The sequence below is a fragment of the Physcomitrium patens genome, chromosome 25, assembly GCF_059467195.1.
Source record: "Physcomitrium patens ecotype Gransden chromosome 25, ASM5946719v1, whole genome shotgun sequence".
In the NCBI taxonomy this organism is placed as follows: domain Eukaryota; kingdom Viridiplantae; phylum Streptophyta; class Bryopsida; order Funariales; family Funariaceae; genus Physcomitrium; species Physcomitrium patens.
This window is the reverse complement of record NC_143434.1, coordinates 8,812,228-8,956,406: the sequence shown is the minus strand read 5'-3', so window position 1 is coordinate 8,956,406 and position 144,179 is coordinate 8,812,228. Positions and strand designations below refer to the sequence as shown.

Here is a 144,179-nt window from a genome sequence, read left to right as displayed (position 1 = left end):
CACTCACAATTTGATGTCGATCGACTCGATCTGGACAACACCATCATGAGCTTTGACTGGTGTCCAAGTGTGCAGATCATGAAACAGTGCAAATATCGATTCTAAACAGTATGGTCTAGCAATCCGACGATGGCGATGGTTTTCCTACCTGCCTCCAACCACGAGTAGTTTCGATGTTCTTTAGCTCCAAAGCCGCAAATTTGATCACTTGACTACTTGACAACAAATCACAATTAGAATGGTTCCACATCAACACCCAATTTGTGTGGGGATCTCTTTCTGTTTCGCAGAAGAAATCTTGTGAAAGGTATTTTCCCTCTAATAAGGACATGTGTGCTTCTCGCAGCAAGGATCACAAAGTGGTGAGAGTCGCGGTGCGAGCAGAGTGGGAGTGGCAGAGGGAGGAGGTGGCAGCGAGGACTGTGCAAAGAAGGCAGTGGAAACGAGGACCGCGGTAGAGAGGGGAGATGCCAACAAAAACTTTGGAAAAAATTATCAGCAAATGGACAAAAAAAAAGCTGAAAAGGGACGCGCAGCACGCGGCTTGGGCCCCATCCAGGTGCATAATTGGAAATTTCTTGATAAGTTATCATACATAGGAGTAGATTTGATATTATGGCAAATTTGTGGGATATGCATGTTATTATCAAGAATATGGATATATTCTTGATATTTCAAGAAATTTCAGGGGTACTCTTGAAAAAATTCTTCTTATTTTAGCGATCTGACTGTTGACCTTTCAGAACTATAAGAAGTGTCTAACACTTGTCCTGCTATTCCAGCTATAAGCATAATGTTCAGAATTTCGAACATCAATGCCTCCCTCTTGGGAGAATTGTGTAGGCACTTTGTGCTTCTAAGCTTTGAGTTGTCCATAAAGAAGAGAGATGTTTCATCCGGAAAGCATCTTGGAAGTGAAGAAATTTCTTCCTTCCCAAAGGTTTGGTGAGTAGATCAGTTAATTGATTGTTGGTGCCAATGTAATGTATTGTGATTTCTTTCTCCACAATGAGTTCACAAATAGAGTGATCTTTCACTTTTACATGTTTTGTTTGAGAGTAAAAGGCATGATTGTGAGCTAATTTCAAGTCACTTCCACTGTTGCAATTTAGATCTATCATATTATCTACCAGAAAAATCTACTAAACTAGAAATTTGTAAATTTGTAAATTTTATTTGAATGCTCAAAACTTTGCAACATAAAGAAATTGTGGTTTCAAGCAAAACTTGAAGTTCATTGAGTAATTTCTTGATGTAAATTCTTTCTATGGTTCTTATGGATAGAGCCTTGTATTTGATTCACATACAATTTTTGGATATAGTTACTTAATATTTGCTAGAGCATAATATAGGATCACTAGCTAATTGAAATAAATAATAGTCAATAGAACAATATGTATTTAAGTATCCAAGAAAGTCAAAATTTGTATATATAGTGAGCAACTTATTTTCAATTTGTTGGTAGAAGATTTTGAGGTCAATAGTATCCTTGAAATATTCTACATGTAACCATATAGATTACTTTTATTTTTTATTTTTTATATATATAATTTTGATACAAAATATTTTTTGATACAAAAAAAATCTGACATAAATTTTGACAAATTCTATTTTTAAAATAATATTAAGCTTTTCTTTCATCCTTCATCTAATATTTAGAGATTTGTCATTTTTTTCAACTTATAATTTAGCTTGATAATTTTTGTATTACTAACAAGTCTTTAATATACAACAATATGATGACAATTTTGTCAACTTTCTATTTGAAGTAAAGTTTGGAATCAATAAGACTATAAGACGAATCAAAGTTTTTAAGATGTTTATTAATTTCTTCATATTAGACCCTTGAGGACTATTTTAGGCCATGGATTAATCTTTGCACTTGACATTCTAATTCTTCTTTCCTAATAATTTTCAAGCTTTTAAGTTATTACTTTCAAGGATATGAATTTTGAAGAAGAAGACTGCAATATATTCTTGTCACTCAAAAAGACTAAAAAATCACATAAAGATGATTTAGTATTAAACTAAAATGGCTATTGTCAAAGACAAGAAGATTAAAAAGTCTTAAAAAAAGATTAAGGACTAAAAAGGCATTGATAAGAGTGAAGAAGGCTTCACTCTTGCCTTTATGTATACTCTTAACTAGGAGCTACGTAGCAATGGCTTATGTGACATTCAAAATATGTTGACTTTGTAATACACATATCTTAACTTACAAGGTATGTTTTTTACATATATGCCACATGATTAACTTGTTTTACGAGCTATCAATACATGATTAACTTGTTGAAAAAGTTTCTAATCTACCAATCAACTACAAATACATGTAAAGTCAATACAATATCTATGAAGCTTTAAGAAAACTTTTTTAAAAAATATAAAGAAATAAATCTATTTTTACTTACTTTTACTTAATCATATAATTAAATATTAAAATAAATATGTATGTTCGTGACATTATCCTCTCTTTTAGGTTAAAATTCTATGAAGAAGAATTATCATATGTTGACAAAATCTAAGATGCAATAGATTATATTTGCCATATATTTTGATCTTTATTCATTTTGAAGATGGTTGATAGATCTTTTCAGCAATCAATAGTGTCTTATATTAGGACAAAAGACCACTTTTTTATTTGATTATTGTTGAGGTTTTTTTAATTCCTTTCAAATAAAATATTTAAAATACTATTAATAATTATTCTTACCTCTAATAAAATCATCAAATATTGAAAGTCTCTTCCAAAGTTGTGATATGAAACATGTTGTATCTCGCCATCTATTCAAGGAAAGACATGTTGTTCTTGAGGATCTTTACCTTATTTATATTGTCTTGAAGGTTATAACAATCACAATGTTTCATCCGGTAAATCAATAAGTAAAATTACTTGAGTTGAATCTATTAGTTATTGTTTCTTCATCTTTTTAATGTCACAAATACTCAAAAATTACAAACAAGAGTAGATTGTAAAATATCATCTTTATTAAATCTTATTTCTTTTATAACAAAGATTTGTTATTCTTCATCTTCATTTTGATGGATGTTGTTGATGAAAAGCCTCAACCTTCTTTGTTGCATTTGTAAGATTCTTTGTTTGTTCCCATGTGCATTCATTAATATCATATCTATGCTAATAAATAAGATTTTTTAATTTATTTTGGCACCACATTGAATATAAGACTTCTTCTTCCTTAAACTCTTAATTATTATCCACTTCTATAGAAGGAGGTAGTATTTGTCTTCTTTCCAAGATATTCACTATTTTATATGGTTCAAGAAGAAACAAATGGAATTTGAAATGGATCTTCATAAACTTCAATAGATATAATTGATAAGCAATATGATTGACTTGTTTACAAATAGGAAAAGATCCAAGTCTATGATAGTCCAACTTGTCACAAGGACAAATAGTCCTAATATTGTAACAAAATAACCATACATTCTCATCCATATTAAATTATGGTTGTTTCTTATAATAGACATCTACATTAATCTTTTGTTGTTATTAAGCTTTTTTTAACTACACCTTCATAGTTGTATATAGTTTTGATAAAAAATTGGCCAAATCTTCTACCACAAGGTTATTAACTTTTAAAATGACAAAAGTATGAAGTTGTGAATGGTAACCATAATTGGCAAAAAAAGATATTTATTGAGTAGAAAAATATATCAAATTATTATATGCAAACTCAACCAATGGCAAAAGAATTATCTAACTATTTTGATGATAGTTAATGGTATACCTCAAATATTGCTCTTGAACTTAATTCACATATTATCATGATATAATATGACTATATAGTGAAATTATAATCAAAATTAAAATTTTAATTAATATCTAATTATCTTGGTTTAATAATAATTCAAGGTATCTAAACATGGCTTTTATATAAGCCTCTTAGTTTATTTTCTTATCTTAATAGTTCATAGGTTGAAGGTTGATTAGTACTTTTAGCTTCTAAGCTGTAGAGACTCTTTTACTACTTTAAAAAGACCATAAATTGATAAAATTAGATTAAAAGGAATAAATAATTAATATGGTTGATACTAAGATTAATTTGATGGTAGGTTTGGGCCAAAAAATCCTTAAGATAGGTTAGATTGATATTCAAGAATCAATTGTTTGTGAGTCAAGGTCGAAATCAAATCTTTGACCACTAAAATGACCTCCTAGGACAAAATAGGGATTTGTTTGAAGATCAAAGATTAGAATTTGAAAGCTAGATTAGAGCTTCTTATGAAAATGTAAGTTTTGTTTTGATAGGATTTTTTTGGACTTTGCAATTGTTGTTTAAACTTAGGCATTGTATTGGTAATTTTGGATTTATGCAATGTAATTAGGGCTAGCACTCTTGGCTAGTTTGTAAAATTGATGTCACATCTATGCTTCAAAATTTGATAGTACTTAGTTAATTAGGTGTGATAAATGTATGTGAAATTTTGTGATAATTCACTTATATAATTGAGAGATATTTAGGTTTTGATACAAGAAAATATTGGAAGTTGGCAGTTTGAAGTTGGATAGAATTTCTATGATATCTAAAGATCTACTACTTGGATCAAGGTAAACTTTGGCATAGTATTGGAAGACTTGAAAATCAAGCTATACACCAATTTTGAATTGAACTTAATGGTTGGAGAAGGAGAAATCACTATTAGAATGTTTGCATCAACTTTCAAGTTGGTAACCAACTAACATCAATGTGGTTTTAGTAAAATGGTCTATTATTATAAAAATAAAATTACATGAACATAAGATAAAAAGGTCTATGATGAAATCTATAGAATCAGAAGACTGTGGTTTTTTTAAAATAGGTAATGGCTGAAGAAGTCCATAAGATCAATAATAAGGAGTTTTGGATCTTGAATAAACATCACATGATTGTACAAATTTTTGACTGCCTTCCACATTTGAAGCCATTAAAAATCTCTAGCTATTAATTCTAAGGTCTTGTTGTATATAAAATATCAAATTGTTGGAAAGTCATGATAAGCTTGAAAAATATATAATCATGCTTTGCATTCAGAAATATATAATCATCCCTCAAAATAAAGTAGGTTATTTTTAAATTCAAATTTGGAAGTACTATGAGATGTAAAAGAATTATTCTTGATATTATAAATAAGAGGATCACAAAACATACTTGATTGAATTTCCTTGACATAGGTTGAATTAATAGTCAACATTGATTTTTTTGCTCAAAGATGTTATTATTCTAACTTCAAGAGAATTATTTTTTGTTGATCAAAAGCTTCATCTTTTTCTTTTGGTACAAAATAAAAATATTTTAAAAAGGCATCTACTAAATCTTATTATTTTTTAAATTGAAAAATAATCTTAAAATCAAATCTTAATAAAGATATGTTCCAACAAGCTTAGCAATGATTCAAAAGACATGTTGACATGAAATACTTAAGATTCTTGTGATTCGTATATATGATAATTGAACTAAAAGCACCTTCTAGATAATGATGCCATTCTTAAAATGAATCTATAATTGTAAATTCTTTGTTATAGATTTCATAGTTAATCTTGGTTGTTCAAAAAAAATTGGAATAAAAAGCTACCGATTGAAGCTTGTCATTTTTTTCTATTTGTAACAAAATAATACCTATAGCAAAGTTTGATGCATCTATTTCCATGAAAAATGCCTTTGAAAAGCCGATCAATATGAAATTGGTGTAAAAATAAATGTTATCTTTAAGGCTTCAAAAGATGCTTCAATTTCTTTACTCTATACAAGTTCATCTTTACATGTCAAGCATGTAAGACGAGCTACAACTTGAGAAAAGTTCTTAATGAAGATTTGATAATAATTGGTAAATCTCAAAAAATATTGTATATCTCTACCTATTTTTGAGATCTTTCAATTTAAGATAATTTGGATATTCTTAGTATCCATCATAAGACCATCATTTGAAATGATATATTCTAGGATGTCAACTTAAGTAGTATGAAAATACACTTTTTTATCTTGACATATAATCCTACATCTCTTAGTTTTTGTAATATATGATGAATATAAAGTTTATATTTTTTTGTATTCTTAAAATAAATCAAGATATTTTATAAATAACAAAGAATAAAATCATCAAAAAACTATCAAAAAATATCATTCATTAGATGTTGAAAAGAATATATATCCTTTTATCTATGAAATAAGCTAAGGCTCCTGAATCGAATAAGGCTAAGACTTTGTGACTTTTTGGTCTTAAATAAAGTTTTATTATAAAACAAGGTGAGGGATCTAAACAAAAAATAGTATCAAGGATAAGAACTCGATGAAAAAGTATTTCAAACAAGTGAGCCTTCATTCAAAGAAAGGTAACAAATTATAAATAAACAAGTATATATATTGAAAGAAAAACTGGAATGGCTATTGCCAAAAGACAAGAAAACTAGAGACCCTTGAAACTAGACTGGAAGTAAGAATGGAGTTGACAAGAGTGAAGAAGGCTTCACTCTTATCTCTATATATACTATCTAACTAGGGGCTACGTGGCAACGTTCTATAGGACCTCCAATAATTGTTGACTTTGTAGGACACATGCCTTGACTTACAAGGGAAGTTTTTCTATGTGTGGGCCACATTGTTATCTTGGTCTTCAAGCTAACAACATATGTGGCACATGGCCAACTTGTTGACTACGTTTCTAATCCAAAAAATTAATTAAAGACACCTATAAAGTCAAATCAGCATCTATGAAGCTTCTAAGATGCTTTTATATTAAATACTATATAATTAACTTACTTTTATATACTTTTACTTACTTCTATCTATTTATATATGTAATTATTGGCTTACATGAATATGTCCATGACATTACCCCCCCTTCTAGGAATAAGTTCCATAAGGAGCGGTCATTATATGTTGAAAAAATCTATGATGGGACGAATTCTATTCGCCACATACTCTGATCTTTGTTCTCTTTGAAGATGATTAATAGGGCCTCTCAACCATCGGTAGTGTTCTATACTAGGGCGGAAAGACCATCCAATTATTTGATCATTGTTGAGGCCTTCATAACTTCCTTCGAATAAAATATTTGGAATACCATCAGGAATTGTTTCTACCTCTAGTAAAATCACCAAACATCTAGAGTCCCTTCCCAAGTCATGATACCAAACGCGTTGTATCTCGCCATCTATTTGAGGAAGAATACGTCGTTCTTGAAGATCTTCATCTCGATTGCATCATCTTGAAGGTTGTGACAATTGTAATATCTCATCCGATAGGTCAGCAAATGAAGGCTCTTGAGTTGAATCCGCTCATTGTTGGTTCTCCATCTCCGAAGCGTCACAACTATAAAGAAGCCATAAATAAAGATTGAAAGTAGAATGTTATCTTGCTTAGATGTTGTTTCTTTTATAAAAAAGATTTTCATCTTGATTTTGATGGATGTCATCAATGAAAAGACTCCACTGCCTTTGTTGCATTTTCAAGATTCTTTATTGGCTCCCATGTGTGTTCACTAATATCATATCCGCGCCAATGGACAAGATATTCTAATTTATTTTGGCGCCACCTTGAATCTAAGACTTCTTCTATTTCAAATTCTTCATTATTGTCCACTTTTATAAGAGGAGGTGGAGCTTGTCATCTTCTTAATATGTCCACTATCATGTATGGTTCAAGAAGAGACATGTGGAATACTAAATGGATTTTCATTGACTCTGGTAGATGTAAACAATATGTGAGTAGATTGATTTGTGGAGAAATAGAAAATGGTCTCAGCCTTCGATAGTCCAACTTATCACAAGAATGAGTGGTCTTGATATTGCGACGAAGTAGCCATACCTTATCATCCAAGTAGAATGGTGGTTGTTCGTTTTGATAGACATCCGCATTGACCTTTTGTTGTTCTTGAGCTTCTTTTAACTGCGCCTTCATTGTTGCATCTAGCTCTGATAAATGAATCGCCAAATCTTTCGCAACAGGATTATCAACTTTTGAAAAGTCAAAAGCATCAAGTTGTGGATGATAACCATAATTAGCAAAGAAAGGTATTTGTTTTGTAGAAGAATGTACCGTGTTATTATAAGCAAACTCTACCAATGGTAAAAGAGTTGTCCAATCATCTTGTAGGTAGTTAATGGTACATCTTAAATATTGCTCCAAAACTTGATTAACACGCTCCGTTTGTCCATCAGTTTGAAGATGGAATACTAAAGATAGTTTTATATCTACTTTTAGAATTTTAAAAAGAGTCTGCTAAAATCTAAATATAAATTGAGTTCCCTTATTTGATATAATATCCTTGGATAATCCATGATAGCGATAGATATTGTCAAGAAAGAGCTTAGTTATTTCATCACTTGTGATAGATTTTGTACATAGTACAAAATGTGCCATCTTGGTAAAACGATCTACTATCACGAATGTAGAGTCATAAGAACCTGAGATTGGAAGATCCGTGATGAAGTCCATAGAAACAGAAGACCATGGTTGCTCTGAAATGGGTAATGGCTGTAGAAGTCGTTAAGGTCGATGACGAAGAGTTTTTGATCTTGAGCAAACATCACATGATTGTACAAAATCTTTAACTGCCTTTATTATTTGAGGCCACCAAAAATCCCTAGATATCAGCTCCAAAGTCTTATTGTATCTAAAATGTCTTATTGCTGGGAAGTCGTGACGAGTTTGAAGAATACGTAAATGTGCTTCACCTTTTGGAACATATAGGTGTCATTCGAAATAGAGTAGGTTGTTCTTAAATTCGAATTTAGAAGGATCATGAGATTTAGAAGAATTATTCTTGATATCATGAACAAGAAGGTCTGAAGACATACTTAACTGGACTTGCTTGAGAAAAGTTAAATCAACAGTCAATGTTGATTTTATTGCTCGAAGATGAAATTGCTCTGGCTTCAAGAGAACCGTTCTTTATTGTTCAAAAGCTGCATCTCCTTCTTTTGGTACAAGATAAGAATGTCTAGACAAGGCATCGAACAAACCTTGTTGTTTTTTTGGCCGATAAGTGATGATGAATTTGAATCTTGATAAAGACATGTTCTAACAAGCTTGACGATAATTTAATATGCATGTTGACATGAAATACTTGAAGTTCTTGTGATCCATATACATAGTAACTAGACTGAAAACGCCTTCTAGATAATGACACCATTCTTGAAAAGAATCTACAATTACAAGAAGTTTTTTGTCATGGATCTCATATTTGATTTCCACTACTGAGAATTTTCTTGAATAAAAGGCTACTAGATGAAGTTTGTCATCTGTTCCCATTTCTGACAACACCACATCCAGAGCAAAGTCTGATGCATCTGTTTCCATAAAGAATGCTTTGAAAAAATCAACATGATACAAGGTTGGTGCAGAAACAAACTCTGTCTTCAAAGATTCAAAAGTAACTTCCGCTTCTTCATTCCATTGGAGTTTGTCTTTACAAGTCAAACATGTAAATGGAGCTGTAACTCGAGTGAAGTCTTTGATAAAGATTCAATAGTAGTTGACAAATCTCAAAAAACATTGGACATCTCTTATCATTTTTGAAATCTTCCAATCTATAATAGTTTGAACTTTCTTAGGATCTATCATAAGTCCATCATTTGAAATGATGTAACCTAAGAAATCGACTTGAGTAGTGTAGAATATACACTTTTCTATCTTGGCATAGAGTCTCGTAACTCTTAATTTTTGTAACACATGATGAACATGAAGTTTATGTTCTTCTTGATTCTTAAAATAGATCAAGATGTCGTTTAGATAACAAACCACAAAATCGTCTCAAAACTCTCAAAAAATATCATTCATTAGATGTTGAAAAGCTGCTGGTACATTTGTAAGTCCAAAAGGCATGATGTTGTATTCAAAATGTCCATACCTAGTTTGAAATGTAGTCTTCCATTCATCTCCTTCTTTGATGCGTACTAGATTGTATGCTCCTTGGAGATCTATTTTTGTATACATCTTAGCTTAATTTTGTTGATCAAGAAGTCCAGATATTAAAGATAGTGGATACCTGTTCTTGATGGTAATCTTGTTGAGTCCTTGATAATCAACATACATCCGCAATGATCCATCTTTTTTCTTCACAAATGGAATTGGAGCTCCTGTTGGAGATTTAGAATGGTATATGAAATTATTGGCTAGATTTTCTTCAAAATACTCCTTGAGTTCAGTCAATTCATTTTGTGATAAATTGTAGATTGGTCTGAATGGTGGTTGTATTCCTTCTTGAAGGTCAATTGAGCAATCATAGGGACGATGTTCCGGGAGTGTATCTGCATTCTTTTTTTCAAATACATCTTGAAATTTTTAATATTGGCTTGGAATGATACTTGAAGTCTTTCCACGAGTAGAAAGAGGTGTGGCATAAAAAATATATGGTGATTATTTCATAGCAGCATGCTAGAAAGCTCTTGCACCTATAAATATGGGTTTAACTGAACTGGACTTATGACTCTTTACTTGATTAATTATATTATTAGTTATACTTTTAGAAAAAGTAAGAGTTCGGAAAATCCAATCTATTTGAGGATTATATTTTTCTAACTACAATAAACCTAAAATGATTGGATTAGAGGGAGTTCTAATGATATTAAATACTACAAAGCTATTATGACCATTGATTATTACTTCTATAGGAAGGATTTTGTGAGTAATATCTCCAGAAGATAATGGACGACCATCTATGACTTCTACATGAACAGGTTTAGTTTTCTTTACTAAAAATATGCTATGTCTTTTAGTAAATTCTTCATCTAAAAAACACGCTGAGGATCCTGAATCTAATAAGGCAGAGGCTTTGTAATATTTAGGTGCTAAAATAACATTTAATGTAAAACAAGGAGAGGGCTCTGAGGAGAGAATAGGACCTTTACTAGATGTTGTGCAAGGTTCCAACCGCACGATCCCTATTATAGCTAGAAAAACTCGTTTTCTGACATATTATCTTCTTTGATAGCCATACTCCTCATTTTGTGGTTGCGTCATTTCTTTGGACAATGTTGAGCAGTATGTTTTGATTCTCCACAATATAAACATAATCCTTCTTGATGACGACGAGTCTTTTCTTGCTCAGTAAGAGGTTTGAAATATACTACATCAATTTGTATATCCTCACTTTTGAATGTATGTGTTGAAGAGGTGTTGGTGTTGCCATTAAATTATAGTAACATTGAGGTCCACTTGTATGATTCTCAGATCGAAATTCAAGAAGGTGATTGTCGCACTTCACAACAAAGTCAAATATGAATCTTATTAGTTGCAACATGAATTGCATCATGTTCTCCATACATGGATCGAAACTCCACTAGAAAAGCCTCTAGATTATTCAATATTGGATCTAGTCATTCGAGAAAAGATGAAAACCATGATAGTGCTGAACCTGAAAGAAGTGTACCAATGAATCTAACTTGCGATCCTGGAGTTGGATAGCTTTGGGGTTGAAGTTCAATCACAACTAGTACTTGATTGATAAATCCTCGAAACTTGGATCTGGTGCCATCAAACTTCTCGAGTAGGATAATTCTTGATTCTCTAACATTGGAAGGGCGTTCCACCATAGGAAAAAGAACATGATTTGGTACAGATGTTGAAGCAGCTCCAACCATTTCTATATCTTCACTTCCAACCAATATTGTTACCCCTTGTGGTGGTAAATTGAGTTGATGCATCGCAAGCATTAACTCTTTCAATTGTTCTTACATTTATGCCATTGCATTCTTCATTTCAACAAGTTTTGCTATGATAACACTTAGAAAAGAAAAGATATCTAATATCTCTCAAGACAAATAGAATAGAGGACTTGTGAACAAAGAAAATACTAAGGACAATATTAGTTAAGAAGAGGGTAATCCGCAACTTCTAATATGCTTATATCTTATCAAAAAAAAAAAGTAATCCACTCTGAATCAAGATTAGACAAAGTTCTGATATTGTAGGTGTATTCTTGTCAATCTCTCAAGGACAAGAACTCGATGAAAAAATAATTCAAACAAGTGAGCCTTCATTCAAAGAAATGTAACAAAATATAAATAACTAAGTATGTATATTAAAAGAGAAACTGGAATGGCTATTGTCAAAAGACAAGAAAACTAGAGACCCTTGAAACTAGACTGGAAGCAAGAAAGGAGTTGACAAGAATGAAGAAGGCTTCACTCTAATCTCTATATATACCATCTAATTAGGGACTACATGGCAATGTTCTATAGGACCTCCAATAAGTGTTGACTTTGTAGGATACATGCCTTGACTTACAAGGCAAGTTTTTCTACGTGTGGGCTACATAATTTGCTTGGTCTTCAAGCTAACAACATGTGTGGCACATGGCTAACTTGCTGACCACGTTTCTAATCCAAAAAGTCAATTAAAGACACCTACAAAGTCAAAGCAGCATCTATGAAGCTTCTAAGAAGCTTCCATATCAAATATTATAGAATTAACTTACTTTTATCTACTTTTATTTACTTCTACTTATTTATATATGTAATTACTGGCTTATATGAGTATGTCCGTGACAAATAGGACCTTTACTTGGTATTGTATATGATTTGAGCTACAGGATCTCTATTGTAGTTGAAGAGACTTGTTTTTTGATACATCATCTTCTTTAGTAACCATGCTCTTTATTTTGTGATGATATTTCTTCTTTGAATAATATTGAACAGTATGCTTAGATTTTCTACAATATAGGTATAAACCTTTTTAAGCATAACAAGTCTTTTCTTGCTCAGTAAGAGGTTTAAAATATATTATATCAATTTTCATTGGTTTTCATCTTAGTAAGTAAGTTTCTAAAAATTTAAGAGTTGTCATTACTTAATTTATTCTTCTTCAATCAAGTCTTTATTCTTAATACCTTTCTAATAATCAATTTTTATATGCAATGGCTTGAATAATAAATTATTCCAAAGATTTTTCTTTTGGCATTATCAATAACAAATCTTTGATGTTATCTTTCAATCCATATGAAAATTGATTGATAAAGGCTTTGTCATTCCAATCCACATCATAAGCAAGGTTTAAAAATTCAGCAGTATATATGGTGGCTGATTGTGATCCTTATCGTAAAGATAAGAACTTAAGTTCTACTATTCTTTTTTGATCACTTTCTCTAAATATGGCTGTAAACGTTTCTAAGAATGAATTTAAATTATAAAGAAGTCGTGAATCTTTTTCTATCAAAGATACAAATTAATAAAAAATACTTTCAAATAAAAATGTGCCTAAGAATCTAACTTGAGTAAATCCATCAGGGTATTGGAAGGAATGCAACCTTAGATAGAACTTGAGTTGTTACAGAAATCTTCAAAATTTTGATCTTGTTCCATCAAACTTCTCGAGCATACTAATCTTTATCTCCATTGTACTTGTAAAAGTAAAATTTCTTAGATTTGGTTGTAAGGTTAATTTATTTGCTTCTTTCAACTGTACAACTTCTTAATACACACTTTGAATTTTTTTTCATAGATATAAGATTCGTTTTCTTAGTTGGCACTAGTGATGCATGAAATTTCCATCCTAAGATTGTTGATAAGTTTATAAACATCTACAATAGTTGAAAATTTATTCTTACTTCTACTAAGTAAAATATCCATAATTTTTCCTTTCATTTCAAATAACTTGATAAATCTACAATTAAAATTAGAAGAAGATAATCTACAAATGTCAAATAAAAATTTCTAAAAACAAGAATAATCTATTCTTTTTAAGAAAAAAATCAATGTTAAAAAATTAAATAGTTTGTTTAAAGATAGATAATCTACAACCTTTAAAATACAATAATAGAAGTGAGATAATCTACTCACTTCTAAAAAAGACAAGAATAATGAATTAAAACTTTTGTCAAACTATTAAAGACATAAATCTCAAAAAAAAAAAAAAAAAAAAAAAAAAAAAAACTTTAGTACATTCTTATCACTCAAAAAGACTAAACAATCACTCAAAGATGATATAGTATTAAACTAGAATGACTATTACCAAAGGTAAGAAGACTCTTATTGTTATTTATAAATATTGAAATAAGCTCTAATCTAAAAGTACTCTAAATCTAATGATTGTATTTAGGATGATCCATTTAATCACAAAGGCAAAAATCTTATCATTACTTAGTTCTTTTTTTTGCTCAAATCTTTCTACTAATAGTCTTAATTTCAAGCATAATTTGTGGAATTCACGAGTGGCTTGATTTTATGAATCCACTTAGCTTATAATGCTTTTTGTCACAAAGCTAGAAAGATAAGAATCTATATAAGAGTTTTGTTTAAAAAACCTATCTTTTTATATATTAAAGTATTTTAATTAGCATTTACAAAGACTTTATTAAATGTCAAGTTTTTTCTTGAGATTTTTTTTTCAAAGATATTATTTTTTTATAATATAGAGATGATAATTTTTGAAATAAATATAAATCTAATGTCTTTTAGATAGTATTTAATTTGAATCTAATAAAATTGCTTGATTTATTGAAACAACATCAAAAAGATTATTTGAACTATCTATTTCTTGCTCTTTATTGAATAGTCATACTCAAGCAACTTTTGGTCATGTAATGCTTTTGTAGCTAGTAGATTTGATACACAAGAAATTTTTTTTCTTGTTTTAATAAAATGTCATGATTAAAGAAGACAACATAAATTGTTTAAAAATAACTAAATAATAGCAGAATTAAAGATGTCTACAAAATCTTCAAAAAAGGCTATATTATAATTGATGATAACCTAATGGCAAACTATATGATAAAACTAATTTCTTTTGATCTTGACATTGTAATCAATCAAATAATGAAAAAAGCTATAAAATCCAATTTTATTTGAAGAGAGAGATGGAGAAGAATATACAATATATATTGAAGTTTCTTGAAATGAGACAAACTAGGTTTGAAAATAATATCTCAAATATAAGTTCTATTTATAGTGATATAAATATTAGGTATCAAGTTAATGAGCTAATCATTTTTAAAAATGTTAATCATGTTAATTTTTGTCAAGTTGATTTTTTTTATATTTTTTATATTATAATATATTTTATCTATTTTTTTACTAATTTTGGCTAAATATACCTATTGATAATCAATCCTTTATATTATAGTAACATGGACATGCATGTGGCAATGCTTTCTTTAATTTTTTTATAATTAAAATTATTTTTTGAATAATTTTGTTATTTATAGCATTTGTACTTAAGATAGTTGAAAAAATTAGTAGGATTGCACAAAAAATTAGATTGGAAATACTTGATAACTTTATATCCATAATAATTAAATAAATTTGTAGAATTATAAGTTTGACTATTGTTGTATTTACTTCTAATATAATTCTATTCACATCCACATATAAAAGAATTGGTAGCACCATAAAATTATCTATAGTTTCAATTTAAAGAGGGCAATCAATTAAACGTGTATGTGAACAGTGTCTCTTTGTAGATGATAGTGTTATTTTTTTTTGGCATCTTTTAGTATTCATTTATTTTTATATATTCAAAGATTTTTTTATATTATTTAGAGTTATTTAATTAAGTCTTAATCAAAAATAGAGACAAAAGATCTCTAAAATTATAGAAGATTTTTAATAATTATATTTATTAATTAAGCTTTTAGAATTATAATGGCAAAGCTAGCCAAAAATAAGACTTAGTTATTTATAATTTGCAAGTAGTCCTCCACCTTCATTTCTTCAATCATCTTGATGTTTTTGAGTTTATTCTATAGTAGAATGATGTTTTAAAATATCTCTTCCATATTTGTCCTTGATGTGGTTTTACAAGACAATAATATTCATATCATAATTATCAATAGTAGGAAGAAACCTATTCTTAACTATTGCAATAATTATAGACTTAGTCATGATACAAAGCTTGTTTTGAACATTGTAAATAAGCAAAATATTGACTAATTCATCAATTGGAGCATTAAGCTTACCTCATTGTCAAGCTAGTTTAATTGCTCCAACAATTTCATTTCCTTTGTCATCATTATTATTATCTTTATTCTTATTTTTAATTACAAAGCCTAGATTAAATCAATTTTTTCATATTATAATATTATTTTTACTTGCAATGATTAAAATAAGTAATTTAATTCTCCATTTAACTTGTCTTCTTGATTGAAATATATTGTTAGGTTCTTCTTGGATTGAAAAGTTGACTAGATAAAAGACTCAATTCTAAAAACACATCTTACTATAAGAATCATCACTCTAACAAAGTATATAACTAACTAATAGTATAAAGCTTTGATACTATATTATCACATCTTTTTATTATAGAAACGTCTTAATATTACTTAATGATAAATAGTAGCAAGTATTATGGCTTAATTTATTACTTAAGCAAAGTATTTTTAATATTTTTAAGAATAATATATTTTTATATTTATTATTTTGATAATCCAACTATTGACCATTTAAAACTATAAGAAGTATCTAATATTTGTTGAATTATTCTAATCCTAAGCATATTATTAAAAAATTTAAACATCAATAATAATTTTATATATCTTCTCATTTACTTTAAGTTATAGTATTCAATTGCATAGATTGGAATAGATTAGAGTTGCATAGATTGAGATAGATTGCATAGATTGTGCCAATGCTAGCTAGTTTCTTATAGTGGATGGAATACGATGGAGGAAGACAAGGTAGGTGTTTAGAAGAAGAAATGTAGAATGTGCTTAGTGATGCTTGAGAGGGCATGTATAATGTAGTAGCTTAGAGACATAGAAAATGGTATCACAAATTTGGCTCTATTCTTTGCTCCATCACAATTATATTTCTTATACAAAAATTGCAGAGCTATGTTATAAGATTTTGATATTGAGTTGTATTTTATCTGTCATCAAGTAAATCATAACTATTGATATAGATGCTTAAGACATCCATATATGAGCAAAGAAAAATCTAGTACAAAACACAAAACACATATAAACTTCTATCAAAATTTCCAACTTCAAAATTATTTTTATAATTATTTGGATTAATTAATAAAATATTTATAAATAATATTGGTGATAAATTAATTTAAATTAGGAAAATAAAATAAAATAAAATAAATGAAAGGAGTATCTCTAAACTAAGTAGACATAATAATCAATACCCTAAAAAACTTCTTAAATCCTTCCATCTTTGACTTTATATTTTTTTTAATCATATAACTATCTTCAAATGAGGTACAAAAGACTAACAATTAAATATAACTTCACTAAGCCACTGCAATTTAAAGTTGGTAACAACATGCACTACTTTAGATTCTCAAGATATTAAATTATTTACAAAAACATTGTTAAGAACTTATTCTTCATTAAATATGGCCAAAGGCCCAATTTTAAATATTAAATTAGAAGATGGATCCCAGAAAATAAACAAAAATGAATTAAAATTGTAATAAAATAGTTAAAAATAAATAAGAATTAAATAAGCACATTCAATATTCTATCTTTATTAATATTTTATTTTTATTTTTTGTCATTTAATACAATGGATGAACTTTATTATCTTTGTAAAAATATACTTATAAATAGTAATAATATTAAAATCTATTATATAAAGATTTATATAATTTAAGTATTAATAAACTTGATTACATTTGTATCTTACAAAGTCAAACTCTTTTGATATAATTAAAGGATTTTTTGATCTTCTTCTTTAATGTCTTTAATTAATTGTTTGAGGACTTTAAATTATATGTATTTTACTATCCTGATGTTGAAGCAAAAAAAAATCACATTATAGATGCTGCCTTTGGGATACAACGTTATATTTAAGAATGTGGTATAAACCTCATATTCAAAGATCTTCTTTAATTTGTCGTCTTACCTTTATAGTTGCAAACTATAGTATCATTATTGTCATATAATAGCATAGCTATTAGGTGAAAGAAAAAAATATATATTTGATTTGAAAAGAGCCTAATTAAAAAGATATAGTAGAAAAATACAGATAAAAGATAGGCAAGTAGTAAAATCTTGTAGTATTAGAATGTCATGGTTATATATACATATTTTAGTAAATACCTATATGATTAGATAGAAGTAGGTAAAAGTAAATAATAATAGATTAATTTTATAATACCTTTTAGAGAAGCTTTTTAGAAGCTTTTTAGAAGCTTTATAGATGTTGTTTGGACTTTATATGTGTTTGTACTTGATTGGTAGATTAGAAACTTGGTCAATAAGTTAAGCACGTATTGATAGCTTGCGGAACAAGTTAACTATGTAGCGCATAGATAGAAAACTTTATTTGTAAGTTAAAATACATAACTTGCAAAGTCATCACATTTTAAAAGTCCTATAGGACATCAATACGTAGTTCTTAGTTAAGAGTATATATAGAAGCAAGAATAAAGCCTTCTTCACTCTTGTCAATGCCTTTCTAGTCTTTAATCTTATTTTAAGACTTTCTAGTCTTCTTAACTTTAGCAATAGATATTTTAGTTTAATACCATATCATCTTTGAGTGATTTTTTAGTTCTTTTGAGTGACACAAGAGTGTATCAAGGATTTTTTTTTTAAGATTTATATCCTTGATAGTTTGATAAGAGTGCTAATTTATTATTTTTGTCTTGTTTTAAAAATGAGTAGATTATCCTACTTCTATTGTTGTATTTTAAAGATTGTGGACTATCCACCTTTAAATAAATAATCTTGATTTTTAACACTAAAATTTTTCTAAAAGAGAGTGGATTATCCCTCTTTCTAGAAATTTTCATTTGATATTAGAGGTTGTAGATTATCTTCTTCTAATTTAAACTTTTTGAATTTGATTGAATTATCTATAGAAAGAAAGATTATATATGCTACTCTCAACAAAAGTGAGAATAGATTTGTAACTATTATAGATCTTCATGAGCTTGTCAATACTTTAAGAGTAGAAATTTTATATATTTCTAACATGAATTATGGAAACACTATGCCTAAGTCTATAAAAGAAGTTCAAAGTCTATGTCTAAAGCTATGCAGTTGAAAGAAGTAAGTAGATTGACCTCATAACCAAATCCAAGGAGTTTTATTTCTACAAATATGACAAGGATAAGGATTAATATGCCTAAAAATTTTGATGGAAGAAAATCAAAATTTCAAGGATTTTTGAAATTAGTTAAACTCTATCTAAGATTGCATCCCTTCTAATATCCTAATGGATTTATTCGAGTGAGATTCATAAGCACACTTCTATCATGAAGTTCTCTTTTTTGATTTGTACCTTTCATGGAAAAAGATTCATGACTCTTTTATGATTTGAATTCATTCTTAGAAGTGTTTATGGCCACATTTAGAGAAAGTAATTGAGAAAGAATAATAAAAACTAAGCTCTTATCTTTACGACAAAGATCACAGTTAGCCACCATACATGCTACTAAATTCCAAAACCTCACTTGCGACATAGATTGAAATAACAAAGTCCTTATCAAACAATTTTGATATGGATTGAAAGATAATGTCAAAGATTTTTTATTGACAATACTAATAGCAAAATCTTTGGAAAAATTTATAGCTCAAGCTATTCTATGGGACAATTGATTAATTAAAAGATGTCAAGAACAAAGACTTGGCTAGAGAGGAATAAGCCAAATAATGTTGGCAGTTTCCAAGTTTTCAAAAACTTATTTATTGAGGCCAAAACCAATAAAAATTAATATGGTATGTTTTAAATTCCTCATGGAGCAAAAAAAGACTCAACAATGTTAATAAGGCTTATACTTATATTATGGAGAGGCTAAATACATTGCTTAATATTATCCAAAGAAACAACGTAACTACAAAATAAGAAGCATGGTTGCCAAAAAAGACAATATATCAAAAAACAAGTTTTTCTAGTTACAATAGACACCATGCGGCTGAAATCTTGTGTAATTCTTACTAAAGGTCCTATTTTTTCTTCAAACCCTTCACCATATTTTACAATAGAAGTTTATTTAAGACCAAAAAATTATAAATTCTTAGCTTTATTAGATTTAAGAGCCTCAACTTATTTTATAGATAATAAATTGGTCAAAAAATAAGAAATATTATTAATCAAGAAAATTAAATCCATATATATAGAAGTCATATATAGTTGTTTGTTATGTTTTGGAGATGTTATGCATGAGATTGTTCCTTTAGATGCAGCAATTATAGATCATAATAGTATAGTAATATTTAATGTAATAAGATCTTCATCCAATCTAATTATTTTAGGATTATCTTGGTTAAAAAAATATAATCCTCAAATAGATAAGATTTTTCATAATCTTAATTTTTTAGTAGTCTAATCCAAATTTTTAATAATAAAGTAAAAATACATAAGTTTAATATATCCAAAACCTTACTGATATGTGCGAGACCTTTCATGCATGCTACAAAAAAAAAATTATCTTTTGTTATATATGCTATGTCCATTTTTTATGGTGAAAAGATATTAAGTAATATTCCTAATCAATGTTAAGATTTCTAAGATATTTTTGAAAAAACAAATGCAGATATTCTTCTAGAGCATTGTCTTAATGATTATTCTATTGATCTTCATGAAAGAACTCAGCTACTATTTGGACCAATTTATAGCCTATCACAAAATAAGTTGGCTATATTGAAGATATATATTTATAAAACTTAGCTAAGAATTTCATACGTCATTTAAAATCTCTAGCTAGGACTCTTATCTTCTTTGTGAAGAAAAAAGATGGATCTCTACAAATGTGTTTGGACTATTGAAGACTCAACAAGATCACCATCAAGAATAGCTATCCTCTACTTTTGATTTTAGGACTTTTTGATCAACTCAATTAAGCAAAGATCTATACAAAAATAAATCTACAAAAAACATATAATCTAGTATACATTAAAGAAGGAAATAAATAGAAAATTAAGTTTTAAACTAAGTATGGACATTTTAAATATAATGTCATGCCTTTTTGACTCATGAATGTACTAGCTAATTTTCAACATCTAATGAATGATGTCTTTCGTGAGTTTCTTGATGATTTTGTCATTTGATATTTAATCGACATTTTAATTTATTGTAAGAATAAAAAAGATCATGAAGTTCATATTTGTCATGTATTACAAAAACTTAGAGATACAAAATTATATATCAAGTTAGAAAAGTATGTATTCTACACTACTTAAATTTACTTTGAAAGATACATCATTTTCAATAAAGGACTAATGATGGATCTAAAGAAGATCCAAACTATCATGGATTGAAAGATTCAAAGAATAATAAGAAACATACAATGTTTTTTGGCCCTTTTCAATTACTATTGTATCTTTATTAAGAATTTTTTTCAAGTTATAGCTTAACTTATATATTTGACTTGTAAAAACAAATTTAAATGGAGTAAAGAAGTTGAAGCATTATTTGATGCTTTAAAAGAGGAATTTACTTGTGTACCAATCTTATATCATGTTCACTCATTCAAGGCATTTTTTATGGAAATAGATGCATTAGAATTTGCCTTAAGTGCAGTATTATCACAAATAAGAGTAGATAACAAACTCCATCTAATAGCTTTCTATTCTAAAAAATATTTAGCAATCAAGATTAATTATGGGATCCACAACAAAGAGCTCCTTCCAATCATGGATTTATTTCAAGAATGGCATCATTATTTAGAAGGCTCTTTGAATCCACTCACCAAATATATAAATCACAAGAACCTTGAGTATCTTATGTTGACAAGTGTTTTAAATTATTCCTAAACTTGTTGGAGCATATCTTTATCAAGATTTGATTTCAAGATTATTAATCGACCCAAAAAACTATAAGATTTATTGAACACCTTTTCTAAATATTTTTATCTTGTAGTAAAACAAAGAGATGCATGCTTTGATCAACAAAGAATTATTCTCTTGAAGATAGAATATTTTCACCTTCAAGTAATAAAATCAATATTAACTATTGATTCAATATTTATTAATTAAATTCAATTAAGTATGTCCTCTAATTCTCATATCCATAATATTAAGAATAATTCTAATAAGTCTCATGATACTTTGAAGTTTGAGTACAAAAAAATCTATTCTATTTCAAAGGATGATTATACATTCTAAAAAGTGAGGCACAATTACTCGTTCTTCAAATTCGTCATGATTTTCTTACAGTCGGACATTTTGGATATAACAAGACTTTGAAGCTAATATTGAGGGATTTTTGGTAGCCTCAAATATAAAAGGCACTTAAAGACTTTGTACAATCATATGAAATTTTTTCAAAATCCAAAATTCCTTCCCATCAATCTTATAGACTTTTTCAACCATTACCTATTCCAAAACAATGATGGCCTTCTATTTCTATGGATTTATCATAGATCTTCCAATCTCAGATTTGTATGATTCTAAATTTGTGGTAGTAGATTTTTTTACCAAGATGGCATATTTTATACCATATATAAAATCCATCATAAGTAAAGAAATAGAAAAGCTTTTTTTAACATCATCTATTGCCATTACAAATTACGTAAAGATATTATATTGAATATAGAGACTCAATTTATATCAAAATTTTAGAGACCTTTTTTAAAAATGGATGTAAAGCTCTCTTTGACTTTTCATCCTTAAATTAATGGAAAAATGGAATAGATGAATGAAATTTTAGAGTAGTATTTGAGGTGTACCATCAACTATTAATACAATGATTGGACAACTCTTTTATCATTGATAGAGTTTGTGTACAATAATTTAATATATTTTTTCACTCAATTAATATTTTTTTTTACCAATTATGGTTATCATCCATAATTTGATACTTTTGACTCTTCAAAAGTTAATAATCTTACAGCAAAAGATTTGATAAATTATTTATTAGAGCTATATGCAATAATGAAGGTGCAGTTAAAGGAAGATCAAGAATGACTAAAGATTAATATAAATGCCTATTGCAAAGAATAATCACAATTCAACGTAGTGACAAGGTATGGTTACTTTATTATAATATCAAGACTGCTCATCATTGTGACAAATTAGACTATTGTAGGCTTAAACCTTTTCCTATTAGTAAATAAGTCAATCTTGTTGCTTATCAATCAAATCTATCAGAGTCTATGAAGATCCACCCCATATTTCACGTATCTCTTCTTAGGCTATATAAGACAGTGAATATCTTAGGAAAAAGACAAATACCATCTCCTCTTATAGAAGTAGATAATAATTAAGAGTTCAAGGTAGAAGAAGTCTTAGATTCAAAGTGGCACAAAAAACATTAGAATATCTTGTTCATTGGCACAAATATGGTATTAATAAATGCACATAGAAGCCAGTAAAGAATCTTGCAAATGCAACAAAGAAAGTTGAAGCTTTTCATTGATGACATCTATTAACACCAAAATAAAGAATAGCAAAACTTTTCTATAGAAGAAATAAGATTTAAGGAGGATAACATTCTACTTTCTATCTTTTTTTGTAGCTTTTGTCTATTTGTGATGCTAAAAAAATAGAGACCAACAATCAATAGATTCAACTCAAGAATTTTTACTTACTAACTTATTAGATAAGATATTGTGATAATCACAACCTTCAAGATGACATAATTGAAATAAAGATCTTCAAGAACAACATCTCTTTTCTTAAATATATGATAAAATATAACATGTTTGATATCATGACGTTGAAAGAAAATCCCAATGTTTGGTGATTTTATTAAAAATAGGAACAACTCTTGACAATATTTCAAATATTTTATTTGAAAGAAGTTATAAAATCCTCAACAATCAAATAACACGGTGGTCTTCTTATCCTAGTATAAGATAGTATCAATGGTTGAGAGGACCTATCATCCATCTTCAAAGAAAACAAAGATCAAAGTATGTAGCAAATATAATTTACTACATCTTGGATTTCATCAACATATGAGGACCACTCTTCATAGAACTCGTCTTTAGAAAGAGAGATAATGTCATGGATATACATACTTATTTTAGTAAATATCTATATATTTAGATAAAAGTAGATAAAAATAGATTAATTTTATAATATCTTTTGAAGTAGCTTCTTAGAAGCTTCATAAATGCTATTTTGACTTTATATGTATTTATAGTTAATTGATAGGTTAGAAGCTTAATCAACAAGTTAAATACATGGTGGTAGCTTGTGGAACAAGTTAATTATGTGATGCACATATAAAAAAAACTTGCCTTGCAAGTTAAGTTATATATCTTGCAAAGTCAATACGTTTGGAGGTCCTATAGGACATCGCCACATAGCTCCTAATTAAGAGTATATATGGAGGCAAGAGTAAAGCCTTTTTCACTCTTGTTAATATTTTTCTAGTCTTTATTCTTATTTCAAGACTTTCTAGTTGTCTTGACTTTAACAATAGCCATTCTAATTTAATATCATATCATCTTTAAGTGACTTTTTAGTTCTTTTGAATGATACAAGAGTATATTAAGGATTTGTTTTTAAGATTCATGTCCTTGACATAGAACTATCTTTTATTAAAATAGATTCTATATACTTTGTACTACCATAAATAAGGCAAAAATAAGGTAGACTAGAAAAATAAAAGATATAGACATATATAAGAAGAAATTAAGACTTGATTTTAACAAAAATTACTTCAAAAAAATATGAATTGATATTCAAATAGGATCAATTATCAACTAAGGCTAAAATTAGATATTAAGATACAAAATCAAGCACTTATGTTATCTCTAAGGTTCTTTTGTAAATTAGAGAGCAAGATTTAAGAAAAAACTTTAAAAAATATTTTTGAGTATTAATTTCATGTCATTTGGATTAATATTGAAATTTTGAGGGATTTTCAAAGTTTTTGATGTATTTGGTGGATTTGGATTTTGAAAAATAAAAACAAGTTTACAAATTTTAAAATTTGATGAATTTTTTAGTGTATTTATAAGTAAAAATTAATTTTTTTTTATGTTATAAATATGTATATAAAATTTAAGGTTAATAAAGCAGTTAAAATGAAGCATATAAGGATTTTATAGGTTGTAGTCTCAAAAATTGAGATTTAAAGAATCCTTGATAATTTCTAAGATATCTATCAATCCGCCAATTCGATTAAAATATAATTTTTCTCAAAAGTAGTTAGCTTGATTTCAAAAAATTATGAAATTTTTGGAATAATTTTAATTGTGAAATTAAGAAATAATGGCTTAAAAATACCAACATAAAGGTTTAAAAAAGAAGTCAATTGACCCTTGAATAGGATTTTGGAATTATTATCTATTTATTATATGTAATCTTCTTCAATTATTTTATGCATGTTATTAACTTAGTTTTTAGGATTTGATTAAAGATTGATTAGAATTGATTTAAGGTCTAAGCTTTTATTAGAAATTATTTAGAATATAATTAGAATTTAAGATTTATTTAGAATTTAATTAGGATTTAAGATTTTGTTTGAATTTGATTAAAATTTGACTAAGATTTTATTAAAGTTTAATTAGTGTTGGTCTAAGGTTTAGGATTTTATTAGAATTTAATTAAGATTTAATTAGGATTTGACCTAAAATTTAATTAAGATTCATTAGGATTTTAAATTCTAAATAAGATTAAATTAAGATTTGATTAAAATTTATTTAAGATTTTTATTTTTAGTATTTTTTATTTTATTTTTAGTATTTTTTAAAATTTTATTATTATTTCTCTAAAGGTTTATTTTTTTATTTTTTTATGATTTCTTTGTTATTTTTTTAAAATTAATTCATCACGTCTTTATATTTCTTTTGAATTTTTTTTTAAAATTTACTTGCATTAATTAAAATTTGATTAAGATTGGTAAAGATTATTTAAAGTTTATTTAAGACTCTATTAGACCTAATAGAATTGTTGTTGCATTCTACTTATCTTCTACAACTAGGTATCTAATGCATTCTTAAGCAAGAATACATGTAATATAATATTATCATTTTATTCAATAAGATCCAAAAGAAGAAAGAATCTTGATGTTTAATAGACTACTAAATTCTATGCAATTAAAAGAGGATTTTGACCTTATATCTATAGTATAAAAAGTGAGTGTTAGGAGATAGTGAAATATTTTAGTAGATCAATGTTTAAGGCTTTTAAAAGAAAAAAAAGAAGTTGAGAGGTTTATATAATAGCTTTAAAGTTTAAGCTAATTTGTAAGAGTAATAGTAGCTAGACTTCAAAGATTTAGCCTATTTTTTCTAATTTCAAACTTTGTTATATATGATGGCATTGTTAACATACTTACATGTTGATCTTTAGTATTAATTTAAATAATCCTAATTTCTTCAAAGTCTATTTTTAATCTAGTGAAGTATCTATTTGTCTCAAAATAATTGATTTTATCTTAGAATATTAAATTATATATAATCTTAATTCTACTTTGATTATTGCATACAATATCAATAGATTCAGTACCTCAAACATGAAATTTTTAAAAGAAACCTCTTAAGCCAAATGGCTTCATACATACAATTTGCTAAGGCACAGTATTCTAATTCATAAGAAAATCATGTTATTAATATTTATTTGCAAGAGTACCAAAATACAAATATATTTCTTAAAATAAAAAAATAAGCTAAAGTTTAGATACAATCATCAAGGTCTCGCATATAATTTATATTTGAATATCTTAAGAAATGGTTGTCTTTTCTAATTTTGAAAAAGATACCAAGCAAGAGGTACCATTTGATGTACAATTAAATTCTAAGACAAGCATGTAAATAGGCTTCTTACAAACCATTGATATATCAACTGTATTTGCTAATTCTTAATATAATATTTAGATAGATATTTATGAGTCATTGAAGCTCACCAATCATGGCATAATATAATTTTGTATCACATAGCAATGTGTTAATTTCTTTTAAAAGCTTCAAACTTTGATTGATGGAAATATATGTTTAATAAAATGCTTTTATGTTAAAATTCTTGAAAAATTGTAGTGTATAATTTGATTGGTGAAGTAAGAGCCCTACTAGAATACAAGTATATTGGATGTCTAAAAATTTGCAGATGGAACTTAAGGCAATCATTGCAAATTTTCTATTAAGCTATTGCTTGAGTTTGATAATGAGGTGAGGTAAACTCTTGATTATTTTGTAATCATCAATATATAAAAAGAAGAAGACAATGACATTGTTACCATATCAATAATAAACATTAGAATTAGTATTGGACTTGTGCATGTCTTTGCTACAAAGATAATGATCTATATAAGCATATTAGGCTTTTGGTTCTACTTGAGCTTGTAGAGTGCATAATGAAGATGACACACTTTGTATTCTTGTTTGAGGATGGCAAATCTTTCAGATTATTCAAGACAAACCTCCTCATCTAAATGGCCTTTCACAAAAAGTCGTTTGGATGTCCATTAGGTGGATTTCTTATTTGTTATGAGGTATAATATTATTAATAGTATGAAATGATTCTTATCTAGCAACATGTGCTAAAACTTATTAATAATCAATGTTGTGTATTTGCTGGAATTTGCATGTAATTAATTGAGTCTATAATGGATAAATTTATTATTTATTTTGGTTTGAACTTGAAAATCTATTGTAAAGTTATTGGATTTTTTTTCTAAAGAAATTTTATTAAGCTCTATGTATAATTTTTTTAGATAGATTTGTATTTTGATTCAATTGAAATACGCTAATACAAGTTTTGTACAATTTCTTAAAAAATCAAATTTTCACCATTTTCCATAATATCAGCAAAAATCTCAAAGAAAGCAACAAAGTCATCAAAATAAGCTAGAAGCCATCAATCTCATTGCAAGTATTAAATTGGAAATTCTCAAAATTGACTACAATATGTGATATAGATGAAAGTGATGTATGTGTATTGGATAGGGACTCGGCTAAGGGTGAATTTGGTACATCCAAATTGGATAAATTGTCATAGTAGCTTGAGCTTCGTATTGATTCACAACTTATGGCTAGTAGTGGTGGTTCCTTCATAATCATTTATTCAAGTGTTTTATTAAGTCCAATATTGATTTTATGAAATTTTAGTATCTTTATATCACCTAGTACAATAATTTGGTACTTACTCAAGTAATAACATCTATATCCTTTTACCTTATTATTACAACTAAGCAACATGCATTACTAAGTATTGTAATCTAATTTCAATCTTTTCATAGATGGTGTGTGAACATATTCTACGAAGCTAAAAATACAAAGTTTGGAGATATGTGGTTTCTTACCAAATAATAATTTATTTGGTATTTTGTCCAAGTTGCCTTTGGTGGATAGTAGATTTAAAATAATGGTGGCCACTCTTATAACTTTTGTCTAGTAGATTGCAAGCAACTTTTTTTCAAATAAAATGCAACATACAATATCTAATAATGATCAATTACTGCATTTGGTGACATCATTTTGGTATGGATTGTAGATTTGTGTAAAATTCGTGATGATGTTGGAATCTTCACAAAAATTGGTAAATGCCTTCAAAAATATATTCACCTTTGTTATCACACCAAATGGATTGAATCTTATGTTTGGTGGCATTTTCTACTTTGGCTTTAAATATATTGAACTTGTTCAACTTTTCACTCTTATGGCTCATAAAGTAGGTCCAATTTTTTTCAAGAAATCATCTATAAATGTCACAAAGTAATGAGCTCCTCCCAAAGATTTGATTCTGAACGGTCCACAAAAGTCAGAATGGATCAATGTTAAGATATTTGAGGACCTATGCTTGGATTCTTTTGGAATTTTCTTCCAACTCTGTTTGCCCTCTAAACAGGTCTTACAAATAGAAAGGAACATGATACAAGAGGAGAATGATTTGTTCTGAAAGCGAAGCTTCAACTGGGTGATTTTCTATGTCTTTTCTATACGTTTCCAAGTCATCGATCCTTGCTTTGCCGACGACATGGGCTTAGGAGTTAGCACAAGTTACCAGGAGCAGTAGATGCTCACAAGTGTATCACAAACATGTGTTTCATCTTTTCCAGTGGGAGTGCAATTGGATCGCAGCTCGAAGCTGTATGTCTGAGCAATCTAGACTAAAGAGTGGCAAGCAGAAAGTGGTACAGTCTGTCGGGAAGTACAAAGTGCAGCACGAGAATGTCATTGCCAATAAGTAGGCCAAGCAGCGATCAGACCGGTTGTTCTCTTCGTACATGAAATACTTACGCCTTGCATCGAATGTTTCGCAAAGTTGAAACGAGCATTAAAGAACGGAATGGCGCCTGTTCTAGTTGTCACCAGTTCTCGAGGTATCGCACGCATCAAGGGTGCAGATTACAAGTCGGTGCGTCGCATTCCAATCAACGTTCTCAACGTCGGCTCACATCGAGGAAGAATGCTTCAGGATATTCTCTGTGACGTGGAAGATACTGAGATGACAAAGGTTGGCTGGGACCTGTTCACTAAGATAAGGTGCAGACTTGTAATCCAGCTTGGGTCGATGACCACGAACTTTTATCGATATCCACACATCGCTGAGCTCTTGTGGACAATGATGCGATGAACCAAACAAGATGTCTAGGTTTAACACCTGTCTCTAATGTGCAATCCATTTGGTTAACGGTACAACTCTTTTCTGCCGGAGACCTGGGAGAAACAAGGTGGAGTAGTAGGATACTAGTAGTTTGTATTCCGCCTTCGTTGATATGTGGTGTTCGACTGGATATTAGACTAAAATGCCAGAAGTGGTTCGTGTTCATTCAACTATCGCAGGATAACCACAAATCGCACTCAGAGTAAGAGGCATCCTGCTCACTAGTAATTTATTGAAGAACGAGAAGAGTAGATCATACCAAGATAAACAAAACGAGAGAATAAAGAAACAAATATAAGCGAGCGGCCAAATATATTCACCTCCTCAGTAACAGCTTGCACGGATTCAGTGCGTCACTTCCTCTTAACATGTGCAGTCTATTACAGAGAGTCCATCACAAACTAACGATAACTGAAACATACTGTCACTAGTTGATGTACATCAACGGGAAGATCCCAGAAAAAGGTGTAGCATAGAGAACAAGCTGGTTTCGCATGTTCTTCATCTGCCAATTCTGTCATTTCAAACCCTAGTAGTTCTTTAGGAGCAGGTCTGGAGAGCAAAGAGTTGCAACAATCGGACCATTATCCCCTAAAGAAAATTCCTAAACAACTCTTCTTGTATGTGAACTAATTCCTGGCTCCCTGACCAGCAGGCAGGAGCGCTGGAATGAAAAAAATCGTCGCAGTTTTCGTGACCCATTCCATGAAGAATCACAATAGACAGTTCTCGCCACGATACAGAGCTGCTGGGTTCCGTTTAGTGTTCGTGCCATTGCATATAGTTATGTATATATAATTAGACGAGTTTGCAGCATGCATTCATTATCCCATGATGTCGAATGCACACGCAGCACTCGCTAACAAACAAGATCATCCCCTCGCACGATGGTTAGCTTCAAATTCAACTTCCAACTTTAGAGGAGGTCAAGCAGAGCTTCACAATTCCAGTGGAAAATCTGGTGGAGCCCAAAGACTCCATTCGTAGGATCAATCCCCACACGCGTCTTCAAACAAAGCAAAAGCTGATTCAATCTCAAATCGCCTTCAAAATCAAATATTGGTGAAATGCCAGGCAGAGCTTAAAAACTCATGATATGAAAGTTTTGATCAAGTGTTCGTCCACTTAATCATTCGCGAGAAAAGTCTCAACAAGACTCCAGATTCCCAGCGACGTGGCGTTTCAGGACAGGGATCACGATGTCGGGGGAACTTAGCTGCGGCAAATGACCTTCTGTTGGCAGCACCTCAACTATCGTGGGACCTCCAAGAGTAAGATGCAGGTAGTCCGCCACTACCACTGGCACCGCCAGATCCTTGCTGCTTTGTAAAATATGGCATGGCACAGTCACCTGCAATAGTGAAGAACTAGTCATGATATTACTGAAAACCGCTCACATATTTCACATCTTATCTTATTCAGTTGGATTGCATGAGGCATTAGGTTTACCTTTGGTAGAATGCTCCTCAGGTCGCTCTGGAAGATTGTTTTCGCCACGCTAAATGCTATGTCGGGTCGAATATTGAATAGCGTCCTACCAAACTCCTGAACTGCCATGGAATCAATATCTGCTCCTACAGCCAAGGGCGCGAATCCTGAGACCCAGGCCTTGAAATTGGACTGCATCGCCTCGAAAAGTTGGTTAAGATCTTCTTGCTCAAAACCTCCAAAGTAATCCATATCATTCAGGTATCTGCACAAATTCTAAATCATGTCAGTGATGAGCCGACTAATAGCAAATGGTCCAGAGGTTACTGAAGTTGGACACAAAATTATGATGACGACATACCTAGGAGAAGCGGAGATAGTGATAATTTTCGAGAATATTTCCGGTCTGTACAGTGAGGCAAGGCAGCCAACCATGCCTGACACCGAGTGTCCAACGAAAATGCAAGATTGCACCTCCAGTTCGTCCAAAATTGTGAGAAGGTCATCAGCATATCCATACAGCGTAGAATATCTCGAGAAGCTAAAATACTCCGGGTCGGTGGTGCCAGCTCCCATGTTATCGAAGAGAATCACGCGGTAATCGTCTACAAGATGAGGAATGACGTGTTTCCACACGGATTGATCTGTGCCAAACCCGTGGGCCAGAACCACCAGCTCCTCGCCCATTCCAACTATTCGGACATTGTGTACCTCTAGGAGTGATGGTAGCTCATCCATTTTCGTTGTCAAAGCTTGAATCTCTTGCCACTCCCTCTAACCGGCAACGATGCGCACCCCAGGCAAACTTGCGAACGTTATCAAGCCACTGCCATTCAGAAACTCAATGTGAGCCAGCTATTACTTAAGGTTTCGCTAAAATTCAAAAACAGTAAGAATAGGCAAGACATACTAATTAGTTGTAGGTTTTAATTCCAGCTCAAGTTGTGAGCTCTACACTGTCAACCAGTTCGCAAATGTCAATCCAAGGTGCGTCTACATCATCGAAAGCGTAGTATTCGGCGTCAATTTGCGAACTACATAGATGTAAATGTATCGAAGTTCCATCAAACGAAAGATTGCTGCAACGCAGTCTAATCGATCAACTCGTCTCCTTCCTGCATCGAAAATCCTACTCGCGACGCTGAATAAATGATTTGAGAGTGTATTGGCCTTAGTGGGATTCAAAAAACAGCGCTAATACCAAGGGATAGAACAAACTAAATCATTCGAACGACAGCCCTAATACACTGATTCTCTAAAAAAGCAGTGTGAATCAATTTTGTAGACTTATTTTACAAACAAGGATCGGATCACTATGTGCAGCTTCCTACTCAAAGCTGATGGTCCCCCATCCGTGCTGGGAAAGCAACAAAGTTTCTATACCTCATATCTTCCAAGTTCAGATCAAAGCTCCTGTGACCCTCGCTATTTCGCTCCGTCAATCACCTTTCGCTACAACTAATGTCCATCCTTGTGAAACCTGATCCCCACAAACAAAACACGCAAAACCAACGTACACAGTGAACTGCATCGTTTCGCAGCTGGAGCCTTTAAGAACCCGGAGAATGCCAGAAAGCCTGCTCCCAGCGGTAGAGAGGGCAGCGAAGTAAACGGATATGTGGACCGACAATGAAAAATTATGAAGATATGATATTGAGTCCCCGATCTGACAGGAGTGATGAGGGTACCGAGAGATCAGTGACGAAGGTTCCTGCAGGTCCAAAGGAATAGGGATCAATACTGCTTTTCAGCTTGACACCTCCTTCCTGCCAAGGTCTACGCAAGGTGCGGAGCTTGCGAGGTGGTGGTGCGGCTAACGCGATGATAAAGTGCAAGAGGGAAGGGGATTTGACGAAGATGAGGACAGGCCAGGAATATCGAAGCACCTGAAAAAGTGTCTCCAGTTGGGGAGGATCCAGCGTCTTGGGCAGAGAGGGATTGAATCAAATTGCTCCACATAGACCTTGAGTAAACCCAGAGGCCCCCATTTAAACTGCCCTCTCGCAAGTTGGCTTCTGGACGCACCAGTGGCAGCCTCTCTAAGGCAAGTGGTTTCTCCGATATTCTAATTATTTTTACCCCCTTGTGCTTGCACTCTACGACTTCATGCAGCCAATCTGGCCGCATTTCCAAGCGAACCGCATCTCCCTACACTTCTCCTCGTGTGAACTCAAAGATACCTTTTCGGGTTCAATCTTCTATGGGTTTATCCCTAGGCGGTAAGCAGTGGTGTACCAGAATGGGACGGCGCCAATGGTTGCTTATAATTCTCCGAATCTGTTGATTTGATTGTGAGATAAATGAACTGTCAAGGTCAGGCCCGTGGAAGGTGCTGAATGGGCTACAATCCGGGAATTTTAATTCACGGTCGTTAAACTCGTTGACCACCTCCAGGAGCCATCTTTTCGCGCCCGGTAAGCACTGAACACGTTGCGCTGGTGGACGTCTCGTGACTGAGCAAGACTTTACTGAGTATATGAACCTCCACTTGCGGTGAAGAATTGGGTGGTAATCAAGCTGACCCTGAAATCGAATCGGATGTTGGACGCGGCCGCGAAGCTTATCAGATTCCCCACCCTATTATTACCCTCTAGAGAAATGCTAAGAAACGCTACTCACGAAACACTGTTCTCTGGAATCGAACGCCGTGCATGTTGCATGTACGTCCAAATTCTCGGGCTTGCTGTTGCCAGTCTCGGGGGATGTCTAGAGTATCTATTGGGCGGTTTGCGGTCATTTCCCATCAGCTTGGTTCAAACCCGACACTGTCAAATTATCCGAAGTTTAAAACCCGAAGGATAAGCAATGCTCGCTTACAAGGCCACCAGAGACATGTGCACTTTTACTGTGGCAGTCACGAGGATCTAGATACTGTTCCTGCAACCGCTACGAAGATAGACGACCCCATGAGGTACGCCATGTTTCCGGGCCTTAACGGCACATACTTCGAGCAATGAGCACAATGAAAGCAAGCCCTCTATGAGCATGAAACTGATTAAGCGTAGGAATCACGACGTGTAGGCTTCGCTGGACACGAGCGCGATCCGCCGGATGGTTGTGGTATGAATGTTCGTGCAGCATAGGCTCTAATTTCAGACGGATCGGCATATTGTATTGGATATTTTCGACGAAGTTCACGTAAAAAAGTGAAGGGACCGCGGTGGCTGCAGCAGCAGCTTTGTCACCGTCCTAGTCTCACATGACTGGTGTGTATTGTTTATTCTAGATCTGGGGCCTGCATCACCGACTCCCGCTCCTGTTGTTGTAGCTCACCGCGTTAACTCCCCTACTCTCACTCTCTTTCTCTCGCTCTCTCTCTCTCTCACTCACTCACTGCCCCCAGTTAGTCCCTTCACTGCCTCCAGTCTAGTCCCCACACACCACTCCACTCCACTCACATGTCATGCCCTTCTCGTCTCTGATCCACAATTCAATCCCTTCATTTACTGTGCGTGGATGTGAGTATGGGTGCCCGGTGAATCCAACCGCCGTTTCTACAGGTTGGTGCCACAGCAACTTGATCTCCTTGCGAAACTGGAACTAATCAAGGCAATTAGGAATGAAGATTACTTATATATATATATATATATATATATATATACATACATACTTAACCCACTCAGTTACGTGAATGTTTCTTTTGAATACCATTCACAGCTCGCACAAGGTGTGAACGTATTTACCTTGGCTGGATGTAGCTTAAATATGGGAATGCTTTATTTTTGTCTTGCTCGGTGTCTAGACGGTGCAGATCGATGCAGGAATTTGAGCTGCGTGTTTTAACTATAAACACTATTTAAAATGTAACTATCCATCTCTATCACTCAAATATTTCTTTTATGTAATTATATGTTGATTGAAGTTAATGTTAAGTTTGTATTTTTATTCTTTTTAATTTGTGTTTTTTTATGATTTATTAGTATGTAGTTGTGTTGCTTTACTATTTTAATTATATCTACTTTACATAAATATTCCAATAAAATACAATCAAATAATTACTCTTGTTCTTAATAAAAAATTATTTAAAACACTTATTTGCTAAAAAAAACCATGATATTAATAGATATAATTTATATCAATTTATTATATTACTTGTATGTGATTTTTTTAAATATAAATTAGAATCAAATTTTACTTTATTAATTTTTGAACTTTGGAAATAGATTTATTATTTATATTATGATGCCAATATGAAGTCTTTTTTGTAATAGATTATTTTGAAAGAATAACAACTCTTTTATCTAAAATTTGATAATAAGTTATAAGTCTTGTTATGTATCCCAATTTATTATACCTATTTTTGGTAGAAAAAATAGTAAAAAAATGATTTATAATTTTTTTTATTTTTTTATTTATTCCAACATTTATACTTTGACCTTCTTCATCTCTATTAGTCTTAATATACTTCCAAAAACTTGAAAATTTGTACTTGAGACAGAGGAGAAAAAAATTGGTACAACAAAAGTAATATTAATTTAAAAGAAGATAATCTTCTCTTTATCAAGAAAGATCAAGTTACGTTATTATGAAGGTCAATATTGTCAAATTATTCAAGACATATATCTAAATAGGATTGTAAAATGACAAAATATTTATGTGTCATTCAAAAAATAAAATAAAAAAATAAAAAATAAAAAATAAATAGATAGATATAAGATGTAAAAGACTGAGATGGCTATTGTCAAATACAAATAAATTAGAAAGTCTTTGTTTAAGACTAGAACACTAATAAAGTGTTAATAAGATTGCAAATGACCTTAGTCGTATGTTTTTATGTACTATCTACCAAAAAGATCTTGTTGAAGCTTTTGAGAAACCACAAGGCTTGTGGCCAAGAATATAAATTCTCAGTTGCTTTCAACATGACTTTTTAAAAATAAAAATACTTCTAGGATATTACACAATATTCATTTTGCATATTTAAAAGAAGTTGAAGATTTTTTTTTGACTAAAAAACTTCTGTAATATTTCTTGAAAAAAAAAATTTTTGACACATTTTTATCTTATAATACTTATATCTATTTATTAAAGTTATATATGCATTTTTCATACTTCCAATTATTTAATATTTATAACTAAAAATATTTATCTTAAATTAAGTATAAAAAAAATTATTGCTTAATTTAATACATGGAATTCTAAGAATTGGAAGGACTTTAAATAAATTATGGACTTTATTAAAAAAACGTTTAATTTTTTAAATATCAATCATTAAATGACAACAGTTAAATGATGATATAAACATTAATGAGATTGTTGCAAATAATCATTTATTTTCTAAGAATGAGATTTAAGTACTAGTTTTTATTATTATTATTATTATTATTATCAAATAATAAGTTAAGTCAAGCAACTATTGTTGATATAAAAATAAATAAATATTTATGTTATTATAGAAAAAATCCAAATGTCAAAAATTGACATTATTACTTAGTAGGTTAATTTCTACAAAACTTATCTATTATCATATTAAACTACAATAAGTTATATTAGCATCAATGTTGTGTTGGTTCTATTTGAGAAGGCTTACGGTAATGGAAAACTTACATACTAAGGTTGGAGTAATCTTACTGCACCAATATTCTAAGCAAAAATTTGTTGTTTTTTTTTCTCAATCTTTTTAAATAATTAAGATTTAAACTCTACTCAATATTAATGCTAGATATCTTTTGAAGGTTATAAAAATACAATATGATAACTTTAGTAATTAGACTAGATAAGATGATATTGTTGTATTGCTAATTTATTAAAAAAAAAACTGACATTAAATTAAAAAATAAATAAAACCATCATATAATAAAATGAATTATGACATGGTTTGGCCTCAAATTTTCTCTTAGTAGTTTATGTATTATTAAAAAATAAAAATTTAAAAATAGTTGGTTTGACTTGGTTGGATTGGATTTAAATCTCCATACTTTGGTTTAAATAATGTTTTCTTAGTTTTATTTAATACAATTTGAAATTGGTCTAAATCAAACCAAATCAAATTAATTTTTATAAATTCACATATAATATTAGAGGAAAAAGAAATATATAAATAAATTTTAAAAATTATGCTTCAATTCTTTTTTTATACAAATCAACAAGATTTATTTAATATACCATATAATTGATGTCTAATTACAAATATAAATATTTTTTATTATTTATTACTAATTTTTTTGAAAAATATTTAAGCTTTATAAATATCATACATATAAATAATCTAATTTTTATTAATTTTATTTTTAATAAATGTGTTATAAGTTGTTACAAGTAGTTTTTAAATAGTGAAAAATTAATAAACTAACTTTAAATATTTTATATACACCATGGATTTCAATTCAAAAATGTGTTTACATATTTTATTGAATTATTAAGTATAAGTAATAAAAACCAAATATAAAAATAATACATGTAAATAGTTTATATTTGCAGCATGTCACGGACATAGAAATACAGACTCGAGATCTAACAAGAAGTTCAAGAAGAATTGGCAAGAACTAGATTAATCAGATGAATACAAGAACAACACCAAAGAGGTGAGCTAGAGCTCGAAGAGATGTGTTGTCGAGACTGAAGAACTCTTCAGCCTCGATTCCAATATATATTCCTATTTAGGAAGCTTCTCAAGGAACTTTTATCAACTAGGAAGCTTCTAGAAGGTTCCAGAGACTTGCTTCTAGAAGATTCTAGAAACTTGTTTCTAGAAGGTTCTAAAGACTACGTCCCTAACATCACCCCCTCCTTTAGCTTCGAGGTCTCTGAGAAGCGATGTTATTGTTAATCAGTACCAATGCAAGAAAATGAAGATCTGTCGCATAATGTCTGCTATGAACTCCAACTATTGTTCACGAGGCAAGTGGTTCATTGGCCCTTGAAGCCAACGGTAGTGGCCCATGCCTTCAACTTCTGACCAAGCATGAACTTTCGTGTCCTCATTGTGAAATTGTCCTGCAAATATGCCTTCTGGCTGACCATCATAAGTAGGCTCGAACTCAAATACAATCAATAATGATTGATTACTTGGTATCCTTCGTCGTCGTCATGGTGTATGCAATTCTTCATCTCGGGGTTGCCTTCGTGAGCTAGTTGGTTGAGATAATCTGACTGGCATAGTATCTATCTCTTGGCTATCCATATCAAAAGACCAAACTATGGCTACTGAAAAAATTCTATTTTATCTTGGAGAAAATAACTACATCAACTATGAATTTTGGTAGTGCTCTCCCCTTTTCTTATATTCTTGGGTGAGCAAGCTTTGGAAGGAAGCTATCATCGAACCAGCTTAGGTTTATGAAGATGTTGTTGATGAAACTCCTGTACCTTTTGCGGCGCATTGGCAAGATTTTCAGTTGGCTCCCACGTTCGCTCATTAATATCGTAGCCACACCAATGAATAAGATACTCCAACTTGCCCCACCTTCGTCGTGAATCTAGTACCTTTTCAACCTCGTATTCCTCGTGGTTCTCAATCTCAATACTAGATGGCAGACATTGCACTCTTCCAGGAAAAGACGACTCTCGATAAGGCTCTAATAAAGAAACATGAAAGACTGGATGTACCTTTACAGAAGCCGGTAATTCCAGACGGTACGCCACTGGATTGATTTGCTTCTGGATGATAAATGGTCCCAATCTTCGATAGTCCAACTTATCACATGGTCGCTTGGTCTTGATATTCCGTCGAAGAAGCCATGCTTTATCTCCAATTTTGAAAGTAGGTGCTTGATTCCGAAATCTATCTGCAGATGCCTTGTAGGATTCTTGAGCGGATTGTAATTGAAGCTTCAATGTATTTTGAAGCTTTGATAGTTGTTTCACAAATCCTTCAGCTGTTGGATTATTATTTGTCGATGGACTCAATAAATCAAGCTTTGGATGATATCCATAGTTGGAAAAGAATGGTATGTATTGAGTTGACGCATGGAAGGTGTTGTTATATGCAAACTCGGCTAGCGACAGATATGTGGTCCAATCGTCTTGCTGATAGTTGATGTTGTATCGTAAGTATTGTTCCAAGACTTGGTTCACCCATTCCATTTGGGCGTCAGTTTGAGGATGAAAAGCCGAAGAAAGCTTGATATCCACCTTCAGTATCTCAAAGAGAGATCTCCAAAACTTTGATACAAATTGGGTTCCTCGATCTGATACGATATCATCTGGTAGTCCATGATAACGATACACATTATCGAGAAAGAGCCTTGCTGTGACTTCACTAGACGATGTCTTCTTGCAAGGGACAAAGTGTGCCATCTTTGTAAGCCGATCTACCACGACAAAGATGCTATCAAATGAGTTCGATGATGGCAGGTCCGTGATGAAGTCTATGGAAACTGAAGACCATGGTCAACGTGGAATCGATAATGGCTGTAGGAGTCCGTAAGGACGATGTCGAGGATTCTTGGATCTTGAACAGATGTCGCAAGAGAGGACAAAATCTTTCACATCCTTCCACATTTGGGACCACCAAAAATCTCGATAAATAAGCTCCAAGGTCTTGTTGAATCCAAAATGTCCCGCAGCTAGAAAAACATGGCGAGATTGAAGAACTCGGAGTCATGCTGGTCCTTTTGGGATATACAACCATTCGTCAAAGTATAAAAGATCTCCCTCCACCTTGAACTTGTCATCATTCGCACGCTGTTTGATATCAATGGCTACTAAATCTTCAATGGTCACGGCACATACCTGATTCAAGAAGTCAGCATCAATTGGCACAATAGTAGCACAAAGCCAAAATTACTCTGACTTCAACAACGTCATACATTGTTGATCAAATGCTGCTTCTCCAGTCTTTGGTACAAGATACGATCTCCTCGATAAGGCATCAGATAGTCCTTGCTGCTTTCCAAGTCGATAAGTGATAACAAAATCGAACCTAAATAGCGACATACTCCATCGAGCTTGATGTCGATTTAGAACTCGAGTCGACATGAAATACTCTAAATTCTTGTGATCTGTGTATACGGTCACTGGGTATGCAGCTCTTTCAAGAAAGTGACGCCATTCTTGGAAAGAATCCACTATAGCAAGAAGTTCCTTATCGTGGATCTCATAATTGATTTCAGCAGCAAAGAACTTTCGAGAATAGAATGCAACCAGATGGAGCTTCTTGTCTTCTCCCATTTGTGAAAGTACAGCTCCCAAAGAAAAATCCAAAGTATTAGTTTCTAAATAAAAGGCCTTTGTAAAGTCTGGATGTACCAAGATTGGAGCCATAGTAAATGTCGTCTTGAAGTCTTGACATGCCTTCTCCGCTAGAGGTCCCCATTCCAGCTTATCCTTGCATGTCAACCAAGTGAGAGGAGCAGTAACTTGAGAGTAATTCTTGATGAAGATCCGATAGAAGTTGGCAAAACCAAGAAAGCATTGTACGTCTCTAACCGTCTTTGGAACCTCCCAGGATACGATTGCTTCCACCTTCTTTGGGTCCATCTTCAAGCCTTCCGTAGTCACAACAAATCCCAAAAATTCCATCTCTATTTGGTGAAATAAACACTTCTCCAACTTGGCATATAGTCCTCGCTTGTATAGTTTCTCCAAGACCAAACGAACGTGCTTTTCTTGTTCTTCCTCATTTTTGGAGAATATCAAAATATCATTCAAATAGATGACAACAAAATCGTCAAAGTGCTCTCAAAAAATATCATTCATCATATGTTGAAAGACCGCTGGAACATTGGTAAGACCAAAGGGCATGACATTATACTCAAAATGGCCATACCTTGTACGGAATGCTGTCTTCCAATCATCTCCTTCCTTGATTCGTATGAGGTTGTAAGCTCCTCTTAGATCAATTTTTGTAAAGATCCTTGCATGTCCAAGTTGTTCTAAGAGACCAGAAATTAAGGCTAACATGTAACAATTCTTCTTTGTTACCTTGTTGAGGCCTCGATAGTCTACGCACATCCGCAACAAGCCATCTTTCTTCTTCACTAATAAGATGGGTGCTCCAGCTGACAATTTTGAATGACGGATGAAGTTTTTGGCTAGATTCTCGACGATGTACTTCTGCAACTTCGCCAACTCCATCTGCAATAGATTGTAGATTGGGCCAAAAGGCGGTTGTGCTCCTTCTTGCAAGTCTATGGCGCAATCATATGGTCGGTGTTCCGGTAGCATGTGGGCATTCTTCTTTTGAAACATGTCTTTAAAATCCTTATATTGCTCAGGTATACTTGTTGTCGAGATCTTCTCCCCGGTAGTTGGAGCCGCATAATTGACAAATGGTGTACCTTCTTTGGACGATCTTATAAACGCTCTTGCTCCAATGAATAAGGATTTCTCTATTCAGGGTTTTTTACTAGGCTTGCTCTTGGGTGGTTTTGTGAGAAAGGTCATCTTCTGCAACCTCCAATCTATGGATGGGTTATGCTTTTCCAACCAGGAAAGACCAAGAATAACAAGATTTGATGGGATTCTAATAATATTAAAAATAATATGGCTACTATGGCCCTTAAACATCACTTCTATAGGTTCTGATTCATGGCTGATACTACCAAACAATAAAGGTCGCCCATCTATGACCTCAACGTGAACAGGTTTGGATTTTTGTACTAAAGGGATCTTATGACGCTTTGCAAATTCTTCGTCTAAGAAACAAGCAGATGCTCTTGAATCTAATAATGCTAAGGTTCTCAGTTTTTGAGGGCCAATAAGCAAAGGGATTATAAAGCAAAGGGCAGGTTGAGCGGAAAGAAAGGAACCTGGTTGTTGTTGCAATATTTCACTGTCCAGCTGCACGGTTCCTATTGTGGCTGGGCATCCTCGTTTTCTTGAACAAATGTGCCCCTAATCCTAACAATACGTCAATTTTTCTTCTTGTGGCAGTTTCCAACTTTGTGGCCTTCTTCACCGCAATACAAGCATAGACCTTCTTCCATACGCCGCTTTTTTTCTTCTAGAGTAAGGGATTTGATACGTACCACATCAATTTGCATGTCTTCTACCTCTGAATGTGAATCCACACTACTTGTTGATATAGTTGGGGCATGGCAAAACGTATGTTGTCTTAAACGTTGATCTTGGTGGCGTTGGAATAGGCGGTTATCGTACTTCACAACTTGGCTAATAGCTTCGTTGAGCATTTGCGGATCAGGAAGGGTTAACAGCAAATCCTTCACATCGTCCCTTAAATCCCAATAGAATTGACTCATCAACGCTTCTTCATCCCAATTGATGTTGCATGCTAATTGCCTGAAGTCCGATGCATAGACTGATGTAGAGCGCATCTCTTGTCGTAGTGACCGGATCTTTGTTGTAGCCCATCAAACCTTGTAGTGTTCACCAAATGCTTCCGCAAACGCCTCCAAAAAGGTTTCAAAGTTGTTTAGTAAGGATGATTGTTTCTCAAACAAAGGAGCAAACCATGATAGAGCTTGCCCTATACATAAGGTTCCAACAAGCCCAACACATGACTCCTCCGTTGAATAGCGTTCGGGCTGTAAAACTGTTATCAACCTGATTTGGTTGACAAATCCTCAAAACTTGGAATACGTACCATCGAACTTGTGTAGAAGGCTAACTCGGGGCTCCTTATGTTGTAGAACCAACGGTGCTTGTTGAACCTGAGGCAAAGTTGCTTCTCCAAGTGCAGAAGTTTGAGGCTGGTGCAACCTAGATTGTGCCATCCCAAATGTTCCATCATTATGAAGCCTTGCCACCACTCCTTCAATCTCTGCAGTTCTTTGTGATAACGTAGCGAGGGCATTCATGATAGCATCTAACTTGGACTCCAAACTTTTTGTCATACTAATGTCTTGGCCTCCGGCCATTCTAAGAGAAGGATAGAAATGACTCTATAAGAAGACAATATTGGTTTAGAGGAGGGTACTCCGCAACCTCTAAAATGCCTTAAGAGCTTCAAAAAAAGGGGTAATCCACTCTCTCCAAGGAGAATAAGACTCCAATATTGTAACAAAAGAAGTATCAGTTTAGAGGAGAGTAATCCGCAACCTCTAAAATGCTAGTACACTTCCAAGCAGAGAGATAATCTACACTCTAACAAGGAAGAAACTAGCTCTGATATCTGAAGTGAGTGAAGTCTCGACAAAATGTCACGGACACAAAAATACAGACTCGAGATCTAACAAGAAGTTCAAGAAGAACTCGCAAGAACTAGATTAATCAAATGAATACAAGACCAACACCTGAGAGGTGAGCTAGAGCTCCAAGAGATGTATTGTCGAGATTGAAGAACTCTTCAGCCTCGATTCCAATATATACTCCTATTTAGGAAGCTTCTCAAGCGACTTTTACCAACTAGAAAGCTTCTAGAAGGTTCTAGAAACTTGTCTCTAGAAGGTTCTAAGGACTATGTCCCTAACACAATAACAATAAAATCAACCAAGTGTACTAAAATTATTGAATATTAAGTATTTGATTTATTACTTTAAATAAACTAATTTGAGATTTAGCATTGGATTTTTTTTTAATTTAAAAAAAAAAAAAAAAAAAAAAAAAAAAAAAAAATCTAATCTTCTATAATGTCTTGGAAAGCTTACAAAATTTGAAACATGAATAATATTTTTTTTAAATACCAAAATTTATATACCCAAGATTTAGAGAGATTTCACTATTTAACTGATTTATTACTATTTTTACCAAATATACAAAAATATTCTTAAAACATTATTAAAAATAAACAGGAAAGTACCAGCACAAATTACATTCTACAAGGAATCATTTTAGAAACTATTACGAAGACTCATGTGAATACAAAGACTCATGTGAATACAATGAAAAGAAGAAGAAAAAGCAACACTTACTTCCAACAATGTGATTCTTAAAATCTGAATTAGATTACTTTATACCTGTAAAGTTTAAGATAAGACTTCTCTATTGGTTTTGAATTCAAATCGATTGATACCTCTTCCATGTGTTGAACTCACACAACAAGGTGTTTGAAATTTCTGTCAAATCCTTTACTGGCTATTTATTCACAATGTTTAGTATTTTTCAGTGCACTAGAAAGAGAAATTGTAGAAAAGCAGCTGAAACGGGAGAAATGAGGCACTAATGTAGCATTTACAGAGATTTCTCATGGTGACCAAACAGTGCAAAACAGTCCCCATTCTCAAGTTTTTGGTATCTAGAACATAAAAAGCAGATATGATGCAGGGAGTGACCACAGACAAGTGCACAAAATGAGCTTTTCTTCGATGCTACAAAGCAAACTGCATTCTCAAGCCTGGTACTGATACCTTCTGCACAAAACTATGTGAGGTTGGAATTCATGTTCTAGAAAACTGCCATTCAAACATTGGGTACATTACTCGTAGAGTCTTTGAGTAAGTGACTGTAATCATCTAGGTCGGGAACCATTAAAATGAAGTGGGTTTCTCAGGGTTGTACAACTGATGTCAGATTCGACATATAGATATGATACATCTTTTTCTTATGAAAGTTGATAACAAAAACACATACAAGTTGGGGTAGTTGAATGACATAGTTATTGAAATGCAATAGGGTAAAGTATGGTCATGACCAACAAGCATTTAGGGATTGGGACATCGAAGCTACACGAATGGACAGCTAAAAGATGGGGATTGGAATCTGTCTTGAGGAAGCATGGGTCACGAGCTGATGGAAATTCCAGGCAACTTTGGCATTACCTTTCAGTGGAACAATTAAACCTCTCCATTCGTGACTTCACAACTGTTTCAATAGGAAGTGGGATGTTAATGGCAACGATCTCTCGATTCACCTGTACACAAGATAGAAGCATTGCAAGCTTAGATTTTCACTGAAGCGGAAAACCCCACCTGAAGGAAGTAATGGCAGAGACGCAACGCAAGACAGATGAGACAAATTCAACGCTGTGAAGCCACATGTGAGGAACTGCTGATTGCAACCGATGTCAATCATGCTCGTATTCCATATTCTACAGTCTTTGTCATGTTTGTAAAAAGTCACGTAAAATGGATCTTCGCAGCTCTCGGGAGTTAAATGCAGGCAAATTGTACAGAGATTCTCCAGTCAGCAGCCAGTCCGAAGTGTAGGATGGATGTGGATTAAAAAAAAAGGTTCAGCGATTCGTACTCGCACTGCCACCTGAACGAGGTTTAGGCCTTCGTTGACCAGGAGATAACTCACGGCTCAGTCTCTCTTTTTCTCTAAGCTTCTTGCGGATTTCCTTCTTCCGATGAACAATCTCTGCATAGAGTCTTTCACGGTATTCACTAATCGTGAGCCTGAATCATCAATCCACCACTGCAATTAGCACTGCTTGCAGAATCATATCTCGAACAGTCTGATTCATATAGTGCAATGAGTTTTTCATGGATGAGCAAGCTTACTTGGTGTTGTCATCAATAGGTATGCGTATGATTCGACTGCAGATAGGCTCATCAATTGGATTGTGAAACTGGGCTAGGTATGGATGTCGCAGAGCATTCTGGAAACAAATGGCCATCATTAGAAGATCAGATAGCACTGCTTCTTCAATGACAACTGCCACCATGCAATCCGGTCAAAACATAGAAGAAGATAGCGTAGCGACAACCTCTGCTGTAATGCGTTTGAACGGATTGAAATGTAGCAATTTCCTTAGCAAATCCTCTGCTTCGGACGAGGCTTTTGGAAACACTTGGAGGAAAGGCCTACAAGACATTCAAATTCCAACAAACTACACTCAAAGCAATGAAGGCAAGTATCCTACATGTGACTCTGCCAATAGTATTTGGAAAGTCAGGTGGGTGAACAGAACATATCAAAACATGCCAGAAATGTCGTACTTGGGGTCGATGGGCATACTGTCCAACATGGTTGCTGCAAATGGAGATTGGAGGGCAGCGATATCATCCTACGATCACGTGTTTCCCAAAGTCCGCAAAGTTTCATACAGTAAGTTGAAATGCTCACTTTTAGTATATCTATATATATATATATATATATAGGAAAGGCCTTCTACTCTTGTTGCAAGCATGAAAAAACTAAACAGAAGCCAAGCGGACCTTAAAGTCTTACAAGAATCATATTCCATTTCACGGTACCCAGTGAGAAGATTCATGAATCTCGAAGAGTGGGAGTTACCGGAGCAGGTCTTCCAATAACTTCCAGTATCTTCTCAATCTGGTTCATCGTCGATGTTCCTGTTAATTCACACACTCGTAAAGTTTTCTGACATGAAATGAATTAATCAGAATGGTACTGATTAAAAACTAGTAATCGAGGTGAAAACCAGCTTCTTCCTCATCGGTTATCAACAATATTTCGAATTAGGGAATTTTTGCTACTGAAATCGATTTACAGATTACTTGTTTAGATATTGATTCATAGATTTAAACAAGATTTTTTTATTATTACCAGGAAAAACAGGTTTTCCGTTCAGAAGTTCTCCAAGTATACAGCCACTGGACCACATGTCAACTCCAAAAGTATATCTGCACGTGCAGAATTGTAATTTTCAGACGAAAGTGTTTGGAAAGTGTAAGATCATTATCACCAGTTGAACCTATTATACACATAGAAAGCTTCCTATGCTTGACATTGAACACATCAACTACGCTTACCCTTAGGAAGGGTACTAAACAAGATAAATGAAAATAAAATATATTGGATATGATACTCTTTCTACTCTTAAGAGCTCTCAGCTCATAAGAGAAAGAGTGAAGCTCACTATTGCAACTTGATTTTCTACTGGGAAATTGATTCTCATTTACAAGTTTAAACTGCCTCGTTTATGTACAATACTTCAGTACTTTCAAATAGAAAACAAATTTCTGAACTGGTTTTGGAGAGTACTGGGTAGACCCAAGAAGTATCTCAGGTGCTCGATACCTGAATCCAGTTCAGTGGTTAGCAGTGTTAAATATCGAACAATATAGCCATGCAGAATATATATGTTTATTAATCAAATAGGATAAATATATGTCCACTTATTTTTAGTTTGCACCTCCTCCGGCAAATACTAGTTCTCAGTAATCAATGTCTCTTGCATGCTTTAATGTTCAAATACCAGATAAATAATTAGATAATGAGAACACATGTCTTGAAAATTAAAATGAAAAAAACAATCACCAACGAGTTGCAACATAGTCTGTCAGAACAGCAGGTGAATTTCCAGCATCTTCCTTCAATTGCGCAACCTACTTTGCAGACGTGAAGTGGCCATTTATTTAAATGATATGAATTAGCACATTGAAACAAAAGGAACCTCACAGCATTGTTTGTTCTCAAGCTGTAGAAGTATAGATCGACCAAAACACCTCACATGCATAACTAAATTCAGTTAAAAGAGAAAAAATCTTGAGAAGAAGAGAGTTACCGATCGCGCGAGTCCAAAGTCTGCAACCTTCACTTGACACTCCGAGTCGAGTAACAAGTTACTTGGCTACAAAACATGGGAAAATAAATCAAACAGCTAGTGAGAAAATGGCTTTTACAAAGAACTAGTAGCTTCTATAAAGGCATAAATAGACTGGTGATGTACTATTTTCATTATAAGTTTTACCTTGATGTCCCGATGAAGTAACTCTCCAGAATGCATGAATTTCAAAGCCTTGAAAAGTTGATACATTATAAACTGCCAATTTCGTACCACTCATCTATTAGTTCTAAAAATTTAATGGCTTGCAGACAGCGCTTGTTTTAAGGCATCAGCAGCTTGCGGAAACATCAAATTGATTATTACCCCTCATACCTGTTTATGAATTTCCTCTAGAATGTTTGCCCTTATCACAGCATGCAAATCCGTTTCTGGAACACGAAGTCACTAGATAATCAGGGGCTGCGATACATACAACCTCCTAAGCTGAACACACAAGTTTCACTTTGATACATTTTTGTTTGAGCTCGTTCCAATTCGTACATATACTGTATTTGAAATTGTTGAAACTCTTGACTCGTGGCTGCATTTAACTTACCCATGTACTCAAACACAAGATAAAGATCTCGGTCATTCTCCGCTTTCAATACGTTCAATAATCTGCATCCACATGAGAACTCCGCTACATTTTGTAAACAGGATTGTTCTATGTAATCACACAACATAGCAACTAGGATTCTCGACATTGCAGAAATTGCTGTGAAAACTCTATGACGATGAATTAAGATGACCAGTTATGCAAATCTGCAATGAAATTGAAGATCTTACTTAATGATGTTCTCATGGTCATTCATCTCTTGAAGAAACATCACCTCTCGAAAGGTTCTCTACATTTTTGTACATTTTGTTATTAAATTCATATATCTTACAAAAATGTCAAGCGCGCCAATCGAATCATCTAAATTGAACATCAATCATAACATGATAAAAGCTGACATCCAGGGATTTTGAAGAGTGTGTTTACACTGTAACCGATACCCAAGTTCATTCGAATTGTGTATCGCATTCATACCAAGTGAAAGAAAGTATCGGAACACGCGAAGGTGGTGAGTGGCGATTGCTCAAGTTACCTGGGCATCAGTTGAGTTTTGAAACGCATCAAATATCTTTTTGAGAGCCACAACTTCATTGCTCCTTCTATCGACGGCTTTCCAAACGATACCATACGCCTGCGCCGAAACTCTACTTCAGAGACCCTCAACCATTCCAAAACCCTAACATTTTTGTTCATAACAAAGCACATCGTTACACTGATCTTCGTGTCACCATAGCAACACCATTCCATATGTGAAGTTTCAATGGATGTGAAACTCAGCTCTGATCTCGTAATTCAGGAAACTTCATAGACCTGCAGCATCTTAACAGTTCAGAATCACACTTCTATCATGAACAAGAACACTTACCCCTTTACCAAGTTTCTGTCCGACGTGGTATTTTCGAAGCACATGCTTGTCGATGTCTTCACTCATATTTGCCTCCCCCTTCGAATAACAGGAAACGCAACAATCCACTCCCAAAAAACACGCCTCAAAATACCAGATCACAGAGTAATTCAGAAAAAAGGGAATAATTTCCTGAGAATCTCCAGCCAGAAACTGTGCAACAAAGAACCCATTCGTACTACCAACACAACGGAATGAATGGCTGAGAGACAGCCGAGCACAACCTAATGTGACCCATACTCCCAGAACCACAAAGATGGGCTTGCAGGTATTAACACCCACTCACAACAATCAGTGCAATGGAGCCCTGCAGAGCACACAACAACAAGGCTCCATCAGCGGGGCATGGGAAAGAGCCTGGTGGATACCACAAGATGTTACCCACATGACGAATAAACACAAAAAAGCAAAACGGTTGACATGCACAAAGTGAGGGAAAGTAGTAGACACACATGGAAGCATAGATAGATAGATAGATAGATAGGTATATATATATATATATATATATTCTAAGCATGGAAGAGCACAATTGCAGTACACAAATGGAGGACTGATCCACCAGTTGTTTGCACCTCACTCATGGAATTGTAGCCTAGAATTTCACCAGCTTCATCTGCTGACAGGAATGCACACCATTCTGCTAAATCATGTGCAGTCTTCCTTAGGGCTTTCATGCAGTGATATTTTACAAAGTTTTTTTATTTTTTGTTATGGAGTCAAATGGCCACAGCTACTCCATGCAGCACTTTGACTTTTGTAGGAATGTTTCCATAGAATTCTTGTTTGCTTTTGAAAGGAATTCCATACTTCTATGTATTTATTCAATCTGCATTCTGGATATATTCTGCATTCTACACTGCCTTCAGCAGTGAAGACCCATACTAATAAGCCTAAGAGGTGTACAAACCAATGCATATCACTGTAACCCAATTTGGTGGATTTGATTGGATTGATGACTTTGTTATTGAGAAGTTATGTTTTAGTAACAAAGAAAGGAACTATAAACATAGATAATTGTTCACACATTGTAACCATGCACAATTATTCAAGTTTTTAGCAATAATTAACAATACCATTATATACAAAAAATAATATAATGGATCAATGAATGTCTGTATTTTGAATTTAATTATGTTTAGAAGCATTAACTAACAATTATAATAGTTGTGTATTGTGCTTGAGAGGAATTAAATATTTTGATATTGTTGTTTATAAATATGTATTAAATATTGCACAAGATATATTACAATTAGATGGAGATTTTGATTGAAAAATGATATTTATTACTAAAGTGTACCATTTATTATGCTTCTATCACTTAATTATCCACTTTATTCACAAAATTTCTAAATAAAACATTATATATTTGTAGTTGATTTTTAAAGATTTAATATATTAATGAAATTGATCTCAAGAGACTATTGATGACCACAGAATGAATATTGATGAAACAATCTGTTTTATAGTATAACAAACATACAAAATCCATATAAAAACAGTGACCACTTTTAACTATTAATTTGGAAATTTCAAAAACAACAAAATTTACTCTTTGACCAACCTATAATACTATAAATAAATAAAATACATAAACTCATTTTTACATTTTTAAAAATAGATTTCCAAAAAATCCTTAATGTTGTTATAGTGTTTTAAAAACAATTATTACACCTCAAAAACTATGAACAAAGCATATGAAACAACAAAAAAAACAAAAACAAAAACAAACACTTTGCAACACTCAGGCACCGGGCAGAATAATTAATTAATTGGTGTGGAACATAAAAGGTGTCATTTACAACACTTTACAACAGTTTGCAAAATGTTCCACTTTGGAGAATTCGTTTCTAGAGAGGGCTAAAGAAGGACTACTATTACAACTACAACTGCAAGGAAGGATGCCTTAATAGTGTAGTTACTAAGTCATTTAATCACGAACTAATTTATTTACGAAGTTATTTAGTGATTAATTAACAAGTGTGGGTATGGTGCTGGCAAGGGAAAGCAGCCACAACAACAATAACAACACGTGTCCCCCTAATAAACATATCTCTCTCTCTCTCTCTCTATATATATATATAAATATATATCTCTCTCTCTCTCTCTATATATATATATATATAAATATCTCTCTCTCTCTCTCTCTCTCTCTCTCTATATATATATATATATATATATATAAATATATACTTATATTATAGACCCTCACATTGTCATACCCAGACCAACAACTTGTGAAAACGAATCTGTTGACCCCTCCCCCTGGAATCTATCTATCTATTTTCATTTCTTTAATTAATTATTTATTTATTCATTCCCAGTTTGCACAGTGGTCGTGTTCCAGGCATCTGCCCGCTGCCCCGACGGAAAAGACGAGGGATTCGTCCTCCTCGTCAAAGCCCCTCGACGAACCAGCGACGGAGATCCGACGAAAAATCCACCGAATGAACAGGGCGTCGAGATTCGGAAGTAAGCAAGTAAAGCAAGGAAGGAAGGCATCGCCATTGCCTGCTCCTCGCGTTTTTCTTCAGCTGCTTCGTCTCGTGGTGCTCCGCCATCGCTGCTTAAACTCTCGTTGTTTAGCCTCTGGCTGTTCTTGGCTGGCTGGTTTAGTTTTCTAGAGTCTTTGAGGCGATACCGAAAGTATTATATATATATATATATATATATATTTGTGTGTGTGTGTTTATTTATTATTACGGAGTAAGAGGAGGAGGCGGAGGAGGAGTGTGAGGAGAGGAGATGAGGTGAGATGAGATGAGAGTTTTTTACGGTGAGAGAGGATTGCGCTGCGGTTGATGGCAGGACCCGGCGTTGCGGACCTGTGGTTGGAGGGTTGTTGTTGAGAGTGTTGTGTCAGGGTGCGAGTAGTAGTTTGGGGGATTTTTTGTTGGTGGAGTGTGGTGGAGGAGTGGGGAGGCGGGGAAGACCGTAGACGCGATGGAAAGTTTCACGAGTTACTTCATGGGGAAGACAAAGGAGCCTGAGGGGAAGGTGATCATCTCTTCGTGTTTTCTTCTTTTCATTTATTTATTTATTTTTTCTTTCTCTGTTGCTTCTCGATGCGTTGATTTTGGAAAGTTGATTGGCGTGGGAGATGGGATGAATTGTTGGTGTGTCGCGCAGTGCTCTGCTAGGGTTCCTCCTCGTGTGTTGGTCTTAAGGATTAGTGCCATAGTCTGACGTATGTTAGGTGCGCAGCGAAGACTTAAACTACTCAACTGAAACAGGGGTTTGTTTTTGTCGAGGGTGAACGTCTGTCATTCCTTGTGAGTAGGCAGTCATTCCAGGTCTTTCAGAAGTCATTCAATCGATTAGATCAATCATATGGTTTTCCCATTTGCCTTTCCAATTACTTCGTTGTGTTTTTATCCGCTCTCTAGCACTAGTTGGATAAAATTGTATCACGCTGGGATTCGGAGGGTGAGAATCCTTCTGATGACGCTGTCAGGCAATTGAAATCTCGGCAATACCGGTTGCGTTTTAGTTTCTCTTGATTTTATACCTCTGATAATCGGCTTCAAATTTTATCTCTCCAGCTACTACCGTGATCGTCTGTTGCAGCCGAAGAGAATCGCAGCATCGTAGCATGTTTCACTGGCAGAAAATGGAAGAAAACAAAGCTGTATAAAATTTGAGTCTTGAAAGATGAAATTCAATCATTGGTTCTTACAAATCCAAGACACACATTGATGGCTTTAACTGTTGGTTGAGAATTGTCACGAAGCACAACCAAACACTAACGATTCTGGTCTTACAAATTTCAAAATATGAAAGATGGAGACGCAAGATTTCCTAGGAGCTATTGTCGTCAAGTATGACGAAAGTGCAGAGCTAGAGTAAGTATTTTCGTCTATTTGCTGACGGCCGTATTTTTCTTTGACAGATTGAATTTTGGAATAACCCAGAACGGTCTGGTTGGCTAATGAAACAGGGTGAGTTGTCATTGTCGTTGTGCTCAACCTTTGCAGTGGCTTTGTTCTATCACTCAAAAAACGCCGCTATTCCATCTGCGACATATATTTTTTCTACCTTGTTGGTAATCTGTTTCTGCAATGGCTGGAGTTTATTTTTCATGAATTCAATATAGGATTGGCTTTCATTTCTGTTTATACCGCGTGAGCGACTATAATTTTTCACTCTATTGTGGTCTTTTGTGGTCAAGATTTGCTGGAATGTTTATAATCTGCTCACGTACGAACTGGGTCGACAGCCCCGTGTAAACTAGTTGGTTGACCTCTTCTTATTTGAAGACAGTCCCATAACGTCAGTGGATTGTTCGAATTGCAGGAGAGTTTATAAAAACATGGCGCAGGAGATGGTTTGTCTTGAAGCAAGGTCGCATTTTCTGGTTCAAAGAGCAACAGCTAACCCCTGTAATCATTAGACCTCTCGTCCGTGACTACGTACTATTTTTTAAAAGTAGAATAGCATCTTTAGGCACAAGTTAAGGCTTTAGTTCTAATATTGGTGAACTTAATTGTGTGCAGTATTCGAAACCAAGAGGAGTCATTCCAGTTGGAGGCTGTTTGACGGTTAAAGGTGCTGAGGATGTGCTTAATAAACAGTTCGCATTTGAGCTCTCTACCAACAGGGATACAATGTATTTTATTGCAGACACAGACAAGGTAGGTCTTCCAGTATATGATCGTATTTTTATTTTGTTTGAAGTTGTAACTGTGGTATGGCGAACCAGACATAAGAGTTTGTTGTAAATTCTATTTGAACTGTTCTGAATTGTCAACCTCACGTAGAAATTCTGAAAGCCCCTGATAACATCTGTGGGCTGTTCATTATTTCATGGTTTGTGTCTTTGATCTCAAACTCTGTTAGCTTCTAATGGTCAATGTTGCTTCCTGATGTTTGTCTTGTACAGGAAAAAGAGGATTGGATTAATGCTATTGGCCGATCCATTGTCCGTCATTCCAGGTCGGTGACAGATGACGAGGTTTTGGACTATGACAGCAAGCGCGCTTCATAGGAGTTGATCTTAGGCATTTTCTCCCAGGATTTGCTCGAGGTATTGGATGCGAGTTCCTTATAAGCAATACTTTTGGTGTTTGAAATTGGAAGCCAGTAGCTGTCAAGGCTCACCACAGTCCAGCATAGGGACCTATAGTTTATTGTAAGAAAATTGTTGTTACTTCTTTTGAAAAGGTTTAAATGACTGCTTCTCAGGGTGTCCTAATAACTTGTAATACATACAAAAAATATTCTTTCTGAAACTTCAGCATGTTTGGAGTTGAAAGAAGTGTACAATCTGTGATGGAATCTTTGATGATGTGAGGATGAGATAGAGATGAGGTGGCTTTTCCATGAGGGGCTCGTAGATATCCTTAGGGCTTGACTACTTTTTTACAGTTCATTCAGTGCCAATATTGCTTTAGCAAGTGATGTTTATAATCATGACACGTAGTACTGTATCTATCGAATTGCTGGGTTTTACTTGCTACTCACTCAGGTATTAGGTAGTCTGTTGTAGAACGTAACTTGGGATGCCGTGCGCACGCATGCGTGAACCTTCATGAGTGTTCAGTTTCTTCAGCAAACCGTACACTAGCCTTTATACAACTTGCGAGATCGAGCAACTACAAGACCAGTGCACCGCCAGTTGAAGTGTGCACACTCACAGGGGTGCCGAGGGATTGGAGGTGAACATTCAACGACATATGTGCGGAAATGTGATTCGGTGCTCATGAACAGATGTCAATAGGTGTGAAGCATGGGTAATGACTAAACTGCTGGGGACTTCGAAACACTCTATTGCTCGCTCGTCTGTTCATAACTGTTGGTTGGTGGAGCCGCCATTGGCAATGGAGCTGCTAAGTAAGAATCTTTAGCAGCTGGATTCCTCAATTCCGCTAATTCCCGCCCGTTCTTCCTTCCATGTCGATTCCTTTTTATCACTCTCTTCGATGAAAATATCGATGCTCTCCATAGGCGTGTCAAATCCTTAGAAATCTTATGCCACTTCAATAGTGTTTTGATTCATAAGAAGCCTTTCCTACAATGTAAGATATTGAGCTTCCTCTCTTTGAACCTTCAAGTTTCTATCTCTCTGCGCGTCACGTACAGTTGCACAATTTTGAACATCTAAAAATGAGGTTCCAGGTTTTACATGCAGACCGCGTCATTGTGTCTCTCGCTTAAAGATCCTCCTCCACAATTCTGTTGTTACTCCCACCGGGCCAGGCGTAAAACTCGCTTAAAGCCGGGACAAACAGTCTGTTGGGGGATAACAATCCAGATATCTCGGATGTCAGCCTTTATAACGGCAGCCTTACGTGATGCTTTAAGCTTAGATCGGACCAGCTAGAATCGGTTGAAAACAGCATAAACAAGACTCCAAAAGGATGATTCGCGTAGCTCTCCGCTGCTGTTCACATTGTACACACATGGTTTAAGGGGACCGGTCCTTTATTTGGTAAGCTTGTTTACTAGCTACACTGACCGCTCCTGAAACTGATTTGATGGTCTGTTATCAATCAGGGAACCAAGCATTTCCCATTCAAACACCGGACTTCAGCTTCACACTCATCAGGGTGCTCATCAACTGACCTGGAGGCCAAAATGTAAGCTGAAGATGTAAGCTTGTACTAGCACAACCGTATGAAATACAATACCCTTGAATTTAAGTAACATTGGCATGGTAAGAACACGAAACCCAATTCAAAACCTCATGGGCATCTGTAGCAAGTTGATTGGAACTGTTTCCAAAGATGTGAAGTTGCATGAAGAGCGCTTCAGCATCTTCAATGTAATTTGCATATACTGGATTTCTTTGTCAATATGGACTATTTCACTTGAGCCAGTATTTGCATAATTAGCAGTCTTAAGTTGAACTGCATGACAGACAACGATATGTAGTTGAAAACTTGTTCATGCCAAAAGGAAGTCTAATCGACGGTATTTGTGCATCTCACATGTACCCAGTTGTCTATTTTGATGTGAATGAATATCTCAGTCTGAGCAAGGGCCAAGTGCAACATCATGCTTTACTTTGTCGACAGTACTGGATTGAAGCTTGATGTCATAGAATCATGTGTAAACTGTAAATCAAAGCTCGAAAAGTTCCGTGGTTTGTTAATGTCTTAATCATGTAGTAGGTTTGAGATTTCACAAACTTTGAAGTATTTAAAGATAATTTTTATAAACAATGTAGTTTTTTCCTTGTGAGTATTATTCAAGTTATGTGTACATACATATATATATATATAGATATAGATATAGAGTTTTTGTGTAAGTTTTGTTTAAACTGAAGCATACATATTCTTTTTCATCTGTATTTTGAATGGTCTGAAGTGCAGGGATGTATCATTAAGATAATATAAGAAACTTAAATGATTAATCATAAAATCAAACCGAAAATAAATAAAATAAAATAAAAATGCATTAAGGATCAGCATTGTAATTGTACATGTTATTGATCATCAACAAATTTAAAGATCAAAATGGTTGAATGTTAGAAAATTGAATTATGTGTAAAAGAATTTCAATTCTTTAAAGTCTTTGTAGTTATGTAAGCATGATTTTCCTTTTGAGAATGAATCTTGAAATTTACAGCAATCAATGTAGTGATCTTTAAATTTTTTCTTTTGGTGACTTGGCAAATACAATTGTTTAGGTCTTGTTGGTTGTTTCAGTTGATTCATAAATGATTCTTCTTGTCTAGAAGATAAAATTGGTTGTGCATAAACATGGTGATTATTGGGAGATTTTACACAATTGGGATTTGGACATGAGCACATCCCACAACAACAAGTATGAATTCTTTTGCAGTAGAAACATTTACTTTGAATTTTTGTAATAGATTCTCCATTTGGTTTGCATTTTCCACAACAACAATTGTGTGAGTCTAACAATGGAATGGAGCAATGAAGATGAGAATCTAAATAAGATGTAAATTCACTTGATCCACTAGTTTGTTTCCATTGGGATGGATTAGGCAAGGAAGGATATGTACACTTGTCTATGAAATTATTTTGTCCAAAACCATCAAAATTTTCAAATTGAGGTTGAAATTGTTGGTTAGGGCATGGAGGATATTCATTTTTTGCGCACTTTGGACTATGAACATGATCTTGGAGTGGAGATTCTAAAAATACAAAAAATATTAATATGAATATAAACATATATAGATATATAAACATATATATATATATATATATATACAAAAATAATAAAATAATAAAAGAAAAATGACCCAGTTTATTAAAGTATATTAAGAAATACATGGGAAGTGTTGGAAATTAATGTTGGTCAGATAAAAGTGGTGGAGGAGATTTACTTTGACATGATAAATCAAAAACATTTGGAGATGAATCATCTTCACGTGGTGATATAGGTGAAGATACACCATAGTTAGATGAAATGAAGGGTGATGAAGTTTTAAAGCTTGTTGCAATATTTTGAGGAAAATTTTGATGGTGGGGAGTATTAAAATGATCGTAATCTGGATTTTTTATTGGCAAATACACATTTCTCGCGATGGAAAAATGATTAATACTTTTATGGGTTGGTGGCAAATTTGTTTCAAAAAAGTGATCTTCTGTTTTTAATTTCTTTTTGCAAATGTTGTTCTCATTCTGTGTGTGTATACAAGATTCATGAGATGGAATGAGGGTTATGACTTTATTTGGAATCAATTTGAATTCATAGTTGCAGATTTTTTTCTTGTGAAAATTTAGTTTATTTTCACTGAGTTGTTTGCTGTTTAATATAGGATTAGGACTAGAATGTTGAGTGGCTTGAATGTTGATTAAGGAAATTGAAGAGTCTTCAAAAAATAGATTTTCATAGGTTTTTGCTTTTGATTGAAGTTTGATTTCAATACGTGGTGATGGGGCTTTTTCAGGTCTTAGCAAAGCTTCATGTATCTTGCTTTTTACCATACTGTTTGAATACTTTTCTTTTAGTGTTTCAACATTAAGGCTTGAATTTTGAATATTTTCATTGTTTTCTAACAAAAAATTGGAAGATAAATCTTTGTCATCACATGTTACAAATGATGCAATATTGTTTTCTACGAGATCATTTTTGTTACTATCCCCTGAAGATTTTTTAAATAACTCAAGTGACTCAATTATTTTAAAACAGTGATAAATAAAAATAATAATTCGAACGTTTTGATACCATGGAAAAATCTGTGAACAGTGCTTTCAGATAAAGTTCAAATTTTAATTTCATTGCTTGAGATTTATAGTTGTACAAAAACTATATATGTTATGCAAAAATGAAGTAATGAATATTTGTACTGATAAAAACAAACTATTTGTAACACACAATCAGTCAAATTCATTTGAATACTTAACAAGGATGATTCACAAGTTCTATAAGTTGGATTTTCTTTTAATTAATGAATCTCTTAAAACATGTAATAAAAATATCCCAAAATGAAACTAATTTTTTTCTGAGTATTACATATTTTGACATTGTAATTGTTTAAAGCATTGGACTATGTAAAGCTATATTGAATGTACTTTAGCTATTTGTTGATGCCTTGATTGATTAACTTCAGTATGATTTTATGGTTTTTAAAAATAGAACTTTGTATTTGAAATTAAACAATGAACTTTTTCTTTTATCAATTACTTACTGGAGCTTGAAAAGTACTTTTGAAAGTAGTAACATTTGTAAGCATGCAGGCTTGATCTATAAGACCTGAACATGCTGTATTTGATAATTTAGAACAACAAAGGTATTTAATAACTATATATATATATATATATATATATATTAAACAACATAAAATGTTTAAAACATTATACAATTGAATGGAAAAATACCCAGATTGATGTTTTTCAAAATAAGTATAATGCATACAACAAGATTTTGTTTTAGTAAATATGAATTAGTTTCAAACATTTCTTACTCCTCTTACAATTAACATTCGTTGTTTCTTTTTGAAATTGTGTGCTTGATAAACATCTTGAAATAAAATCATGTGGAGTAAATTGTATAGACTTATCAAAAAATGTCTTAACAAATTCATGATAGGAACAAAATTTACAACCAATCAATTTCAAATGTATAGAAGAGGGCTTGAAAATTTGATCTGGTGACTTTTGACATATAAAAAGAGTTGAATTAGGTTTGACATCATTTTTTGGAGTAAGTATTTTTCTTTTTGGTAAAACTTTATGATTTTGAATATCCAAAGCTTTACATGGACAATGAAACTTATCGCAATTATATAGTACATTTGCCACTTCTCCTTGGTCACAATTGCCTTGAGTTTGACCATACTTGGCAAAGAAAGAAGAAACATTTTTTTTTCCTCTTTTTGAATTCATCAAATAAAACTTAGTGAGGTGAACCTATGAAACAACATGGTGCTAACTTGGACTATTCTACACTTATTGTTGTATTTATTTCCCTAATCTGGTGAGTAAAAGGATTCAATTTTTTTTATTTATAAATCACAGTGAGTATTCAACTTTTTTTAATTTCTTGTTTGTTTAACGGGGTTTAAATAAAATTGAAGAAACGACAGTAAATTGTTTCACAGATATTGAGTTACTGTAGAGAGATATGATGTAAAATCATCACAACTTATTTATGTTTAGTCTTTTGATATCTATCGTATTATTATTCGTTCATACTAACCTTTCCATATGTCTTTGCGTTACATTTATGTTTTCAATGGGTGATCTTAATATTGGAACATTGACGAAAATGAGAAAAATAATGTAAATTAAACATTCTATACAAATATCTGAAAACACTAAACTTGAATACTCTTGAAAACTTAAAGGTTCATATTAATAATGACATAAAAAACATTAAAAACGAAAGATTTTGATAAACTAAGATCAACAAGTGTTTATGATTTACATAAATAATAAGGTAAGAAAATCGCATATGTTTTGTTTGACTGATTTTGTTTTTGAACAATCAACACTAAGAATCAAATTTGTGTATTTAAAATGGATATTTTGTCATCATAATGCTGGCACAAATTTTAAAGTGTTATTTCAACACTTTTTCAGAAATTATTGTTGCAAATGATGCCAAATACATCATCTTACTTCTTTTTAGGAGTCCAACATTTTCAGAATGTTACATTTAAAATAAAATAAAAATCTATTTATGAAAGGGGAGGAAAAAAAAAAAAAAAAAAAAAAAAAAAACCAACATATCATTTTTAACCGTTTCATAATTCTCATCGAGCACATATTCAATTGTATGATTGCAAATTGCTGTCTAACATTCGTCAACAAACGACACAAATAATACAAACACAAAAAAATCCTGCATCCTTATGCTGTGCTATGGTTTCAAATCAACACACAAGAACAAAAAAAAACCAAAGTTAAAACAGGAAGATGCACTCATTCCAGCATGCATTAGCAGGGATACTATTGAGCTTGAAAGCGGATTACTGCGAATGAGAAGAAGTCCGCAAATTGATATATTCCATATATAATTGACATCCAATTGTGACAATAGTTTCATCATCTGATTGAGTTTGTCCGATCCCCGGAATGGCTCATAAGTGTGAGTGTGTGTGTGTATGTGTCCACGCATGGGGCAATCACTAGTGAAGGTTACGAACCGCTAAACAAGTGTGAGTGCATCACCGGATTGACACTGCAACGAGGTTGGATCACTGGGCTTCAAAAATCGATTCGGAAACCAAATAGCGAGACGGCGTGATCACAAGCACCAGCACGAGATACAGAGGCTGTTTTGATGCGATGGAAACAGCAGCACACACGGTGCCTCAAGCGGCCGACAATGGGATCGTTACGTTCCAAGATCAACAGCAAACAAAAAAAAAAAAACACTAGGAGATCGAAGGCTAGATCTCGAAAAAACAGACCAGCACCTAACGAAAGTGGGCAAAGGATGTGATATCTCTAATAAGACTACAAAAAGCTTCACTCCATCTGGTGGTGAGTTTCCTGTCAACACGATGATCGCTTTTTCTCAGGTTCACGAAAGAATTGCCGAGATACATTGTCTGAGCGTCGCGAATGCTGAAAAACTAGGCATTGTGAGGGGACCCACATGGATCGGAGCGTGGAAAGCTGGTGACTTTGGCTGCTGCAAGCCTCAAAAACCGTCCCAATTGACAGCGGAGAATAGTAGAAAGAAGGCGAAGATGGGGATGATGCGAAGAAGAAGTCGTAGGGAGGATTTGAGGCAAAGCAACACAAGGCCAAGCACTACCTTGAGAAATGGGATACAAGACCCCTATCGATTTGGTCATCTTGTCATCCATTCGACTGGGTATTTTTCGAAGCCTCGGCCGGGGATCGTCGACCAGCGGACCACCACCCAGAAGTCCAGCGTCTTGACGGACTCGTTCCAGTTACGCCAGTTTTGCTCCTCCTCGCGAACGCTCCATCGCGTTTCGGAGCTCAGTCTATGGAGGATCGCCAGCCGCATTTGCTTCCCTTGAACGCGGACGTCGCGGACCACACAGTGTTGGTCCCCTTGAGGGCAGCGTGTGAGGATGATGTCGCCCTTGACGGGCCAAGGGGGAATGGATTTCTGGTTGCCGGAAATGGAATGAGCTCCAGCCATTCGAGACGCATTGCTGCCTCGCGCTTGATTCGGCATTTGGACCGCTGGCGGGAGGGGCTCCATGCGATCGAAGTGGTCACCCCGGTCGGAGTCCAGTTCCTGCAGGGTTCGAGGTGAGGAAGCTAGGTTCATGACTCGCGGAGATTCCTTCACCCGGGGGGATTCGGCCACGGAAATTCGGTTGCTGACTGCAGGGCCGACGACTTGATGATGGTGGATTCCATCAGTTTGATGTTGAGGAGGTTGATGCAGGGGCTGTTCGTGGCCCTGCATGTTTCCGGCCTCGATGCCGCTCCTGCTCGCAGCGAAGGCGGTCAGCAAGCGCCGAGGGGGTTGGATGGCGGACTGGCGAGCGTTCAGAGGCTCCGGTTCAACGTGACCTTGAAGCATGTGCACTACTCGGCTCATGGGAGGGCGGGCAGAAGGATCGTCTTGAATACACAAAAGCGCGCAGTGAATAGCTCGCATTGCGTCTTTCTTGTGGAAGTATTCAACCTCCTCGACGTGCAGCCGCTTGTCGAGAAGCTCCATGGTACGCCCTTCGCCCACTAGCTTGGAAGCCCACGCGGGGAAGTACCACTGCTCTTTGCCCAGTGAAAAGTTCGTGTTCTCGCGCCCGCTGATGAGCTCCAGCAGCACCATGCCGAAGCTGTACACATCCGTTTTGGCCGTCACAGCCGCGTGGGGGAGTAACCACTCGGGCGCTAAGTAACCAGGGGTTCCACGCATGCTTGTAACCACTCTGCTTTGTTCTCTGTCCATCAACTTGGCGAGACCAAAATCTGAGAGCTGTCAACACAACGAAAACACATTAAAATTTGGTAAAAACTCGCAAACCCGAATCCAACACCCTGCCAACTACTCACGTCAAGTGAACACTTAAACCCTACACACTTAAACCCTGCTCTAAAACCCTGACAAATGGATCTCCACCGCAAACGTCCCACAACCACTGGGGATTTAGACACATAGGTAGAACCCCACAAACAACGGTCAATGCCGGCAGTAAGCAAAGCAAGGCACCTCATGAGACCAGGACTTAAGATAAGAGTCCAAACCTTGGGGCAAAATTGGTGGTCCAGAAGGATATTCTCGGGCTTCACGTCCAGATGAATGATGTGGTCGCTACATTCCTCGTGGAGATAGGCCAGAGCTCTTGCTGTGCCCAGAGCAATGTTGAGGCGCTGCTCCCAATCCAACAGCTTCTCCCCTTGCTTCTTCCCAAACAACCAGGCATCCACGCTGCCATTCGGCATGTACTCGTACACAAGCAGCCGGTGAGTTCCTTCGGAACAGAATCCATGCAGGCGAACCAGGTTGAGGTGCCGAATAGCACCCATCGACGCTACCTCAGCCCTGAACTGCTTCTCCCCCTGTACAGAAGTCTTCTCCAGCATCTTCACAGCCACACGCGCACCGTTGGCTAGTGTTCCCTCGTAGACGGATCCGAAGGCACCGTCACCCAGTTTTCGTGAGAAATTCTTCGTGGCCTTCTGCAGTTTCGAGTAGGAAAACCTGGGTGGTAAACTGGGAACAGTGTCCAAAAAATCGGCAGGGGTTTCATCCTCCTTCGACCCAGTGCATAGAATTGCCAGCATGGATAACCCTGCCAATGTAATAACTGCTCCTAAAAAGAAGTCTAATCCGTGAGCCTGCGATCGATCCAACCGGAGAAGGCGTCAGAAAATACTGAAGCAGCAAAATCAGTGCATTCTTCTTCATAGAAAAGAATAGATATGGCAGAGTGCAAGACAGAAGAAAAATCAGAACAGAAATATGAGAAAGACGAATGAGAAATAAGATTGGGGTCTCACACAGCGCCATTGTCCATACTCACACGCGTGTGCTATTTCACCAATTTTAGCCTGTAGATAGGGTTGAGAAGAATCACATGCAAATCCGCAAAACAGATCCGATTAGTGAGATTGTCAAAAATTTCAATACCAAAAAAAAATTCAAGAGCAACAAGGCTGGTTACTTACCCGCAATGACCTCCGCCCAAGAGAACCCAAGAGTACTTGCGAAAGATGAATGGCAGATTTCTCCCTCGAATTCGACAATCTGACGATAAAAATCGGCACACTTGCACAAGACGAATCCGTGTAACCGCCAATGACTGATCTTACAGTGTCCGAACCAGATCCAATAGAGGTCGAGGCTAAATTTGTCGAAAGAACCATCACAGGTTGAAATTCTTGCGACATATCCAAGTGCATCTTGTTATAAAAACCATGTTCCAAGTCCATTCGTGCCAATGCCACAAGCGAAGTTGTTCCTGACGACGAGCGCGCGTTAAACGTGCAAAGATTGGTACCAGCGACAGATTCACTGGCGCATTCAACCTGAGTATGTAATGAGGGCAGCAGAATGTCTTCGTTGTGAGTGAGATTAGCAGATGCTTCCGATACCCATCCAAGATAGGCCAAAAACGCAAGTGTTGCGTCCAGCTGCAACTCTCCATTGCAATCACCACAATTTCGAGTTCCTGTCTTATGATCACCAAGAGAGGAGTCGACAAGAAGACAAGCGCCGCGACCAGAAGGCAATGGATCATGGAGGCCATGACCCAAAGTAGCAGCAGCAGCACTACATTCCACTTCCTGACTCCGGTTCCGACCTACACCGTCACCCACGTCTCCAACCTGGGCAGAGAATTTACAACAGACGAGAGAAGAACCTAAATCTCCGCGGTGACCAGCGATTCCATCTGCGACGCTACTGTTGAATTTCACCGTCACAGAGTACACTAAACCCACCAGATCTGCCAAATTCTCCACAGACGTGTCCACCACAAAGACTTCAATCGAAGATTCGACTCCCACCGCACTACGACACGTCCTTAGCTGCAGCAGGAACACCGCCACCACTACCACCAGCCATGTCCGCATCGCCGGCGCCGACCTCCGGCCCCCGCCTTTCCACTTCATCTTCGGAAGCTCATCAATCGTACCCTCTCGTACTACTACCACTTGATTCACTCACCTCCCACCAAAATTCCAAACCACACCCACAGAATCCCTCGCGGCTCATTCACACTAGTCGTGATGAGCTTGCGGCGGTCACCCGTCGCCACCTCTGCTGGCGGTGTCCCATTCCTTTCTCCATCACCTGGGCACCTCCATCCCCCTGCGCATCATACGACCACCATTACCATCACCATAAAACTAATCATCTCCGTTTATCAGCACTGCTACCACTGCCCTACACTGATGCTGCAACCAGGAGTACTCGGAGTCTGTCTGTCTATCTGTCTGTGTATCCGTCTGCCCGTCCCACGCCCTTCACCTCTGCCATGCCCTCGCTTCCCAGCAGCCAAGCTGTGGCGGAAGGGTGGTGGAGGTGACAGACGGATTACAGCACAACTGGTCCCTGCAGGTGGAGGTGATGGCAGCAGCTACGAACCAGATAAAATTCCACATCGGTTGTAGAGTGATGGAAGGAAAGTAGATGGCGATGCCATTCAATTCCGCGCACCAAACTCGGCGAATCCTGTGCAACTCTACTCTGCTGCCATCTCAGAGGTCACCCTCGTCGCAGCATTGGTACAATTCTCGCTCGTTCCCCCTCCCCACTCTGTCAGCAGCTTGGCAGGATTCGGCGTCCGTCACATAAGTAGCCCACTAGCGCCTCGTCCGCCCCACGCTGCTCTGTCTTGCGGGCACTTGAGACGGAAGAAATAGAAGTTAGGCGCCAGAGGAAGTGGAGGTGATGCTGTGCCATCAACTGCGGTCGTCGACCGCTCCCCAGCGGTTCATCGCGGCACCGAGTAGTTCGTCGGAGCGAGCTGGCGAGCAGGACCTCCGGCGGCACCGGGGTCGCCTGGAAATGGATGTGCTTCATTTGAGGACCTTCCCTGCAGGAACTACTCGCCGCATCTGGTCTCTGCGGGTGGTCAGCCAACCTGCATTGTTTGATCTCATGGTACGAGGGGCACTTTATGATGTATCCCTTACATTTTAAAATGCCGCAGATCGGTGACCTGGAGCGTGATGAAGATTTTTCTATTTTTGATGTGTGTGGTGTCGCAAATCCTTTCTCCGGGGCCTCGAGAACCCCAAGCGGAGCTAACCTCTTCCCCACAGCTACCGTTTACCATCGCCACTTCCTACTTTTTTTTATTGCTTGCACAGCAATTACAGGCAACAACTCGAGTGATGCATCTATACTGTAAGATCCAAAATGCTGGCATTATTTTACTATTTTCTAATTAGCGGGTGAGTGGCGAAGAGTTGGTCTACGATGACGTCTTGCATGAGCATCGATTTCCACAAAGGAAAGGATTACCACTCATGTATAAAGTAGATGACGAATTGTTGTCTTCATAGGAAATTCTACATGGATGGGATTCGAGGATGGTTTCATTCGATCCAAAGCAGTGCTTCAAACGTTTACCAAGCTTAACTATTTAGCATTAAAGCATCTGACATATTTTCCTGCACCACTCAACTCACCACAAACGCACGAATTTGTTCAATTCACATGTAGAGCCGCAGGAGTGTAACAATATGAATTTGATTGTTTCACGTTGCTAAGAACCTCGGCGAATTTTGTTTCGTCCCCAGGACGTACCCAAGGAGCCGACTCATTTCAGTAGACTTGCTACGTGCACGTTCTGACTAAAGTTCAATCGCTTCCAGATGGTTTCCCAGCCTGCAGCGAAAGGAGGTTGGGCAATTTCGGCAAAGAGGCCTTTTTTGCAAAAGCATGCAATGGAAACTAGTTCTTCACGTGACCAAGTTGACTGGAATGCTCTATTGAAACCTGCATTAAACCTTTAAAATAAAACTGCGATATCATATACAAGATTGACCAATGCATAGCAACATTGCGTAGCGGACTTGCGAGTGGTGTGCGCTCTAGGGACCAGAGAAAGTAAACTCGATGGATCCAGATGTGGAAACCCATGTTGGTCGAGGAATGGATCCGCACTCATACGCAAGCAGGAAATTAGATTGGTCGACAATGAACAGCTGAAGTTGGGCAAGAGCCAACTTCTCAAAACGTGATGGTCGTTGAGTTGCTACTCGTTTGTGAGGCTCATCACCTGATGAACAACGAAAGAAAAACTTATAAAAAGCTCACTTACTTGGGTTCTCCAGTTTCTGGGCAGCTCTCCACTCTTCACCTGGTTGTAGATTCACTGGTCTATTCGACCGGGAAAGTTCGATGCACACAAACGAATCCCAATCCTCAAGACCTGATTCTTCGCCAGGATTTGAAAGCTGAATCTCTTCGAAACCAGAGTTGCAGAAGTTACTTGTTCTCCGTTTTCCCTGTTAAACAACGAGCAAAATCATATGTTCATGAATTGGGTGAAGATTCAAGTGGTAAGTACGACAATCGCCTCAGTTATTTTGTTGCAGTGCAACGATTCTCAGGTTGATGAAATCTGGAACATGGCACGCGAATTTCACAACCGAATACCCGCTGTCCTAAAATGCAACGAGTCACTGCAGGATTTGCCGTGGTAAGACTGCTGCAGGAGCAGAGCACCCAGACCATCGCAGACGTGAACTGGGTACCAAACACGCATACAAATATGGTGATGGAAACAAATTGCTATCGCGAATCTACCTGAAAACGGAGCTTGTGTGTGCATTCACTGACTGCTTCAGGTTGTGGACATGTACCTCTCAGATGGTTAGTACTTACCCGGTCAAGGAGTGACACACAATCCGGTGCTTCTATGTAGGTTCGGGAAAACCCACCCTTCATCCTCACCATCTCCTCCTTCTCCACCCTCTGCAACCCAACGCTAGCATCGTTCCTCCTCTCCTCATTCTTAAACCCTACGAATCGCTGCAATTTCGACAGCATTCCCTCTGCGTTGGTGTCGTCAACACTGGGTTCCCCCCCGTCCAGTCTTCGCGGTGTCGGTGCTAAGTTTGGAGGCATTGTCGGCAGGTATTTGCAACCTTGCAGACCAATTGCGTAGGCTCCATCAACAAAATTGACTGCAAGATTGGTTCGAAACGAGCCATGTATGCTGACTGCACTGGTACCAATGTTCGTAGCAATAACGGCACAAATCAGCGAATCATTCGTCAAGGTCATGACATACTTGAATTGCAAGCTGTGGCCCGCGGTGGCTCCCTTGCAAGTGGTCGATAAGGCAATCTGGCACGGTCAAGAGCTCCAAAATGAGTATCAAACCCCCCCAAAGTCCAATGCCAAGTTCGAAGAATAGAAACAAACTCGAGGAACTTGTAAACAACAATCCTCGAGTGTAAGCCAATTCACCATTGAAAGCTGCCCGAATAGCACGAAAGAGCTTAACGAGAACGAACCGTGCTTTATAACGAATTAGAATTCACACCTGAACAAACTCGCCGGGATCACTTCTCGCGTTCTCAATCTCCCAGCACTTGGTCGAAGCCAACAAATTCGACTGGCTACCTGCTCCGCTCTCCCACACCCTGAGAGCTACTCCCCCAGCCGGCGTTGGCCTCTGCGAATCATCCTCCCCAGGCACGACTAGGGTACGCAGCAACTCCTCCACCCCGCCATGCCACATCCTGGACTTGAACGAGGCCACGAACGCGCTTTGCAACACGACGCGCGCACTCGAACCTTCTTTCAGCTTCATCTCCACAATGGTGAACCCCGCCGCTTCGACGAATTTCACACCTGGTTGTCCGAACTTCGCCTGCAATTCCTCCACGCTCCTCCTCCTCCTCGCGGGCAACGTCTCTGCCGCGCCCAGTCCATTGCATTGCACTCGCCGAGTTGGTTCCCTCGCTCGCACGTTTGCGTGGCCTGGGTTGGATTCTAGGTTGCAGCGAACGCGGAATCGTGTGCTGGTGTAGTGTATCCTGCTGCTCAAGCTTGGGCGAGATAAACCCAGGGGAGGGGATTCGGATGATGAGTGGTTCAAACAAGCTCCGGCATTGGCAGTGCGGCGAATGTTGGCGTGGATCCCCACCATGTCGCACATCGCTGCAGCTCCACGCAGCAGCTCATACACACACTCTCTCTCTCTCTCTCTCTCTCTATCTCTATCTATTCTCCTGTTTCACGCCATAGCCACCCTTGCGCTCTATCTATCTACCTCTCTCTCTCTCGCTATCTATCTATCTCTCGCTTCGCATTCTCGGTGCCGCATCTTCTGTAGACGCTGAACGAGTACCGAAAACTGGCGCCTTGGCAACCCACCCCATCTACCCCACCCAAAACTGCCACCTTTGTCCTGAGAGGCTGAGCTTCTGTTTTGTTTTTGTTTTGTTTTGTTTTTTATTTTTTATTTTTTTTGCTGGGTTGTTGATTTGAAATAGATGATGGGTTTATTTTACCCAGTGGAGTTGATGCATACGCTGGACAATGGAAATGGTTGTTTGAAAGATGATGACACTTTTCTTTTTGGCATTTTTTTTGCTTTAACAGGATTCTTCTTGTTTGCTCAAATAGAATTGAAAGAATATGAGGCCCATTGTGTGTGTGTGTGTGTATGTGGATGTTTACAGATCTTGAGATCTTGACACAAATTGAGATGTATTGTTGGTGTCATCAAATGTAATGTGATGTGGAATGTATGTGAATGTGGAAACCTCTTTTTGGAGATCTTTTCTATGATGGTGTGCACAGTTTGTGTTTCTTTTTTTCTTTTTTTTTCATATATTAATCTTTTGTTTAGACATTAAGAAACCTACATGTATGTTGGTCCTGTACACAGTGGGTTCGTGTTATGATATTGTTACAAATTTTACTGAACTATTTTATTACAAGTATAACACAGTGTTTCTAACTTGAATTAATTGGAATTGTGTTCTAAACTGAGGAAGTGAATTACTTTCTAAACTTAATATGTTACACAATTAATTTTTCAGAATTGTTATAATAATAAATGATTATTATTCTTCTGCAATATATTAATACATTTATTTGAAAGAGTGTGCCATTATAATAATGTTAAACTAAAATCATCAGATATTACCTCACAATGTGTATGATGCTTGGAATACATTGAACATCATCTAAAAACAAATTATCTTTTAAGTTTTGTGAAATATAACCAAAAACGAGAAGCATAAAGTCAGTTACAAGTTATTCAACAAAATTGTTCACCATACAATTTCTTTACACTTTACACAATGTTAAAACTTGTCAAGTTGATTATAATTTAAGAACATCAAAATAAAAATGGAAATGAATCTCATCTACATTTACTATAATCAGAACACAATTCCATATAACTATGACATGATTTTTTTTAATTTGTGCATATGGATAAGTTAAATTGCAGTTATATAGAGATATTCAATTAGTAAACTAAATATTATAAATAAAAATTTACGATTTTTTTACTTGATTCAAAATTGTGTTTGAATAATAATAGATTGTTATTAAAAATTTATCATGAGTTTCATTTAATCTATTTACAATTCTATTGTTGTGCCACTATTAAAGAAATTTTACATTTTTATGTTGAAAAACTTTTATATATACTTTTTTAGTGATTTTGAAAGAAATTTTGGTAAATTTTATATTGTATAATATTTATTGATAATTTATTTTTATAAAATATACCACAAACCAAATCCACAAATGTCATGTTGCATTTTAAATTATTTTTTTATTATTATATATGTTTTTATTTCAATTATATTAGTTACAATTAGTTTTTAAAAAATTATATTTATATAAGTATATTTTATGTAAATAGATTCTTTGGAGGTACTTCTAACACAACCACAATCTTTGCTAGTCCCACCATAACCAGCCAACCACTCTATATATTTCTTTAGTTTCTTTTAAACAATTTTTGTTTGATTTGTTTAAAAATTGGATAATAATAATAATAACAATAATAATCATCATCATCATTATAATTATTGCATTTTAACATATTTTCTTGTTGTTTAAACTGCTTACCTAAAATGAACTAAAAAGAAAAAAATCAAAATAAAAAACATATATATGTGGTAGAAATGGTCCATATTATTTCTGGGTCTAGCAAAGCTTGCATTGTAAAATAAAGTAGCAACTTTTTATAAATAATATTTTTACATATACATAGATGACTTTATGATATGATAATTTGGGACATCAAACAAGAAGAATCATTGTGCTCAATGACAAGAATTCTTAGAGTGGAAAATTCTTAGAGCAACAAGAAACCAATGAACCTCACCATCTTCATTGTTTTGTTGTCATTTTGCAATTTTCTTTATTTTCTTTATATAATGAAACATTAGAAAGTCATTATCTATATACTAACAAATTTCATATTTAGGATTTTGAACCAACAATCTCTTGGTACCAAGGAGCCACCTATTAGTTGTTGTTTTTTTCTTTTCTTTTCTTTTCTTTCTTTCTTCTTTTTTTTTTTTTTTTTTTTTTTTTAAACACAAGGTTTCTTGGGATTAGGGTTTCTTTGGAGGTTTTGGGAGGTTCAGTAGGTGTAAACATGTCTCTTCCTCTTGTGAAGCCTTCAAATGTCTAGATTATGCAGAGTCTGATTCCTTTTCTGCGCTTCATTCGGAGATTTTGGTGTCTTTTTTTGTGGGGAAGTAGCTTTGCCTTCCACTGTTACCGGCATGTGGGTCTAAACTCAAGGCTACGTGGATGTTCGTTGAGGATACACAGTGGCTCTGTCGTTGCTTCGACTCAAAGTTTCATATATATAACCGAAATAATCAAGACGATATTTTAACGGAGGAGGGTTTAGGTCCAGATTTATAGCAACGGGTAAGTAGATTACGCTTCATCTGGTTAGAAATCCATGTTGCAGAATTATGTGTACCATTTTTGGAGGTTCCTGAATTCCAAGCTTGAAAGAAAAGTTTTCTAGCAATGAGAAAAGAGAAAGTATAGCACAAGTTAAGAGATTGCAGAGAGATGTGGATGTCACATAAATTTTTTTCACGATTTCAATAAGAGTCCTTTTAAAGAGTGCAGAATCGCTGTAGGGCAGGAATATTTTTTTTTGGCCAATTAAATGGGGACACTTTACCTACACCTTCCTGTACAGTCCTTGACCACCGATACTACAGCTACGATCTCTCTCCGGCTATTTTGGTACAGCTGTTAGGCAGCTTCTTCGATATAAATGCCTGCAGCTAAATGCTTCTCGAGTTACTCTGGCAATCTCACATGGGGAGCTAACTTTACAACCTGAAAACATCTAGAATAAAATTGTAAAGGTCAGTCAGATTGAGTTCATGATGATGCTTGAAAAATACTTCTCATCATCGATCTGAAGCGACCACTGATCGCAAACGAGCATTGGCAACCGGCCCGTATTATGTACGATCTAACAATGGCTCTATCAAATTGCCGCTGCTGGTCATGTCCAGTTGAGCCAAACGCTGTTTTCTGGCCTCGTCCTCAACCTGCCGGACCTTTTTGATCGCATTTTGGCTTTGTTTTGATAGTCCCATTTGCTGCAGGTACAATTCACCATTATCACTCGTCAAGCCTGGTTTTTGGTTAAGAACGGTCTTCAGATACATGTATAATTGCCAGAAGCCAAAGATTTGTAAAATACTGGTCTTCCAAGACATTCACCTCAATCTGCAGTTCGGGGTCACAGACAGGATAAACCCAGATGCCAGTCAACAGACATAAAGTGGTCACAAGAGGGTGAAGCATTACCGGATTCTTATAAGAACCAACTCTGCGAATCAACGATCCTCCTCTATGAGTTTGTGCTGCCGCAGCTGCTGCTACTCGCACCCTGACAAACACGCAATACGCACCAACGTTCAAAACCTTCATCATGATAATAACTAGTTGGAAATTAAAGTTCAGCAGGATCGTGGGTGTTACACTTATATCAACAAGTTCTTTCTTTGACGAACTCATGTTAAGCATGTTTTCAACCTGTCGTGGGAATATCTTCACGAAGCATATTAGTTTCAAATACCGAGCAGAAAGAAGACCCAAAAGATAAGAGAGTGGAAATTACTTGTTGGCGACATCTATGAATTCATCAGTTTCATCCACAATCTCTTCTTGTAGAAGCTCTTCCATCACATCCTCAAGTGTGATGATCCCAATAACTTCTCCCGCCTCAACATCATACTGATCTTCCTCCACCACCTTAGTGTTCATTTCTGGAGATTCGTGATTCTCTAGACCGCCTTCTAGATCTGCCTCGTGGTTGGTATCCGTTTCCGGACTTTGCTTGGCTTTATTTTTATCAGAACTCATGTTCCTCTTTCTCTTAACCTTCATTACTGCTGCCATATGGCTACCTCCTTTCTGAAATTCGTTCAGAATGTCATATAGGGGCATGTCACTGGGCACTCTGTAATCAGCACCACTTAGTGCAATCAGTTGAAAATCAAAGACCACCGAAGCCTGAAGAAGAACCAAATCCTAGAAGGCCATTTTCTGTAGGTTCGCGGTGGCGTGGTATACAAAAATAAAATGCAATTCATTGATTTTTCGTCATATACCTTCTCTTTTACTCCACTTTTTACTCGGGTAGACTGAAATAAACAAAAATATACAGAAGTGATAATCAGTGGACTACCTGGGTATTCTTCTTATGCTGACGGCTCTTATAGGGGTTTCAGCCTCAGCACGAACTGTTAAAAGGCTCTTCACCTGCAAACTTCTCAACTATAAGACTAGACGGAAATCCATAATTGACAACCTCTTCAACACAGCTCCCGCACGGGTTCAAATCAATAGTCTGTCATCCATAGAAAAATCCTTCAACACGAAAAGATCCTAGAACTGCACACAAAATTCAAGCCCAAGGTTGGCAGGTTACCAGTAAAACACCGACAATATTGCGTTTATCGCCTGAATAGACAGGAATCCGACTGTGTCCTCGAGCCATTATTTTTCCCACAACCTCCCTGAAGATCAATACCCACAGAGGCAGAAGCTTGTGACCTACAAAGCATTCATTGCAAGGATCAAGGGATGAAAATTTTGCCACAAGAATCTAACATTTGACATAGGTTTGTGCAGGAGCTCATGGAACGCAATAATAATCTTGAAGAGACGTACCAGTCCAGCTTCGTGTCGACGTCCAGTGAAAAGGTATGCTCCAATGGAGTCATGGAATCCAGAGCAGTCTGAGATGAGCATGACAAAAATCTAATTAACGAACATGAATATGATTTCAGTAGAAAGACAATGCCAACGACTAACTCCATTACATAAACCTTCTAATTTCAAACTATCCGAAGATATGTCGGTTTCTGGCTTTACCTTTTCCGTAAGGTCCAAAGCTCCCTGAATGATGGTCGTTTCATCATGTGTAAGCTCTCCTCCTTTGCCAGCCTACGAAATCCAACAAGAATGACAAAGATCTTCAGCTCCTCCTCCACCAGTGTCGTGATCCAAAGCAAAATTCAAAGGGTTCTGGACTAAAACCTCTTTTCCGTGAATGCCAACAAATGCCTTGAGCTGCGCCCTTCTGAACAGTGCCGAGTCGCTGTGTCCCAACAAATGGTCTAATATCTGCATTCGAAACCAGTGATCAGAGAGTGATCTTTACGTTCCAATCTGTGGTAAATGTGCATTCTCAACCATTGCCTACACTTCATTATCTATTTGTCTTGCAACGAAGCAGGCTCACCTTTCCAACAGGGTAGGAGATGGGCCAACAAATGACCATGAGAATTTTAACCAACCAGATAAAATTGGCACCGATCGCAAGCCCATGTCTTGAGCATACTGCTTGAGGTATTACCTGACATGGCAAACATAAACCCTCGGTGACATATATTTGATATAAGCTTAGGGCTATGAAGAACCAACACTGTGGCACATATAAACATACAAATCCATCGCTCTCTCTTTTTTTCAATGTGTTTTCCTTTCTTTCTGTTTTTCTTTCGTTCATTTTTGGATTAGTTTCGCTGGGACTAAATCAAAAAAGAAAGAAGAAATCAATTCACCTCTCCAAAAGCAAGCACAAAAGTGACAGACAAGATCACTGCTGCAAACTCGTTGAACATGTCATCCAAAAAGATAGGAAGCGCCTGCATCACTCGATGCAAACAATACAAAAGACAGCAGCTGTGTAAGAATGTATAGAAAAATTGAGGGCCGTGTGTGCGAGAGCATGCAGAATACACAAACGAGACGCTTGCGACTATTGAAAACCGACAGAGAAAGAAATCACCTCCATGGCAGCTGCATTACAGAGCAGCAATGTGACCAGGAGCTGGTGCTGCGTTCGAACGACGGGCAGGATCGCGGCTGTAACCCAACACAAACACAGCCACATTCATTGAGATTCTGCAAAATCTAACTGGCAGAGACAGAAAGCACAAGGTAAATTACCCAACTAACAGTACAGCACCCCGTTGTGAACCACGACTGGACAGAAATTTGGGTGTTTCACGTACATTAGGAACGGAATTAGAAACCATCAAACTCAAATGCTTTACCCGAATTGACAAAAACAAAAAATCCAAAAAAAAAAAGGGGGGGGGGGATATATGTAAACTCACAAGCTCGTTTTTTCTCTTCCACTGTACCACTCTGCTGTAGAACTTCCAAGTCTACAAGCCCAAGCGACATAAGACCCAGCGTCAATCCCGACATAACCCCAGCAAACACCACCAGGAAAACTGAAATCCCGCAAGCAATCCACCACTCTGGCTCTCCAAAATTAGCATGGTCACCAACTGTAACCGAAGAAGACGAAGGAGACGATGATGATGATGATCGCATCGTGTGACCCAATCCGAGCATACCCAGTAACAACATCCCTGACCCCATCCTCCTCCACCCTCCACCCTCCTCTCTTGTTCTTCTTCTTCTTCTTCTTCTTCCTTCCTTACTTCCTTCCTTCCTTCCTCCTACTCCTTCCTCTACCTCCCTTGAGTGTCCTTGTTCCTCCTCCTCCTCCTCCTCTACTTCCCTGTGGACACAAGGCTACAGCACCAATTGAGAGGGAATCACCGTATTCTATTCATTCCTCACCATTCACAATTTCTCCCCAACTACGACCAGACAACTCTCCGAAATGCTGCGAGGAAAGGAGAAAAGGGAAGGCGGCGATGCTGTACAATGAATGCCAAGAAGCAGAAGAGAGAAAGAGACAGACAGAGAGAGTGAGCCTGAGTGACCGAGCTTTCTATTGAGAAAATTCCCCTCTTCCTGCTCTGCTGCTCTCTTGTGGGGTGGGTGGGGTGGGGCCTCGGCCGAGCTGGCTCTAATCCCGTATGCGCTTCACCAGCATAGCATCCATGCATTCTGTCTTGTGTGTGCGTGGGGTGGTGCCCCCCACTCCATTGTTGCTTCTTCTGATTCTGCTTCTACCTCTTCTGTTATTGTTGTTGTTGTTGATGTTGCGTTTTAGTGTCAATTGTGCTCTTGTCACCGTGGATTCTTGGGTGATTTCTTTTACCGTGCTTCATGTTTTTCCCACAACACATCATATATATGTTTTTCACTCTTATGAAATGAAAAACATATATATATGATGTAATTTATTTAACAGTTATTATTGAATCACGCATGCTAGAGTTGTCATAAGGGCAAGCAATAAAAAGACAACATTGTTGAGTGGTTCAAAAGATCATGTATGCTTTTGTAGGTCACTAAAAGGCCACCTCTATGGATGTAAGTAAGTTTATGCATTTTAATGTTTGATATTGATCTTTGAATTTATTTAGCCATCCGCATATTACACAACAATATTACAAAACTCCCCACAAAAACTGAAATTAGTGGTAATTAAAAAGGGGGCTTTATCTCAATTCCCTTTCTAATCCCACTTTAGTTCCACATCCCTGCAGTGGAAGCTTCTAAAAGCTTCCGCGTTCCATCGATCACTGGATGAATACACAATGGATGAATACATACACATGTCATCCGATTATGATTGTGATGAATGAACGAAACAATCCACCTTCTATTTGTGACCCAATGGGCTCTGTAGCTCGTAATCTTCTATTTGGGGGGGGGAGGGAGTGCCACTTGGCAAGAGCATTGTGGGTGGGACAAATATCCACCTGGGTCCAAACCCGCGCCACGTAGGAGTCCACGTCAGATGATTGGGTGGTTCAGAATGCTGCGCCAATCCTGGACCAGGGATTCTAGAATGGTGTAATTAAAGGAATTACATAAAAAGAAGCGAGAGAGGTTAATGAAAAGCTTAAATATATTTTAATAGTGTGTGTTTATATTTTAAGGAGTAGTCTGGAAATAGATGAGGGTGGCACTGTTTGGTCTCAACGACATTCACCTTCATGCAATGGTTTTTTTATATTTTTTGATGTTTATTTTTTATTATCATGGTATCCTAATTGATTGTTAACATAATTGAAATTATGTTGGAGAGATTCTATTTGAGTCATGTCTGTTGGCCACTGAGTAATATTACTTTTTTATGTAATTACGAGTCATGTTACAATGATTTACAAAATGAAAGATTAATATTATTGGTACAAGAAATGTTTTGTATTAGTTGCGAAGCATTTGACACAATAAAAAAATTAATGTTTTAAATATTTTTTTAACATTCGATTTTTTATTTTGTTTTTTGTTTAATGAGTTGTAATTTTCAAATTTTACGTGCTTAATTATTTGGAGAGATCTTTGTATGGAACATTTTAGAGCGAAGTCTGTTCTATATTAGATTGTAATACACATTTTTCGATTCCAAGTCTTGCTAGTTGTGAAAGTTTAAAAGGATGTATAATTTAAAATTATTAGTTCTGAAAATAAAATAAAATAAAATAAATGTCTTTAAAGTAATATACTGATATCACATTGAGTTCATCATAATGAGTGTGTGGAAAATCGATGTTGAAAAAGAAATACATATATATATATATATATATATATATATATATTATCTGAGCATTGATTTCTTATTTGGATGCCTTGTATTTACATATTGACCAGATATGCTGTATTTTTATTTCAATTAGTATTTATAAAATCAATTGCCAAGTTTTATTTTGTTTTTACTTTAACTTTTAAAACAAACTTGAGTATTGTTCTTTTTGCAATCAATCTAGAACTATGTTATCAATAGTGAATACTTGGAGACAAAAATATAAAAAAAAGTACATTGTGATATATAATGAAACATAAAACATAAACATAAACTCATATTTTTCATCAATTTTTTTTTACATTCTATTTCTACATAAATATTAATTAACTCATATAATTGAATATTGTATCTTGAAAATGTTAAATTAAACTTACAAAAACTAATAAAATGAATTATCATATTAATTTCTACTCAAACAAATTTGATACGGATGTTCATTTTTTGAAGCATTAAACCTCAAGAATATTAAAAACATTATGAACTGGAAATTTCAAATCATATTGCCGTTTGTAAATTACATTAGTATATTCATTAATAAAAAATACCTAATTAAGATAGGATGTGAGTTAATAGCGAAAATAATTATATAAGATTTAACATGTTTTACTTGGTATTTGAAGGAGTTTAACTGTAAATGAAAGCAGTATCTAATCAGGGCAACTGTTGATGAATAAATAATCAGAACCTCAAACCTTTACACAATGTTTACCTGTTTTTTTTTTGCAATAACCTTGAATTTTATACTTTAAAGACTTGGGAAAAAAAAAACAGACAAACAAACAAATAAACAAATCAGATCAGTGTTTTACTAAAATCTTGTACATATATTTATAATCATAATAAAATAGTTAGATTAGTAACGTCTCCAATTACACAAGGTACACTATACAATATAACTGGAACCCACATTTTTCATTGTTATTGATGTAATTATCATCATAATATTAATAGCTCCAATATCAAAGATAAAATAGATAGTACTTTGAGCATGTGTATTAATTGATTTGATCATGTTTTGTGCAGCTTCTGTCGTAACACTACTTGATTTCTCTTTTGTTCAATAGCTTCTGACACAAATTTGAATTTTTATTTATTTTGTACCCTCACAAGACTAATTTTGTAAATATAGTACCATGGAAAATGGTGGATAAAATTAGTTTATTGTAAACCTGAAAATGTGATTATGCCATAAGTTGTGGTTTTACATCAAAAATCTAAACCACCAACCTTTTTGAAACAACTCTAGGGTACTCATGTACAAGATGATGTTCTTTAGCAGTTTAAAGTCATTGTGGACCTTTGTGTTTGACATTTATGAACCAAGTTTTATTTCATTGAAGAATGTATAAGATCTTTGTTGAAAATCTTGTTACAAAAAATAATTAGTTTGTTCAAATTAATTTGTAATACTTGGCGTTATTTTCCTCTGAGGTCAAAAAAAAAAAAAAAAAAAAAAAAAAAACTACCCCAATGAAGTATCGTCTTTTATAATAAACTCCCTGAACTACAATTTAATATTTGAGTAGCTTACAGAATTTATAAAATGATTTATAGTTTTTCAAAAATATATAAATAAGATGCTATTTTTGTATATTCATTTAAAATTGATGGTTTTGATTTTTTTGTTTTTTTGTTTTTTTGCTGAAATCAAACTAGTTAAAAACCAAGTTAATATGATTCATGAGTATGAAAAGACACTCTGCTTAGAATTTATTTTTTAAGACTAGATATCATAAAATTCTGTGGCTATTTTTTTATTCTAACATTATAGTTTTCAAGGAATTGCAAAAGAAAATTGTATGAATGTGTTCTTTGATTTCGGTTTTAATAGTGTGTTCACTGAATTAAAATTAATGTTTTAAGTCTTACACAGTGTTATTTTTGTGTGAGTAACAAAAGTTTTTTAATATCCATCTTTTATGTAAATTTTTATAGGTTGAAATATTTATGTATAATTTGATGTTACATTTTTTTTTTGATGTTATATTTTATTTTTTATAAATTAATATAATATTAAAAGTGAATCCTTTAGCATATTTTATCTACTGAAACTGGTCACATTCTTAGTTTTTTCGCTTATTTATAAGAATGTGACCATAAACTCTGCAAACAACCCATAACACAGTGAGGCGTTGTTTTGGTCCTACCATTTTGGCTACAAATGCACCAACGAGTCGACGCGATTGTGCACTTAGCGATGTCGGCAATTAGCCTGTGTCGTGTTGGTAAAACCTCTACTGCTCGATAGGTGAGTTGGACGGATTGATTCTCGCTGTGGAAGTGTACGGCTGCGTGAGAATGGTACGCAGAATTCGTTTCAGAAAGTTTGGACAGCTGTGTATAAGCTTTCTTCACTTGGAACTCGTACGACAGCTCTTGTGATTGGTGGGAGTATATTTGTGTGAGGTGTTATGACTATTCGCTGTCAACCAAGGTTAGAGAACAGCATGCTCGCTGAGTTGTGTTTTTGGAAGCTTTAGGGGCTTGTCACGTCCTGGTTGGTTCTCTCGTCGCTCAGGAGCACCCCAGAAGACAAAGGAACCCTGAAGAAAGTATATCGAAGAAATGGAAAAGAAAAACAAAACTCACGTTCCAGAATATCGGTGGCTTTGGTGTGCATGTGGGCAAATTCGCCACACTCCTCGAGGTGCCTTACTCAATTAATCAAGTTGCCGTTCTTAAGTTTTTCTCTGACACCCTCTTTTGTTGAAAATTGGGTCCTTCACACGATATTCAATCGGCCTTGCAGGAGTCCCTGCCGACTCTGAAGAAAACACTTCGAGGTATTGATGTCCATGCCCGAATTATGTGGGCACATTTCAGATATGAGAGATTCCGAGTAGTACAGCACAAAGACACATTCGATGCTCCAGATACTATGTTTTCTCGTTCTCAGCCAGTTGCATCGAAACTTCAACCCTACACAATCTTGCCATTTCTGCAAAAGTAAAATGCACCTTCGAGTAACTCAACAACAAATTGCTGTGGTCTCTCTCTCTCTCTCTCTCTCTCTCTCTTATTTCAGCAAAAATGCAGACACTGGAGCGGGATTTTTGTCCAGTCTGGAGACGGTTACATGCGAAGACTTCCATGTGTGTTTATTTTGTACTTTTGTATTTTATTTTTTTGTGTCATTAAAAAAGCAATGATCTTAGAGGTGATTTTTGAGCACGAAGACTACACAGCAATCATTCTCAGTTACGGAAAGGCATTCAGGCTTCATTCTGCACGAGCGTCTCTGAATGTTGTCATGAGGACGAGATTGTATGTTTGTATGTTTGGATGTCCTTTGTAGTACCTCCATTTGGACATTATGTTGTTGTTGGTTTATATATATATATATATATATATATCCTTCCTTCACTTCTCACTTCCATGGAAGTTGTAGTCTCATATTGATGAATTTCCACACCCCCTTTGATGTCGACCTTGCCTTCTCAGTCCTGCTCTCTTTTGTCTTCTTCCACTCAAACTCCCTCTGCAGATGTGACTCTTTCCTTTTCTCTCCTTCTTTCTTCTGTTTATTTTTTAATTATTTTTTTAATTATTTGTTTATATGTTTTGTTGTGTGTTGTCAATGGAGGCTTTTGGAGTGGAAAAAGAAGAGGTTCATGATGTACCCATCTCAACACTTTCCACTCCTCATCAATTTCTCCATGAGTTGTAAGATCTCTCACAAACATACTATCATGTTGCTCCATTTGTTCTACCTTCAAAAATTCACATCACCAATTGGGGGAGGGTGGATAAAGTCATGAAGTGAGGTCGGGAGAAGTATAAGTCATTGACTTGGGAGAGTTGTTCATTGTAAATCATTACATGAAAGAAGAAGAAGAAGTAGAAGAAGAGAACCCATGAAACCCCTGCATGAGTGTATGATGAACAGCCTTTGGAGAATCTTTATTATTGCAATCAATACGTGGAGTCACATTTCCACCACACTAAATGAAGCGAATCCATGCTTGTGGGGGGACACACAAAGATTGTTGATAGCTTCACAAAGAGTGTGCAACCAACGAGGTGAAGTTTGGTGGACAAAGGCAAAGATATTGAATGACAATGGGGGTGGGGCATAGCCATTTGTTTGTGTGCAATTCTTGGTGATTTAAACGACCTCTAGAGACATAGTTGGTTGGGACTTTATTTTCTTTTGTATCATTTTTGAAACCACATTTTGTTATTATGAAGGAGAGAGAGAGAGAGAGAGAGAAAGAAAATAAAAATAAAAATAAAAACTAATTTATGAAGAGAAATAGAAGAAGAAAGTAAGAAATTTTGAATGAAGATAGAAATAAGGTAATAAATAAATATCAATCATTTTAATGAAAATAGTGAGTTTTGAATTGTGAAAATATAGGTTGATAATAGAAATAAGGAAGAAATATAGAATGGTGATAAAGAAGGAAAAAGTGTGTTTTTGAATTAGACAATAAAGAGCATGGCATTTAAAACTAGACATACTAGATTCTTATTCTTTGGTTCTATCAAATAATTCTTTAGTCCCACAGTCTTTTCTTCTTCTTCTTCTTATTTATTTTATTTTATTTTATTTTTTAAAAAAAACAAACAAATAAACAAATCAAAACATGTGCATTGTAAGAAACAAGAATTATGAAAAGAAAATAAGGGATTTATTGGTTTTTAGAGTGGGCCACCAAGTTTGTTAATACCTTAAGAAACAAACAACATTCATTGAGACAACACAAACATTGATGAGATAATGAAGGTTTTAAAATCACATGGATAGTATCACGTACATACATGTGATTATAAGCAAGTAAAGAAAAAGAAAAAGAAAAGAAATGCATGTTTTATTTTTCCACTACATACACACATACATTTATTTGCCAATGATATATTGAGATATGTAAAAAAATACAATAAATAATTATCTTTGTATTATTAATTCAAAACTTTTACAAATTATTGTATGAAGTGTTGTTGGAAAGAATGAAACAACAAGCAAAGAATTTCCCATCTGAGTACAAAAAGGGACGTTCTCATAAACTCCAAGGTTCTCATATGACTATGAATGAAGAGGTGATACTTAAGTTGCTAAGTCGTAGAATGGAATATGGGTGTTAATGCTTTTAAAAGGTAGACTTGGTGGTTAAAGGGATAAGCTAGGAATATATATATATATATATACACATATATTTGTATCTATTTTGAAACAATCAAAAAGGATAAATGCATTTAAAGTCAAGTTGACAAGATAATCAAACAGTTTTTGTACACAAAGAAATATATAAATAAATAAATGATATAAGCATCACTCCAGTGAGTATGATTTGTTAGTTACATTATGGAATCATTTAAAAGATCAAACATCAATTGAATACCATTCTATATGTGTATATATATACAAATAAAACAGTGAATTTTGTTTAAAAATTTGGATACAATTTAGAAGGATTGAAATTAGCTTGTAATTTGTATATGTATTTTATTTATTTTAGAAATTAAGAGAGATTTCTTTTAAACATAATTATATATTTACGAAATGGTTGTGATTTCAGTTGCTTTTAATGTTTCAAAATGTTTTTTTAATTAAAATAAATGAAAATTAAATGTATATAATTTTTTAAACTCTAAAATTTTATTAAGTTTTTCTGAATTTTTTTTATTGCAAGTTTATACTATCAATATAATTTTTTTAGTCGTATAATTGATAGTAATTATGATATATTGATATTTAAATATAGTACAATAAAATTTAGATTAGACAGCATCAAATATATTTACTTACAATAACATCAGTCTGAAAAAATCTAAAAAAATAAAATATTTTTTCTATGAATTTTTTAAAATTCAAATAAATTGTAAAATAGGTCTTAAATAATGTAATTCATTCAATAGATAAGTTTTCAAAAACATGTGAATTGTTAATCAAATTTATGAGACAAATTAGTCTCTTATGATATAAAAGTTTTTTTTAGGTATGAATTTTTATTAAAAGTCTTGTATTACTAATAATATAATATATCTAATTTTAATCAATAATTTAGGTATAAAAAGATTTATTGACTTATCATGCCAAGTGAATTTAAGGCAATCATTACTTCTACTATAATATTAGATGCAAATGTATATGATATTCACTATATTATTTGTTTATATCTGATCAATTGGTGCCAGAATAATAACCTTAGGTTGTTCTTTTGATTTTATTTTAAATAATGCACATTGTTATAGATTTTTTTTTTATTGTGCTTCATATAAAGTATAATATTATGTTTAATATTTTTATAAATAAATAAATTTTATTAACATTTGACATTTAATCTTACAGGTTTTGTTTCTTGAGTATCAAATAATATACTTTTAAGTATTTTTTAAAATATTACAAATATGGATTTTTTCAAAATTTTTGATTAATTTTTAATTTATTAATTATAAATTATTATTTTGAAATAATTAAGATATTTAAAATTTAGTAAGTATATTAAAAATATATATATCACAATTATAGAAAAGATTGTAAGATATTTAAGTACCATCTTAATTACATATATATATATATATATATATATTCATTTATATCAAATAGTAATACATTTATAAAAAACCTTTAGTATTTTGATTCATGTTGTTTCTTAAAGTATTTACAAGTTGATTTAATTGCATTTAAGTGATCATCTAATAAAAATTATAATAATATAATTTTCCAAAAAATAATAATAAAGATCATATGGTACCAAAGTAAATAATAATAAAAAGAAATACTACATTTAATAGCAATTTTATCTAAAATAAACTAAGTAATGATGTCTTTTGTAGTATACATATATATTTTATAATTTTGATTGTATTATTTGTTGATATTAACGAAATTAATAGAAAAGATTATGATAACTATGATTTTTAAAGATGGTTTTTTGAGTTTTAAATTAAAAATTTTATAATACAATAAGATTGATATAATATTTTTTATAAGAATAAAACAATTTGTATCTATTTCAAAAAGAACTTACATCTATTTTATTTTTATTTTTAGCATCAAATGTACGTATCAATAGTATAGGTATGTAAGTTTCTATTTGTATAGGACCAATAAAGTTCCCTACATAATTAATTTTCATTCTACAGTTCAAAATAATTGTTACATTCTATATTGATGAGCTTATTTTTGATATTTTTTTCTTTCCACATTTTATTGTTGTAGATTCATTCGTCTAGTAAGTTCATTATTTTATTTACAACAATTTAATTCAAGATAAAAAAAGCCTTGTACACAACACATATAAGAATGTAAGTATTATTCTTATATGACAAATCATACATTTTAAACTTAATTTATAGTTTTAAATATAATAGCTTTTTTGAAAAAGTACAACTAATATTATTCTTTTTATTAGGTAAAGTATGTCATGTTTTTTAAAAGAAAAAAATCCTATTATGCAAATTTTTGTTTAGAAATTGTCCAAACATCTAAGTAATAATATTCTTTTAATATAAACGCACTATTACTTCCTAGCTAAATAACCTTGCCTTGTCCAATTACATATTGCCATGCCGTCTCTCTCAATTATATTTATTAATGAATGAAATTTAATAAAAATAAATTTACTATTATAGATCGAATGTTATCAATTTAGCACTGTAATACAGACTTAAATTCTTAATTACTGATTAATAAATAGAAGTAATGAGTTTTTGTGGATTTAATTATCAAGAGGAGTATTAAATATAAAGTCTTAATCAAAATTGGTAACACAATAAATTTTTATAAATTTATAATATCTAACAGCTTTCATGATGATATATGTTTATATAGAGAGAGATATATATATACACACACACACACACACACATTACCATACATTTATCTCAACATACTTAACTGGAATTAAGAACAATAATTATGATGCAAGAAAATAATTAAATTCTTCAAAAGTGAGATGGAGTAAGGCAGTACATTTGATAAATTGGCTTTATTGTAATATTAATGAGCATACTTAGAGAGTGACATCAAATTAAACAAACTAGTTACAAAAACTTATTTTTAGAATAAAATACTAACAGAATCATGTTGTTACAATCAAATATCAATAATGCACATCAATAAACAAAATATGTACATATATGTGTATATATATATATATATATATATATATTAAACATGGTGATCCAATTGTAACATTGGTTCCATGGTGGCCTTCCAGAGACATGTATGATACAACATGAGATGATCATCCAATTACTTCTTTTCAAAATGAAATAATTCTTTAACACGAAGTCCCTTTTTTTCCTTTTTAAAGTTTTTTCTAATAATGATCAAGGTAGAAATTGCACAAATTTATTTTAAAAGTTATAGTTTGCCAAAAAATTCCAAAACCAAATGAAAAAAGTACAATATGTTTTAAATAACAATCTAACACCAAACTCATGTTATTTTAAAATTCCAAATCAGAAACATCTTGTTTTCCACGCATCTCTCAACGACATTTGAAATTACAATTTAACCATTAACGAACACAATTCAATTCTATCAATCTTAGTAAAGTCTCAAAATTAGACGCTATGATTGACTCCAACAACCGGTACATTACTTTGAACTACATGACAAATAAATCGATACGTTCAACACACATACAATATCATAGACTCACTAAAACAATAAAATAGTATAAAAACCAAAAACAAAAATAAAAAAGGTTGAATCCCTTCACGCAATAACGTGACATCCATAGAAGATGAGTATTTCACCCCTTATCATAAACTTTCACACTCCTGAAGACACTTTGACAACATTCCAGAACATTAACAAAAGGATGTAAATAGAAACTAACGGTGGTAAGACTCACGTAACCCAACCACCATTTCCAGTGTTACACAGCCAGTAAAAACCCACACTCGCATAATACAAAAATCCAACACTGAGTTTGTTGTTGATTTTTCCTTGGCACACGCGGGCCTCAGCACTGCACAGCAGCAACAACAATAACAGCACCCACATGATCAATGCAATCACCTCAAAAAAAAACAAAACAAAACAAAAAAAAAAAAAAAAAAACAAACAAACAAAAAAACGAAGAAGAGGTAATGAGATTCTACCCAACAGAAACCAAAATAGGTGACTTGGCAGCAGCCGAATGAAACGTAAAAAATAAACAAGTAAAGAAGAAGAAGAAAGATAAAAAAATATAAGAAATAAAATCACAAAAAGAGGTGCAGTGAAGAACCCTCGCACATGGGAGCAGAGAATAGGAAAAAGGGATAACCCTGCCAACGGGGGGGGGGGGGGGGGGGGGTCATGGCTGGTGGTCGGGAAGTGTTTAGATCTGCCAATGATTTTACCGATTGCGGTGTGTGTGCAGCACCGAGGTCCAGGCATCACACTGCGAAAGGAAAGGAAAACCCTTTTCTATGGCAATAATGAAAAAAATGAAAACAGAAACAAGAAAGAAACACAGGAAAACAGTGGGTGGAGTAGAATAGGGTGGGGGAAGTGGGGGCCGCATGGAGGAGTTGGGGCTGCTGCTGGCTGTGGAGGTCCTTCGGTGGGACGGAGGGAGGGAGGGAGACAGGCTTCTTTGGCAGCCGATGGCTACGAGTGAGAGGGAAGAGGAAAAGAGGGATTGGCGGGGAGAGATCACAGGGCCCTGCCAGTTGCCGCATTGTTTCTATATTTGTGCCCTAGTGTGTCCTCGACGCGGCTTGGAAATTGTAACCGCCTGTGCAATAATTAAGTAAGTAACCATGGATTGCCTTTGCAGCAAAACTGTGTGTGCCACGAGAGAGTGACTCAGAATCGGGGGTGTGGGGTAGGGGAAAAACTTGGACTTGGTAAATTTCTTGAAGGACTCGACGACGATGAGATTGACGAAGACGAAGACGAAGACGAGGAAAAAGACGACGACGACGACGCGATGTGGAGTGTGTGTGTGTTTGTTGCCATGTGCGTCATAGTGGTCTTGTGATTAGATAAGCGCAAGAAAAACGTACTTAGATCAACGACGCCCCCACTCCGATCTGCTCGCTCTCTCCCCCCCTCCCCCCCTTCCGGCGTGCCCCCCTCATGATAAGACGTAAAAGTGGACTACCTTCCTCTCGAGTCATGTAGTCGCACTGTCGTAGTCCCTTCTGCTCCGCGTTGTCTCTCCAGGAGGCAGATAAGAACGTAGAGATACAGGCTCGACAAACTGGGACTCCATAGCCTGCGGTCGAGAGTTGGTTTTTATATATATATTTTTTTTAGTTTTCCAGCCCCAGCTGCGTCGATCTCCGATCTCCTCCCTGGCTCGTTGCTTGTTTACAGGTATATGCGGGTACTGTAATAGTCTGCAATTGTGACTCGTCTTTGCACTAGATCTGTGGGTGTACGTGTGTGCGGAGTTCATCGGATTGATGTGGGTGTTTCAGTAGAGGTGGTTCTCTTCATAGAGGAAGTTTTCTGAGGGTTTAGGACAGCTTGAGTTGCAGTCACAGGGCTCGTTAGGAGTAAGTGCGAATTTTCGGAGAGTGATATTTTTCGGAGAATCTTGATGTGGACCTGACGAAGGGGACTTTGAATTCGGGTCACACTTTCCTAAGAGGTTTTCGTTTTACGAGGCGAATGGTTGAGTTTTAAGGGGCGAATGGTTGAGTTTTAAGGACATATTACTTAGATCTAACAAACCTAGCGGTGTGCTTCGTCCGTGCCCTTTGAAGGGCGTTGCTTCTCAGGATAAAGTTGTGAGCTGGTGGTATTTTAGAAGTGGATCGATGTATTGAGTGCATTGGGTTTACTCTGACGCTGTTGCGCGGCATTTTGGTTTATTTTGGAATTGTCTTCGGGGGCGGATGCGAGTTTGCGAGGAGTTTTTGCACCAGATCTATCGTTTTCTAGTCACAGTGGGTTATTCTTACATTTATTTTGGTGACGTATTCATGCAGAACAGAGTTCTTTTTTCCACATTCCGGTGAGCGTTGCGTCCAGGGATCCCTAGAGTCATCCGCCATGGTGAATCCGGGAGGCAGCCAGGGATACGTCCCGAAGAATATTCTCATCACGGGCGCAGCTGGTTTCATTGCTTCCCATGTCGCTAACCGCCTCATCCGAAACTATCCGCATTACAAAATCGTAGTGTTGGACAAGTTGGATTACTGCTCGAATCTGAAGAATCTGTTCCCGTCGAAGGCCTCGAAGAACTTCAAGTTCGTGAAAGGAGACATTGCTAGCGCGGATCTAGTGAACTATCTTCTCATTACGGAGGGAATTGATACTATCATGCACTTCGCCGCACAGACACACGTTGACAACTCCTTCGGAAACAGTTTTGAGTTCACGAAGAACAATATCTACGGCACTCATGTCCTCCTCGAGGCATGCAAGGTGACTGGTCAGATCAAGCGCTTTATTCACGTGAGCACGGACGAAGTGTACGGGGAGACTGAGGCGGAGGCCATTGTTGGAAACCACGAGGCGTCGCAGTTGCTGCCAACGAACCCCTACTCGGCCACGAAGGCAGGAGCAGAGATGTTGGTGATGGCCTATGGACGCTCCTATGGGCTCCCTTGCATCACGACTCGCGGTAACAACGTGTATGGGCCCAACCAGTTCCCAGAGAAGTTGATCCCGAAGTTTATCCTGCTAGCCATGCAGGGGAAGCCGCTGCCGATTCACGGCGACGGGTCCAACGTTCGGAGCTACCTGTATTGTGAGGATGTTGCTGAGGCGTTTGAATGCGTACTTCACAAGGGTGTCATTGGGAATGTGTACAATATTGGCACGAAGAAGGAGCGTCGCGTGATCGATGTGGCGAAGGACATCTGTGAGCTTTTCAACTTGGACTACAAGAAATCGATTAAGATGGTGGACAACCGACCGTTTAACGACCAGCGGTACTTCCTTGACGACAAGAAGCTCATTGATCTCGGATGGCAGGAGAGGACAAGCTGGGTCGATGGTCTGCAAAAGACGAAGGACTGGTACACTAGCCACCCCGACTGGTGGGGCGATGTGTCCGGCGCTTTGGTGCCGCACCCGCGGGCATTGACGATGCCTGGAGTGGAGAAGCTCGCTGAGATGCAGAAGGGTGAGGCGGTAGTTGCTGTGAAGGAGGAGACTGCGGCGGAGAACGGCGCAGCGGCGACGTCGAACGGGACATCGAATGGTCTTGCGGATGGAATCGTGTCGAAGGTGGTGGATCCGATCAAGAACTTAGTGAGGAATCCGGACTTGAAGTTTTTGGTTTATGGGCGGACTGGATGGCTCGGGGGGCTTCTAGGCAAACTGTGCGAGAAGCAGGGGATTGCGTACGAGTACGGGTCTGGACGTCTAGAGAACAGAAGCTCTCTGGAGGCTGATATAGCCGCGGTGAAGCCGACGCATGTTTTCAACGCGGCGGGTGTGACCGGTCGTCCCAATGTGGACTGGTGCGAGAGCCACAAGGTGGAGACGATTCGAGCCAACGTTGTGGGTACTTTGACTCTGGCGGACGTGTGCAAGCAGAACAGTTTGGTCTTGATAAACTACGCAACTGGGTGTATATTCGAGTACGACGAGAAGCACCCCCTGGGCAGTGGAATCGGTTTCAAGGAAGAGGATACCCCCAACTTTGCAGGATCGTACTACTCCAAGACCAAGGCTATGGTAAGTTGCCAATTGTTGCGGTTTCCAATCGGTTTTATTTTGATGTGACTGATGAGGGGGACAAAGCACTTCATCGCGCACCCGGATTATGCAGTGTGATAGACAGGGTTTGAGCAGAATTTGTTCGGGTAGAATCGTTTTATTGCTACTGAAGGTGCGTTGATGTTGTCAAATCGTGGTGTACGATACAGCATGTGTATTGAACCTGAGGACTTGTGGACTGTGGATGTTTCCAGGTTGAGGATCTCTTGAATGAGTTCGACAACGTGTGCACATTAAGGGTCCGGATGCCTATCTCCTCTGACTTGCAGAACCCACGGAACTTCATCTCGAAGATTGTGAGGTATCAGAAGATCGTGAACATCCCCAACAGCATGACAATCCTCGACGAGCTGTTACCAATCTCAATCGAGATGGCGAAGCGCAACCTGACAGGAATCTGGAACTTCACCAACCCTGGAGTGGTGAGCCACAACGAGATTATGGAGATGTACAAGGAGTACATCGACCCCGAGCTTTCATGGGTGAACTTTACCATCGAGGAACAAGCCAAGGTGATTGTTGCCGCCAGGAGCAACAACGAGATGGATGCGTCCAAGCTGAAAAAGGAGTTCCCGGAGATGCTCGGTATCAAGGAGTCCTTGAAGAAATATGTGTTTGAGCCCAATAGGCAAACCCCAGTGAGCAAGTAGGTAGCAGCAGCAGCAGCATGAACAGGACTCTACCTGAAAATTGAAAATTGATTTGCGGATTGCGGTAAACGTAGTCGAACGCATGGATAGGAAAAGGAGCACTCTTTGTCTATTACTCCTACAGTACAGAAATTAATACTGAATGAAATGTTAAGTAGTAGTTGCAGAGTAGGCGATTTCTTTTAAGTGCACCATTTTATCTGTAAAGGCCTATTTGACAATTGCAATGGAGTTTTTGTCACTTCTAAAATTGACAATATCATTCATTGTTCCACGTTGAAATCTTTCAATGTTAGGAAATCTCTGTGCACCCTAACCCTGGTCGATCGATTGATCGCAGCACGAGCTCTGGGGAATTAGGGTTTAGAGCTAATTCTCCTCCACCCCAAGAATGATTCCTTGCGCGGCGGAGATGAGGGCGACGACCTTCGGACGAACAAAATTAGATGCGGGAGAAATGACCGGCCGGGCTGACCACGACCCAGGTTACGCTGCTCAAGGCCCGGGTTGGTCATATTTAACGATATGTTTCAAGTGCACTCTATATATATATATAAATTTAATGAAGGAAGAATTTAACGCGGAGGTTTAATATATAAACGCACTCAGATTGGCTACAACTTTTGCCGTTCTTTTCCAGTTTTTAATCATATTTTCAGTTGTTCTTTATATTTAATAATATATATTAATTGGATTTAATAAGATATATTATGACATGAATTGTATCAACCAATTTTTCATTGCAGTATTGAAATAAGTGAATAGTCGTAAAGAACTCCATTCTTGGAGAAAGCTTGTACGATTGTGTGCAATTGGAACATTTACGTAAATTTATTCTTTTTATTTGTTTTATTTTTATATTATAATTCAGGATTATTGTTGTATTCTATTTTTATATATATATGTATATATATATATATATATATATATATATATATAGAATACATATGATTATGTATAATTACACACACCAAACCAACAGCATTCAGAAAATATAGTACTTTTTCTTTTCATTACATCATATTGAATTAAGAATTACTACTAAAAAATGCATCCATTATTAATTCTATTCTATGGTTTAATAATATTTTTACAATACCATTTCACTTGGTTTTAATCAACTCTTTCTCATGTAGATTATGAAAATACATAATAACATATACAAGCTTTTATTTATTTATTTAATTATTTGAATATCCTAGTATTTATATATTAATTATCTTTTGACAAATAAAATTTAATAATATGTGTGTTTTTATTTATTTATTTATTTATTATTATTATTATTATAACATATCATTTTATTGATTGAAGATTAATCAAGTCAGAACTATATATATAATTCAAAGTTTCATTACAAACAATATATGAATTATAAGTTATGCCTATAATTATGAATAAACTTTGTTCTTATACTTTTTTATTAATTCAAATATATATATATATATATATATATATATAAGCATTAAAGCTTCTTGTTATACTTTAGAACTAACATGTTGTAATTGATCATTAAGGCACAATAAATAAGTTTGTAATATAGATGGTCACATGTATAGATAAATATACACAAATAAATACCTTGTAATCAAGTATTACAAAAACAACCCTTTACCAATACTTCTTTGTGTGAATAAAATAGTGATAATAAGAAGAGGCAAGCAAGAAATTATTGAACAGACATATGCATAGATATGTAATCCTTTGAATGGATGAAAAAACAATTAGATAGTCACCAGTATCTTTAAAATATAACATGTGTTTAATAAATCTGAAACCTTTCTTATAGATTTTAACTTTTAGTTTATTTGGAGGTGGTGGTTTAGCCATTTGGTTAAGCCTTGCACTCTTAGATTATCTTGTAGTAGGGTTTAAGATAGCTTGATTCATAGTGTTATGGATTTGTAATTTTCTTTGAAGATGCATTTGTGCTGCGTTTAAGTGTCGTTTTAATTTCATTCTTGATTTTGGTCAGTTGCACTTTATATTGTATGGTATACCATAGCTATGTGCATAAATTTGATATAAAAGATCAAATCTAAAAATGATATACATTTATGGTTATAATAAGTAATTTATATATTATACTACTTTTTATAATTTTTTATAATGTATATTTTTATTTTTACTTTATTCAATTTTTTCAAATATATATTTTAATATAAAAAATTATTCTAATTATTTTAATTAAATTAATATAAATTATCAATTGACATCTTTTAATTTATATTTCAGACATTGTTCCAAATATGTTATATTATTTATGCAATATAATACAAATGTGTTATATTATATAAACATAATTTTTTGAAAATTTATCATTGACAAAAGGTGTGGGTGACATGTGGTAGATAGCAAGTTGTCGTGGCAATAGCAAAAATTGTGGTGGCATTAGCAACACTCTCATTTCAATCCTACTTGAATATATATAATCAATAAATAAAAGTTGTATATATTGAAAAATAAAGCTAATAAACAAAACCAAACTTATTGATGTTAAGCACCAATGAAAAAACACATTATTGCATAAGTTATGTATATGTTTATTATTTCTTGATAAATTAGTGAACATGATTTTATGATTAATTTTGTTTGTTCTTTTTATTTCTAAATTTGATGAATTTGGAAACTCAGGAAGCCACGAGTGGTGAAAGGTTGTATGAAAGTGGATTGCAGCCACACTGCCTCAAAGGAGTCTATTAAACTGGAAAGTCATAAAATAGTCCCAACTATTATTTGAAACTGCATTGTCAAGGATATGATTCATGTTTTAAACATAATTATATCTGTGAGAAATCAAACAATTTTCAAAAAAATAAAAAAATAAAAAACAGGACCTCAAAGATACACTAAAAGCAAACAGTTTTATATATTTGTATTCATATTATATTTATGTTTTTCACATTATGATTTTTATTTCTATAAATTTTTACTATTTTTCAATGTAAATAATCATTATTAAAATTGCTTGAATAACATCAGCAAGCATGTAACGGATCATCTTATGAAGTTCTAATATACAAAATGTTCAATGGCAAAACAATAATTTCTTGATGCTTTCTTAACATTCCTCTTATAAAGTGTAATGCACACTGATTTTGAACAACAAGGTGTTGTTGATAGTGGAAAGCATTGCATAAAAATCTTGAAATCAATTGTTGAAGAAATTATTCAAGACATATTATTTAATAACAAAGAAGTGATATTTTGGAAATATTGCAATGCAAATATTTGATATTGTCCATAGAGAAAAATGATGGTGCCCAAACCATCATTTTGTGTAAGGTGACTATTAAAAATATAACCTAATTTAACTATGTTAGTTCTTTTTTGGCATATGGTCCCATTAGAAACTCTTATTTGGACACTTGCATTTTTTTTTTCACCTATGACAAATGACAACCAATTGATGTCCTTCCACTTCCTAGCTATTCTATTTGTTGATGAATTGCATAGTGATAAATCACTATTCAATGTCATGGTGAGGTTTTTTAATGCAATATGCTTTAATTAAAGTAATAAAATAATTGAAACATCAAGATATAGAGCACCAAATATGACTAGTTGTATCTAAAGATTTTCACCAAAAATTAAAGTTGGAACAATATCTAATAAGTTTTATTGTATTTGGTATCTAATACATCAATCTAATCTTATTATAAAACAAGATATCATTGACATAATTAACTTATGTATTTTCAATTTTATCACAACTTTGACAAGAAATAATTGATTTTTTGCATTATTAAGAAATTCTCATTAGTAGCATGAAAACTAAATTCTTATATTATATTAGTATTTAAAGGATGCCACTAAATAAAATTTTGAAGTGATTATAAGAAACTTACAAGTAAGAATCTTTGTATTTGATGAGAAATGATATGTTACATCTTTGTCAAATATATGGTAATTAGTGGCTTGTGCAATTGCATTCTATTTTGATATTCAATTGACAACATTCATTACACTCTGTCAAGGACAAAGACTCGATGAGGAAAAATATACACCAAAAGGCTATCTCGATATAATAAATCAAAATATAAACAAGTAGGTATATTAAAAGGAAACTGGAATGGCTATTGCCACAAGACAAGAAACTAAAGACTCTTGAACCTGGACTAGAAGCAAGAAAGGAGTTGACAAGAGTGAAGAAGCCTTCAGTCTTTTCTCTATATATACTATCTAACTAGGGGCTACGTGGCGACGTTCTATAGGACCTCCAATATGTGTTGACTTTGTAGGACACATGCCTTGACTTACAAGGCAAGTTTTTCTACGTGTGGGCCACATAGTTAGCTTGATCTTCAAGCTAACAACATGTGTGGCACATGGCCAACTTGTTGACCACGTTTCTAATCCAAAAAGTCAATTAAAGACACCTATGAAGTCAAAGCAGCGTCTAGAAAGTTTCTAGGAAGCTTCTATATTAAATATTATAGAATTAACTTACTTTTATCTACTTTTACTTACTTCTACCTATTTCTATATGTAATTATTAGCTTACATGATTATGGCCATGACATTACCCCCCCTTCTAGAGACGAGTTCCACGAGGAGCGGTCATCATATGTTGAGGAAATCTATGATGCGACGAATTGTATTCGCCACATACTCTGATCTCTATTCTCTTCGAAGATGATTAATAGGGCCTCTCAACCATCGATAGTGTCCCATACTAGGGCGGGAAGACCACCCAGTTATTTGATCATTGTTGAGGCCTTCGTAACTTCCTTCGAATAGAATATTCGGAACACCATCAGGAGTTGTTCCTACCTCTAGCAAAATCACCAAACATCGAGAGTCCCTTCCCAAATCGTGATACCAAACGCGTTGTATCTCACCATCTGTTCGAGGAAGAACATGTCATTCTTGAAGATCTTCATCTCGATTGCGTCGTCTTGAAGGTTGTGACAATCGTAATGTTTCATCCGGTAGGTCAGCAAACGAAGGTTCTTGAGTTGAATCCGCTGGTTGTTGGCTCTCCATCTAATTAGCGTCACAAATGCAAAGAAGTTACAAACAAGGTTAGGAAATTGAATGTTATCTTACTTCAATTTTGTCTCTTTTATAAGAGAGATTTTCATCTTGGTTTTGATGGATGTCGTTGATGAAAAACTTTGACTTTAGCTGATGCATTTCCTAGATTCCTAGATGGCTCCCATGTGCGTTCACTAATATCATATCCGCGCCAATGAACAAGATATTCCAGCTTATTTCGGCGCCGCCTTGAGTCTAATATCTCTTCCACCTCAAATTCTTCATTATTATCTACTTCTATAGGAGGCGGTGGCATTTGTCTTCTTCCTTGTATATCCACTGTCTTATATGGTTCAAGAAGAGACACGTGGAATACAGGATGGATCTTCATTGACTCCGGTAGATGTAACCGATATGCAACTGGGTTGATCTGTTCAGAAACAGAAAAGGGGCCAAGCCTACGATAGTCTAACTTGTCACAAGGTCGAGTAGTCTTGATATTGCGACGAAGTAGCCATACCTTATCATCCACGTTGATTTGTGGTTGCTCCTTACGATATAGATCTGCATTTATCTTTTGTCGTTCTTGAGCTTCCTTCAATTGCGTCTTCATTATTGCATATAACTCTGACAACCGATTTGCCATATCTTCTGCTGCAAGATTATCAACTTTTGAAAAATCAAAAGTATCAAGTCGTGGATGATAGCCATAATTGGCAAAGAAAGATGTTTGTTGCGTGGAAGAATGTACCGTATTATTATAAGCAAACTCTGCCAATGGCAGAAGGGTTGTCCAATCATCTTGTTGGTAGTTGATAGTACACCTTAAATATTGCTCCAAGACTTGGTTTACGCGCTCTGTTTGTCCATCAGTTTGAGGATGGAAAGTCGAAGATAGCTTTATGTCCACTTTTAAAATCTTGAAAAGGGTCCTCCAAAATCTTGACACAAATTGAGTTCCCCTATCTGATATGATATCTTTAGGTAATCCATGATAGCGATAGATATTATCAATGAAAAGCTTAGCTATTTCTTCACCTGTGATAGATTTTGTACATGGCACAAAATGTGCCATCTTGGTGAAACGATCTACCATCACAAATATAGAATCATAAGATCTTGAGCTTGGAAGATCTGTGATGAAATCCATAGAAACAGAAGACCATGGTTGTTCTGGTATAGGTAATGGCTGAAGAAGTCCGTAAGGTCGATGACGAGGAATTTTTGATCTTGAACAAATATCACATGATTGTACAAAGTCTTTGACTGACTTCCACATTTGTGGCCATCAAAAATCTCGTGATATGAGTTCCAAAGTCTTATTATATCCAAAGTGCCCTGCTGTTGGAAAGTCATGACGTGCTTGAAGAACACGTAAACGTGCTTCTCCTTCTAGAACATATAGGCGTCCTTCAAAATATAATAGATTATTCTTGAACTCGAACTTAGAAGGATCATGAAACTTGAAAGAATTATTCTCGATATCATAAATAAGAGGATCTGAGAACATACTGGACTGGATTTGCTTGAGAAAAGTTGAATCAACAGTCAATGTTGATTTCATTGCTCGGAGATGAAATTGCTCCGGTTTCAAGAGGACCGTTCTTTGTTGCTCAAAAGCTGCATCTCCTTCTTTTGGTGCAAAATAAGAACGTCTAGATAGGGCATTAGACAAACCTTGTTGTTTTCCTGGCCGATAAGTGATAATGAACTCGAATCTTGACAAAGACATACTCCAACGAGCTTGACGACGATTCAACACGCGTGCTGACATGAAATACTCGAGGTTCTTGTGATCTGTATACACAGTGACTTGACTAGAAGCACCTTCTAGATAATGACGCCATTCTTGAAAGGAATCCACGATCGCAAGAAGTTCTGTATCGTGGATCTCATAATTGATCTCGGCTGCTGAGAATTTTTTTGAATGAAAAGCTATCGGATGAAGTTTGTCATCTGTTCCCATTTGTGATAAAACTGCACCCAAGGCAAAATCTGATGCATCTGTTTCCATAAAAAATGCCTTGGAAAAATCAACACGATATAAGACTGGTGCAGAGACAAACGATGTCTTCAAGGCTTCAAATGCTGCTTCCGCTTCTTGATTCCATTGGAATTTATCTTTACTAGTCAAGCGTGTAAGTGGAGCTGCAACTCGTGAGAAATCTTTGATGAAGATCCGATAGTAATTCGCAAATCCCAAGAAACATTGGACATCTCTTACTGTCCTTGGAATCTTCCAATCCATGATTGTTTGGACTTTCTTAGAATCCATCATGAGACCATCATTTGAAATGATGTATCCTAAAAAGTCAACTTGAGTAGTGTGAAATACACACTTTTCCATCTTGGCGTACAATCCTACATCTCTAAGTTTTTGTAATACTTGACGAACATGTATTTCATGTTCTTCGACGTTCTTAGAATAAATCAGGATATCGTCTAGATAGCAGACGAAAAAATTGTCTAAGAATTCACGAAATAAATCATTCACGAGATGTTGAAAAGCAGCTGGTGCATTCGTGAGTCCAAAGGGCATGACATTATATTCGAAATGTCCATACCTGGTTCGAAACGCAGTCTTCCATTCATCTCCTTCTTTGATCCGTACTAGATTATATGCTCCTCTTAGATCTATTTTTGTATAGATCTTAGCTTGATTCAACTGGTCAAGGAGTCCTGATATCAAAGGTAATGGATACCTGTTCTTGATTGTGATCTTGTTGAGTCCTCGATAATCAACACATATTTGTAAAGATCCATCTTTTTTCTTTACGAATAGAATTGGAGCTCCTGCTGGAGATTTTGAATGGCGTATGAAATTCTTCGCTAAATTCTCGTCAATATATGTCTTGAGTTCAGCCATCTCATCTTGCGATAAACTGTAAATTGGTCCAAATGGTGGCTGAGTTCCTTCCTTGAGGTCGATTGAACAATCATATGGGCGATGCTCAGGAAGAATATCTGCATTCTTTTTCTCAAAAACGTCTTGATACTCCTGATATTGACTTGGAATGCCAATTGAAGTCTTTACGTTTTCAGAAATAGGTGCAGCATAAATAGCAAAAGTTGATCCTTCTTTTGCTGCGTGTATAAATGCTTTTGCACCTATCAGTACGGGTTTTACTATACTAGACTTATAATTTTTTACTTGGTTGGTAGAACTATTAATAATGCTTTGGGAAAAGTCAAGTTTACGCGAATTCCAATCTATTCGAGGGTTACATTTTTCTAGCCAGGATAAACCTAAAATAACTGGATTGGACGGGGATTTAATTATGTTAAAAGCTATGTAGCTATCATGACCGTCTATTGTTACTTTTATAGGATGAGTTTCATGAGTGACATCTCCAGAAGACAAGGGACAACCATCTATGACTTCTACATGTACTGGTTTAGGTTTCTGTACACAGGGTATTTTACGACTTTTAACAAATTGTTCATCTAAAAAACATGCTGAGGCTCCCGAATCTAATAAAGCAGAGGCTTTGTAATTCTTAGGTCCTAAATATAAGTCTATTATAAAACAAGGAGAGGGTTCTGAGGAGAGGATAGGACCTTCATTAGGAATTGTACAAGGTTCCAGCTGCACGGTCCCTATTGTAGCTGGACGAATCCGTTTTCCGACATGTTGTCTTCTTTGACCGTCGTACCCCTCATTTTATAGTTGCGTCGTTTCTTTGGACAATGTTGAGCAGTGTGCTTAAGTTCTCCGCAATATAAACATAATCCTTCTTGACGACGACGAATCTTTTCTTGCTCAGTTAGGGGTTTAAAACGTATCGCGTCAATTTGCATGTCTTCTACTTCTGAATGTATGTTTGGCAAAGATGTTGATGTTGCCATTGAGTAATAACGTTGAGGTTCCCGTGAATGATTCTCGGATCGAAATTCAAAAAGTCGATTATCACATTTTACCGTAAAATCGATTGCTTGACTCAAAGTTTGAGGATCAAGTAAGTTGAGCATCAATTTCTTTACTTCGTATTGCAATCCATAAAGAAATTGACTGATGAGTGCAGCATCATCCCACTTGATGTCAACTGCAAGTTGTCAAAATTGTGAAGCATACACTATTACTGAGCGATTTTCTTGTCGCAGAATTTGGATCTTATTTGTTGCAACACGAGTTGCATCGTGTTCACCATACACAGATCGAAACTCCACCAAAAAAGCTTCCAAATTGTCCAATATTGGATTTCGTTGTTCAAGAAAAGACAAAAACCACGATAATGTAGAACCAGAAAGTAGAGTGCCAATAAACCTGACTTGTAATCCTGGAGTTGGATAGCTTTGCGGTTGAAGTTCAATTGCCAATTGTACTTGATTGATGAACCCTCGAAACTTTGATCTTGTACCATCAAATTTCTCAGGTAAGGCAATTCTTGGTTCTCTAGTGCTTATAAGGTGTTGTACAATTGGAGAAGGAACGTGATTTGTTGTAGATGTTGAAGTAGCTCCTATCAGCTCTATATCTCCACTTTCTGCTATTCTTATTGTTTCCTGTGTTGGTGAATTGAGTTGATGCATCGCAAGCATTAACTCCCTCATTTGCTCTTGCATTTGTGCCATTGCACTCTTCATTTCAACAAGCTCTGCCGTAATGACACTAAGAAGAAAAATTTGTTTGATATTGCTCAGGACAAAAGAAAAGAAAGACTTGATAACAAAGAAGATACTAAGAACAATATCAGTTTAGAAGTGGGTAATCCGCAAACTTCTAATACGCTTATGTCTTATCAAGAGAAAGGGGTAATCCACTCTTACTCAAGAAAAAACAAAGCTCTGATATTGTAAGTGTACTCTTGTCAATCTGTCAAGGACAAAGACTCGATGAGGGAAAATATACACCAAAAGGCTATCTCGATATAATAAGTCAAAATATAAACAAGTAGGTATATTAAAAGGAAACTGGAATGGCTATTGCTACAAGACAAGAAACTAAAGACTCTTGAACCTGGACTAGAAGCAAGAAAGGAGTTGACAAGAGTGAAGAAGCCTTCACTCTTGTCTCTATATATACTATCTAACTAGGGGCTACGTGGCGACGTTCTATAGGACCTCCAATATGTGTTGACTTTGTAGGACACATGCCTTGACTTACAAGGCAAGTTTTTCTACGTGTGGGCCACATAGTTAGCTTGATCTTCAAGCTAACAACATGTGTGGCACATGGCCAACTTGTTGACCACGTTTCTAATCCAAAAAGTCAATTAAAGACACCTATGAAGTCAAAGCAGCGTCTAGAAAGTTTCTAGGAAGCTTCTATATTAAATATTATAGAATTAACTTACTTTTATCTACTTTTACTTACTTCTACCTATTTCTATATGTAATTATTAGCTTACATGATTATGGCCGTGACACACTCTAAGTTGATATTATTATTATTGAATAATAATATCATTTCTTTTTGAAATTCATGATTGATATGGAAATTTGTATCAATAGTAATCAAAATCTTAAATTGAATCTTCTTTCTTATGACATATACATTATAAAAAACTTTTTCTTGTTTGGATAATTTGTTACTAATATACGTAATTTATTCTTTATCTACTATAGCATCAACATGATAGTCTATGAATTAGAATTCTTTCTTAGTAAAGAACTTAAAGCAATTGATTCATATATTATTGTCATTTTTTATCTTATTAGTTTAAATAACATTATAATGCATACATTATTTTATATATTCTTACGATTAGATTAAGATGCATCTCCAATTATCTAGTATTTTTTTAATGGACTTAGTGAGCACATTGATTATTTATTTTATAAATTTGGTTATAAGTTTTATTAAAAGCTAATTCAAATAAGTTATATCATCAAGTACATGTTCTAATTACTTTTCATTAATTTTACCTTTGTTTATTTCTTAGCAATATTGACTATGTTATATCTACTACATCTTATATTTAAGACAACTTCTTCTTTGTGAGCTACTAATGAAATAAGAGTTGCTTAGTTGTAACAAAACATTCATTAAAAGATGTATTGCACTTTAAGTAATATTATTTAAAAAACAATAAAATTACACATCTTGTCATATATATATATACATATTTACGTAAATAAATAATATTAAATAAAAAATAAATGTAGATAGATTTGATATTAACTTATACAAAAGCTTCTTAAAAGCTTCATAGATGCATATTTGACTTTATACATGTTTGTAATTGATTAGTAGGTTAAAAATTTAGCCAATAAGTTAGCCACATGTCACAAGTATTGATAGCTTGTGGTACAAGCTAACAATGTTGTGTTTATATAGGAAACTTGCCTTGCAAGCTAAAAAATATATCTTGCAAATTAAACATGTATTAGAGGTCCAATAAAACATCACCACATAGCTTCTAATTAGATAGTATATATGGAAGTAAGAATGAAGCCTTCTTCACTCTTCTCAATATCTTTTTAGTCCATAATCTTATTTCAAGATTTTCTAGTCCTCTTGTCTTTAAGAATAGCTATTCTAATTTCAATATTACATTAATTTTGGATAAATATCTACTCTTTTCATCAATCATAGAAGTAGTATTCCAATACCTATAGAAGAAATCAATAATAAAGTTTAAAATCTATGCCTAGAAGTTGTATAATTGAGAGAAGTAAATAGATTAAGTTCACAACTAAATCTTAGAAGTCTTGCTACTACAAGTATAGAAGAGGCAATGATAAGTATATTGGAGAAGTTCAATAGAAAAAGATCAAATTTTTGAAGATTTCTACAACACATAAATCTCTATCTAAGTTTGCAAGCTTCTCAATACTTTGATGGATTTAATCAAGTTAGATTCATAGATGCATTTTTCTTTGAGAGTGTTGTTTCTTGGTTTGCACTATTTATGGAAAAAGATTTACTTCTCTTCTATGATCTGAATTCATTCTTAGAAGTATTTATGGCTACTTTTAGAAAAAATAATTGAAAAAAGTAGCAAAGTCTAAACTTGTATCTTTACAACAAGGATCACATTCAACCACCATATATGCTATAGAATTCCAAAACCTTGCTTGCAATGTAGATTAGAATGAAAAAGTCTTTATTAATCAATTTTGATATGAATTAAAAGATAACATCAAAGATTTATTGTTGACAATGCCAAGAGTAGACTCACTAGAAAAATTAATTGCTCAAGCTATTACATGTGATAATTGACTCTTGAAAAAATGCCAAGATGAAAGGTTTGATTGGAGATATATAAACCAAGCAATGGAAAAAACCTCTAAGTTCATTGAAGTTTATTCATCAAGATTAAAACCTATGCAAATTAACACAATACATTTTAAATTTCTTACTAAGTAAGAAAAGACTCAATGCCATCAAGAAGGTTTATACTTATATTGTAGAGAGCCTAAGCATACTATTTAATATTATCCAAAGAAGTAATATAACCATAAAATGAAGATCATAGTTGCCAAAGAAGATAGTGTCAAAAAATAAGTATCTCCAACTATGATAAGGACCATGTAGTTAGAATCTTATATATCATCTAGTAAAGGTTCTATTCTTTTTAGATCCCTCACCTTACATTATAATAAAATTTTGTGTATGATCAAAAAATAACAAATTCTTTGTCTTATTAGATTAAAGAACCTTAATTTCTTTTATACACAAAGTTTTTGACAAAAAACAAGAAATATATTTAGTCAAGAAAATCAAATCCATATATGTACAAATAATTAATTTTTTTTTTATTATTTTTTAGAAATATTATTTATGAAACTATTTTTTTAAATGTAACAACTAATGATCAAAATATCTTAGTAATATTTAATGTGATTAGATCTCCATTCAATGCAATTATTTTAAAATTATCATGATTAAAAAAATATAATATTTAAATAGATTGAACTTCTTATAACCTTGATTTTTTTTATAATTTAATTTAAGATTCTATTAGTTAAGTAGAAATTCATAAGTCTAATACAGCCAAATCTTTATTGATAGGTGTAAGAGCTTATATGCATGCTGCAAAAGAAGAGTCAATTTTATAATGTATGCTATATTTATTTTTAATTGTAGAAAGATTACAATTAATATTCCAAATCAATATTAAGATAGTAAAGATGTTTTTAAGAAGAAGAATGTAGATATCTTTTTAGAGCATCATCTGTATAATTATTCAATTGATATTCAAAAAGAAACTCAATTACCATTTAAACCAATCTATAGCTTATTGCAAAACCATTTGACTACACTCAAGGAATACATTAATAAAAATTTGGTAAAAAACTTCATATGCCATTTATAATCTCTAGTAGATACTTCTATCTTATTTGTAATAAAAAAAAGTTGGATCATTGTGGACACATGTAGACTATCAAGGGCTCAATAAGGTCACCATCAAAAATAAATATTCTTTACCTTTGATTTCAAGACTTCTTGATCAATTCAATAAAACAAAGATCTATACAAAAATAGATCTATAAAGAACATACAACTTGATATGCATTAAAAAAGAAGATGAATAAAATACTATATTTTTAATTAGGTATGGACATTTTAAATATAATATTATACCTTTTGGACTCATAAATGTACCAATTACTTTTTAACATCTTATGAATGATGTTTTTTGAGAGTTTTTTTGATGAGTTTTTTATATATATTATCTAGATGATATCTTATCTATTCTATAAATATAAAAGATCATGAATTCCATATTTGTCATGTATTACAAAAACTTAAAAATGGAAGATTATTTACGAAGATATAAAAGTACATATTTTATATTACTTAAATTGATTCTTTAGAATACATCATTTTAAATAATGGCCTTATGATGGATCCTAAAAAGGTTCAAACTATCATAGATTGAAAGGTTCCAAAAATAATAAAAAATATCTAATATTTTTTAAAATTTATTAATTACTATTGGATCTTCATCAAGAATTTTTTTCAAGATATAGCTTCTTGAATATGACTTATATGTAAAGACAAACTTAAATGGAATAAATAAATTAAAATATATGTTGAAGCTTTGAAGACAACTTTTATTTTTGTACCAATCATGTACTTATCACAAATATATACATTTATCTCAATAGTTACTTATATAATTAGGTAGAAATAGATAAATATAAATTAATTTCATAAAGTCTTCTAGATAAGCTTCTTAGAAGCTTTATAAATGAAATTTTGATTTTAGATGTATTTATAGGATAAAAACTTTGCCAACAAGTTAATCACATGTTGGTAGCTTGTAGAACAAGTTAACTATGTGGCACATACATAGATAACTTGCTTTACAAGTTAAGACATGCGGCTAACAAAGTCAACATGTTTTGGAGGTCCTATAAGATATTGCCACATAGCTTTTAGTTAATAATATATAGGGAGGCAAGAGTGAATCCTTCTTCACTCTTGTCAATGTCTTCCTAGTCTTTAGTCTTATTCCAAGACTTTCTAGTCTTCTTGTCTTTAGCAATAGCCATTCTAATTCAATAATATATCATCTTTGAGTGACTTTTTAGTTCTTTTTAATGACACAAGAGTGAATTGAGGATTTTCTTTCTTCGAGATTCATGTCTTTGACAATATTACATCAACTTCTCCAAAAATATTCTTTATAAAAACAAATGTATTAGAATTTACTTTAGGAGTAGTATTATCAAAAATAGAAAAAGATGAAAAATTATATTTGTAAACAAAAATAGACCTCCATTAGTTAGTAGTCCGCTTTAGTTTATAAAAATTTAATTATTTATTAATTTTATTATTTTATGATTATCATATAACTAGTATCCAATAAATTCTAAATTCTCTAATTGTGATCTAAATAAACTCTCCTATTAAGAATATAAGCAATATAAATAATTCAAAAATTACATACTTAGAAAAAATATTTTTTTATAACTTTATTTTTATTATAATAGAAATTTTATTTTATTTATTTATTTTCTAATAATAAAAATTATCCAAGCTAAAAATTTATATAATTTTTTTTATCTATAAATAAATTTTCATCCACAAATGAATTTTTATCCACAAATAAATATTCATTTATAAATTTTCATATAATGTGATTTGAATGCATCATTGATTTCATCTAAATTAATTCATGTAATTACAACTTAACTTCATTTAAGTTGACTTAATTCTCAAAGTGATTTCATTCAAATATCAAATTTTATTTGAATATTTTTTTGATAATATTACTTTAGAAATTTTGTTTAAATTTTGATGTGGCTTTGACTTCTTTATATCAAAGGTATTGAAAACTTTGCTAATTGCAATTTTATATATTGCTTTAAGTCTAGAGCTAGACTTCAGCAAAACCTTTGCCGATCATAATTTAGAATTCTTGTGTTTTCTATTTTAGCTACTTATCTATTTAGGATTGTAACACTCTATAAAGACTAGACAATATAACTTAACAACTTATCAACTATCTAATATTGACACTTATTAACATAAGCCCTCTAAGCTCTAGATTTATAGCCATAACTTTATTATACTTGTAAGTATAATGAGACTATAGTAACAACGACTTGAGCTTAGTCAAAGAAGATAATTAAATACTAGTCATTGATACCTTTGAAGAGACTAGGTTGCAAAAAGAAAGAAAAAAAAGAAAAAAAAAATCGAACTAAGAGAAAGATTGGAGGAATGACTAATATGATGAGAATTTATAAAAACAACAACAATACTTCAATTGAATTAATGAAGAAGTCATAATGTTGTCAATTGAGAAGGGTCCTAACTTCTTGAGCAATAGTAATCAATAGAAATATAGATGTTAGGGACCATATACAACACAAGGATTCAAGACCAAGAAATGGAGTTAGCTTGACATTAGAACAATAACTGGATATAAAGCAAGAAGGTCCTAACTAGATTATAAGAAATAAGTTGTTGAGACTGAGGATCCCCTCAACCTCGACTCCTATATATATTAGGTCCTAAAAAGCTTCTTGAGAAGTTTCTATGAGGCTTGAAAACAAAGCAAGCCTAAGATCTTTCTTTAGCAACTTCTTAAATCATCTAAAGCCTCTTAGAATCTTCTAGAACTTCTTATGATCTTCTAGAACTTTCTTAGAATCTACTGGAACTTTCTAAAATCTTTTCGAACCTTTTAGAACCTTCTAGAATCTTCTTCAGTTGTATGTTCATGACATCACCTCCTCTTTTAGCTATATATATGCGCAAGAAGTTATAGTGAAATCACCTCTTCTTTTAGCTATGTATATATGCAAGAAGTTACAGTGAAATCACCTCTTCTTTTAGCTATGTATATGCGCAAGAAGTTATAGTGAAATCACCTCTTCTTTTAGCTATGTATATGTGCAAGAAATTGCAACAAGCTAGTATATGTGCAAGAAGTTGAAGATCAGTCGCATGGTGTCTACTATATATTCCAGCTATTTTTTATGAAGTAAATGGTTCATAGGTCCTTATAGTCATTGATAGAATTCCAAGCCTTCTACTTGTGATTAAGCATAAAGTTTAATATCTTCATTATGAAATTGTGCTACAAACACTCCTTCTAGATGTCCTTCATATGCAAGTTCTATCTCAAAGTTAATTACTAGTGACTTATTATTAGGTATCTTTTGATGTCTTTGTGATTCAAGTGGTTCTTTATCTTGGGATCATCTCCATGAGCTACTTGGTTGAGATAGTATGACCAGTTAGGCATCTATCTCTTGACTATTTATATCATATAAAGTAGATACGACCAAAAGAATATAAACAAGCTATGGTTGTGAACTCAAACTATTGACTTATACTATTCTAAATATTTTATAACAATTGCATCTTCAAAGGTTTCATCCTCTTCTTCTTTAAAAAGCCAAGAATTAAGAATCTTCATGGTGAAGCCATCTTACCAAGCTACTGTTATTTATTTTGCCACTTTTGGTCTGGATGAATGTCATTGATGAAACCTTTGAACTTTCATTTGTGCATTTATAAGGTTTCCATGTAGTTCCCATGTATAATTGTTGATATCATATCCATACCAATGGACCATATATTCAAGCCTTCTATGTCTTATCTTTGAATCTAATACCTCTTCTACTTCAAATTCAACATGATCATTAATTTCAACTATAGGAGGTAGTGGTTGTCTTTGACCTACTAGATTTGATTCTTTATACCTTTTCAAAAGTGAAACATAAAAGACTGGATGAATCTTCATGGATGAAGGTAAGTCTAAGTGATCAATTACATAATTAATTTATTTTTGAATCACAAATGGTTCCAACCTTCAGTAGTCCAACTTATTTCATGACTTGTTAATTTTTATATTGTACCAAAGAAGTCATATTTTGTCACCAACTTAGAATGGAGGATGTTCCTTCTTGAATTCATCGACCATTAGCTTATAACATTGTTGAGCTATTTCTAGGTGAGTCTTCATGGATGCTTCAAGTTTGGCTATTTTCGTTGCAAACTCCTCTGTTGCTAGATTTACCGACTTTGAAGGCACTATCATATCCAACTTTGGATGATAACTATAGTTTGAATAGAATGGAGTTTGTTGTATAGATGAATGGATTGTATTGTTATATTCAAACTCCACCAATGACATGTATGAAGTCTAATTGTCTTGTTGATAGTTGATGTAATATTTCAAATATTCTTCAAGAATTTGGTTGACATGCTCCGTTTGGCCATCAGTTTGTCAAGGACAAGAACTTGATGAAACATCAATTCAGACAAGTGAGCATTCACTCAAAGAAAGGTAACAAAATATAAATAACTAAGTATGTATATTGAAAGAGAAACTAGAATGGTTATTGCCAAAAGACAAGAAAACTAGAGACCCTTGAAACTAGACTAGAAGCAAGAAAGGAGTTGAAAAGAGTGAAGAAGGCTTCACTCTTGTCTCTATATATACTACCTAACTAGAGGCTACATGGCGATGTTCTATAGGACCTCCAATATGTGTTGACTTTGTAGGACACATGCCTTGACTTACTAGGCAAGTTTTTCTACATGTACGCCACTTAGTTAGCTTCATCTTCAAGCTAACAACATGTGTGGCTATCAAGGACAAGAACTCGATGAAAAAATAATTCAGACAAGTGAGCCTTCACTCAAAGAGAGGTAACAAAATATAAATAACTAAGTATTTATATTGAAAGAGAAACTAGAATGGCTATTGCCAAAAGACAAGAAAACTACAGACCCTTGAAACTAGACTAGAAGCAAAAAAGGAGTTGACAAGAGTGAAGAAGCCTTCACGCTTGTCTCTATATATACTATCTAACTAGGGGCTACGTGGCAACGTTCTATAGGACCTTTAGTATGTGTTGACTTTGTAGGACACATGCCTTGACTTACAAGGCAAGTTTTTCTACGTGTAGGCCACATAGTTAGCTTGATCTTCAAGCTAACAACATGTGTGGTACATGGCCAACTTGTTGACCACGTTTCTAATCCAAAAAGTCAATTAAAGACACCTATGAAGTCAAAGCAGCGTCTATAAAGCTTCTAGGAAGCTTTTATATTAAATACTATAGAATTTATTTACTTTTACCTACTTTTACTTAATTCTACCTATTTGTATCTGTAATTACTAGCTTACATGATTATGTCCGTAACATTACCCCCCTTTCTAGGGATGAGTTCCACGAAGAGTGGTCATCATATGTCAAGGAAATCTATGATGCGACGAATTGTATTTGACACATACTCTGATCTTAGTTCTCTTCGAAGATGATTGATAGGGCCTCTCAACCATCGATAGTGTCCCATACCAGGGTGAGACGACTACCCAGTTATTTGATCATTGTTGAGGCCTTCGTAACTTCCTTCGAATAGAATATTTGGAACACCATCAAGAGTTGTTTCTATCTCTAGCACAATCACCAAAGATTGAGAGTCCCTTCCCAAATCGTGATACCAAATGCGATGTATCTCACCATCTATTCGAGGAAGAATATGTCGTTCTTGAAGATCTTCATCTCGATTGCGTCATCTTGAAGGTTGTGACAATCGTAATGTTTCATCCGACAGGTCAGCAAATAAAGGCTCTTGAGTTGAATCCGTTGGTTGTTGGTTCTCCATCTCCTGAGCGTCACTACTACAAAAAAGCTACGAACAAGAATTGAAAGTAGAATGTTATCTTGCCTAGACGTTGTTTCTTTTATAAAGAAGATTTTCATCTTGATTTTGATGGATGTCATCGATGAAAAGCCTCCATCGCCTTTGCTGCATTTGCAAGATTTTTTATGGGCTCCCATGTGCATTCACTAATATCGTATCTACACCATTGGACAAGATATTCCAATTTATTTCGGCGCCGCCTTGAGTCTAAGACTTCTTCTACTTCAAACTCTTCATTATTGTCCACTTCTATAAGAGGAGGTGGAGCTTGTCCTCTTCTTGGTATGTCCACTGTCTTGTATGATTCAAGAAGAGACACGTGGAATACTGGATGGATTTTCATTGACTCCGGTAGATGTAAACGATATGCAACTGGATTGATTTGTGGAGAAATAGAAAATGGTCCAAGCCTTTGATAGTCCAATTTGTCACAAGGATGAGTGGTCTTGATAATGCGACGAAGTAGCCATACCTTATCACCCAAGAGGAATGGTGGTTGTTCCTTTTGATAGACATCCGCATTGACATTTTGTTGTTCTTGAGCTTCTTTTAACTACGCCTTCACCGTTGCATGTAGCTCTGATAAATGAATCGCCAAATCTTTCGCAAGAGGATTATCAACTTTTGAAAAGTTAAAAGTATCAAGTTGTGGATGATAACCATAATTAGCAAAGAAAGATGTTTATTTTGTAGAAGAATGTACCATGTTATTGTAAACAAACTCTGTCAATGGCAAAAGAGTTGTCCAATCATCTTGTTGATAGTTAATGGTACATCTTAAATATTGCTCCAAAACTTGATTAACACGCTCCGTTTGTCCATCAGTTTGAGGATGGAATGCCGAAGATAGTTTTATATCCACTTTTAGAATCTTGAAAAGAGTCTGCCAAAATCTTGATATAAATTGAGTTCCCTTATTTGATATAATATCCTTGGATAATCCATGATAGCGATAGATATTCTCAAGAAAGAGCTTAGCTATTTCTTCACCTGTGATAGATTTTGTACATGGTACAAAATGTGCCATCTTGGTAAAATGATCTACTATCACGAATATAGAATCATAAGAACCTAAGATTGGAAGATCCGTGATGAAGTCCATAGAAACAGAAGACCATGGTTGTTTTGGAATGGATAATGGGTGAAGAAATCCAAAAGGTCGATGACGAGGAGTTTTCGATCTTGAGCAAACATCACATGATTGTACAAAATTTTTAACTGCCTTCTATATTTGAGGCCACCAAAAATCCCTAGATATCAGCTCCAAAGTCTTATTATATCCAAAATGTCCTGCTGCTAGGAAGTCGTGAGGAGCTTGAAGAACACGTAAATGTGCTTCTCCTTCTGGAATATATAGGCGTCCTTCGAAATAGAGTAGGTTGTTCTTGAATTCAAATTTAGAAGGATCATGAGATTTAGAAGAATTATTCTTGATATCATGAACAAGAGGGTCTGAAGACATACTTAACTGGACTTGCTTAAGAAAAGTTAAATCAACAGTCAATGTTGATTTTATTGCTCGAAGATGAAATTGCTCCGGCTTTAAGAGAACCGTTCTTTGTTGCTCAAAAGCTGCATCTCCTTCTTTTGGTGCAAGATAAGAACGTCCAGACAAGGCATCAAACAAACCTTGTTGTTTTCCTGGCCGATAAATAATGATGAACTCGAATCTTGATAAAGACATGCTCCAACGAGCTTGACGACGATTTAATACACGTGCTGACATAAAATATTCAAGATGCTTGTGATTCGTATACATAGTGACTGGACTGGAAGCGCCTTCTAGATAATGATGCCATTCTTGAAAAGAATCCACAATTGCAAGAAGTTCTCTGTTGTGGATCTCATAATTGATTTCTGCTGCTGAAAATATTCTTGAATGAAAGGCTACTAGATGAAGTTTGTCATCAGTACCCATTTCTGATAAATCTGCACCTAGAGCAAAGTCCGATGCATCTGTTTTTATAAAGAAAGCTTTGGAAAAATCAACACGATACAAGATTGGTGCAGAAACAAACGCTGTCTTCAAAGATTCAAAAGCAACTTCCGCTTCTTGATTCCATTGGAGTTTGTCTTTACAAGTCAAATGTGTAAGTGGAGCTGCAACTCGAGAGAAGTCTTTGATGAAGTTCTGATAGTAGTTGGCAAATCCCAAAAAATATTGGACATCTCTTACCATTTTTGGGATCTTCCTGTCTATAATAGTTTGAACTTTCTTAGGATCCATCATAAGTCCATCATTTGAAATGATGTAACCTAAGAAATCGACTTGAGTAGTGTGGAACATACACTTTTTTATCTTGGCATAGAGTCTTGCATCTCTTAATTTTTGTAACACACGACAAACATGAAGTTCATGTTCTTCTAGATTCTTAGAATAGATCAAGATGTCGTCTAGATAACAAACTACAAAATCGTCCAAAAACTCTCGAAAAACATCATTCATTACATATTGAAAAACTGCGGGTGCATTTGTAAGTCCAAAAAGCATGACGTTGTATTCAAAATGTCCATACCTAGTTCGAAATGCAGTCTTCCATTCATCTTTTTCTTTGATGCGTACTAGATTGTATGCTCCTCGAAGATCAATTTTGTATAGATCTTAGCTTGATTCAATTGATCAAGAAGTCCAGATATTAAAGGTAGTGGATACCTGTTCTTGATATTAATCTTGTTTAGTCCTCGATAATCAACACACATCCGCAATGATCCATCTTTTTTCTTCACAAATAGAATTGGAGCTCCTGCCGGAGATTTAGAATGGCGTATGAAATTCTTGACTAGATTTTCTTCAAAATACTCCTTGAGTTCAGTCAACTCATTTTGTGCTAAATTATAGATTGGTTCGAATAGCAATTGTGCTCCTTCTTGAAGGTCAATTGAGCAAACATAAGGACAATGTTCCGAGAGTTTATCCGCATTCTTTTTTTTGAATACATCTTGAAATTCTTGATATTGGCTTGGAATGCCACTTGAAGTCTTTTGACTAGTAGAAATGGGTGTGGCATAAATAATATATGGTGATTCTTTCATAGCACCATGCAAGAAAGCTTTTGCACCTATGAATACGGGTTTAATTGAACTTGACTTATGACTCTCTACTTGATTAATTACACTGTTAGTTATAATTTTAGAAAAAGTAAGAGTTCGAGAAAGCCAATCTATTTGAGGGTTGTATTTTTCTAACCACAATAAACCTAAAATGATTGGATTAGAGGGAGATCTAATGATATTAAATACTACAAAACTATTATGACCATTGATTATTACTTCTATAGGAAGGATTTTGTGAGTAATATCTCTAGAAGACAATGGACGACCATCTATGACTTCTACATGAACATGTTTAGTTTTCTTTACTAAAGATATGCTATATCTTTTAGTAAATTCTTCATCTAAAAAACACGCTGAGGATCCTGAATCTAACAAGGCAGAGACTTTGTAACGTTTAGGTCCTAAAATAACATTTAATGTAAAACAAAGAGAGGGCTTTGAAAGGAGAATAGGACCTTTACTAGATGTTGTGCAAGGTTCCAGCTGCACGGTCCCTATTGTAGCTGGACAAACTCGTTTTCCCACATATTATCTTCTTTCACAGCTATACTCCTCATTTTGTGATTATGTCGTTTCTTTGGACAATGTTGAGCAGTGTGCTTTGATTCTCCACAATATAAACATAATTCTTCTTGACGACGACGAGTCTTTTCTTGCTCAGTAAGAGGTTTGAAACGTACTGCATCAATTTACATATCCTCTACTTTCGAATGTATGTGTTGAAGAGGTGTTGGTAATGCCATTGAATTATAGTAATGTTGAGGTGGGTTCTCAGATCGGAATTCAAAAAGGTGATTGTCGCACTTTACCGCAAAGTCAATTGATTGACTCAATGTTTGAAGATCAAGTAAGTTGAGCATTAATTTTTTTACCTCATATTATAATCCGTAGAGAAATTGGCTTATAAATGCAGTATTATCCCACTTGATATCAGTTGCAAGTTGTTGAAATTATGAAGCGTACAATGTTACTGTTCGATTGTCTTGTTGTAAAATACAGATCTTATTGGTTGCAACACGAATTGCATCATGTTCTCCATACATGGATGAAAATTCCGCCAGAAAAGCCTCTAGATTATGTAATATTGGATCTCGTCGTTCAAGAAAAGATGAAAACCATGAAAATTGGATGAAGTTTGCCATCTTCTCCATATTGTGACAAAACTGCTCCCAATGCAAAGTCTGAGGTATCAGTTTCCATAAAATATGGCTTGTTGAAATTTGGATGTATTAAAATTAGAGCTATTGTGAAAGAATCGTTTAAGCATTGAAAAACTTTCTCTACTTAGGAGCTCCAATCTTGTTTGTCCTTGCATGTCAACCGCGTATGTGGAGCAACAATCTTGGAGTAATTTTTAACAAAAATCCTGTAGAAGTTTACAAATCTAAGAAAACATTGGATGCTATGTACAATTTTTGGCGTTGCTCAATCGATAATTGCTTGTACTTTCTTTGGATCCATTAAAAGGCCTTTGTTGAAAATATTATATCCAACAAATTTGACCCGAGATGCATAAAATATATACTTCTTCAGTTTTGTATATAGCATAGCACTTTGTAGTTTTTTCAACATAAGACAGACATGTTTTTGTGGTCTTCTAGATTCTGGAAAAAAATAAGAATATCATTTAAATAGATCACAAGAAATTCATTGAGATACTTGCAAAATATATCATTCATTAAGTATTGGAATATGATTAGAGCATTGATAAGTTCAAAAGACATGACATTATATTCAAAATGTCCATACCTGGTGCAAAATGTTGTCTTCCATTTATCTCCCTCCTTAATGCATATAAAGTTATACATACCTTGTAGATCAATCTTTGTAAAGATCTTTGCTTGGCTAAGTTGATCAAAAAGTTCAGATATCAATGGCAATAGATATCAATTTTTTACCATGATTTTATTAAGATCACAATAATCTACATACATTCATAAAGATCTATCTTTTTTCTTTACAAATAATATTGGAGCACCAAGTAGTGACTTGAAATGTCAAATAAAATTCTTAGCCAGATTTTCTTCAATAAATTCTTTTAAAATTGCAAGCTTATTCTGGGATAAAATGTAGATGGGTCCAAACGGTGGTTGAGTACCTTCTTGAAGGTCAATCTTATAATTGTAAGAGTGATGCTTTGGTAAGATATCCACATTTTTCTTTTCAAATATATTTGTAAAATCCTTATATACCTCTAGAATTATTGTTGTAGCAACCACAAGTTTGGATTGTCGATTTCTATAGGTAACAAATGTAGTACCTTGTTTGGCCACCCTCATAAATGTTCTAGCTCTAATAAATAAATGTTGTTTAAGTTTTGGCTTGTCGGATGTTAGAAGCTTTTTCATAGATTTGGAGGTTCTATGATCTACTAAAAGAAATTTTAACTTTTGTCATATCCAATCTATTCGTGGATTGTATTTTTGAAGCCATAAAAGTCCTAAAATGATTAAATTTGATGGTGATCTAATGATGTTGAATACTACTTGGCTGCTATGATTGTCAAAGATTATTTCTAATAGAATTGTTTCATGAGTGACATCTCCAAAAAATAAAGGTCGACCATCTATTACTTCTAAATATATGGCTTTAGATTTTTTGACTATACAAATTTTGTGTGATATAGAAAATTCTTCGTGAATAAAACATGCAAAGGCTTCCGAGTCAAGTAATGCATGACAATCTAGTTTTGTGACTCCTAATTGCATAAGTACAATAAAACAATGAGAAGGGCTAGAAGAGAATATATGATCTTTTTTGGTTTGTGATAGTGAAGAATCTAACCGCATAGTTCCTATTGTGGCTAGATGCCATTGTTTTCTTGCAACTCTTTTGATGATGTAGCCACACTCCTCATTTGATATGTACGTTGGCATTTTTTTGAACAATTACTAACCTTATGGCTAAGTTTTCTACAATATAAGCACATGCCAAGTTCTCTTTGATGTTTTTTTTTCTTACTTAGAAAGAGGTTTGAAGCGAACTACATCAATCAAAATATCTTCTGCTTCCAATTGCTCATTAGAATTGGATGGTGAAGAAGTTATAGAATAATTGGTGTATACATGTGGCATAATTGAAGAATGTTTATCTTGTCGTTGTTGAAATAAATGGTTATTGCACTTCACAACTTGACTAATGGCTTCATTGAGTATTGGAGGATCTAATATAGACAATAATAAGTCCTTGACATTGTTTCTTAATTTCTAATGAAATTGGCTCATCAATGCATCTTCTCTCTAATTTATATCACATACTAATTGTCAAAAATCTGAGGCATATGTTGATGCAGAGCATGTTCCTTGTCGAAGGCTTTGAATTTTAATTGTTTAAGAACAAATCTTATTATATTCACCAAATGCTTCTGCAAGTGCTGCCAAAAATGCTTCAAAATTGTGCAATATAGGAGAATTCTTTTCAAATAATAGGATAATCTAAAATAAAGCTTGACCCAAGAGAAAGGTTCTAACGAAACCAATACAAGATGCTTCATGAGAATATTGTTGAGGTTGAAGCAAGGTGATTAGTCATACTTGATTTATAAAGCCACGAAATTTTAAGTGGGTGCCATCAAATATTTATGGAAGGCTGATCTTGAGTTCTTTTGTTATTATTGTTGTCAGATTTTTGCCTTGAGTGGATGCACCTCCCTTATTTGAAGTAAACATACTCGTTTGAGAATTTGAAACCTCTATTCCAATTTGATGTAGTGGTTGAGGCACTTCATGTCCTTCACCATTATGTAGGGTCATATATAATTCTTCATTCTGCTTTAACAAAGTATTAGTCCTAATCTTCAATGCTTCAAGAGTATTGATAATATAATCTAACTTGATGTCTTTTGATTCTAGCATATTGACTTCTCTACCTTTTTCCATAGAAAATGAGAGAAATACATGCTTTCAAAAGAAAAAAATGTGATCTATGATATAAAAAAAGGAACCAAAAGAATATTAAGAAAAGAACAATAAAAGTCTAAGAAACAATAATCTTCAACCTCTAGAATGCTATAGTACTTCCACGAAGAGAAATAATTCACTCTCTATCAAGAAAGACTAAGCTCCTAATATTTATTTATGACAGTCTAGATAAATTATTAGGAATCATATAAAAGACAAGGATTCAAGACTAAGAAAATAAATTAGCTTGATATTAGAATAACAACTAGATATAAGGCAAGAAGGTCCTCGATAGACTACAAGAAGTGAGTTGTCAAGACTGAGGATCATCTCAGCCTCGACTCCTATATATATTAGGTCCTAAGAAGCTTCTTGAGAAGTTTGTATAAGGCTTGAAAACAAAGCAAGCCTAAGATCCTTCGTCAGTAAGCTCTTAAATCATCTAAAGCCTCTTAGAACCTTCTAAGACTTCTTATGACCTTCCAGAACTTTCTTAGAATCTATTAGAACTTTTCAAAACCTTCAAGAACCTTCTAGAACCTTCTTCAGTTGTATGTTCGTGACAATAGATAACACTAATATCTAACAAGACCACATTATAGTAGCAAATAGACTCTTAATTTTTTTCACCTTGATTTGACGTTGATTGTAATGTCTTGTCAACACATTATCTTCCACAGCTGAACCATGAGAAGAACATAGTTTAAAACTAATCATAACCAAGGAGTTTAATAGTATGTTGAAGAAGAATTAAGATAAATTACATGGCATAATGTTGTGGCACCAATGGTTTTGAATAGTCACAATCATAAGAAAGTAATTGCAACTAAAGAACAAGCATAGTTTTTATTTGTCAAAATCCAAAACAACCAACTTTTAATTTCAACCTAATTCAATATAGCGACAACCACTTGAAGTAGCTATAATATATACTAGAATAACTTTGAACTTCTAAATCCAAGAGAGATGAGTGAAGTTGAACTATTGCAACAAAAAGCCAATAAGAGACAATATCAATTTATCAAGGACCTTCACGCCATCAATAAGAGGGATTCCATGTCAATTATGGCAAGTCAACTATTTGGAGCAACTTAATTAGAACAACATATTATATTCCAAAAAGAATCTAATTTAATTTATAGCTAAACTAACACAAAATACTAGAGATGATTGCATTAGCAACTAGAAAGAAACAAGAATTTTGAGTCATAGAAGAGTCGCCATATAAAAGAAAAAATTAATAATACTACAAAAAAGGTGATATTAGGTTGTAGTAACAAATGAATAAGAATAGTTTTGCACAACAAAATGATTTATATTGTAATTTATAAAATTCTTTACTCTTTAAGAATAAAAATCCAAAAAAGAAGAAGGGAAGAAGGCTCAATTGTAAAATTTGTATAACTCCCATTATTTATTGATCCAAAAAATAATAAGATTTATCATATGTCTTTTTTAGATGTTCTTATCTTGTATTCAAAGAAGAAAATGCAGTTTCTAAAATATATATTTAAATGCACCAAAATATGTTGAAATATTTTATTAATTTGTACAAATATGATATTAATAAATATATATAGAATTCTATTAAGAATCTTGTAAATGTAGCAAAGAAGGTTGATGCTTTTCATCAAAAATATCCATCAAAACCTAAATAAAGATTAACAAATCTTTGTTATAAAAGAAATGCGATTCAAGAAAGATTACATTTTTTTTATTTTTATTTATAATTTATGTGTATTTGTGGCACTATAAAGATAGAAAATCAACATCCAACAGATTCAGTTCAAGAATTTTTGTTTGTTGTATTATTGAAGAAGATATTGTGATTGTTACAACTTTGAAGAAAAAATAATAGAAATGAAGACCTTTAAGAATAACATGTCTTCTTTTAATAGATAATAAGATATAAAAAGTTTGATATCACAACCTTGAAAGAGACTCTCAATGGTTGGTGATATTATTGGAGGTAGGAACCAACTCGATGGTATTACAAATATTTTATTTGAAAGAAGTTATAAAGGCTTCAACAATGATCAAATAATAAGGTGTTTTTTATATTCTAATATAAGATATTATTGATAGCTAAGAAGACCTATCAACTATCTTTAAAGGAAAAAAAGATCAAAGTATGTGGCAAATACAAATTGCCGCATCTTGGACTTTTTCAATATATGATTTCTGCTCCTCATAGAACTCATTCCTAAAATATATATATATATATATATATATATATATATATATATATATATATATCAGAGATAGATATATTTATTTAAATAAGAAGTATTAATTAAAAAATAAATGTAAGTAGTTTTGATATTATTTTATAGTGGAGCTTCTTAAAAGCTTCATAGATACATATTTGACTTTATACATGTTTGTAGTTAATTGGTAGATTAGAAACTTGGTCAACAAGTTAGCCACGTGTCATACATATTGGTAGCTTGTGATACAAGTTAATGATGTGGTGAACATATAAGAAACTTGTCTTGCAAGTTAAGACATTTGTCTCACAAATTAAACATGTATTAGAGATCCTACAAAACATTGCTATGTATCTCTTAATTAGATTATATATATATAAGAGTAAAGTTTTTTTCACTCTTATCAACATCTTTTTAGTTTTTATTCTTATTCAAGATGTTCTAGTTTTTTTTTTTTTTTTTTTTTTTTTTTTTGGCAATAGTCATTCCACTTCTAATACTATATTAATTTTGGGTGAATATCTATTTTTTCCAAGTGACACAAGAGTTTATTGAGTTTTTGATTCTTTGAGATTTATGTCCTTAACACGTCTTTATTATAGAAAGAAATAAAATATATTTTATTCTATTATAACTTATTAAGCTTAAGTTCATTAATTTTGTTAATGTCTTTTTTATCCTATCATTAAATCTTTTATATCATTTTGAAATATATGTTTTTTGATTTTAGTCTATATAATAGAAAATCTAAAATTATATATATATATATATATATATATATATATATATATATATATATTAATTATAAACAATCTTATTATATCAATTTTATTTTTATCTTCAAAAAAAACTTGATAATTGATATAAGAGTCTTATCTAATATATACTTATATGTAATTCATTGATTTTTTTTATTTTGAATATTTATAAAAATAATCCATTTTTTTTTGTAAAGGTGTGGTTTTTGGTATTAGACAATTGATTACTAATTAGGATTTTATTATCAAATTATCATAGGCAAGGCACGTGCTAAAATTTTGAAGACCTTTTATACTATTAGTGTTTAACAAACTAACTTCAATTCTATTATTTAGAATATTATTATCTACAATTGGTTTTACATCTAACTTATGTAGATTGATTGAAGTTGTTATTATGGCTTAAAACAATATTGTACATAGCTTCACATAATGAACTATTTCTAATATTTTATTTTTATTTTATTTTTATATCTTTTAAAGGATCTTTTTTATATCCTTTTGAAGGATCTTTTTTTATATTCAAGTTAAATATATGTGAATACAAATCTAAATAAGAGGATTAAGAAGTCATGGCAATAGACAAATGATGTCATTGTAATGGATATGAAAACAAACAAATGTACAATATTATAACAAAGATGGATTAGAATAGAATTATAATTTATAAATTTTATTGATATAAGACAAAGATTTAAGGATTATTATTGAACAATATAAGGTTTAGTTTTTTTAAAATTGAATATAAAATAATATTTTTTATTTTTCAATTATTATCATTATTATTATTATTATTATTATTATTATTATTTATAATCAATAAAATACATAAACTACATAAATAACATTTAGAAGATGCATGATAATTTTTTTTAATATTAAACTTCTATCTCCTATATAATAGAACCATGTTCTTTTATAGTAAAATCACTAAAAACCAAAAATTAGAACCAATAATATCTAAAACTATTTTATACATAAAAGCAACAGTTGTTGTGTTATTGCACCGGTCGAAGCTATCTAAAAATGTTTCATACATACATAAAAGCGGCCGTTGTGTTATTGCACCCCGTCGAAGTTGATTTCTTCTTCTAGATTCCAGAAGTTTGATCAATTGTGCTAGAAAACAAGGAGGATCGGCAAGCTTTCCTACATCTGATTTTCTAAACCCATCAGTCGAAGTTGGAGTTCTAGCGTTTGGTTTGCGTTTGGAGTGCCTCTAGGCTCTACTTTGGAGCAATAAATATGGGAATAATTCTCAAGCAGATAGTTGCGGAGGGTCAAGTATCCTCAGTAAACAGGGATTAACCAGACCAGAGTCTGACGCACCCTCAAGCATCACAATTCTCACTACAAATGCTCATCTCCACACCAAAATTCATCACAATAGCTTCATTTTGATCTGATTAAACTTTCCAAAGTGCGGCTTTTATAACGCGAGGTTAGGTGGTGAGCCTCGACACCTAGATGCCGCACTTTTTGGTGCAAAAGTTTGGGTGGTGATCTGAGCGCATACTTTAAGGTTATCTCTTGCCACATTCTTGATTGATTTGTATTGGGTCTCACGTTTTTTGCAGCTGTGATTTCGCATTCTACTCAATGTTGAGGTTTGATTCAACATGTGCTTGAACGCGAGTTTCAACTTTGTTAGAGGAGTAGATCAGATCAGATCACATTCATCGGAACAATGGACATCGACAAGTGACCTGTGCTCAGGAGCATTCTTCCGGAGCTCCTGACGCCAATCGATCCACTTTAGTAAGAAAACCATTTAATTTTATCATCGGTTTTTACTAAATTCATGTAACAGTTTATAAAAATGTAATCCATTACTGAGGATATATTACTTACCAAGCCGAATTGTGGTTGATTTCATGTGTGATTTCTTTATTTATTGCTAATATTTCCATTTTTATATGTGTAACTTGATATAAATACAAAAAATACTAAAACTTGGATTTATGCAAAAGAATTTGGTGCATAAACACACAAATGACTACAAATAATTATGTATTAATATCAAGATCAAAGGAGCTTTTATTTATTTCTTTCTTTCTTTATTTATATCCAGATTCAAGTGAAAAATAATGTGTATCCTCTGAGACCTGTGTTTTGCGTTGCATGATATTAAACCAGTTTTTAACATGTAGGATCACCTAATACATACTGGGCAATTTGTACCAATATGACATTCAAAAATAAAAGACATGAACACAAAAAAACCTAAATATCGGTTTTTAATAAAACTGTATTCTCTTCCAGAGCATGAAAAACTATAACGACAGATAACCAGTCACGTGATTTATTAACTCTTTCCTACAGAAGACTATTTTGCAGGTGTTCAACATCCAGAAAGCTTATTACTTTCCAAACATACCATGGTATATATTTGCACATACCTCTCAAATTCAATAACAAACCAAAAAATTCGAAATTAAAAGTTAATTAGATGAACAACATGTCATGATCATGACATTGGTCACACTAATTTTACAATTGGTAAATGTATTTCACATATGTTGTCCTTTCTTACACATGTAAAAATCAAAAGAAGTATAGCAAAACAAAATATAAAATAAATTTATTCTACTGTCAATTTGAGGGGTCAGATACTAGTGTGTGTATGTGTGTGTATACATACATACATACATACATACATACATACATACATACATATACAAAAAACTGTAATCCTTAGTAGCTGCTTTCCTAATTTTTAAACTTTAATTGTGTATGTGAAATTTAGCAAGTAATGAATAAACAACATATTCACATTCCCCAAAATGCAACAATATTTACACAACACAAAAGCAGCAAATTTGATACTCTAATAAAACATGCTACACAATTAGTTTATTTTTTCTTTAATGACCAACGTACGGTATATCACACAACTTGTGTAATAACAATCAGTCAAAACTCATTGTTTAATTTCCTTTTCAAAATAAGTATCATTCGTACTTCACCACCTGTGAAATACTCTAACATTGACCATAAAACAGAAACAAAACGAGGCTAAAATATTTTCTTTCAACACAAACAAACGAACTATTCTAATTTTGCTGTAAATGATCAATACAGAGCCACTGTAACCGAAACAGAAACTGATATACCGACCTCTGCGGAGCATCAGACGCAATGAATGCAGAGAGAAAATAGCGGGCCAGGAAAATATAACATGGTCGCAAAGCACGCACAAAACCACTCGGTCAATATTCTTACACACTCGACCAGGAAACCAGCAGCCCCTTGGACACCGAAAACCCGACAGAGAAAAGCAGAGAGACTAAACTGAGGGGCCATAACACACCAAACGCACACAACAATGCACAGCGAGTCGCCCTAAAAGTATGAAGGTCTGCGCGAGGAGGGCCAGAGAGCACCAAGGGCCGAACGGAAGGAGGGGGGGGCCCTCCTCCCACACCCACCCCTCTCCCCTTTCCCCTCTCTGTCTCTGTCTCTCGTGACTGGGAATCGCACGCTGCGTCCCGAAAGAAGGAAAGAAAGGAAAGAAGGATTGCCCTCACTCACTCACTCATTCGCTCGCTCCCTCGCTCTCGTCCTCCATTCCATTCTATTCCATGCCTGCGTATCTGCGCTGCAGTAGCGCTGCAACAGCGTTGCCACGGCCCCTTGCTTGCGTGCACCACCGCAGCAGAGACGGGGGCAGAGACAGACAGCCAAGAGCCTCCCTCACCCTCACTCACCCTGCGCAACGGACACTCGGGAGCCGGAGCGGGAGGGCGAGCGCAGCGCCAGAGGCCTTCTTCAGGAAGTGACAACGCCGTCTAAAGTGGAGGTTGCAATGCCAGCTCAAGGGCGAGCGGACCCCGAGCCGCCGAGTGCCTCGATTGCAGATGGTAAAGACGATGCCCCTCCCGTTTGTCATGTTCCCTCTCTTTCCATTGTCCGGCGTTGTGTTGTCGTTAGGTGTAGTCCTGGGGTGGCGCGAGCAGGAGTCGGCTGCCAGCTCTAATTGCTCGCCATGCACTTAATTTCTTGCTCCTCATGGAGTGAACCGACGCGGTGTCGCTCCTTAGATGTTACTATTTCTGCGTGCTAGGATGCAAATTGTGTGGGATTCCGTGGAATGGAGCCACTAGGGAGGTTCGGTGCTTTCAACTGTGGTTCGTGCCCGACGTCCTGGTTGTTCGCTGTAAAATTGATGATGGGGTGCAATTCGGTGAGTTTCGCTCGTTGGATAACAAACGCAAGCTTTGGTGCGGACGCCAGGGCTGTTTTTTTTTTTTTTTTTTTTTTTGTTCTTTCTCTGCGCCATTCTTAACGTAGACCGTTGCTCAATTCCTGCGATCGCGTTTTTGTGCACGCTTTTGTGTACTTGTACGCAATTGTGCTTTTCACAAGTGAACGATCTGATTAATTGCGGTGCTAATCTGGTTCTGCGATCGTATGTGTGACATTTCAGGTGCCCCCTTGTCTCCGTCGAATGGCGATAACAAGGAGTAAGTTGCTCTAACTTCCCCTTACCTATGTACCGCAAAGTCATTCTGAACGGGCGGTGCAATTCGTGAGTTGCATCTCTGAATGCTGGAACGAGTCTACCTCTTTCGATGACTTTGTTGCTTAAGTGCGTTGTAACAGAGTTTTTTCATTACAAGCATTTCTCGATCACAGTGTGTCGCATGGTTTATCTTATGCATACGAACCAGTACACATCGACGATCCACAGGAAATCAATAAATTGATGACTTCCGTTACATGGCGGAAAATCGGCCATAGCACGGTAGACGTGTACCAGAAGCGGACGATCACTTCGCCGTGATTAGCTTGTTAGCTGGTAGCGCTTGTCTCAGTGATTTTGGAGAGTTTGTCTTGAGTCGCTTCTTGTAACACCGCTTCGCTCTGCTGATTAGATTCGAATTTCTTACACTTACAGAGCAGGTCTCAGCAGAATAGCCGACCACCTCTGGAGGTGTTTCTGGTCAGAATCACCGATGATAGTTGGGGGCCTTGGAGTGAACATGCCAGTGGTGTTAGGTCCAGGTTTGAGATCCACTGGATTGCAACATTGCAATACATGTGCAAACCAATTCTTTGCTAGGCGACTTCCTTAAAATTTGCCCTTGGATCAAGTAATGACGACGTTGCAACTATCGAATCAGCCGGGAGTGTTATGTACGGCCAACTATTGTTCAGCACACTTGAGACAGACTGTTACGGTGATTCCTATGAAAATCCTTTTGAGTTGACTGCTTGCAGTGCCTTCACTTGAGAACCCGAGAGTCCATGAGAACTCCTGTCATTCTGTATGATTGGAGTGTACATGCATCTAGTTTGGGGATTTTGAACTGAGAACTGTGTAGGAAGAGGTCGTCAAATAGGTGAAACAGCAGTTGGCGCAAGGCACTACACTCGGCAGGTGGCACATACTGCGGCCTCCGCACTCTCCTGGGAAGCGTTTGCGTGGTAGAGAGTCCGTGAAGCGATGCCAGCCTCTGGTGGAAATGATATCTTGTGATGTGAAGGGGGGTACAAGTTTTTTTCGGTCTGCAGTCTTTGTAGTAGCTCATGTTCGTCGCATTGCAATGCCATGCAGTCAGGTGCATGGCGTATTTCTGTTGCGATGCGAGAATCGTGGACCAATCTTTCGCAGGGTTGTGCTGACCGTATGTTTGTTGTCTCAGCTACATCAGGGTCTGTCGGTCAGATATCCGCAAGGAGATGCAGTGTCCAATTTGCTTGGGTACGCAAGTTTCTAACCTATCTCAGGAATAGCTCGTACTCTTGGTATGCGCTCTTGGTAGATGTTTGGTGTGTGTAAATGGAGGGCATGTAGGATGCCGTGTTTTTTTTGTTTCATTGAGACGTGGGTTGTCTTTGTTCGTAGGGATCATACGGAAAACACGTACGGTTATGGAATGTCTGCACCGGTTCTGTAGGGAGTGCATTGACAAATCCATGCGGCTTGGGTAATTTTGTGCTTCGCACGCCGTCAGTGTTTTTGAATCTCGCGACTTCTGCTTGACATGCCTTATTGGCTAAGGAATGTTGATAATCGAGTACATTTCAAGTTGTCGCTTTGTGTAGCGCAGACTTGAGCTTGAGGGACGATGGATTTAATGAAAGTTGTCTTGTGGGATGGACGAAGATTGACTTGATTTTTTTTTAATAGCACCCATTCACAAATTTTGTAAACTCTCTGATAACCAAGTTGTGGTAATTTCCAATACTTTTAGGAATAACGAATGTCCTGCCTGTCGCACGCATTGTGCAAGCCGCCGATCCTTGAGGGACGACCCCAATTTTGATGCACTGGTTGCTGCAATCTATCCTGATCTTGACGAGTACGAGGAGGAGGTGCGTCATCGTTTAAACGTTTGGTGAATGTGGTATTCACGTCGGCGGTGTTAGTGTAGTTTGTATACGACCAAATTATGGAATGCTACGGTATTACCGTATGATTTTGATTAGTCTCTTTGCACTGCACATGGCTGCGCTTTCTTTACAAGCTGCAGTGCGTGCTGTCTTGCGTTATGTGTGAGGAGTAGTTCGACCCTGCTTTGTGGTCGTCGGAACCTTTTTTTGTATTTCTCATACATCATGGGCTTCTTAACAGAAGGTGTTGGTTCGCTTGATGTAGCATGAAGTAAGCCTCTGAATATCTGTCATGCTTCTGCAACAGGAACTCGCCTTTTTTGAAGACGAGGCTCTTGTAAATAGACAGGTCAGTGTTTCCATTAAAACTGTCAAGAAACAAGGCAGTCATTGAGGTTGTGTTGTGCATTATCAAGTTAACATACAGGATTGCAGAACAGCTGAGCTCATTTTCTCGTGGTTTTTGATTTTACACCTGAGGCTTGTAATATCAGGGACGCAAAATCGTGGAATGCGCATTTTGAAGTACCTAGTAATTTAGGGTTGAACCTCAAATCTTTGCTTTGTTGCAACACGGCTGTTGCTTGTTTGAGGAGGTTGAGTTTTTCTTTTGCTATCAGTCTGTTGAGTGACGTAGGGTAGTAAGTGCTTTTTATCATGCTAAGACTCAACGGCATCACATATTGCACTTTAAGCGTTTGGGCCTCTGAGAATCCGGTTGCTTGAAACGCATAATCAAGTGTCCATCATCGACAAGCATTACCACCATCTAGTTTCTGAACACAGTGTCGCTTTTGGGTGCACACAGATTCAGGCGAATATTGCTGATACGTTCAAACGACAGTCCGAAGCCATCGCAAGGCGTCGTACCGCGTCCAAAGCTACAGCTGCAGCAATCGTCAGGAAGGCCCACGGCAATTTTCGTAGTGTGCAGAACAGGCAAAGAGGCCGAGGTCGTGGAAGCCGAGGAGGTCGCAGATCTAGGTCAGGAGTTCTTTGTGAACTGTGGCCACGACTTTGGAGGAATTGTAGGAAATTGCTAGTAGCTGAGTTAATGTGAGGGTATTTGCTGCACTCCCCTTTCCCGATACACCTTGACCTTTGGAATGCCGCGGTCTAATCATCATTTGGGGGAATGGTTTGGCAGGTTCAGTGAGGGCTCAGCACGTTACGAAGATGACGATGACTTTTATGACGACGACAAAGCTGATACTGCTACTTCTGGCGACGACACTCAGAGTGAACCAGAGCCAAACCCGAAGAGAAGGAGGGCCAAGGTGCAGACCTATTCTAGTGGTGAAGAGAATAGTGAGAACGAGTCACTTAGTGGTGAGTTGCATCTGCAACACTCTATCCCTGCGTTCATGAAACAATGTTTTTGGCTGCAAGCACGTTTTAGGTCGTTCTGAGCTCCTAGGTTTGTCGGGTCGGAGGAGTACACCTTTCCTGTTGCTTCGACATCCGAGCTTTATTGTTTTTATGGAAGTTTTTTTTGACGGTTTAGCAATCTCTTTATATATATTTCACTCCGTTGCCTGATCTTCAATTCACTTCTTGAAATAGCTCTTTAGCATGCTCGGAGTGCTAATGCCATGAGTTTTGATTTTCAGAGCTGAGTAGTAATAGGAACACTTATATCAAGCAAGGCCGAACAGTGTCTGTGTATATACAACCACAATTTAGAGTCTTTAGTGATCATGTCGGAGTGAAAGGCTCCTCAAATTTTCGGTGCTCTGTACAGCAGCTACCCGTGACCAACATGAGGCGCCTGCCTCTTTCTCTGGGGACGAATCACCAACCGACTCATTGGCAAGAGAGAGTGATGCGGATGCTTCTCCGACCAACGTTGAAGGGATGTTGAAGAGCTGGGCTAAAGGTACACGAAGTTCACGATATGGAAGTGTTAGTGGTGTTCCTGTGGCCAATGGTAATAGGAGCATGAAGTCATTACCGCGGACTAAGGAACTAGCAGACGCCTTGTTAGCTGATGCTCGCGCGGATAAAGAAGACGAGGTGAGACAAGGCTCTCCTTGAATGTTCGATTGCATTACATCGCCTGCATCTATAGGTGTGCGTGTGTTTAGCTCAATCCTCCCCTGCTTGGGAGACACGTTGCCAGATGATTGTGATATTCTTTGGTGTACTATAGGAAAGTGCGACAAGTTCTGGTTTGTGGTTTCGTGGAGAAAGAATGGGGGTTCCAATGTCTGTTGTGCCACCCTCTGGTGGCATTTCGTGTGGACTCTTCGTTGTGGCCTTGCTTCGTGGTCATCAAACCATCCAATGCAGAAATATTTGTAGTCATTCAGAATTTACAATGAAGCTGCTGCTTGAAATTCTGTTGCTTGCAATTCCACTGATGGACTAGTTGCCTTTGAGAGCAATGCAGTCTCTTTTGCGTTGCATCTCGGATCTATCTGACATCTTTATGAAACAACGTATTGCAGTTTGTCGTACACTTGAACTTGCAGCCTTTAATCGATGGATCGGATGACGAGGACACCCTGCCAAGTCTTAAACGACCACACCTTTGCTGTCCACCCAAAATGACCGTCCATCACCTCTGCAAGGTAATCACCATGCCCCACACTTGATTCAGGAGAAATCGTAGGTCATTAGTTTACTTGGATTTGCTTTTCTCGTAAGTTTCCCAAGTGCTGTAGAAAATTCAGTTGTCCGTTGAGGGAGATCAAGTCAAAAGAATTCAGCATGGTATTTTTAAGGTGTGGCACTAGGAGAGGTAAACTCACTCCAACCTGTTAGGGCACGTGTTGCACCTTTCTTGGTGCCATAATCCGGGCATGAAACTGTATTGCCTGACACGACGGAAATGCATCGGATCTAACGTGGGTCTCGAATATAAACTTAGAAGCGACTGGGCAAATTGAGAAGTCACCGTGCTCATGCATTTTGACATTTCTCAATCATGTTTTCGCTTCACGTGACAGCATCCTACGTCATCTCCAGGGGATTAGGTTGAATGTGAAAGACTGCAGAATGGTTTACTACCTATGCCATGAACTTATATACTTGCTATTTTCAAATCGTTAAAAAAGAAAAAAGAAAAAAAGGGTGAACGGGTGCTGATTCCCTTTTCTGATGTGCGAGCGACCCAGTTCCTTGCAACTCGGTTGTCTCCTCCGCCAGAAGCGGATCTGGAGATTCTGGTGGAGAGCAAGACTGAACAAGTTTCAATTCCAAAACCTCCTCTGCGGTTGAGCAAGCTCTCGAAAGGAAAGGCGTGGGCTTCGAGAGGAGATAGTGGCAAAGAAGTCATGCTTCTGTCTTCGGGGCATACACTTGAAAGCGTACTTTGCGATTTCTGGGATTACCATGGTAATTTGGTAAGTTGTTCGTTGCTTCCTTCCCCTATGAATTCTTTTTGAAGTCTTTGAACTCATGAAAACACAACGCACTGCCGCGTGCAAGCACCTGTTGGCGACACCGTAAAGCTCAACCTGCAGTAGAAGTAACTCATTTGAGAGGATCGTTTCGGTGAAAATTGGATATTTGGTAGCGACGATGCTGTGAGATCTATCTGCCCAATCAGCATATGAGATATATGCTGTGAGATGTATCTGCCCAATCAGCAGACCGTCACCGGTGCTTCCACTTTGTTTGTACCATTGGAGACCAAGAATTGATCTGGTTTAAAGATTAGATTAGTGAGCGAAACGTGCATGGCACTTGACTCGTACTTGGTGCATTTGCAGGAACTTCTCTATCGTCGAAAGGGTTGATGTGGCTTCAAATCGGATTCGCTTACACATGGATGTTTTGAATCAAGGATTGAGCAATACGAATGATGAAAAAGCCATAAACTAGGGATTTGGGGTCCCTCAAACTTCTGCAAACAACAAGCGCTGAAAAGAATAAGGCTTGCATGATTTATTTAGCTGATGATGAACTCACACAAGATACCATACGCGACAGAGATAGACTATCTTATTTGTGGGAGGCGAGTAGATGATCCCTAGGCTTTGAAAAAGTATTCTCTGTGAGGGATTTTAATCCAGCCTCGATGCGTGAGGTCTAAAATGCGAATTGTGGAACCTCATATTTTTAGGATTTCTGTTGAAAAGTTTTTGTCTGCAGTATTTACAACTCAGAGGGTGCCTTGTTTCAGTTAGGGTGGTGTACCAGGTAAGCAAATAGGTAAATAAGTCAATTGAAACTGCATTCATCTTAGAGAAGGACAGGATAGGTAGGAGGAGACTGGAATATGTCAAATATATATGCTTTAATCAGGGATGTATGGTCCTTTTGGACAAACTACTTAGGTTGTATGTAAGAGCACTTCTAAAATGGTCAATGAGATAAGAACGTTAAGAAAGTAAATGTCATGTGGTGGTGTTAGTTGAGATATTTGTTATTAGGATATTTGTTGTTTGATTAGTTTTATTATGTTTGTTATTTTATTTGAAGCATTGGGTTTGAAGAAACAAATAGTTGAAGAAGTATTTATTTTTCAGAATATCTTACTATAAAATATATGAATAAGATTAACATATTTGTATATACATATTAATGCATAACAAAAAGTAGATGTTAGGGATATACTTACTTCATTTAAGAAGGAATAGTTGCAAGCATTGAACATTAAGATGTGTATAAAAAAAAAAAGAATAGGTAAGAAGACAATAATTAATGGTTAATGTTAAGAACAAGAAGGCCTAAAGGCCACATGAAGAACTAAAGAGATGAGTTGACATGGCTAAAGAGGGTCTTAATCTTGTCTTTACTTATATTACTTGCAAGACAGGCTTAGAGTCCAAGCCTCTCATGTCTTGTCATGCAAGGTAGTAGATGACTTGTTAGCAAAGTCTTAAGAAGTTTGTCAAGAAGCTTCCTAAAAAGACTTGCAATCCATGTTAATCTACATGACTTGATTCTAAAACTATTCTAAAAGTTTCTTAGAGCATCACCTAACATAGTTTAGTTTCTAAACTACCTACAATATACTTCCATCAAGTTCTAAGAATGTTTTAGAAATACCTACTATAATGTGAAAGATTCTTTAAAGGTTCTAAAATCTTTTTTATATGTTTGTAACATCACCTCTTTTTTTAATGACAAGTTTTACAATGAGCATTGATGTTGGTTTTCTTTATATTTGCAAAAACTTCATTATTTCTTAAAGATCTTTTGTTATAAATACTACTCTTTGATCTTTATTCAATGGCTAAATAGGTCCTTCTAACCAATGTTCATAGCCAATACTTTTTAGAATCAAAGAATATAATCGGATGACTTTGGTCTATATTAAGACCTTCAAAAATTCCTTAAAAAATAACATCTTGACATCTTGATTCAATACTTCTAACTTGCAACACCACAACTAATTCTCAAGCATCTTCTTAAAGATTTTAATGCCAAACTTGATTATAGTAAGGATGTACTCAACATTCATATGGTTGAGCTTCATCTTAAGATATATATGGAATAATACTTGTTGTGACAATTGATATAGTTGATCCTTCAATGAAAGCTCAAGCTTAGGATCTTCAAGCTTTATAAAAATTCTCCAATTTGATATATTAAAATTAAAAAAAATAAAAATAAAAAAATAATCATAAAATATAATTTGAAAATTGAATAATAAAAAAAATAGACTATAGCATATTGATGATGTTCTTAATTGAGTCTTATCTCTTTATATGTTATTTATTGCTAGAGCTTCCTTTTGAAGTCATTTTTGATAGCCAACTTTGATAGCTTCTTTTGGATTTATAAAGATAAAGAGTATAAAAGTTTGATATCTTCATTAATACATTAATAATATTAGATGAAGGTTTCTATAATTATTTGTTGATGTTGTAACTCTTTTAAAGTATAAGTTATTCTAACCAGTCTTTTTTCATTTGTAAATCAAGAATTTTTCAATTTTATATTTATTTTTATGATAAATTTTAATTAGAGATAAAAATAAAAGTTTTTATTTTTGGAATTTTTGAATGATTATAGATTTTTAATAAAAAAAACATAAAAGATTGTTGAAAAAACCAATATGGATCAAACATATAATATTATTAAAAAATAAGAAATATTATATATATATCTTTGTGTGATCTTATCAATACAAGCAAGACATATCTATAAGTATTTGGTATCAATATTTTTTCCTATTTATTAGTAATATTAGTAGTAATGATAAGATTCAACAAATCTATTCAATGATTCTAGGCTCAGTTGAACTTGTTAATGTAAGCAAGATGATGGATACTTGAGATTGTTATTCCAACAACCTTCTTTAGTCTCTCATCAATTATTAAAGCATCTGTCTTTGTTTAAGATTGCTTAAATATGGACTTTTGAATAGAAATATCTTTTACTCAAAATATTATAATTGATTGCAATAGCTTTGATGTTGAGAAGTTATTTTTTGGCACCCTAGTGTTGAAACATTTTTTTCTTGTATACCTTGTAGGATGTGTCAATTTTCTTAAGCAATTTATTTGCTATTTGTTTTCTGTTTTTCAAAGAGTGGCTAAATGCTACTCGAGTGTCTTCTTTGTGTTTACTCAATGAAGAAGTTACAATAGACGTAGAAGGACTAATTGAGTTGCCAAATGCATATCCTTTCAATGAAGAAGTTGTGAATGAATCATTTGAGTCAGATGATTTTTTAGCAATGGAATTCAAATTGAGAAAGTTTTCTAAATCCTTTAGTTTAAAGTTAAAGCAAACAGACTCAGGTTCTTTAAATCAAACTGTATCAAATTTGGAGAAGTAACAATTGCCTTCACAAAAGATTGCAATTAATTTATGCAATGATACTCACTTGTTGAGTGCCAAGCTACTTTTAACAAATGCGGTTGGTTTTGTGACCTAGCAAGAGTTTAGACAAAAGGTCAAATTATCAAGAATTTTTCTTAGACTACCAAAAAATATAATAAAGAGAGAGATTATTATTTTCTTTTTCATAACTCCTATGCTTTAGAACATTTGTTAAGTTTATAAGTTATAAAAAAATCTAATTGAAGCTATTATAGCCTAATAGGCTTTATATATATTGCGTGTTGATACTCTTGGTTACAAGAAAGATCTTTGAAAGGATAGAATCAAATATTTGTTTCTACAAGAAAGATTGATTTTTGAATTGTTATTTCTATTGTTTTATCTAAAGTGGAGAGATTTTCCTAACATAAATAAAAATGAGCTTTATGAAGATGTAATTAGTATACTTTTGATAAAAAATATTTTGATTAAAGTATCAAAGAGAGTTGAATCATCCTTGGAGGAGTTTATTTTGTTTTTATTTTGTACTTGAGGAGAGATGTGATAAATCTTGGTCTTCTTCTTGAAGTTGTAAATAAGAAATGATTCCCATTTTGGGACAAAGTTGTTCAAATTCTTGTCTACCTAATACCTTGGTCATGATGTTTGCAAGGTTTAAATTAGTTTTGATATGGAAGAATTGTATTTTTCCAAGCTCTACCCGCTCTCTTACTAAATGATAGTGGACTTCTATATATTTAGTCCTAGCATGAAAAATAAGGTTACTAGCAATTTTGATGGAGCTGATATTATCACAATAGAGTGTCATTGAATTATTTTAATTTTTGATGCTAAGCTCACTTTTGAATTATTTTAATCAAATATCTTCATTTATCCTTTTAGTGAGTGCTTTGTACTCAATTTTAGAGGAATTCAAAGCAATTGTAGATTGATGTTTGCTCACCCATATAATGGAACTTCTTCTTAATTAAAAAAGATAATTTGTTATTGATATTTGACTTTACATATCCCTAGTCCAATCTAAGTATATAAAGCCTTGAATTTTACAATCTTAAGTATTTTTGAATGAAATTTTGTAATCAAGTATACATGCTAAGTATCTAAAAATCCTTTTGTTGCTTCTAAATGGATTTGTAAGGAGTTGGTCATGAATCTATTAAATACTCCAACTATATAACTAATATTTGGTCTAGAATTAATTAAGTAGAAAAGTTTGCTAATAATATGGTAGCAAGTTGTTATATTTGTAGGTTCACTCTCTATATTGCTTATAAGTTTGATGTTGATATCCATTGGTGTCTTGTAAGTGTTGCAACTTAACATGTCAAACTCCTATAGTAAGTCTTTGGTGTGGTTTTATTGAGTCATGAAGATTCTTTGATTCACTTAGTAGAATTTGATCTTTAGATAAGAAGTCATTTTTTTGAGATTAGTAATCTTGAATTTCTTTATAAATTTATTTTTAAGCCAAATGATTTTTTATAAGCTGTCCTTTATAATGAATAAGTCATCTATGTAAAGAACAAGTATACCTAGTTTTTCAGCTTCCTTCGAAAAATAAAGATTGTAATTGACATTTGACTTGAGTAGACCTTATTCTTAAAGATATGAATCAATTTTTGAATATTAGGCTTTAGAAGCATATTTAAGATTATAAAGTACTTTTTTTAGCTTGTAAACTTTTGTGTCTTGTCTTGTAATAATGTAGCCTTTTTGGTTAAACCATAAAGATTTTGTGAAGTAGATCATTATTCCAAAAATTTTGTCTTCATGTTGAGGTGATAGAGCTTCTATTCCAATTATTCAAAGAAAGCTAATAAGATCCATAAGGTACTCTATTTTACTATAGATGCAAATATATCTTCATAATCTATTCCTTATTTTTTTTTGAATCCTTTGGCTACTAGTCGAGCTTTATAGACATATTTGTTTGTGTTCTTATTCTTTTTGATCTTGTATACCTATTTGGCTAAGATGGAACTTTTATCAAGTGGTAGATTCATTAGGTCCTATATGCCATTTTTAAATATAGAATCTATCTCTTTGTTTGTAGCTCATTTCCATTTTGAATTCTTCACTACTTCTTGATAGTCTACTGGTTCTAAATTCATTTCTACAATATTATTTTCTTATATACCAATTTATTGATAATGCAAACAGAATAGGTAACCATCTAATTTTTTGATTTTAAAGATTTTAGTGGTCATGAAGTAAGAGCTATTTGTTTAGGTGAGGTTGGAAAATTATCTGTAGTTGGTTTTAAATGGGATGTATCTATTTATAATTTAAAATGATATTTATTAGATAGAATTATAATTTTTTGTCTTATTTCTAGATATAATATTGATAAGAATTAGAACATTAAAGGATGGTGTTTTTATGTCTTAAAAAACTACCGTGTTTAGTTAAGTGTATCTATTGGAGGACATGTTGAGATAAGAATTTTTATTGAATGTAACATCTCTAGTAATATGTATTTTTTTAGAAGCTAGATTGTAGCATCTATAGGCTTTGAATTGAGTGTCATATCCTAAGAAAATGCATTCGGTCACTCTAGGTGACATTTTTGTTTTTCTACATTTTTTTGCCTTGAAGAATAAAGCACTTACATCCAAATACTTAAATGAAAGATAGATCTGTAAATCTATTGTGATAGATTTTATATGGAGTTTGCTCAAAGTTTATTTTGGTAGGAAAAAAATTAACAAGGAGATTAGTGGTGTTGAATATTTTTGACCAAATATTTGTTGGTATTTTAGTATTTATTATCATGCTCTTTGCTTGATCAAAATATATTCAATTTTTTTGCTCTGCCACTCTATTTTGAGATAGAATATTTATTTTTGTGATTTAGCGCTTGATATTATATTTTTTATAATATTCAATGAATTCCAAAGATAAAAACTTCCAACCATAATTTATTTTCAAAGCTTATATTTTAGTTGTTGATGTTTCAATTACTGCCTTGAAGTGCTTAAATGTTGTAAAGGTATTTGATTTTGATTATAAGAAGTAGACCTAAATAAATTTGGAAAAATTATAAATAAAAATTAGAATGTAGTTAGAACCATCTAAAATAATAGGCTTGAGAAGACCGAAAAGATTATTATATATAAGTTGTAAGATTTGTATAGACTTGGTGTTAGTTTGCTTAAAAAAATTAATCCTATGAAATTTGTCTATTTTGCAGGGACTATAAGAATAAGATACTAGAAGTAGAAAAAAAAAATCTATAGACTAGATCATTATTAAAGAATTTATTAAGATTAGAATAATTCAAGTATCTTAATCTTTTATGCCAAAGTTCTATTTTTCTAATAAGAGAAGTTGTAATAGAATTAGTTAGGTAATATAGATTAATTTCAATTTTATATAATTTCAATCAAGAATTTCTAAATATTGTAGCATTATGTTAGTAGATTTATCTTTTGTAATCATAATACATTTTGAGGTATCAAATATTACTCTAAAGCCTAATTCTATTAATTTTCTTATAGAATAAAATTAATTTTAAAATTTGGAACATAAAAAACATAAGCTATAGACTTTATTTCTTCCAAAGAGGTATAAATGTTTAATTTTCCTTCACATTGGATAGGATATAATGTACCATTATTTATTTTAATGACTTTGTTTTATGACTTGCTACTGATACAATTAAGAAAATTTCTATTTCTTGTAATATAGATACTAGTTCTAGAGCCTAATATCCAAAGGTCTATATTATTTGTAATTAAATCAATAAATACATATTATAGGTCTTCTATTTGATCTTCATCAAAGTTGAGTTTATTTTGGTGAGTGGTAAAATTCGCTTGTAGATTGCAATTTTTTGTTAAAAAAAGTTTTGGAAGATATTATGCATGTCAGTTACAAGTAGTTTAAGAAAAAAACATTGATGATTTATTTAACAATAATTAAATTAGATGGTTGTTTTTCAAGAGTTACGAATTGGTTAATAATATCCTACATATGAGACATAAAGCTTTCAATAGATTGATCAAGTTTTATTTTAAGATTTAAAAATTCTTTTCTTGTACCAATTTTTAATGTATTTTTTTCTATATTAAACCTATTCTTCAAAATATTCTAAAATTCTTGTGTAATCTTAGCATACATAGTATATAGTATGATATTTTATTTTATTAAGGATTTAAAAATATGCATAGCCTTATTCTCTTGCTTTCTAATTTTTCTTTATTCAAGAAGACTTGCTCACAATTAAAGTACTAGCATTGTTTGAAGAAGCTTCATCTTAAAGAAAAGAAGTATTTGATCATGTTTTATTCCAAATATCCAGATCTTCAAGTATTGCTTGATTACAAATCATCCAAAGATGATAATTCTTCTATCCTTTAAGTTTCTCTGATTCACTAAAGTTCAATGACATTCTTTGTAATATTATTTTGAGAAAAAATAAAAATAATACAAATGATTTGATTGAATAACTATTATAGGTAGATTTGTTTTCTTAGTTTATTTCTAAAAATAAGTAAAAAATACCTACGCCATATATAAGAATCAATAGTCTTATTTTTTAAGTCTATACTTTGTTTAGAATCAAAGAGACCTTTGTTTATAACAAGGAAAACTAATTTGCATGAAAGTTATTGTGCTAAGGACAATTGCTTCAATACCATTTTGAAAAAACTAGTATGGATCTAACAAATAATTTTATTTAAAAACAAGGAATATTATGTATATTTTTATGTTATTTTTTGAACACAAGCAAGACATTTTTACAAGTTTTTGGTGGCAATTCTTTTTCCTAATTACGAGCAATATTAGTAATAATGATAAGTTTTGATACACCTATTTGATGATTCTAAACTAAACTTGATTTATTGATGTAAATAGGATGATAAATGCTTGAGACTATTATTTCAACACTTATATCACCTCAAGCAATATCATGAATTAATTCTTAATTATGCCACAAAATCCTTACTTATTATCAAACTTAAAAAATTGTTGGTCATGTTTGAATAAACAAAGGAGTATCAAGAAGCCTTTGATTGGATTAAAAAAATATTAAATTTATACCTTGTATTAAAACCATCCAAATATATATATATATATATATATATATATATATATATTCTTCATATCTATTGTGATGCTTCATCTATGACAATAAATAGTACATTATGTCAATTAATGGAAGGTAGACAAAAAAATCATCCTATAGCTTTTGCTAGGAAGAAGTTGAATAGAGTTGAGTAATATTATAATACTATAGAAAAAGAATGCTTAGCCATGGTTTTTTTTTGTAAAGAAATTTCAACATTATTTTCTATTAAATCTCGTCATATTTTTTTGTTGATCATATAGCTATCAAAAATTTGGTCAACACAGTAGATTTAAGTTGTTACATAACACAATAGGTCTTATCATTGAGAAAATTTGATTATAAGATAGAATACAAACCTAAAAAATTACATAATCAAGCTGACCATCTATTTAGGATAAAAGGAACATTAAGTCCTACTCCTATTGAAACTTATTTGGTAGATGAAATCCTTTTTATCATTGCTATCTATTCTACTTGATACAATTATATTCCAAAATATTTAAATTTTTAACAATTATTTGAAGGTTTTTCTAAATACCAACATCAAATGATTAGAATTAATAATATCTATTTTTTTTATTATAAGAAATAATTATATTATCAAAAAGTAGATAGTCTATTTAAATAATATATAGTAGTTAGTGAAGTACCAATAATATTGATTTCATGCTATAATAGTGCATGTCAATAATACTTTTTGAATAGATTAATAACTCAAAATAGTATGAATGCAAGATATTATTGACCTATCATGTTTCAAGATGCATATAATTATGCTAAATAATGCAATACATGCCAATATTATGTAAAAAATAATTTTCATATGGCATTCTCTCTTTACATCTCTTTTTCTTTAATTCCTTTTGAAAAATGGAGGATTGAATATATTAGAGAAGTGCATCTGAATTCTTCAAAAAAAATAAAGCATATTGTAGTTGCTACATAATACTTAATTAAATAGACTAAAGTAAGGATTGTCAAACAAAATGACATAGTTCATGCTATAAATTTTTTGTATGAGCAAATCATCACTAGATTTGAATGTCCTAAAATTCTAATTAGAGATTAAGGTATAGAATTTTTGAATAGTGTGATTGAAGAGATGACCAATAAATTTTATATAAACTATCATATGGCTACTGCTTACCACAAAAAATTTAATAATCATATAGAAAGAATAAACCAAATCTTGGTTAATATTTCAAGAAAAATTGTACAAGAATCTAAAAGAGACTAAGATAATTTTTTTTTTAATAATTATATATCAAAGACATGAATTTGAAAGAATTAAATGATCAATATACTATTGTGTCATTCAAAAAGATTAAAAAATTATTCAAAAATAATATAATATTAAATTAAAATAGCTATTATTAAAGATAAGAAGACTAAAAAATCTAGAATTAAGATTAAAAATTAGAAAGGCTTCAACAATAGTAAAGAAGACTTCACTCTTATCTCCATATATACTATCTAACTATGAGCTAAATAATAACGTTCTATAGGACTTCTAACACGTTTCTAACTTGCAAGTCACGTGTCTTAATTTATAAGGCAAGTTTTCTATATGCATGTCATATAGTTAGCTTGTACCACAAGCTATTAAGAGGTATAATACATGGCTAAATTTTTGGCCAAATTTATAACCTACTAATCAATTACAAACATGTATAAAGTCAAAGCCTTATTAATAAAGCTTTTAAAAAGCTTTTTTTATAAGATATTATCATTTATTTATTTTAATTTATTTCTACCTATTCATATTAAATAAATAAATATTGGAATAAATTTATATATCTAAGACATTATTTTTCCTTCTAGAAAAAAATTCCACAAAGAGTGGTGATCACATGTTCATAAAGTCTAAGATGCAATAAATTATATTTGCTATATATTTTAATTTTTTTTCTTTTTTAAGGTAGTTTATAGATCATCTTAGCCATTAATAATGTCTCATTCTAGGGCAAAAAGACCACCTTGTTATTTGATCATTATTTAAGCCTTTATAACTTCTTTTAAAAAGAATATTTATAATATTATTAAAATTTTTTCCTACCTCTAGTAAAATCACCAAATATCACGAGTCTCTTTCAAGGTTGTGATATCAAATACATTGTATCTTACTATTTATTCAAAAAAAAATGTCACTTTTAAGCATCATCATCTCTATTATGTTGTATTGAAGGCTATAACAATTATAATATCTCATCCAATAACTTAGAAAATAATAACTCTTGAGTTAAATTTGTTAATTATTTATTTTTTTAAAAAAATTTAGCACTACAAATATATATATAAATTATAAACAAAGATAGAAGGTAAAATATAATATTTTTTGAATTGTTTTTCTTTTATAGGAAAGATTTGTTATTTTTCATCACAATTTTGATAGATGTTATTGATGAAAAGCTTCAACCTTCTTTACTACATTTATAAAATTCTTGGCAGGCTCTCATGCACATTTATTAATATTATATTTGTACCAATGAATAAGATATTTTAACTTATTTTTGTATCACCTTGAGCTTAAGACTGCTTCATCTCAAATTCTTAATTATTATCCGCTTCTATCGAAAGAAGTGGCATTTATTTTATTTATAAGATATTCATTGCCTTATATGATTCAAAAAGAGACACATGAAATATAGAATGGATTTTTATAGACTCCAATAGATATAATTGATAAGCAACTAGATTGATTTATTTACAAATAGAAAATGGTTCAAACTTATAGTAATCCAACTTGTTACAAAAGTAATTAGTTTTGATATTATAACAAAGTAATCATACCTAATTGCCAATGTAGAATTGAAGTTGCTCCCTAATATAGGCATCACCATTAGTCTTTTATTGTTCTTGAGCTTCTTTTCATTATGCCTTCATTGTTGTATATAGCTTAAATAAATAATTTATCAAATTTTTTGTTGCAAGTTTATCAATTTTTGAAAAATTAAAAGCATCAAGTTACAAATAATAATCATAATCAACAAAGAAAAATATTTTTTGCATAGAAGAATATATTGTATCATTGTAAGAAAACTCTACTAATAATAAAAGAGTTGTCCAATCATCTTTTTGATAGTTAATGGTACACTTCAAATATTTTTCTAAAACTTGATTTACATTCTCTATTTGTCTATCAATTTTATGAAAAAAAATAAAAAATAATTTTATATTTATTTTTAAAATCTTAAAAAGAATCTTCTAAAATCTTAATACAAATTAACTCCTTCTATCTGATATAATATCATTAGATAATCCATTATAGCAATACATATTATAAATTAAAAACTTAATTTTTTTTACCAATAATAGATTTTATACATGGTAAAAAATATGTCATCTTGATAAAACAATCTACTATCACAAATATAGAATCATAAGAACATAAGATTGAAATATTTGTGATAAAATCTATAGAAATAGAAGACCATGGTTGTTTTCAAATAGATAATAGTTGAAAAAATTGATAAGGTCAATGATGAAGAAATTTTTTATTTTAAACAAATGTTATATGATTGTATAAAGTCTTTGATTGCTTTCCATATTTGAAGCCATCAAAAATCTCTAGATATTAATTCCAAAGTCTTATTGTATCTAAAATGTCTAATTATTAAAAAGTTGTGGCTAGCTTGAAGAATACTTAATTATATTTCTTCCTTCCAAATTTATATTAGTCTTTTAAATTAAAATAGATTATTCTTGAACTTAAACTTAGAAGTATTATGAAATTTAGGAAAATTATGCTTAATATAATGAATAAGAAGATCAAATGATATACTCAATTGAAATTGCTTGAAAAAGGTTGAATCAATAATCAATGTTGATTTCATTGCTCAAAAATGAAAATGCTTTGACTTCAAGAGAATTATTCTTTATTGATCAAAAGTTATATTTCTTTCTTTGGATATAAGATAAAAACATCTAAAAATAAATCTGATAAATCTTATTATTTTTTAGGTCAATAAGTGATTTTAAAATAAAATCTTGATTAAAAATGCTTTGATAGACTTGACAACAATTCAAAATACATGTTGTCATAAAATAACTTGAATTTCTTCTGATCCATATATATAATGACTGGACTAGAAGTGCTTTCTAGATAATGATGCCATTCTTGAAATGAATCCATAATTATAAAAAGAAAATACTTTAGCTTCAAAATAATCATTCTTTTTTGATTCAAAGCTGCATTTCTTTCTTTTGGTACAAAATAAGAATGTTTAGAAAGGGCATCTGATAAACCTTGTTATTTTTTTTGGATCTATAGGTGATCTTAAAATTAAATCTTAATAAAGATATATTCCAATAGGCTTGGCAATGATTCAAAATATATGCCAATATAAAATATTCAAGGTTTTTGTGACCTCTATATATATATATATTATAATTGGACTAGAAGTGCCTTTTAGATAATGATGTCATTCTTAAAATAAATCCACAATTATAAGAAGCTCTTTATTGTAGATCTTATAATTAATTTCGATTACTAAAAAGTTTATGGAATGAAAAGCTACCTGATGGAGCTTATTATCTGCTCTCATTTGTGATAAAACAACACCCATAGCAAAGTTTGATGCAATTATTTCCATAAAGAATGCTTTAAAGAAATTGACATGATATAAAATTGGTGCAAAAATAAATGTTGACTTCAAGGTTTCAAAAGATGTTTTAGCTTCTTTGCTTCATTCAAGTTTATATGACAAATATGTAAGAAGAGTTGCAACTTGAAAAAAGTTCTTGATGGAGATTTGATAATAATTGGTAAATCTCAAAAAACATTACACATCTTTGACTATTTTTGGGACCTTCCAATCTATGATAGTCTAGATCTTTTTAGAATCTATCATTAATTCTTTGTTGGAAATGATGTATCCTAAGAAATTAACTTGAGTAGTATAGAATACATACTTTTCTATCTTGGCATATAATCTTGTATCTCTAAATTTTTTTTACACAAGATGAAAATGAAACTCATATTCTTCTATATCCTTAAAGTAGATCAAAATATCATCTAAATAACAAAAAATAAAATCATCAAGAAACTTATGAAAGACATCATTCATGAAATGTTAAAAAGTAGCAAGTATATTTATGAGTCCAAAAGACATGATATTATATTCAAAATTTCTATTTCTAGTTTGAAAAGCAAACTCCTACTCATCTCTTTCTTTGATGTGGATTAGGTTGTATGCTCTTCATATATTTATTTTTGTTTAGATCTTTGTTTGATTGAATTGATCAAGAAGTTTTGTAATTAGAGGTAGGAGTTAACTATACTTAATGGTAATCTTATTAAGTCTTTGATAGTCTATGCACATCTACAAAGATCTATTTTTTTTCTTTACAAATAAGTTAGAAGTTGTTGTTGGAGATTTTAAATGGCGTATGAAGTTCTTAGTCAAGTTCTTAGTCAATATAATCTTTTAATACAACCAATTCATTTTATAATAATTTATATATCGGTTCAAATGATGGTTGAGTTCTTTTTTGTAGATTAGTTGAATAATCATAGGATCGATGCTTTAAAAGAATATCTATATTTTTTTTAAAATAATCGTCTCAAAAATCTTGATATAGGCTAGGAATATTACTTGATATCTTTTCACCATCAAAAATAGGTGTGACATATGTAGCAAAAGATGATCCTTCTTTTACCACATGCATGTATACTTTTACACATATTAATAAGAGTTTGGATGTACTAGGCTTATTTATTTTTACTTCACTATTAAAATTTTGGATTAAACTATAAGAAAATTTGAAGTTACAAAAAATCCAATCTATCTCAAAGTTATAGTTTTTTAACCATAATAATCTTTAAATAATTAGATTAAAAGAAAATATTATTACATTAAATATTATTATACTATTATTATCTTAAATTACTACATCTAAAAAAAAATCTCATAAGTAATATCTCCAAAAGACAACAAATGACTATCCATGACTTCAATATGTAAAGATTTAAGTTTCTTAATTAAAAGTATTTCTTATTTCTTGACAAAGTCTTCATTTATAAAATAAGTTGAAGTATTTAAATCTAATAACACAAAGGCTTTGTGATTTTTAGGTCCTAAACACACATCTATTATAAAACAAGATAAAAAATTTGAAGAAAAAATAGGACCTTTACTAGGTGTTGTACATGGCTCTAGCCACACAATTCCTATTGTAGTTGAAAAAAATCATTTTTGATACATTATCTTCTTTGATAATCATACTCTTTATTTTGTAATTATATTATTTTTTTGGATAATATTAAGCAATGTGCTTAGCTTCTTTATAATATAAGCACAAACTGTCTTAACAATTTTGAGTCTTTTTTTACTAAGGAAGGGATTTAAAATGTATTGTATTAATTTGCATTGGTTTTGGCCTTGATAAATATTTTTTAAAAAATTTGGTAGCTACTATCATTACTTAGCTTGTTCTTCTTTAGCTAAGTTTTTGTTCTTGACACCTTTTAAATAATCAATTATCACTTATAATGGCTTAAGTAATAAATTATTTTAAAGATTTTACTTTTGATATTATCAATAACAAATCTTTGATGTTATTCTTCAATCCATATCAAAATTGATTGATGAAGGCTTTGTTGTTTGAGTCCATGTTACAAGTAAGGTTTTGGAATTGAATAACATATATGGTAGCTGATTGTGATCTTTATTGTAAAGATAAGAGCTTAGTCTCTACTACTCTTTCTTGATCACTATCTTTCAATGTAGCTGTAAACACTCCTAAGAATTAATTCAAATCATTAATAAATTATGAATCTTTTTCTATTAATGGTATAAATCATGAAAAAATACTTCCAAATAGAAGTGTGTCTATGAATCCAACTTGAGTAATTCCATTAGGATATTAGAAGAGATATAATCTTAGATAGAGATTGACTTATAACAGAAATCCTTGAAATTTTGATCTTGTCTCATCAAACTTATTAAGTATACTTATTTGTATCTCTATTG

The 144,179-nt window shown here is 33.8% G+C and overlaps 9 protein-coding genes and 2 long non-coding RNA genes across 37 annotated transcripts; 4 read left to right on the top strand and 7 right to left on the bottom strand.

Annotated features, from left to right (window-relative positions):
* Positions 1-29,660: 29,660 nt before the first annotated feature.
* On the bottom strand, positions 29,661-32,806 carry LOC112277505 (karrikin insensitive 2 receptor CA). Of its 4 annotated transcripts, none has more exons than XM_024509939.3 (4): positions 32,694-32,806; positions 31,169-31,633; positions 30,829-31,072; positions 29,661-30,730 (listed from the first exon to the last, which is right to left on the bottom strand). In XM_024509939.3, the coding sequence occupies exons 2-4, from the start codon at positions 31,543-31,545 to the stop codon at positions 30,527-30,529; spliced, it is 825 nt and encodes a 274-aa protein (XP_024365707.1). In that variant the 5' UTR covers positions 31,546-31,633; positions 32,694-32,806; the 3' UTR covers positions 29,661-30,526. The 4 variants fall into 4 exon arrangements, with proteins under 4 accessions (XP_024365707.1, XP_073387551.1, XP_024365703.1 ...); XM_073531450.2 differs by lacking the exon at positions 32,694-32,806 and adding an exon at positions 32,496-32,646; XM_024509935.2 differs by lacking the exon at positions 32,694-32,806 and adding an exon at positions 32,191-32,416.
* Positions 32,807-43,799: 10,993 nt separating this feature from the next.
* Positions 43,800-49,261, bottom strand: LOC112277144 (uncharacterized). 5 transcript variants are annotated; one of them, XR_016500911.1, is made up of 17 exons: positions 48,523-48,734; positions 48,190-48,288; positions 47,888-47,946; positions 47,658-47,719; positions 47,435-47,490; positions 47,246-47,317; positions 47,060-47,125; positions 46,813-46,880; positions 46,537-46,572; positions 46,099-46,175; positions 45,826-45,884; positions 45,528-45,595; positions 45,296-45,392; positions 45,090-45,187; positions 44,833-44,984; positions 44,406-44,497; positions 43,800-43,997 (listed from the first exon to the last, which is right to left on the bottom strand). XR_016500911.1 is itself a non-coding variant. In XM_090247583.1 (16 exons), exons 2-16 carry the CDS (start codon positions 48,564-48,566, stop codon positions 44,472-44,474), a joined length of 1,080 nt encoding a protein of 359 aa, XP_090103709.1. In that variant the 5' UTR covers positions 48,567-48,868; positions 49,134-49,261; the 3' UTR covers positions 44,154-44,471. The 5 variants fall into 5 exon arrangements, 4 of the variants coding, with proteins under 4 accessions (XP_090103709.1, XP_024364929.1, XP_024364930.1 ...); XM_090247583.1 differs by lacking the exons at positions 43,800-43,997; positions 47,888-47,946 and adding an exon at positions 49,134-49,261 and having other exon boundaries at positions 44,154-44,497; positions 48,523-48,868; XM_024509161.3 differs by lacking the exon at positions 43,800-43,997 and having other exon boundaries at positions 44,154-44,497; positions 48,523-48,842.
* Positions 49,262-51,087: 1,826 nt separating this feature from the next.
* Positions 51,088-53,812, top strand: LOC112277593 (pleckstrin homology domain-containing protein 1). Its single transcript, XM_024510116.3, has 5 exons — positions 51,088-51,555; positions 52,448-52,496; positions 52,852-52,937; positions 53,052-53,189; positions 53,438-53,812. The coding sequence occupies exons 1-5, from the start codon at positions 51,502-51,504 to the stop codon at positions 53,540-53,542; spliced, it is 432 nt and encodes a 143-aa protein (XP_024365884.1). The 5' UTR covers positions 51,088-51,501; the 3' UTR covers positions 53,543-53,812.
* On the bottom strand, positions 53,197-59,636 carry LOC112277592 (uncharacterized). 9 transcript variants are annotated; one of them, XR_012216741.2, is made up of 4 exons: positions 58,433-59,636; positions 58,157-58,230; positions 56,849-57,704; positions 53,197-56,656 (listed from the first exon to the last, which is right to left on the bottom strand). It is a non-coding gene; the product is annotated as an uncharacterized LOC112277592 (long non-coding RNA). The 9 variants fall into 9 exon arrangements; XR_012216740.2 differs by having other exon boundaries at positions 58,157-58,221; XR_016500873.1 differs by having other exon boundaries at positions 53,197-54,937; positions 55,120-56,656; positions 56,849-58,230; positions 58,442-59,636.
* A 285-nt stretch (positions 59,637-59,921) lies between these two features.
* On the bottom strand, positions 59,922-64,632 carry LOC112277344 (uncharacterized). Its single transcript, XM_024509534.3, has 5 exons — positions 64,492-64,632; positions 63,072-64,215; positions 62,904-62,954; positions 62,148-62,741; positions 59,922-61,878 (listed from the first exon to the last, which is right to left on the bottom strand). Exons 2-5 carry the CDS (start codon positions 64,014-64,016, stop codon positions 60,769-60,771), a joined length of 2,700 nt encoding a protein of 899 aa, XP_024365302.1. The 5' UTR covers positions 64,017-64,215; positions 64,492-64,632; the 3' UTR covers positions 59,922-60,768.
* Positions 64,633-65,585: 953 nt separating this feature from the next.
* LOC112277345 (protein NDH-DEPENDENT CYCLIC ELECTRON FLOW 5) lies at positions 65,586-68,245 on the bottom strand. The gene is made up of 3 exons (XM_024509535.3): positions 67,406-68,245; positions 66,742-67,206; positions 65,586-66,362 (listed from the first exon to the last, which is right to left on the bottom strand). Exons 1-3 carry the CDS (start codon positions 68,021-68,023, stop codon positions 66,168-66,170), a joined length of 1,278 nt encoding a protein of 425 aa, XP_024365303.2. The 5' UTR covers positions 68,024-68,245; the 3' UTR covers positions 65,586-66,167.
* Positions 68,246-70,932: 2,687 nt separating this feature from the next.
* LOC112277481 (DUF21 domain-containing protein At4g14240) lies at positions 70,933-75,144 on the bottom strand. 2 transcript variants are annotated; one of them, XM_024509865.3, is made up of 12 exons: positions 74,502-75,143; positions 74,171-74,247; positions 73,944-74,027; positions 73,622-73,735; positions 73,417-73,503; positions 73,252-73,323; positions 73,048-73,115; positions 72,806-72,893; positions 72,563-72,636; positions 71,993-72,334; positions 71,680-71,761; positions 70,933-71,468 (listed from the first exon to the last, which is right to left on the bottom strand). In XM_024509865.3, exons 1-12 carry the CDS (start codon positions 74,770-74,772, stop codon positions 71,328-71,330), a joined length of 1,500 nt encoding a protein of 499 aa, XP_024365633.1. In that variant the 5' UTR covers positions 74,773-75,143; the 3' UTR covers positions 70,933-71,327. The 2 variants fall into 2 exon arrangements, with proteins under 2 accessions (XP_024365633.1, XP_090103631.1); XM_090247505.1 differs by lacking the exon at positions 73,944-74,027 and having other exon boundaries at positions 74,502-75,144.
* Positions 75,145-79,249: 4,105 nt separating this feature from the next.
* LOC149986296 (uncharacterized) lies at positions 79,250-80,268 on the bottom strand. The gene is made up of 2 exons (XR_016500870.1): positions 80,139-80,268; positions 79,250-79,778 (listed from the first exon to the last, which is right to left on the bottom strand). It is a non-coding gene; the product is annotated as an uncharacterized LOC149986296 (long non-coding RNA).
* LOC141044932 (uncharacterized) lies at positions 79,346-80,951 on the top strand. Of its 3 annotated transcripts, XM_073531276.1 has the most exons (5): positions 79,346-79,487; positions 79,590-79,623; positions 79,866-79,932; positions 80,424-80,503; positions 80,727-80,916. In XM_073531276.1, the coding sequence occupies exons 1-5, from the start codon at positions 79,406-79,408 to the stop codon at positions 80,914-80,916; spliced, it is 453 nt and encodes a 150-aa protein (XP_073387377.1). In that variant the 5' UTR covers positions 79,346-79,405. The 3 variants fall into 3 exon arrangements, 1 of the variants encoding a protein (XP_073387377.1); XR_016500869.1 differs by having other exon boundaries at positions 79,590-79,932; positions 80,823-80,951; XR_016500868.1 differs by having other exon boundaries at positions 79,590-80,503; positions 80,823-80,951.
* A 5,956-nt stretch (positions 80,952-86,907) lies between these two features.
* On the top strand, positions 86,908-90,371 carry LOC112277341 (trifunctional UDP-glucose 4,6-dehydratase/UDP-4-keto-6-deoxy-D-glucose 3,5-epimerase/UDP-4-keto-L-rhamnose-reductase RHM1). Of its 3 annotated transcripts, none has more exons than XM_024509522.3 (3): positions 86,908-87,101; positions 87,724-89,417; positions 89,654-90,371. In XM_024509522.3, the coding sequence occupies exons 2-3, from the start codon at positions 87,783-87,785 to the stop codon at positions 90,107-90,109; spliced, it is 2,091 nt and encodes a 696-aa protein (XP_024365290.1). In that variant the 5' UTR covers positions 86,908-87,101; positions 87,724-87,782; the 3' UTR covers positions 90,110-90,371. The 3 variants fall into 3 exon arrangements, with proteins under 3 accessions (XP_024365290.1, XP_024365289.1, XP_090103790.1); XM_024509521.3 differs by having other exon boundaries at positions 87,719-89,417; XM_090247664.1 differs by having other exon boundaries at positions 86,999-87,210.
* A 32,237-nt stretch (positions 90,372-122,608) lies between these two features.
* LOC149986295 (uncharacterized) lies at positions 122,609-129,737 on the top strand. 7 transcript variants are annotated; one of them, XM_090247333.1, is made up of 13 exons: positions 122,609-122,923; positions 123,127-123,246; positions 123,490-123,526; positions 124,709-124,767; positions 124,912-124,993; positions 125,261-125,381; positions 125,707-125,748; positions 126,208-126,383; positions 126,547-126,728; positions 127,144-127,412; positions 127,847-127,969; positions 128,516-128,743; positions 129,113-129,737. In XM_090247333.1, exons 1-13 carry the CDS (start codon positions 122,869-122,871, stop codon positions 129,137-129,139), a joined length of 1,521 nt encoding a protein of 506 aa, XP_090103459.1. In that variant the 5' UTR covers positions 122,609-122,868; the 3' UTR covers positions 129,140-129,737. The 7 variants fall into 7 exon arrangements, with proteins under 7 accessions (XP_090103459.1, XP_090103458.1, XP_090103462.1 ...); XM_090247332.1 differs by having other exon boundaries at positions 127,141-127,412; XM_090247336.1 differs by having other exon boundaries at positions 124,621-124,767; positions 127,141-127,412.
* Positions 129,738-144,179: the final 14,442 nt, after the last annotated feature.

Coding starts and splice junctions, on each gene's coding strand:
- LOC112277505 (XM_024509939.3), bottom strand. CDS start 31,545: ATGGATGAGCTACCATCACTCCTAGAGGTACACAATGTCCGAATAGTT. Junction 31,073..31,168: donor ACTATCTCCGCTTCTCCTAG/GTATGTCGTCAT, acceptor GAATTTGTGCAG/ATACCTGAATGATATGGATT. Junction 30,731..30,828: donor TGAGGAGCATTCTACCAAAG/GTAAACCTAATG, acceptor TCACTATTGCAG/GTGACTGTGCCATGCCATAT.
- LOC112277144 (XM_024509161.3), bottom strand. CDS start 48,588: ATGAGTGAAGACATCGACAAGCATGTGCTTCGAAAATACCACGTCGGA. Junction 45,885..46,098: donor CGGAAAACCTGTTTTTCCTG/GTAATAATAAAA, acceptor GTGAATTAACAG/GAACATCGACGATGAACCAG. Junction 44,985..45,089: donor CCTATTGATGACAACACCAA/GTAAGCTTGCTC, acceptor TTGATGATTCAG/GCTCACGATTAGTGAATACC.
- LOC112277593 (XM_024510116.3), top strand. CDS start 51,502: ATGGAAAGTTTCACGAGTTACTTCATGGGGAAGACAAAGGAGCCTGAG. Junction 51,556..52,447: donor CAAAGGAGCCTGAGGGGAAG/GTGATCATCTCT, acceptor TTTCTTTGACAG/ATTGAATTTTGGAATAACCC. Junction 53,190..53,437: donor TTATTGCAGACACAGACAAG/GTAGGTCTTCCA, acceptor TGTCTTGTACAG/GAAAAAGAGGATTGGATTAA.
- LOC112277344 (XM_024509534.3), bottom strand. CDS start 64,016: ATGAAGTGGAAAGGCGGGGGCCGGAGGTCGGCGCCGGCGATGCGGACA. Junction 62,742..62,903: donor AGTATGGACAATGGCGCTGT/GTGAGACCCCAA, acceptor GATCGATCGCAG/GCTCACGGATTAGACTTCTT. Junction 61,879..62,147: donor ACCACCAATTTTGCCCCAAG/GTTTGGACTCTT, acceptor TTGTGTTGACAG/CTCTCAGATTTTGGTCTCGC.
- LOC112277345 (XM_024509535.3), bottom strand. CDS start 68,023: ATGTGCGACATGGTGGGGATCCACGCCAACATTCGCCGCACTGCCAAT. Junction 67,207..67,405: donor ATCCCGGCGAGTTTGTTCAG/GTGTGAATTCTA, acceptor TGACCGTGCCAG/ATTGCCTTATCGACCACTTG. Junction 66,363..66,741: donor GTGTGTCACTCCTTGACCGG/GTAAGTACTAAC, acceptor GTTGTTTAACAG/GGAAAACGGAGAACAAGTAA.
- LOC112277481 (XM_024509865.3), bottom strand. CDS start 74,772: ATGGGGTCAGGGATGTTGTTACTGGGTATGCTCGGATTGGGTCACACG. Junction 73,504..73,621: donor TCTCCTACCCTGTTGGAAAG/GTGAGCCTGCTT, acceptor TTTCGAATGCAG/ATATTAGACCATTTGTTGGG. Junction 71,469..71,679: donor TTGGTTCTTATAAGAATCCG/GTAATGCTTCAC, acceptor TTGTACCTGCAG/CAAATGGGACTATCAAAACA.
- LOC141044932 (XM_073531276.1), top strand. CDS start 79,406: ATGGAAAAGAAAAACAAAACTCACGTTCCAGAATATCGGTGGCTTTGG. Junction 79,624..79,865: donor TCTGAAGAAAACACTTCGAG/GTATTGATGTCC, acceptor CTCTTATTTCAG/CAAAAATGCAGACACTGGAG. Junction 79,933..80,423: donor TTACATGCGAAGACTTCCAT/GTGTGTTTATTT, acceptor TTGTCAATGGAG/GCTTTTGGAGTGGAAAAAGA.
- LOC112277341 (XM_024509522.3), top strand. CDS start 87,783: ATGGTGAATCCGGGAGGCAGCCAGGGATACGTCCCGAAGAATATTCTC. Junction 89,418..89,653: donor ACTCCAAGACCAAGGCTATG/GTAAGTTGCCAA, acceptor GGATGTTTCCAG/GTTGAGGATCTCTTGAATGA.
- LOC149986295 (XM_090247332.1), top strand. CDS start 122,869: ATGCCAGCTCAAGGGCGAGCGGACCCCGAGCCGCCGAGTGCCTCGATT. Junction 125,749..126,207: donor AGGCTCTTGTAAATAGACAG/GTCAGTGTTTCC, acceptor GGGTGCACACAG/ATTCAGGCGAATATTGCTGA. Junction 128,744..129,112: donor GGGATTACCATGGTAATTTG/GTAAGTTGTTCG, acceptor GTGCATTTGCAG/GAACTTCTCTATCGTCGAAA.